Raw genomic sequence first — 143,297 nt, 5'->3', positions numbered from 1 at the left:
CTTCCAACTTCCTAATTAACCTTGTTGCTCTTCCCTATACTCTTTTGGGAACCTCCTGACAGCTATACAGTAATATAATTTTCTGGTGTATGTATCACACTGCAATATTAGAAAGAGACTTTTTTTCCCATCCTGTTAAATGATCTAGGGTTTTGATGGGCTAGTTTGCAAGGGCATACTAAACTGGTACGCTTCCTAGTGGTTGTCATTTTTTGATTCTGCAATCTAAGTTGTAAATAAACTATGAAGAAGTACTGCTACTCTGTTTCAGTTTTGTCTGTCACATATGATATGTCTGGATTATATTGTTCTTTATGCCTTATGTACATTGATTTTTAGTTTACTAAGAACTTACTTGCATTTTTTGACATCTGTTGAAACTTATCCAGCAACGCTTAAATTTCTCTGGCCTCATTCAAGGGGTTTGTCTTAAAATTTGTGTAGGTGATATTTAAGTTGCCTTTTATTTTTAGTTTGTTGCATTCTCTTCTCTTCCCCCAGTGGTTTGTCATTCAATTGGAGGCTGCTATTGCTTTTGAGTTAATACTTTAATACTGATCACACAGTTTTACATAGGAATGGAAGTCACTCACCTGCTAGAAGTGGTATCTTTCCGGAGACAAAAATTGAGGTCATGATCTGTTTGTTACCATATGGGAGAAGCATAAATGCTTTGCTTTTGGTATTACTATAGATCAGGTTCTTCACGCTGTCTTACATTTATCATGGAATATTCACTTGTGAGGCTTCCAAAGCCCTTTGTTAATGCTACATATGGGCGTAATTTTCAGGACTACTTTGGGATTGGGAACTTGTCTTAACAATGGAAAAACCTACAAGAAAGTTTTAGAACAGTGGGGGCCAAACTTATTGTCCATTGAGCTAGAAGCTAGCCAAACCTAGCCTCACACCCTCCTGGAGAGCCACTCCAATCCCCTTCCCCCTACCTGAGTGATCACCTACTCTGTTTTTTGCTTCTTGTCCTGGGCTCCGTGCCACTCTTCTGCCTGGTCTGCCACACACACAGGTTGCCTGTGGGACTTATGCTGCTGCAGGTTGCCTACCCTGGCTTCGGGAAGCGTTGAATATAACACCTTATCGAATAGAGGGAATCTTCTCCACGACACAAGATGTAGTTTGACCTGAACAGGGCTACAAATGTTTGCTTACATAATACTGAACCCATATTAACAGTCAACTTCAAACAGAACAAATCATGCTCAGCTTCATCAGTTAATCTTTGTAACCTGCTTTAACTATAACTTGGTAATTACATGTAGTTAATGTCTGCAGTGGCTTTGTCTGCAATATCTGAAGATTAATGGATGCTGAAGATAGCAAGGAGAATATATGTAATAAGTTTATCAGAGTTCTTTGTAGGGGTTCATCATGATTAAATGATAATGAGGTTGGATGTGATCTGTCCTGACTTAAGCAAATTGCTGAAATGTACTCAGCAATGTGTAAGCAAGCATTGGTCATCACTTTTATATGTAGTTAAATTCTTGGATTTATTCAGCATGTTGTGAGCAGAACAGCAGTGCAAGCATGATTAGGGAATTCTCAAAGGAATATAAAATGGTTGTTCAGAGATTTGGAAGCTGGGTTCTAACAAATTTTAATGCTGGCTGGAGGCCAAGGAACCATGACAGTTCTAGAAGAAGTTGAATAATAATGGATATTTGGGGATGCATCTCAAATCTGCTGGTACTATGTGGCACTGGATGCCAGACTTTGCAGGGACACCTTTACTAAGCCATGAGTAAGAAGAGTGTATGCCTTCCAGTGTCTTGGAAAAAACTACAGCGCAACAAAGCTGGGTGGAAAAAATGGATATGGAGGATGCAGAGGCTGTGTGTGGATAAAGGTGTCAACAGGTATAAGGATTAAAATGCCTCCAAAAAGCCTTTTGAAATGTTTCAGAGGCCTAGACGTACAAATGTACTTGCCCGCTGAAACGTTCTAAAAGTGACTCAAACATCACAAAATAGAACCATACAGTAATACCTCTTGTTTATAGAGGTATTATTTTCATGCGTAAAATTTTTGGTTACGTTTATGGGGACAGCACATAAGAGATGGGCTGAGTTGGGGCTGGGCGTATTGCCTTCCCCTTGCTTCTGCCAGACCCCTGGAAACCGTGTTGGTACAGAAGCTGGGCTCTCCATACCCAGTCTGCACTACCTCTTTCTTCCAAGGGGGAAGAGGGGAGTTTGGGGGGATTTGAGAGCTTCTTCCACACCTCCTGAAAATCTCCACCTTTGCTTACTTCTTTTTAGCTCTCTGTTCTCTCTGCCTGCCATCACTGTGAAAGGAAGAGAGACTGGGGAGCTGAGAGCAGAGCTGCACATTATTGTAGCCATCTTTAGGACCAGCCTGGGAGTACTGAAGGAGGCTGCAGTGTTTTGAAACTTTCTGGCCAGGGAATGGCACAGGGGATGTACATAGTTGCCTAGCTGGAATGTTTTCTTTTTGAAATGCTTTTAAGTGTGTTTCACTTGGAAACTTCTTTAGCAGGTTGGTCTGTACCCTTAGACCCAGATGAACTCAGCCAGCAGACCCACTGGGTGAGGGGCTCGCTTGTGTAGGTGTGACACGCTGCTCCATTGATGCATGCCCTTTTCTAATTTTTGTACCTGCCAACTCATGCCCCTCAAGATATTGGCTGGACATCTGCAAGTAGAGAACAAAGACATTCTGTTTTAAAGTAGCTAGTTTTATTTTTAAAATATGCATTGTCAGTCGTAAGCAAAAAGTAATAAACATTTGAAGCAGCCAGATAATTTAGGGGAGCTGTTTGCTATGTGCAAGTAAAATCTTTGCAGACAAGAAAAATTAGTAGAATATAATTCAATGCATTCAAAACTGAAAACAAAATGCATGCAAAGGAATTCTGTGACTGGTCAGATTAAATATGCAGGGAAAATACAAAAGCATGCTTGAAGCAATCTAGTAACTGGGCATTCAGATAAAAACATGATTTTGCATCAGTGCTATTGAAAACCTACATTCAGCAAGTTTAGAAGTCCTAAGTGAAATTTTGCTTTTTAAGTCAGAAAGCCCAAGTACAAAGCAAATTACTTGCATGATTCATTCATGGAAGAAGTAGAAATAATTGCTTGCCTGGGAGGGTTTCCCTTGGACTGGCTTGTAGAACAGTCTGGTAATGATCACTCTTCTTTGCTTGCAAAACTTCTGGCTTATTTCAACCTAGACCCTGCTATTTGTCCTTAGGCACTACTTAGCTCAAATTTTCAAACAACTGTTTGATCATAGTGTACATGCTGCACAAAGAGTTTTATTACTTTTGTCACAATAACTTGCCTTCTGCTGTTCTACAGTGAGCTCTGAGCTACCATCCCTATGAAGAGGCTTGAGTGATCTTAAGTTGTTCCTACTAGATGCCTTCTCTGGGTATCTCTGCCTTCTCAAAAGCAATGTCCATTGAGGATCATTGCTGCTTGTAGTAAGTCTAGCAGTATTTACTGTGCTATTCATACAGTCATCTCCCAGGACACCAGGACTTGGGCTATTTATGGCTGGAGCATTTGCAGTGTCTTCAGTATAGATGCTATAATGTGTACTGTTGCACAACCCTGATGTAAGTGGTTGTGAGGTGTGACCGTGGTTATAGATCAGTACGGGGAGGACTAAGTATAGGGAGTTATGATAGTTATCTTTAAATTATCTCCTATCCCCCTTAAACCTTAAAACATTTGTCCATCCGTTTATCAGTGATTTTTAATTGGGGACCATCCCTTCTGCGCTCATGAAAAAAATTATTGTGATTAAAAAGGAAAAAGAAACACACACGGGTACAGAGGAAGCCCATATTTTCAGAGCTGTTCAGATCCAGAGTCCTTGAGTTCCGGTACAGAGAGAACACAAGCTGGAGGAAAGATAGAAAAACCGAGATGTTCAGCAGCGCAAGAAAGAGTAAATTATGGGTGAGATCAGAAGAAACTGGAAGGGTTTTGAATAAGGTTCTAAAAAAAAGATTATGGGATAGCACTGCTGGAACTATGGGAACTTGACACAATGTCTGCAATGCTTAGCAAAGCGCACCCACAGTACACTTCAAGGATTTTAAAAGGTAGGGTGCTTGATGATGGGACATTAGATACTGGACAAGCATCTATCCCCTGTCCACAGTGGAGTGCATTATTTGCCAAAAATGGTTTGTCGCTGAAGGTGGGCTCCACTGGCAAAAGCAAACTCATGTGAATGTGCTCATGCTTCATAGCGGTATTGGCAGCTATATGCTGCTAGATTTTCAGTAAGCTCTTGGAAATATAGTTCCAGCGTTGTTACTTTTAAGTTTTTGTTTTTTTTAATGGCTTTACAGACTTAGAACATTTCCACTGTGAATGTTCGCTCTGTACGTTAGTAGCATCATTATAGTAACTACTGATGCTGACCTCTTGTTTGCTCTGCCTGTTCCTTTTCAATAATTTTTTCCCTCTTCTCAACCTTCTAGGATTTTTTCCAATTTCTCTTTCACTATTTACTCTACTTTCCCCAAAAATTCTTCTAATTATGATGATTAGTCACAATGTTATACTTGCTCTTAAATTCCTTATCAGATTGCTGTTGATTACAATTTAGTAAGGAATTGTGTCATGCTATTAAGAACCGCTTCAGGAAAATTTCTTCTCAAAGATTTTGTTCATACAGTTGTGTTAGTTGACTTAAGACCTGCATTATTTTACAGCTCTTTGAAGTCACTCTGAGGAGTTGTTCCATATTTCAGAAGAGGTAAGACAAAATGCTACCAGCTGAAAAATAGCTTTATTGGGCTATGTTTTAAATGCCATTCTTTTCCACATACTCCATTCTTTTCCACATACTCTATCTGTGTGTAGTTCTAAAAATATCCACTAATACCTATTGCAAGAAGACTGAGTGCTCTTTCTTAATAGGGAAAATTCTGACTGCCTATTTCTTTGTTAATTTTCTCGTTAGCTCTATTTTATAATAACCTTTTGTTATGTCTTCATTAGTTACTTGTTAATAACTAAAAAGAAAGCCTTTGATCCAGACTTAAGATACACATAGCTGCTTTGTGGCCTTCCAGATTCTTATGCCTGCCTATACTTTAAACCTTTCAAAAACTAACCATGTCTTCTCCTGCAGTGCAGTTTTAATCATGCCCTTCTGGAGCTGACAACCACTGTGAAAACACATGAGCCTGCGGCAGAACCCTTAGACCTACCTCCATCTCTGACCTGAGGGTGGTTGTTCTCAGGAAGCAAACCGTTAAAAAAACAGATTTGAACTAGAAATTGTGGATTGCGTTAAGTATGGTTTACTAATCACAATAAGCAGTCATGAGGGATGAGTGAATGTATGTCCTTGACTGCAGTTCATCTCTTACAGGTTTGAGGTCTGTTATTTATCTGCAGGTGCTGCAGTTTGTGTTTACTGTGTTAGATGGAATGATATTACATAGTGGAAGGATTAGTTAGAGGAGATTAGCAGAACCAACTCCAATATGAAACAAGATACCTATGTCTTAAGGAACCTAGTATATCTTATTTTGGTGTTGATTTTTGTACATTGTCAGAGGGGTACATGAGGTTACCTTATTGACATGGGGAAAAATTGGAAGCTTTGTGTCCTACGTTGCAGTGATCTTCAGGGTTTAATGAAGACTAAGGGAAGATGAAGTCTCAAAATATTCAGGAAATGGTTGACATGATAGTGTTTGTAGGTCTAGTATGGTTTTTGTGGAGTCGATTCAGTATTCGAGTGCAGGCCAAGTATAGTTTTTGATTACTATGTCTGATATAGTCTAGAATTTTGTCTTGGAGTTTCATGGTTAGCCGTTTCAGTCAGAAGTCAAGTGGAAGGCAGGGTAGATTTGCACCTTATACACTGGGGCGGGCAAAATATGGCCCACAGACTGGATCCACTCCTTCAGCCCATTCTATCTGGCTCATGGGGCTCCTGAAAAATTTAGAAAATTTAATATTTATCTGCCCCGACTACCTGTCAAAGATGAGAGGAGCCAGTGGCAGTAGGACCCAGGGGGAGCTGTTGGCAGGACTAAACAGTTGCAGCAGCAAGGCTGACAACACCGCCCCCCTCCCCCCAACCAGAAGCCTCTGCTTAGCAAAGGTTTCTAGCCTGGGACCCTGGGGCTGTTCTTGCCTCCCTGCACCAAAGGAAAATTCATATAAGAGCATGGAGGGAAGCAAGGAAGGACTTCAGGCAATTGCTCCAGTCTTCAGGGCTGGGCAGGGCCAGCTCCTAGCCATACAGCCAGGAACCATGTGGTGCCAGGCAGAGGGTGGGGGAAAGCAGGGAAATGGCTGTGGAAGGGGCAGTGGGTGGGCATGTGGGAGTGCAGCAACAGCTGGGCAGGAATGTGGGGCCCGTGCTGGTGTCCTGGGACCAGTGTCAGTGGGGCCCAGGGCAGGGGCTGTATGGAGGTGGGCTGACTCCCTCCTCTCCCTGCTGGTGCAGCCCTACCCAGCTTCATAGAGCCCCTACTGGCCTATGCCCTATTCTGGGCCCCTGCTAGTGCGGGCCCCGCACTGCCTGCCACAGCCATTTCGCTGCAGCTGCCACAGTTTCGGCACCACATGGTTCCCAGCTGCAGCACTAAGTTGCAGGACTCGGCAGGAACCAGCCTGACTCCTGCGATTCTCTGCTGGCTCCATGCGGTGCTGGCTGGGCTGGTCCAGTTCCTGCTGCATCCTGCAGTCTTGGCTGTGCAGCTGGGACATAGTTTCATAGTTTCTAGGGTCAGAAGGGACCTGAGTAGATCGTCTCGTCTGACCCCCCTGCCATGGCAGGAAAGAGTACTGGGGTCAAACAACCCCAGCAAGGTATTCATCTAACCTCCTCTTAAAGACCCCCAGGGTAGGAGCCAGCACCACTTCTCTTGGAAGTTGGTTCCAGATCCTAGCCGCCCTGACCGTGAAGTAGCACCTTCTGAAATCAAGCCTAAATCTACCCTCTGCCAGCTTGTGACTGTTATTCCTGGTCACTCCTGGCGGTGCTTGGGGGAACAGGGACTCCCCCAGTGCCTGCTGATCCCCCCTGACTAATTTATAACAGGCCACTAGATCCCCCCTCAGCCTTCTCTTGTGGAGGCTGAACAGGTTCAGGTCCTGTAGCCTCTCTTCATAGGGCCTGCCCTGCTGTCCCCTGATCATGCGAGTGGCCTTCCTCTGGACCCTCTCCATGCTGTCCACATCCCTCTTGAAGTGCGGCACCCAGAACTGGACGCAGTACTCCAACTGCGGCCTGACCAGTGCCACAGAGAGGGAGGATCACCTCCTTGGACCTGCTTGAGATGGATCTGTGGATGCATGAGAAGATACGGTTGGCCTTCCTGACTGCACCCCCACACTGCCGGCCCATGTTTATCTTGGAGTCAGTGATGACTCCAAGATCCTTTTCTGCCTCTGTGCTGACAAGAGGGGAGTTCCCCAACCTGTAGGTATGGTGCTGGTTGTTCCTCCCCAGGTGCATCACTTTGCACTTTGTCGGTGTTGAATCCCATCCTATTCTCATCTGCCCACCCTTGTAGCCTGTTGCTTCCTTCTAGTGTGCCCACATCTTAGTGTCATCAGCAAACTTGAACAGGGTGCTTTTTACCCCCTCGTCCAAGTCGCAGATGAAGATGTTGATCAGTGCGGGCCTGAGGACTGAGCCCTGCAGAACCCCACTGCCCACATCCCTCCAGGTTGAGAGGGACCCATCCACTACCACACTCTGGGTGCGGCCCTCCAGCCAGTTGGTGACCCATTTGACTGTGTGGGCATCGACACCACAGCCCCCCAGTTTCTTAATGAGTACAGCGTGAGAGACAGTGTCGAAAGCCTTCCGGAAGTCCAGGAAGACTATGTCCACTGCTACCCCCGCATCTAATGATTTGGTGATCTGATCGTAAAAGGTCACCAGGTTGGTCTGCCAGGACCTGCCACTGATGAACCCGTGTTGATTGCCCCTAAGCATGCAGTCCCCTGCAGGCCCCTCGTGGATGCGGGGAGGACAGGGAAGCAGCGTGAGAAGGGCAGCAGCGGCAGGCGGGAGGGGGAAGTGGTGGTGAGTGGGAGCACGGGGCCTGTGCTGGTGCTCTGAGGCCAGGAGTGCAGAGCCCAGGCTTGGAGAAGTGCTAGGAGGTGTTCTATCTGTTGCAGGGGAACAAAAGACCCTAGATTCTTGCACCATTGTTACTATGCACAGTCTGAGCAGGCATAGCATTTTTTTAGAACAGTTTAAGTATGTATGTAAGTTTAAACTCTTTGATGTATGGGAGGAACTCCTGTAAAGAGAAACTGAATTGATTGGACATCCTTATCTTGGAAAAAAAAAAAAGATAGAGGAAAAAGGGGGGCATAATAAATTTATAAACAAGTACTCTGGAGCTTCTTTTCCCTGACTCGTGACACGGGTGCTAGGGGATATGTATAGGAATCTTAACATAGAACATAGCTGCTTTAAAAGAAGAAATCGTTCTCTCCCTTTGAAATGGAGGAAGTGATTGTTGTACAATGCATTATTAAGTATTTTTAATGCATGTATTATAGCAAGCCATGGAATCCTTTTCTTTATACATACTCTAAAATTAAATATAAGTGCACCTGGAACAGCTTTACAAGACTGGGAGGAAGCAGGGTTAAGTCAGAGCAATTGTGTTACATTTTCATTGCTATGGGCTGGTGCACCCACCTGTTATAGCAGCTCCCCTCCCCTTCTGAAGCCACTCCAAGTGTACACATGCCATGCCCTTAGCATGATATTTTAGGGATTTCACATAGTGCTTAAATGTTAGATACCTCCATCTGAAAATGTTGGTTTTAACAAAATGAAGGACTTTCTCATCTGAATAAACTTTCTTTGTAATGCAGAACTCCATGAAGATGTCTGGCTGTTACTACTCTAAGCTATCAAAAACTGGATATTTGTTGTTTAATTACTGAAGCAGTCCTATTCAGCTCCTACCTGAGACCCTAATCCTATGATGGATCAAAATTGGTTGCTATGGTAAGAATTAAAAAATTATTGCCAAAAAAGCTATAAAACCAGGGTCAACCTAATTGTTTTAGTAAGATCTTGATAAGTGTGCTTGCTGTTGTACAAAGGTAGATAAGACATTTGCCCAAGATGCATTTAAATTTCTGTTTTGAATTTCCTCCACTAATAGTGAGTAGACCTATGACTGAGAAGAATAAGCTAACATGCATTTTCAAAATCCTGTTTTCATGTGCATGTGTCTATTATAAACCACCAGTGTGAGAATATTGCATATAGGCTGAATAGTTTTAAAGGGAAGAGTTTTTACAGGTTCTTATTAGATAACACTGGCTACTAACTTTAAAACATGTTTGTTTAGTACCAACTCTAATTACAATAATTTGAAAACTGAATCTGATTTGTAAAGGTACTAAAGCTGTTGTGAGGTAAAAATGCTAAAATATAAGAAAGGCAGATGTGATAGGAAAACTTCTGCACTAACATGAATCTAAAAAAAGGTTTTAGATTATCCAGGAATAATAGACTTGGAAACTGATTTTTGCTCTTGTTCTCAACACCATAGCATTTGGAATAATCATGTAATATTTTAAATCTTTCAGGGATCAAGATTGTGTTCAAGATGGTCCAAATAGAAGATTTGTTACTTTGCAAAGGTCTTGCTTTTGACTAATATGTAAATGTGACAACTTCAAGTTCACTTACTTGTCTTGAAATTGAGACACGTCTGCTGCCTTCATCAGAAATGTTTTTATCATTTTCAAGAAAAAACATGTCCCAAAAACTGAGTTTATTGTTGCTGGTGTTTGGATTAATTTGGGGATTAATGTTGCTACGCTATACTTTTCAGCATCCAAGGCATCAAAGCAGTGCTGAGTTACGTGAACAGATACTAGACTTAAGTAAAAGATATGTCAAAGCACTGGCGGAGGAAAATAAGAACACAATGAATGGTGGTAATGGAGCCTCAATGGCAGGATATGGTAAGATAAGATACAAATATAGTTATGTAGTCCCGTTTTCTTTTATACTATTTTTATGAAGTTGTGGTAAACTTTAAATCTTTTTCTTGTTTTCAAAAAGTGCTTGCAACTCTGAGAGAGAATCCTTTAGTTATTGACTAACTTTTTTGCTTGTTTGATAAAGCTTAAAATAAAAATGAGGGCAAATTATAGTTTTCACGAATTTCATAGACATTAGGGCTGGAAGGAAGCTTTAAGATCATCGGGTCCAGCCCCCTGCCCAAGGGTCAGGAAGTCAGCTAGGGTCAAAGGATCTCTAAATTTAGCAGGATTTTGCTAAATTATAATTTTATAATTACTTGCACATTTGTTCATATATCTGTATTATTGATGGTTAGAAATTTGACAGTCTGCGTCAACATTAGACTGTTTCTCCAGTAACTCTAAAGTGATACAGCTGTAGGGTGTTCTCTGAAGAAACATGAAGGCATACACAAATAACATAGGGACTAAATGTAAAATTTAAGCACTCTGCTAATTGTCATGTGCTGTCACTATGTTGTATTATGAGCTTTTTCAGCTTTAATGAATCCACTTTATCAAATAACAAATTTACCATTTGAAGATGCATCCCAAGTCCTTAAAATATACATAAAGATGATAGATATTTATCTTGCATCAGCAGTGTTCCCTTAACACTAGTCAGTATCCACAGAAGTCTTGTTCTGTTCTTCTCTTCCTCTGTCTCTGACTGTTCCTCTTACTTTCCAGTTGATGTTAAGCTTTTGTTTCTTCATCTCTGTATGTAACCTGCTTAATAATTCACCCCTTTCTCCAGAACTCTGTGTAACACAAAGCTTGGTGTCTTCTACTCGTCTCTGTTTTTAGATTTAAAATTATTTGTACATTTTTATTGTTTCTATTTTGCTACTAACAGCAGAAAAGAAAATGTAAAGAGTAAAAAGGAATTGTTAATGGAATTACTTTATTATTTTTTACAGAACTATTTAGCAGTATGGGGTTTACCTTCTGATGGCAAAGAGAACAGTGCATGTCAATTCTTAAACTTCGTTGTGTTTGCATTCTGATATTTCCATCGGATTTAACTGTTAGCTTTGATACCAGGGAGCCCATATTCCCTTGCACTAAATTAGTGGAGCCTATTCTTGTCATCTAGAATATAAGAAGCTCTGTATAAGTACTTACTGAGGTTATTTTGTTGTAAGAATGAATATGTCCCACTTTAAACTTTGCAGTACCAGCTTCATGACTCTGGGAGTACTAATCTACAATTTGGAAAATGAAAGCTAGTCAAATTTCTCATGCTGTTTTCAAGTGCTTCATCCAGAATTAAATGTTTGATAACTAGATCTCAGAAACTGTCTGCATTCCATTCTTCTATAAAAAAAAAAAAAAAAAAAATTCTACTAAGTTTTCTATAAGAACATAGGTATTCAAAACTTAAACAGGAATTAGTTTTTAAATTAATAGGAAACTAGAATTCTAGTTACAGAGACTTGTTATTGTAGTTACTGCTCCTCTTTAGAGCATATTTCATTGAATGGTAATTTGTTTCTCTTTCTCCCAGTGTTTGAGCACTATTTTAGGACCCTCACAGCTGTAATCTTATAATTTATCCTAAAAAAGCAAAAGCTATATAGGTAAAGGAGATCTGTCTCCTTTTGTTACATACAAAGGAATTTGTTTAAAGTTCAGTTTAAGAGAATAACGGAAACTTTAAATACTGTATTTACTTGAATAAAAGGCAAGGAACCCTCCACCATCAGCAATGGAAGGGAGTAAGGGGAAGAAGCCTAGTCTTGGATTTGAGTAGTGGCCCAGGGCAGGCGGAGACTGAACTTCAGCTTTGGCCCCAGGCCAGAATGGCTCATTTGGCAAGGGAAGGGGCACGTGGCATGGGGAAAACTGCAAGGTGTTTGTACTCTGTACCTGTGTCTGTCTTCTCCCCACTGCAACCTACCTCTCTCTTCCCTCCCTAAACCTCATTACCTCTGGCTCTGGCTCTAGTCTCTCTAGTTCCAACCTGGTCCGGCCAGGAGCTTCCACTGCTTTTCTCTGGCTGGGGTGGGCCAGGGCTGCAGCTGCTGCTGACTGCCCTGGAGATGCAGAGCTGCAGCATAAATGTTAATGGGGGCGAGGAGGAACAGGTGGTAGGGAAGCAGGCTGTAGGGGGTGGTGGGAGGCTGCCTGAGGGGAGCAGGGTGGAGGAGCAGTCATGAAGGGGTCTACTATAGGCATAGGGAGACAAAGGCCAGGGATCTCGTCCCTTACCTCCCTACTGCTGCTCTCCCCACAGCAGCAGTGTGGGGGATGAATTTAGGACAGACTTCCACTAATTAGAGTCTGTACATGGGAAATATATAATTTTCCATGTATAGAATCCAATTATTGGAGGGATCATCTTAAATTCAGACTTGTCTTGTATTCTGAATTTTATGAAGTTATTAGCAAAACTAAGAATTAAACACTTTATAAAGCTGGATAGGTCTTAAATAGCAATAGGTTTGTGTTCTGGCATCAGTGGGATCCTCTTCCCTTCTGCTTTTTCTTGGTAAATGAATGGATGTCAGAATTGTTTTTCCCCTGCAGAACAAATTAAGCCTAAATCCTACCATTCAGAAACCTGAATAGATAGGGTTTTTTCCTACTTTTTTAAGTACCATATGTACTTGAATATAAGATGACACCCCCCCCCAACAATTAGATTCTATATATCAAATCTATAAATTTTCCATAGAATTTTCCAGGGATAGAATCTAATTATTTTGGGTTTACCTTTAATTTATTCCTTTCCCACTGCTAAAGTAGGGAAGATAAATCTGGGGGCCAGACAGTCCCCTTTTCCCTTCTTCTGCCTTCTTACGTGCCTAAGCATGTGCAAGTGAGGGGCAAGTTTGAAAATACCGACCTTGAAATATAATTTACCATATAGGCAAACTATTCCAGGAGCCTTAGTTCATCAAGAATAAATACTTTTCCCCTGTTTTGAAGCTGCTGCAAGTTCTAGCAAAAGTACTCCATAAACATACTTTTAAAACAGCACTTTTGTACCTTTTTTTAATTAAGGAAGCTGTTTTGTGTTCTAAGCCAAATCCATTCCAAATCTGAGAGTCATTCAGGAACCATATATGGCCCTACTACTGGCAAACATCCTCCACCCCTACCTGGGCTTCAGATGTCTCAAAATCATTTAGCAGGCTTCCTTTGGCAGGCCCAACCCCAGAGGCTTGGGGTTTGGATGCCCCCAGGTTTTGCTTGCCCACAGCCATATGGCTTCAGGCATAAATGCCATGTGCCCCCAGAGGCTGGATTGCCTGTGGGGGACACCCCCCACTTTGGACTGCAGGATCGCCTGCAGGGGTGACACGTGCCCTCCCTGACTAAGGCAGCACCAGTCACCCATTGTGCAGGGCCCCCCAGTACACTTAGCAGTGGACCCAGAAGTGGACCGGAAGTACTTCTGTTCCACTTCTAGGTTTGCTGCCGAGCACGCGGGGGGGGCCCCCTGTGCGATGCACCATCCGGCCCACTATTGCAGTCTTCATGAGCTGCAGCTGGTACCTCAAAGTATGTAGAAAAAACATTTAAAGCTCTGTCTATGGCCAAATTGCTGGTTCTCTGAATCAGCATTGAATCTTTGAATTTGGATTTGTCTGAATTGAATCGGGGCAGTGATCCAAATCAATGAATTGACTCACTGTCCCCAATTTGGGCTGACTCTGAATCAAATACGGCCCATTTCATACATCCCTAGTAATAACCTATCCTTGTGGTTGCTTCCCATTAAAAATGTTCTCATCAGTCTGTTTCTACATATTGACTGTGTTTTTTATAGTCATGCTTGGCATGGGCTGCATTTAATCAGTTTCGTAGCTGGTTTCCGTTATTCAGTACATGCTGCTTTTGACAGCAGTTTAATTAATGATAGACAATGCATTTAATGAGGTTTCCTTGCATGCAGTTATAAAATGAGGGTTTTTTCCCCCATCCTGATTTGGTGAAGTAGAGACTTCATCTTGATTCAGGTAACTACAGTATTATGCAGTGTTTTAAACAATAACGCTTCAACTTGTCACTGATACAGCAAGTTCTGACCTTTCAGAATAACTTCTAAATGCCTGCATAAGAAAGTGATTAAGAGCTATCTTATCTAGAATAAAAAATACAATGTTCTATAATTCTGTCTGCTGACACAAACTGTTACAGAGGTTAGATTTAATTTCCTCTCTGCTTTTGTGGGTTGAAGTCTGAAATATTACCTTTGAACAGTTATTTGTAACTGCTAACCAAGGCAGGGGTAACAGGGAGGGAAGAAGGTTTAATATTGTTATGATCTTGCATTCCAAGATCTGTTGCATCAATTCTCAATTTGCTTTTAGGTTGGTATTTTCTAGTGTTTAAAAAATAATTAAAAATCAACTATATGGGTCAAACATTCTAGATGTTCGTATTTTATATTGAAGCTTTTTTTTGTATCTTCCCCCAAAAGTCCAACAGGAAAGGGTAGCAGTTTTCTTAAGATGCAGCTTACATATCCAGTTTATCATTTCTTCTTATACAGCTACTCCTCACTTAATGTCATAGCTACGTTCTTGAAAAATGTGACTTTAAGCAAAACGATGTTAAGCGAATCCAACTGTGTAACAGTGGTTACCTGCACAAGGTGGTGGCCAAACAATGTTGTAACCAAACAGCGCGTGACTTTAAACGAGTATGTTCTCTAATTGGTCAGTGACGTAATAGTGAAACAACGTTAACCAGGACCCCATTAGGTGAGGAGTACCTCTTTTTCTTATGAATTTATTTGATTAACGTTCCATCCCTCTGTGTTTTGTCTCTTTCAGCTGATCTCAAAAGAACAATTGCTGTTCTCTTGGATGACATCTTGCAACGTTTGGTGAAACTGGAAAACAAAGTTGACTACTTTGTTGTGAATGGCTCAGCAACCAATACTACCAATGGAACCAGTGGTAATTTGGTGCCAGTAACTTCAAGTAAACGTGTAAATGCAGCAAGTAATGTAAGATAGCAGCACAGAGTGATACTGTTTTGCTGCTAATTATGTAGATTCCATTCAAGAAAAGCTTCTTATCTTGGGATAGGGAAAAAGCAATAGTTAACTCTAAAAGATCTGTATGCTGTTCTACTCTAGAATGTGTTGGATTCACAGTAGTCCTCATTTATGTAGATAAGGTTCTTAAAGCATAACTTTGCTTTTGATGGTTTTTTCAAAGCATTGTTGTACAATATCTTCCTTAAAGATATTCTGGTGAAATGATTGTAGTAAGCCAAGTAGGTGGTGATATAAATGTCTGAAATTAAACTACAGTGAAAACAAAAATATAGATTGATTTCTAAAATATATTTATTTAAATATGATTCTAACATATCTTTTGTATAGATGGACAATACTGTAGCTTTTCTGTGATCTGCTTTAAACAGAGGTAATGGAGGATAATGTATTGTTAAACTGATGTTATAAAATGTGTATACTTAGAGTCCAGTATTTTGTTACCTACCCACTAACTGATGTTATGTTGATGATGGCATTGGCTAACATTTTAAATTGAAACCCAAAGAATGTCTTTATTTGCACTATATGTCAAAATAGCTAGAGAGAATTTACTGTATATTTAAAAATAGTTGTAATATTGAAAATCATAGGTAGAGACACTGTCCAGGAGTATCCTCATGCCAGAAATAGGGCAGTTTAGATGATCAAACAAGCATAATCTATAATATCCTATATAGTTATTTCTTACAGATATATTTAAGTCTATGTATTTTGTAACTACAGATAAAAAGGTTATTTAAGTTATCAAAGTCAATTTTCAGGTGTGTAAATATTTATTTTTATTCATGGCTTATTTTTATTTTTAACAAATATTTTAGTGTCTTGCAGTGCGTGTAACACCATCTCTCTAAGATAACTTGTAAAAGTGGGGAGAGAGAATTGAATTAAAATTAAGAAAAGCCTCTCGACACACACAAGATATATGTAGTAAAGATTTTTATGTTCTTATGTATAGGGTTTTTGTTTTGATGCACATATTTGGGAACCAAGGTAATATTGCCTTATATCCAAGTTAGCCTTAGGAAAGAGAGTTTCAGTGAGTGTGCTGTATTTCAAAATGTATTATCTAAGTCATAAAAGTAAGATAAAAGTGCTGCTCTACCTGTGTGGGGTTTTGTTTTTGTTTTTTTTAACTATGCAGAATGCATTTTTAGGATTATGTTGCTTAACATACTCAGTGTAGTAGTTTTTAATATTTGATTTAAAAAAAACACCTGAGGAAAAACAGGTGCTGGATGGCATACTGCCCTAAGTTCTTTTCTATTTCTCCTTGCTGATGGTCTGAGCTGGTATAAAGGAATACGTATCTAAATAAAACTTCAGTTAGCATCCGACTGATCTTTTATATTGTCTGACATACAGAGTATAAATATGTACTTCTTTTTCAGGAAGGGAAGAAAATAAATTTTTATTTGTACTTGAGAATGATTTTGATTTCTTCTAATGCTTTGCCTCCTCTTGTCATGTTCTTTACCCATGCTCTTTAGCTCCCTTAAGACCCCTAATTTGTAAATTGCAGAGGTCTACTACTCCATTCTGAAGTGTGCCTATAAGCAGCACCTTATTAGGATTTCCATTTTTTGCACAGGTAATTTCCTTATTTCCTTCCTTGATGCTTGCCTGGTGGAAATTCAAGTTTTCCTCTCTCCCAGTGTTCATCAGAATCAATAAGGATCTTTAGACTGATGTCTAAAATGACCCTGAAATATTGGGGTTAATAAGAGTTCATAATGTAGTGTTACAAAAGGAGAAATGCTTGAAGTGGAGCACTGGAATCAGTCTTCCCTTGTCCATCTATGAATCAGATATTCAGAATATCCCTATGTGTACATAAATCAGTTTTATAATATTTGCATCATTAGCTACTGGTATTTCTTTCTTCAAAACAAACAAAGAGCTCTATTTAATAGGACAGAATTGAGCCCGCTCTTCTTCCCACTTGCTTTTTTTTTTTTTTTTTTAATACCCATTTACTTTCTCTTGTAGAAAGTAACAGAAATGAATATGTTAATTCTCTTTTGAGAGAATTATTCTCTTTTGAAAGAATTATTCTGGCACATGTCCACGAGGGGCCAGCAGGGGAGATTATGCTTAGGGACAACCAACACGGGTTCATTAGCGGCAGGTCCTGTCAGACCAACCTGGTGGCCTTCTACGACCAGGTTACCAAATCCTTAGATGCAGGGGTAGCAGTGGACATAGTCTTGCTGGACTTTTGGAAGGCCTTCGACACTGTCTCTCACCCTGTACTCATTAGAAAACTGGGGGACTGTAGTGTCGACACCTACACAGTCAAATGGGTCGCCAGCTGGTTGGAGGGCCACACGCAGAGTGGTGGTGGATGGGTCATTTTTGACCTGGAGGGATGTGGGCAGTGGGTTTCAGCAGGGCTCGGTCCTTGGGCTCGTATTGTTCAACATCTTCATCAGTGAATTGGACGAGGGGGTAAAAAGCACCCTGTTCAAATTTGCTGATGACACTAAGATGTGGGGGGATGTGGGTACGCTAGAAGGAAGGAATAGGCTACAATCAGACCTAGACGGCTTACAGGGGTGGGTGGATGTGAACAGGATGAGATTCAACACTGACAAGTGCAAGGTGATGCACCTGGGGAGGAAGAACCAGCGCGATACCTACAGGCTCGGGAACTCCTTTCTCATCAGTGCAGAGACAGAAAAGGATCTTGGAGTCATTATTGATGCCAGGATGAACATGGGCCGGCAATGTGGGGATGCAGTCCTTCCGGCCAACCATACTTTTGTCATGCATCTACAGGTGCATCTTGAGCAGGTCCAAGGAGGTGATCCTCCCCCTCTATGTGGTGCTGGTCAGGCTGCAGTTGGAGTACTGCGTCCAGTTCTCACACTTCAAGAGGGATGTGGACAACATGGAGAGGGTCCAGAGGAGGGCCACTTGTATGATCAGGGGGCAGGAGGGCAGGCCTTATGAGGAGAGGACCTGAACCTGTTCAACCTCCACAAGAGAAGGCTGAGGGGGGGGATCTAGTGGCCTCTTACAAACTAGTCAGAGGGGACCAGCAGGCATTGGGAGAGTCCCTGTTCCCTGGAGCACCACCAGGAGTGACTACAAATAACGGTCACAAGCTGGCAGAGGGTAAATTCAGATTGGACATCAGGAGGCACTACTTCACTGTTACCTGTCAGCTCCATGTTCTTGGGGAACTCTGACACAGGACACAGACTGTCTGACTCACAAAGAATCCCCCCTCCCCTCCCTTCCTCTACCTAAACAGAAACTGATTCAGATGCAGTGAGAGAGACACCTAAAACCCTCCAGGTAAGGGTGACAAGAATGAAACAACTGCCCTAGGTCTCATTTGCATCTGAGATGGGACCAGATCACCATTGATTTACATGAGAGGTGGAGAACAGAAAACTGCAGAGACTGCAGTGAATTCTGGGATCAGTGAAGCAGGGGAGCACTGCATGATGGGGAATCTGTGTTCCAAATGCTGATCAACCCTCACACCCAGGTCACAGACCAGTTCTAATCTGGATTTACAAAGGACTTTTCCTCCCTCCCACCTCAAAGCAGAAGTAAGTTTACTAGGCATCTCGGGCTGTACATTCCCCAGTCCTACTATGGGAGGCCTACATAAACTTAATTGGCTAGGACTTGGTTGCCGGGTTAAGGAATGCTGAGGCAATATACAAAGTCCAAGGGGGTATGGATAACATTTGAACAATGGTACAGGGTTCATCACAGCGTCCAGCCCGTTGGAGCCCTGTCCACAAGTGTTGTCATACTTTTCCCGGGACGACTGGTGGAAGTCCTCTCCACAACAGGTTATGAACACTCCAATAATTGCCTTAAGTCTGTTAAAAGACTACAGTAAGATCTGGAGAAGTCATGCTAAGCTGAGGCTTGTTCACAGCAAGTAAAAATCCAAAACCCTGATGCTGCAATCTATTGTTTCTGAAGACACCAGGAGATATCCCATCAACTATATGTGCTATCCATAGGAATGTCAAGCTGGCTCCTAAGTATGTGTTTCCTAAGTATCTGTCAGGTTCCTGAGATGTTCCGCCCAGATAACCCCTTGTCAATAGAAAACACGATTTGATTTACACTATTGAGAATGCTTGAAAGAAGCTGAACTGAGGGTATAAAAATCTGTAAAAGCAGCAGCAGTGTGTGTGCTGACACCACCCCCTTTCTTCGGGAGAGGCTGAAGGAGGCAGATCATCTCCCTTCAAGGACTGTGTTGAGAAGTTTGACCTGTCAGCTTTGCAACCTGAGTGCCTTGGACTGGTGAGATCCCAGCCCTCTCTTTTCTCTTCTCTCTCTCTAAGCATAGATTTCTGAACTTGAACTGTATTAGTGAAGCTTGAGCTAAGTTTCCCCAAATACTTAGTGAAACCAGGGTATACTGTGTTTGTTTTTTCCTTTGCATGTCTATTACTACTATTGTTTTTATATATTTCATTTACTTAGCAATAAATAACTTTTATAGTCAAACTGGTGGTAATTGGGTATATTTTTCCTTCTTTACTTCTCTTTCCCCCACTTGCTCTGCAGCAACGCTCCTTTTACCTAAGCTAAAGATCCCTGTGTAGCCCAAAAATACTTGGGGTCTGCTCACCAAGAGGCTAAGAGATTGGGATGTACTGAGTTTGAAACACATAAGGGGATCAGCTTGTACAGGCTGATTGACCCAGTTTGGCTCAGATGTGCCCTAATGAACTGAATGCTGGCCCATGAGGGTGTCATCTGGACACCCAGCCAGATTCAGAGGTATTCTGTTTAACCGTGTGCTTGTGTCTGGCTAGTTATTGTTGCTCGGATGAACTGATTCTTGGCATATAAGGGCGTCAGCCTGTCCATGCTGATCAACCTGGCCAGGTCAGGTGTGTCACGTTAATGTGTGTGTGTTTGTGGATATGACTGATTTGGGGACTGGAGGAACCCAGCCCCACTGAACTGAATCCTGCAAGATGGCTCCATTGGGGGTGAGGGCTTGCAGGGGGAGAGATACAGCTCCGTATAGAAACACAAGTAACACAAGCAGCACATTAATGGAATTACCAAGACCCTAGCCCTAATAAATGAGCACACCCCAAAGTAGTGGGCAAATCTGGTAACATTCATTGTCAGGGCGGCTAGGATCTGAAGCCAACTTCCAAGCAAAGTGGTGCTGGCTCCTACCCTGGGGGTCTTTAAGACAAGGCTAGAGAACACCTTGCTGGGGTGGTTTGACCTTGCTTGGCAGGGGGTCGGACTTGATGATCTGCTCAGGTCCCTTCCGACCCTACTAACTATGAAACTATGAAGATCATGACATCATTCTCCCCTTGTACTCGGCCTTGGTGAGGCCGCAGCTGGAGTACTGCGTCCAGTTTTGGGCTTCACAATTCAAAAAGGATGTGGAGAAGCTTGAGAGAGTCCAGAGAAGGGCCACGTGCATGATCAGAGGTCAGGAAAACAGATCTTACGATGACAGGCTGAGAGCCATGGGACTCTTTAGCCTGGAAAAGCGTAGGCTCAGGGGTGATCTGATGGCAACCTATAAATTTATCAGGGGTGACCACCAGGATCTGGGGGAACATCTGTTCACCAGAGCGCCCCAAGGGATGACGAGGTCGAATGGTCACAAACTCCTGCAAGACCGTTTCAGGCTGGACATAAAGAAGAATTTCTTTACTGTCCGAGCCCCCAAGGTCTGGAACAGTCTGCCAGCAGAGGTGGTTCAAGCACCTACACTGAACACCTTCAAGAGTAAATTGGATGCTTATCTTGCTGGGATCCTATGACCCCAGCTGACTTCCTGCCCTTTGGGCAGGGGGCTGGACTCGATGATCTCCCGAGATCCCTTCCAGCCCTAATGTCTATGAAATCTATGAAATCAACAATTGTATTTTGTAGCTTATCTGAAATTAACCCTTCTTAGGCTCTAGGCTTATAAAGACTTACAACCTAAACAAGGTAAGAAGACCTTCAAGAAAATTCCAGCTGCTGCTGATTCTGTGTTTAAGTGCCATTCTTTTCTCCAAGTATGATTCCCTCTATAGGGCTTTTTCACTCATTGTGCTGCTGGAAGAATCACGTTTTATAGAATTCTGAAGTGAAGGTCATTGTCAGTTTAAGACACTAAAAAGACCATGATTCATTTAAGAAATGTCTCTATTGAATTCCAGTTTCAGTAATTGCAGTTGGGATCCCAACATTCCTTCCTGAATTTGAATTAGATACTGTCTTTATTTACTGTTTAACACTATGCAAAGATAGACTGCATTCAGCTGTCCAACAACTTTGGCGCACAAAAGGCTCAACAACCATGCTTATGTGCAATCCTGTCTACTTGTTGAGAGAATTCCAAGTTTACACGAGTGTGTATAAGGTGCTTTTGAAGTAAAATTTCTTGTCTAAATTACTGATAAAGGCTTCTGAGTGACTACAAATTTTTTTTTTTGTAAAATGGGCAGACAGAAAGAGAAGTATAAGACCTATAAGGAAGCATGACTGAGAATATTTTAGAGTACATAAAAACATGGAAAAATGCTTAAAAATTTCACGTCTTCAGAACTTTATTCACATCTTTCAGGTATCAGTTTCTGATAATTCAGTCCTTAATGCTGAGTAAAGGCAATGGTATTATTTTTTTTATAAATGCTTTCCTAATTCATAAAATATTTGGATTGTATTAATGATGTGGAACAAGTTTTCAATTAGTGCATATTATCCTATTACCACCACAATCACACACCTTTCTCTGAAAAAAGGGCCTATTTTTTTACACTAGGAGCTTTGCATACAGAAACAAAATCTGTGTAATCAACAAAGGGAAAGATTCACTTGACATAAGTTAATTAGGTATCAGTCATGTTGTTAACTACAATTACCACAGTTACAAACTGTGACTTGGTCTTCTGTTAGTCAACAAAACAGTTGATGTGGAAATCACACAGGATCATTGTTTGGTTAACAGAAGCACTTTATTTTACATGGCCACGGGAGATCAGCAGGAGGCGGCTGATGCTCAACAGAAGCAGGACACAGGTTCTGTTATATACTTGTGAGAAAAAGACACAGATCAGCCTCCCCCTTAATACACTCTTGGCAGTCTGACAATAACTCACCCTGGAGTCTTGCTAGACTAAACGCATTTTCTCCAGCTGTCTCCCGATAAGCTTATCTTCAAGGTCTTTTTGTTATTTGGCCTTTTCTTATGCTCCTTATTATGGCCTAACTTTATTTTGCTTGCTCCAGTATTTTTCCTCATCACAGTCCTATTGACTTCAAAGGACTGTGGGAATAAGGCCTGAAAAACTGAACTGTTTGTGCTTGTAGTGCTTTTCTTTTACACAGTTAAGCTCTTAGGGTTTTTCTTTTATTGTATATGGCCAAACATGAATCTGTGAATTGCCATACATACCTACCTGATCATGAGCATGGATTTAGTTAGGAGTGGCAGTTACCAGAAAAGCTAAAATCCTTACAGCCTATGTCAATTTTGGAGTTTAAATATGTTTGGAAATTTAAAAGCTGAAAAAAACAGCGATGACAACTACACACTATGTAGTCTTATCTACACACACAGCTTTAGTTGTGATGTTACAGCGGTAGCCCCACCCTCCTGTTTTTTTGACGGAGGCTTATACCAGGACAGTCATTCCTGTACAGGAAGAAGAATAGGAACAGCTCAACAAGGCTACTTCACCTTTATAGTAATATAACTGTGTCTGTGAGCGGATCTAGGAGTGCAACTGGTATAGTACATCCTCATGTATAACAAGGCATCCTTTTCTTGAAGTTAGAGAAACTGGACATTTTACTAATGAGTTAGGGGCCAAGGGCTTTATTTTTTCAGTTTAAGATAAGAGCAAAATAAATAAATATGCCCTTGGAATGTGGATTAATTTGCTATATCTTTTATATAAAAATAAGGTAAGTTACTTCATTAGTGCTGCAGTCATTAGAATTAAAAGGACATATTTTTCAGATTCATACAACAAAATCTAGCTTCCTTGAGACTCTTGACAGCGTATCCACTGCTTCACTGACTGCTATTTACACACCTGAGTAAATGTTCACCTGTGTTAACAGCGTCACATGTGAGTTAATGTTTTTAGCTGTTAAAAACAGTCTGCAGGTCAATGAAATAGGAACTACTTTACCAAGAACCATTAACAGAGGGCAAAATTACATAAGAAAGACTAGCTTGCTTGGCTGAACATCTAGCCCTTTATAAGGGAGAATGGGTCATTAACACCTGTGGAAGGAAGAATTTAGAAGGAATTGGATAGATTGTAACAAGCCATGAAGTCAACCAACTCCTTCAGTGCTGCCTCAATGGAAATGCTGCTGCTACTGCTGGACAGCTGATTTTTGACTTTGGGTAGAGCAGGAATCAAAGCAGGATTCAGCTGCACACCCATCCCATCTGCCCAGATGGTGCCAATGCTAGAGCTTTTACTAGGGCAAGGCTCCTTCTGGTGGGGGTGTGCTTTCTTCTGAACCAACAGGTTATTCTGGCAAACCCCCTGGTGCAGGCATAGTTAAAGCTGGCTGATGTCACAGATTCTGCTGGCCTTCTGGTTTAGTTGGGGGTCCTTGCAACCAGCAGAGATGTGCTGGCAATATATCCAGTTGGTTTTTGCTGCTGCAGCCTTTTTGTTAAGAAGGCGGGAAAAAATTGTGCTGGTAGCAGGAGCAGTGCCTGGGGTACAAGCTGTGCCTGCTGTAGGGCTGCTTTGTGGCTCCCAGGCAGTGCAATGTGTGTGCATGCAGTGCAGTGCAGGCCTCTGTGTGTGTGTGTGTGTGCGAGTGTGCAAGCAGTCAGGACTCTGTGTGTGCGTGCAGCACAGCCGGGGGTGGAGGGGGTCAGTCACAGGGACGGCCCTTGGTGTGTGGGTGTCAGAGCAGTGTCCCCTGGAGGGTGTGGGGGTGTGTGTATGTTTGTGTATATGTAGCACAGTCAGGACCGTTTGTGTGTGAGCACTGACCCTGGAGAAGGGTGGTACGTGTGTGTGTGTGTCCTTAGAGGGGGGTTGTGTAGCACAGTGGTGTGTCACAGCGGCAGCCCCTGCCGGGGTGGAGATGTGTATGTGCGAGTCACAGGGACTGTGGGTTACGCGCGTGTGTTTGTGTCAGCGATGGCCGGGGGGAGGGGAGGGGCGCGTGCCCGCGCCCGTGTCGCAGCAACGGTGCCGGCGGGTGGCGCGCGGGCCGGTGTCTCACTCCCGCCGACCCGGCCGCGGCCGGCGCCTCTGCCCCGGGCAGACCCCCAGCGGCCGGGCCATGGAGCGACTGCGGCTGCAGCCGGGGGCCGCGGCGGCGGTGGAGGAGTACGCGGAGTACCGCAGGTGCAGGGGGGCGGGGGGATTTGCTGTCGCCGCCTCGCCCTTGCTGCCGGGCCCTGCGACTTATCCCGCCGCGCTCGGCCCGGCGCTGCCCGCGCGGTTCCCGGGTGTCCCTGTTCTTGCAGTAGCTCCGAGGGCGCGGGGGTAGCCCGGCCCTGGGCCCCCGGGCACCTCTGTCGGGGCAGGGGGCAGAAAAGAGCAACAGCTTGGGCCGGAGAAAGGCTGAGGTGCTCGCGGAGGCTGCGGGATCATTTGTGTCACGTCTGCCTAAAGGGTTGATGCAGCCCACCCCTCCTGCTGGGGGCAGGAGCATCCCGATCCAAATGGTCTTATCCAAGTGCCTGGCTAACCTGCTCGTAACATGGTGGGCTAAGATGGAGCAGTATCTGGGGACCTCCAGATCTCAAAACCTCCCGGCTGGGGCCTGCAGTAGGACGCTCACCAATGGATTTGGGAGTATGTGGAGTGAGGGTGAGAGCCTGGGGGGAGGATACTGCAGTTTGCAGCAGGTTGCAGCTACGCTTGAGCTCTGCCTGCCCAGTCCGTATGGTTTTTAGAATGATTCAGTTCTGCTCAGTTGATATGATTTGGAACTGATGTGGCTGATTTGACCTGGAACACAAAGTAGATTTAAAAAACCCACACACAACACCCTCCCCCTTTAAAATTTATGCATGTCCTCAGGGCTTGGGTCTGCATGTAGGATGCCCGCCAATGGATTTGGGAGTATTTGAAGCCACAGGTTGGAAAGTCGGGGGTGGAGGATATTTCCTAGTTGTAGTATCACAAATCGTGTTTGAATGACTGAGTGTTGCTCAATCAAGAGGATTCAGAACTGCTTTGGCTGATTTGACCTGGAATACAAAGAATTTTCCAAAAAATCAAACCAAAACCCCTCTTAAAATTTATGTACAGTAACCCTGCCAAACCACAAGGCAGTTTGCCCAGAAACACTGTCAATGACCTACTGCTGCAAAGTTGTTAAAATACATCCAAGAGGTCGAAGGATTCAAGATCACACCCCGCAGTACAGAGGAAGGCAAAAATCCCCACAGTTCATGCCAGCCTGACCATGGAGTAACATTCTTTCCTGATTCCAAAGGCGGCAACTCTCTAACCAGGGACCTCTGGCTTTCAGTTCCGGTGTGAACATCAAGACACCCCTGTCAAAATCTGCCTTGGTTGCACCCAACACCTAATGCTTTGGAGGAAGGCAGACCCCCCACCCAAAAAACCTCCAAAAAACCCCACACTGACACCTGTAGCAGCAGGAGGAGAAAACATTCCTTGACAGCCCCATGTGGCAACTAGCACAGCTCTGAAGTGTGGGGAAAAACAAACACCAAGTAATGAATGTTCTAACATGAGAAAGAACACCTTTTTCTGCTGACATGTATAAGCTCATTTTGTAGTTATTTCATCGCATGAGAAATATCAGAGATGAAAAATATGTTCTCTTCCATGCCCAGGCCTGTTTGTATGTTGCCCGCCTGCCTAAGAATACTTACGTATTCCAGAAATACAAGCTGACACACATTTTGATCTATTTAAAAATATATGCAGTATGGAGTCTCTGTATGTATGTTTTCACCTAGACTCCATCCCATTAAAATGCTCATTTAAATCACATTATATAATGACTTTCTATTGTAATAATGATATATGGTATGATAAATTACACAATATTATCTTAGTTTAGTAACACTTTCAATAAAATACCAAATGTACATGTGATTATTTTTATACAGTTATTTATACATAGATATCCAAAGGGCTTTTTAAAGGTATATAAGTACTCATATCATTACAATATGGTTTATTATAACACCATAGTACTGATGGGTTACACTTCTGGTGCAGACACAGACTATGCCAACAGGAGTTTTCCTACCCCCAGAGTTAAATCAAGTTCTCTTAACAACAGGGTAATACCTTTCTCTGCCAACAGTGCTATATCCCCAGCAGGGCTTTTTGCTGGCAGAGCTTTAATGACTCTGGGGTGTGAGCATTTCATGCCCCTAGCCAACATAGATCAGCCAGCAGGCTTTGTAGTATAAATCCAAACAACTCTGTAAGTTCTGAGTGTTGTAATGCAGTCTGGATTTTCTCACTCAGCAGAGGGGTTAACTCAACTGTTGTGGTTTACTCTTCATTTAAGATGTAGATTGATGAAATGATGCACCAGAGGTGTCACCGAAGTCTAAGACAGAGATGTAAAGATCCCTGAATAACTGAAAACTCATCCTCTGTTTTCTTCTGTACAGGATAAAACTCGATAGCCTGCATTTCCCTCTTTTCTTCTTTCCTTCCTTCTAGCTCCTCTTAAAACACTTTTCACACGATGATAGCAAATTTATTTAACAGCCTGGCTCTGGGCTGAGAATTTGCCTAAAGCTCAAGTATATCTCTAGCATGGTATTGTGGGAGATACAGTTTTTAGTGTTATTTCAGGGGTTCTCAAACTTTGTGACAAAGAGCTTGCGTGGGGCAGCCTCTGTCGCCATCCACCACTCTGCGCCATTGCCATGCACCGCTTCCCCGCACCACTGTGCATACCCCCTAGGAAGTTTGCAGCCCCCTTTTAAGTTGCTCGTGACCCCCCCCAGGACGTTGTGACCCACAGTTTGAAAACCCCTGTGTTATTTGCTAGTGCATCACTGTTCATAGTTCTCAGAAATATAACCTACCGGCATTTGTATTTCTTTTAAAAAATCTAGTTGTTTTTTCATAAATAATGATGTATAAATATTCACAGAATTGTAGGTGAGGATGATGGAGGAAAACTCTTTACTCCCGAGGAATATGAGGAGTATAAAAGAAAAGTGTTATCAGTCCGGTTACGGAATAGATTGTATGTGAGCTGGCGATCACCAACTGGGATGGACTGTAAGCTAGTGGGCCCAGAGACACTGTGCTTTTGTACCCATAGGTAAGTTGTTTGAGGTTTTTTTCCTGCCATTTTTTTAAGTTGAGGAATGTAAATCATTTAAGGATAACATTTTAGTGCATTACAGATAACTTGAAAGCCTAGGAATTAAAAAAAATGAAGTAATCTAATGACTTGTTACAACAATGTTGCAACTTAAGGAAAAAAATTGAGATCAATTAAAGTATTCTATAATCTTCCATACATTATGAGTTTGGACACATAACACAACTACTATGGAATACTTTACTCTGAATTTACTCCAGTAAATTTATTCTGTAATAAGGAGTGTGCGAGTGACTTTTTCTTCCTAGGTCAGGGGTAGGCAGTTATTTAGGCCAAAGGACCACATGGGGAGTTTTAGGGAGCTGTGGTGGGCCAGGTCAGCACCCCCCTCTCCCACACAACAGCTCACTTAATCTCCGATTGTGGAATGGGGCTGCGGGCAGGCAGGGAGTTGGCATGGATGCTGATGGCAGCAGTGGCAGGGAGGAACTGGGGGCTGTGCCTGAGGTGCAGGCTCTGCCTGGGTCCTGGCCAATCTCCATGGGGCTAGGACCAGCTGCAGGGGCAGCCAAAAGGAGGTGCTGCTGCTGGGGAGTGGAGTCTGGCCACAGAGCCACCCCAGCCCTGGTATGTACCACAGGCTTGATGGTGCCTGGGCCATGTGGTACCAAAGGACCAGCCGTGGGCTGGACAAAGTCCTTCCATGGGCTGGATCTGGCTTGTGGGCTGTATTTTGCCCACTCCTGTCCTAGGTACTGCCTGCAATAGGTGTTATTATGGTACATGGCCACTAGATGGTGAGGGTGCTGGTTTACCTTAATCCAGGGGTGTCAAACACATCTGGCCGCAAGCCAGATGAGGGTTGCTGGTCTGGTCTGCAGGCTGGACTTGAACCGACCCTCTGAGCAGTATGCCTGGTCATTCCAGCCCCGGATGCCGCATGCAGCACATACTGGCCCAGCAACTTGCTGTTCATCCAGCATGTGGGGTAGGTGCAGGGCACTCAGGCTGGACCTGGCACTGCACACAGCATAGGGGTTTGGTCCAGGGTGCCTCATGTAACTTGTTCCTTGGACTCTCTGTGCTGTGAACAGCACTGGGTCCAACCTGTACACCACAGGCAGTACACACCCCTTGCCGGTCCTGTATGCCGTGTGCACCCGGGCAGCCCTGGAGTGTTGCATATGAAGCATATGGGACTAAACTGGTTGGGCGTGATGCATGTAACATGGGGCCGGCATGGGTTTTGTGCTACACACAGCACCCCACCAAACCGGCTAGCTTTGGCACAGCCCCATTTTGACTGGCTTCAGAGCCAGTGTACAGGGCTGGTTCTGCGGGGCACCACATGCAGTACACGCCTGACCCCCTGTGCTGTGTGCAGGGTGCATGGTGTCTCCTTCAGTCTGTGAGCTGCATGAAGTCTGTGGGGCTGTGGCCAGTCCAGTCACCCACAGTTCATACAGTTTCACAGGCTGGATCTGGCCTGTGAGCCACACGTTTAACACCTTTGCCTTAATGAAATAACTATCCTAAGACCATGATCCTGAAATTGATTAAGGGAGCAGACATACAACTGGTGAAATGTACATTGGTATATAATTATTCCTCACTTTTTGAGGCGTAATTTTCTCTGGATCGATTGTCCGGATTGATGAAGAATGTTTTGCATTTGAAAGCTTGTCTAACTCTATCCTAGCTATGCAGCTGGTGCAATAAAAGATATTAACCTAGGAAACCCTTACCTTTCTGGAGTAATTTATACCAGTTGTATGTTGTATAAACACTCAACTTTTATTATGGAGCAAAGTCTATTTGTTCACAGGTATAACAGGGTAGATTTGCATGTGGGGATTTCCTATAAATCCACAGTGTATGGGGCAATGCTGGCTGCCATGGTGCCAATGGTAGTGGTGTGATCAGTATTTCAGAATATGTGCTTGATGTGTTGCCAGAATTAAATGCCACTATTTTTTGTTAGGGTGTAATTTAAAAAGTGCCTGGAATTGCATATTAAATTGAAAACTATTTTTTTTGTGAGAATGAGTACCTTGATTTGTAAGAAACCTAAATATACTTTCCTATAAAGCTTGTGATCTAAAGTCTAAATCTCTCAAATAAATTTTTAATGATAAAGACTGACCAAGTGTTACCTATAGTGGTATACTACAGTAATATACGTATATATGTATGTTACACATACACACATATATCTATATCTATATCTATCTATCTATCTATCTATCTATCTATCTATATATATATATATATAGATAGATATAATATTTTATTTTTTTTCCATTTTAGGTATAAACAACACAAAACAGATTTTGAAGTGATTCCAAAAGATCGTCCTATTTGTGTACCTTGTAGAGTGAGCCATTGTCAATGCAAGTCCTATCACTATGTCCCCTTAAATGGCACTCAGCCTATTCGTTGTAGATGCAAACATTTTGCTGATCAGCACAGTGCCGCACCTGGATTTGCATGCAACTCATGTAAGTTAGTTTCCTATACATACACATGGTCACTAAGCTTAAGAATAGCTTTTAATACAGGTACACTCAATTTACTAGTAAATAACAGTCTGTTCCCAAGTAATACTACTGATAACACTGTAACGCAAGACTGTCCATCTGGTAGCCTGTGGCTGAACTCAGGCTCTGAGGGGTTAACTTGCAGCACCCCCCACCCCCAATTTATGTGCTACTCCCCCTCACCCCCCATCAGCTTCCTGCTGCTGCTGCTACCAGAGAGTGTCTAGGCTTCCCTCCCTTCTCCAGCTTCCACTTCCTACCCCTGCCTCTAGGGCCCTGTGTATGTTGGGGAGGTGGGAACCCCGTTGCCCAGCTCAGCAAGCAAACACCATCTAGTGTGGTGTGCAGCCTGTATGGTGTGTGGTAGGGGCCTGAAGCTCCCAGTCACTCAGAAGTTGGATAGCCCTGCTCTAATATATTAAAGGCTAATCCTGGTGTAGGCTGGAGCATGAGGGTGCTATGGAGTGGGGACTGTCTGCTGGCTAGCCCTGCACTGTAGCACCCTCATGCTCCAAGCAGTCCCTCTGCAGCCTGTTAAGCTGGGTTTTAGCAGCTCCGGGCTGGCAAGCTGACCTCCTGGGCCCCCTACCAGTTAGGGTTGTGCTGCCCTGGCTCAATTGTGTTGCATTCTTGGGCACACATGTAAATGCTATCCCTGGGAGCAATAAACTTTGGTGCAAACTGAGCTGGAGTTTATTGAATTGCATTAATATCACAAGTAGATGCAGAAGAAATGAAATTATTTACAGATTCTTTTCTTTTAAACCTCTTCAGGTTATGTAGTGCTAGAGATCTGTAGTTGGATTTCTAGATGATTAAATTATTTGCCTGAAGTATATGCAATAATCTATGCAGGATACAAATTGTAAACCATTGTTTCTAGCAGAAGCCAAAATAATATCTAATAGACTAATATAGAATAAATAGCATGGCCTGGCCTTATACTTTTTCTCAAAAGAGTATGCAAAATTTGTGTTCTATATATTTGTAGGATTCATGGGCTGAAATTATTTCATAGCCTGTCTTCTGCTCTTAGCTGCAGTCCATTTTGCAGAGCACGAGGAAATCTGAAGAGTCTTAGATGAACATTTGAGAACCACTGTTCTTGGGAGGTCTAGGTCCAGGTCTTCATCACGTTGTTTTGGGAAGTTCTTTTCATTAAAGATCTCCTTGTGTATTCCATGAACATAGATTAAATATAGTATCAGTATTATATATTGTACCATATTATACACATATAATATTGACATATATTTTAAGAACTGTCAGATGGTTTCATTTTATGGAATGAATTGGGTCTCCAAGTGTACTGTTGATCTCAGACTGAGACAGCAGATCATTATTTTATTATCCCTACAATTCCCCTCTTGCACTGATAGGGAGTGGGAGTTATATTGGCATTGAGATTTGCTGTGTGACGATGCCAAAAATTTGGTAGCTTGCCTGTAGGGTTGCACCTAAGAGACTAACTGGTTCAGAGAGACGTAAGCTTTTGTAGACAACAACCTGATTCATCAGACACTATGAAAGGACAGAGTCTGCATCTGATAACGTAGGTTGCTGTCTACAAAAGCTCAAACCTTTCTGAACCATTTAGTCTCTTAGGCCCTTGCAGGTGTTAATTTAATCATGCAATGGGATCTGAAGAATTTTGTCCTGACATTCCAGACATTCAGCATCTGACATGGCAGGATGCATGATTTTTGGAATCTGGGTTAACATTCCTCAGATCTGGGTCTGGATTTCTCTGGGTCTTCAGGATCCTGGGACCAAAGAGCGACCCCTTGATATTGGGCTGATGCATGACCTTTCAACCTAGCAGTGTGTAGGGAGCTCCCCGATCCCAATCTCCTTCCTCCCCTGAGCTTTTAAAAGGGCTGCATGCAGCTAGATGCCCATTTGTCTTTTAAACATGCAGGGAGCTTGGGATCAAGAAACCATAAAGATGTTCCATGTATAACTGGCGATCCTGAACTCCCTGTGTCCTAGCATGTTTAAAAGGCATGCTTGCATCCTGCATGCTAGGGTGTGAGATGCTTCCCAATTCTGGGCTCCCTGTTTCTTGGACCTTTTAAAAACATGCTGGTACGGGGGAAGCCTGGTTATTAGAGTTTTCTGGCTCCCTGTTGCCAGGCTGTCCATGTGCTGGGAAATTTAAATAGGTGTCTTTAAAATTAACATGTCACATGTTCACTTTAAGTGTGAAGCAAACCAGCCACATAGATTTTCCACATTTAATGTGGAACATCCTGGTGGTTGATTGCTGCTTTTATTGCATGATAAATTGATTTAACATGTAGCATATTACAGTTTGTCATGATTAACATGTTAATCATGGGCCTAAGGTGCCACCCTGGCCTACCTTCTACCTGACTTCAGACTAACATGGCTAATCATCTCTTTGGAAGAACATGTTGTAGTGTCCCTCAGTGATAGGTACTTTGCACATGTGGATAAAGTCAAAGCTCCTGCCTAGAGAATATTGTATATAAAAACTCAATAGATAAAATATTGGAACGGACTGAAATGAAGTGAAGAATGAATGCTCATTGTTGCAGGACACTCCTGTGCCCTGCTCCTAGTGGGTTATGAACTTAAGGGAGGAGGTGTGTCGCAAGGCACTGAAGTGCCCTGCTCCTAGGAAAAGGTACAGGTACCAGTTGCCGGGGCAACAGTTCGGTCAGTTGACCGGAAGGGGGCAGGGCCTGGCCTATATAAACAGCCTAGGCTGAGGCCAAGCAGGCAGTTCCCCGCTAACATCCAAGGGAGAAGGAGCTCTGCTAGAGTAGGCAGCCTGGAGAAGCTTGATGGCCTGAGCAGCTTCAGCTCGAGGATACTGGGAGGAGAAAGCCCTGGTAGGGAGTGGAATGATGATTAGCCAGGTGGCTTACAGATTGCGTTTTAGCCAGGAGGCTTAGTTTTCAGATGTAGCCGACTGGCTTATGTTATTGCTTTGTTGTTACACCAGAGGACTGGGTGAGGCCAATAGGGGTTGGAGGAGGCCTCATAGGGGCTCCACAGCCAGAGAGAGCACATCATTTAGTGGTGCACAGACCCCAGCCCTGAAAAGGGGCACAGTGCATTGGGGGCCAGGTAAGGTCAAGGCCGCCTGAGCCCCACAGGAGTCGTAGACCCGAGGAAGGGATTTAGGGGCCAGGTACGGCTACGGCCACCTGAGCCCCAAGAGTGGCGAAAGGCCCTAGTGTGGGCGGAGCCCAGGAGGGGTGCACAGGCGAGCAGCCTGGGGGGGCACTCAGACTAGAAGCCCCAGGGAGGGCGCACAGGCAAGAAGCCCTGGGAGGGTGCACAGACAAGGAGCCCCAGGGAGGGCGCTCGCTTAAGACCCAAGAACGGAATTTGGGGGCCAGGCACGGCTACAACCACCTGAGTCCCGATTGTGAGATGGCCCCAGTGTGGGCAGGATTGCGAGGGAAGGCCCCAATCGCGAGAACAGGGCCCAGGGCGGGCACAGCCGCGGAGAACACGGGCCTCAGAGAGAAAAGAGAAGCTAGGAAGTGCTTGTGAGGGTGCACGTCAGACGGCTGTGAGAGAGGCCAGAGAACGTTTGTGGGGAGTGCGGGCAGCTGTGAGGAAAAGAGAGGCCAGGGAGCGTCCATGCGGATGCAGGCCACTGAGAGAGAGGCCAGAGAGCCCGCGAGGGCCTGGGCCAGGGTGAGATAACCCCAGGGGGCCTGTGAGGGCACGGGCAATTACGTGGCGAGCCAGGGATACCCACAAGGGCAGAGATAGAAGTTGACTAGGCAACGTCCGGGACATCTGCGAGGTTTGGGTTGTGGTATCAGGGGTGGTAGGAGCCACGCGTTTCCCTTAAGGCTTTAGTGCATGGAGTCAGCCTAGACAGGGCACAGACTTGGATATGTCAGGGGTACTGTGTCAAGGAGGATAAAAGGCAGCCTCCTATAATACTGTTAACATCAAAGATGTGGCGGGTGAGAATGAGAGTGCATTAACACCAACTTGGCACGGTAGGGGGCGCTAGGAGAGATCACAGCTGCTCCTAAGGACGCTGCCCTGTGACACTCATCTTCATGGTTCGAACATTTTAGCTTCGTGATACTTGTATGGAGTCATATTTTGAAATTTTCTGGTTTGGAGGATCCTCGTTTTCCCCTGAGTCACAAAGCAGATTAGCAGGTCCATGTTTTGTAGAAGGAAAACCCTAAAAGCATAGGAAAAGTAAGTTGCTTTCACATGTTTACACAATAAATATATGACAGACCTAGGAAACAAACTCAGGTTGCTACAGTCTCAGATCTGTGAGCAGTCAGCTGGACCAAGCTGTATTCTTGTTTTTTACATACATGCTTTATCTGCTGGTTATGGTCCAGCCAAGACATTGGAGTGTGTGGTACAGTTTCTGTTTGATTCTGTGCCCACTCTAGAGAACAATTAGAGCTGACTGATTGAAAAGAAAAATAGTAATAACCGTTGCAGCATCTTTAGCCGGGATAGATACTACAGCAGTAGATTTTTATTACAACATAGATTGTTACCAAAGCTGCCTCCAGCTTGCTGATGTCAATTTGTTCAATGTTGGGAACACCATGCTTGGCCAAATCTATTATTTTTGGGACCAACTGCAGGAATAGAACATAGATCTAGTGGTTTCCATGATTCAACCACATGTTCATGTTTTGTCTTGTTTATCCTTTCCATCGTGTAAGGCTTTTCCATATATGATGAAAAGAGGCTGTAGAAAACTTAGCTGTCCAATGGTAGATGATTTTCTAGTCAAGTTTGTGGGCAATAAGCTTACAAAGGGGAAATGAGTCATGTATTTATGCATGGAAGGAAATTGAGAAATCTTGCCCTATCAGTTAGGGAGATGCTATTAGGTATCTGATGATCATGATTAAATCAGTTTCATCATCTTCTCAGTCTTAATGCTATTTATTGTTCAAATTAGGTTCCAAATGCTCAGGTTTTCACAGTTCCTTTACCTGTGGCTGTGGTCAGCCAACATATACTCATGAAACAGTAGTGGAAACTAAACAAGAGCGCTCAGCCTTGGGAAAGCCTGTGGGGCAGGATGTGCCTTATGCTGCAATGGGAGGACTGACTGGCTTCAGTTCGCTAGCAGAAGGATACATGAGACTTGATGATAGTGGAATAGGTAAGTGCAAGAGATTTGAAATTCAATTCAGATTCTTTGTCTATTTATTTTTTAAATAAGGAAGTGTCTAAAATATTACAAGTTTAAAGGCAAACTGGTCTTTTCCCATAAATCAGACTCCAAAGCCATTTACTTTTTAATAGATTTTAAAGCCAGAAGTGACAAGGGTGGTATTGGGGCAGCGCACATTATGCAGTTCCATTGGACCTTGTATTGGTCAGGGATCCCATTGCATTAGTAGCCATGGAACTGACTAGGGGGGATAATTTTTTATGACTGTTGCTAATATAGTTCTCTAGTAAGAAGTGGGGGGATTGATACTGAACATTTGCACATGTCCCCAAAAGGTGAACTACTTCCAGAGAAGAAATTGTTTTCATTACCTACTCCAGGGGTTTTCAACCTTTTTTAACAGGTGTACCCCTTCAGTCTCAACATTTCAGCTCATGTACCCCTTTATATATTTTTCTTGTTGTTAAGGGGTGGGGGCAGATTGAGGGACCTGTGGTGAGGGTGGGAGTGGGGCTGGGGATAGGGCAGGGACAGGTGCTGCAGAGGTGGAGGGAGAAAAAATTATTTGGGGGGACTGAGCGCATGCACCCCCGAGCAGGTAAGTCTGTGGGGAAAGGGGTGGGGGGACAGAAAAAGGCCATGGGGGGAAGATTGAGGGCCCCGCAGTGAGGGAGAGAGTAGGGTGGGTGGTGGCATAAGCAGTGGGGTGGGTGGAGGGAGTGGGGTGGGGTGGGCTGGGTGGTGGGATAAGCAGAGGCTAGGGGTGGCCCCTAGGCCTCCACTTGTCTCACCACCCAGCCTGGCCACGCCTCACTCACCTCAGCCCATGCTCCTGCTCCCTCCCTCACTGTGGGGGCCTCAGTCTGCTCCCCACCTCCCCGTTGTGGTGAGGAAGGGAATGGGGCTGGGGACTGAGACCCCCACAGTACAGAACGGAGCGGGACAGGGGCAGGGGTGAATCATTCACCCCTGCCCCACTCCCTCCTACACTGTGGGACTTGTCCCATGACCTGGCTTGGCTGGGGCCCTATTCACTGTGATGGTAGCTTGTCAAAGGGCATGGCACGGGGGAGCCAAAGGCGGAGCATATGTCCGCCTCCCCGGCTCCCCCGCCACGTATGCAGCAGCAGGGACCCTCCCCTGTGCCCCTGGATGAGCTGCCAGGCTCCGATTGTCCCACAACTTGGCCCAGCTGGGGCTTCATTCACGGTGAATGGGGCCGCAGCTGGGCTGGGTTGTGGGACAATACCCACAGTTCAGGAGGGAGCAGGGCAGGGGCGGGCGTGAATAATTTGTCCCTGCCTCACTCCCTCGTCCACTGTGGGGGTCTTGATCTGCCCCCACCCCCAGCCCAGTCACGAAGTGAGGGAGGGAGTGGGGCTGGGACAGGCACTGCACAGCCGGTGCAGGGTGTGGTTTTGAGCTTTGCCGGGGGTAGCAGCTTCTACTGCTATGTGCAACCCTGGGAGGGCATGGGGTGGTGTGTGGCCCCCTGATCTGTGTGGGGCAGGCTACGGCTGCAGGCTTGGGTCGGTGCTGCATTGCACTCTTCTCGGAGGGTGCTGGGCCGAGCTGAGCTTGGGGCAGGCGGCGGTGGCACTGGGAATGGGGCTACAGGGGGGCTGCAGCCACCCCAAAATTTGCTGTAACCTCCCCAACCCCCTCCCAGCACAGCTCAGCCTAACACTCCCGCCAGGAACAGCCCAGTGCTGCCCCAGCCTGCAGCGGCTCACAGCTCACCCCACATACTGGTCTGGGGCACGTGCCCCCTGTGCCCTCCTGAGTGTGTATGTAGTGGCAGCACTGGGAGGGGAGGCTGAATGGCGTTGGGGCTTGGACGCAGCAGTCACCACTTCTGCCATGCTGCTTTTTCATGGCTGATCATGACTCCATGGGGGTGGGCACAAAACACACTCCCCCCACCTCACTATTTAGATCCTTGCAGCTCTGCTGTAAGGGGGTAGTGGCCAGTCAGGAGAGTGAGCTGGGGTGGGGGTGGGGAGGGGCTGCGGCGTGCTACACAGGGCCAGCAGTGCCTAGCGCATCCCTCTTCTCTCCCCCAGGTAAGAGGTGAATGCACTGGGGGAGATACTGCTGTTGCATCCATCCCTTCCTTCCCGTGCATACCCCCTATAACCTTTCTAATACCCCTGGGGGTACGTGTACCCCTGGTTGACACCCCCTGATCTATTCCAATGTCTACAGGAAACAGGCCATAAAACATAAATCAGTAATTTTAGTATCTAGCCCAGTAAATATCTGGTCGAAAGAGAAATCCAGAACTACTACTCTTAACACTTCTAGTGAAGCTGATACTTTTCCCCCCCCTTCCAATACATTTTCTAAAAGGAGCACCATCAGTTGAATTTCTTGAGTCTCCTGTTACCAACATGGACCATCCATTTCTAAAAGCATTCCAAGGACCATCCAGTTCTGCGCAAGTCAGCTCGCAGTTACCAGGTAGTCATGAATTGTTATAAACATATCTTTTTTAATGTCTGGTATATTACTAATATATTACATTATACTAAGTATATTGTATAAAGTGATTTATGAGTTCAACTTTAAAGTTATAATTCAAAACTGAAGGGAGTGCAGAACATTAATTCCTCTCAAAACATGTATATCATTAATAGAAAAACTTTTTGTATGCAAGATGCTTCAGAATAACTTAAGACATTTTACATGGTTTATTATTTCTCCTTTTACTTTAATACAAAACGATTTTTCTTTGTCTTTGATGATTTGCCTGATGCAACTGTTTTCTTTCTCAGTAATGGTATCTTTTATCCATTACTGAGACCATGGGCTTTCCAATTTTGTTTCTTAGTAAAAATTCAACATCTATGAACATACAGAACTTATGTATATATTTACCATAATATTATGATCTTTTTTCCTCCCTGAGAGTAAATTATTGTATGGAATTAGTAGGTAAGTTTTACAAGCCATATTTTGTGTCATAGTAAGATGGTAGTAACAATCTAGCTCTTCTCACACCCTTATACTATGCACTAGTTGTTCCACTTTAAAGCTAGTTAACAGCAGTGCTTATTTAAAGAAATTGGCTTAAGTAACATAGGAATCTTTTTTACCTTTGTTCTGTGGAAAAAATAATTTTAAAAACTTTTCTTCCAAATGTGATACACACTGAAATTGGTAGAATGATAAGCATTAGATAAATGTATATATTTTTGTTTTTTTTTTCAGGTAGTTCTCTGGAGGCAATGCAGGTATCCCATGTCAGAAATTCTGAAGATGACGACATGGCTTATTTTGAAAAGCGGTACCAGGAACGGGTAAGTCATTGGATTTTTGCAGTGGAACTTAATGCAAACATATTCCCTCAAAAGGAAAGAGAACTAATTAAGGGGGACTAATTAAAGATGATAAAAATGAAATTGCAATTGCCTGCAGTTGGATGCACTACTATAATTTCTACTGTTCTGGTCCTGAGAAAATACTCCCTTATCAGAACAAGGGTTCTGACATAGTTACTTAGCAGTGCTGAAGATTATAGACCATTCACATCTGGAATGGTTCAATGACCTTTCTCTTCTCACAGAAGGTATAATTTATAACTTTTCTATCTTAGAGGAGGGTAAGGAAATATTACCATGCCACAGAGAACAAACAAATTCTGAAACAAAAAGCTCTTTCCATTCTGGGCAATAAAGAAAAACAGTCTGCAAAAAATAAAGTTCCCTTCTTTAACGGGTGGTCTCCTAAAACTTCATACCTTTTATTTTTTAAAAGCTATTGTAGTTTTTGTCCAATTTTTGGTTAAATGCAGAGTATTACTTAACTCTATCATCTGAGTTGGAAGCATGCTATAATTGTTTTTTCTTCTGTAAAAGCAATGTGATTTAACTAACTAGTTTTAGAAAACTTTATACCGCTGTTGCGCTTGTTCTTTGCAAAAGATGTTATCTTTATTTCTTTTAGAACTGTCTGAGCTTTTTCAAACTCTGAATCTTTACTTTTAAAAATATTTTTCAAGGACTATGCTACAGATTTAGCAAATGTAATATCAGTTTAGAAAAATAGTATTACTACTAAGTTGCAAGGCCTTTACTAAGATTTTGAAGGAAAAGGATTTGAGGCTTAGTAATAATGCTATTAGAGGGTGGTTATAGGAATTCTAGATGTTTTACTCAGCCTTGCAAAGATGCAAAAATGTGATTGGCGTACTATTATAAGTGTCTGTCTGTCTTACAGTTGAAAAAGGAGAAGGCTGCTAAACAGAAAGGAAGAGGTCCATTGCCTTCAAAAAATCCATGAAGGTTGATGAAAAAAAGTTCTTGCAATACTTGATACTGAAGCATATCTTCATCATATTTGTTGCAAAGCTGTAGTTTTCAGTTTCTCATTAACAATATTGCTGTATTAAAATAATGATAAAATGAATTTTAAAGTTCTTATGGTTCTTTGAAATTAAATTGGTACTTTGGTCAAGGTAGTTTAGCATAATACTTAATCTCTCAATTACCATATTTGCTCAAAGCTGAGATGAGGTTTTTCCCCCCCATTCAATGTGCAGAAAAAGCCCCTCATCTTGGATTTGAGTACTAGCCAGTGGTAGGGAGGGGCAGGCAGCTTCTCTGCTGCTCCAATTCCAGGTCTCTACTTGCAGGGATTGGGCTGCGGGGCCTTATGCCACCTCTGCCTGCTGGGATTCACAGAGCCCTGTGCTGCCCTGTGCATTTCTGATTTCCCTCCCATCTCTTTATACCACAACTGCTTACTAGGATCTTTTTTGTCCTATGACTTCCTCAGGTATGGCCACCCCACTCCTGTGCCAAACTCATAAGATAGCCATTTAAATAGGAATAGGCACAGTACATACTGCATGAAAACAAAACAACTGTATTATCCTGTTTTGTGTAAAATTCCTTCTTTCCTGATGTGTTCTCTTGCATCATGCCTTATCCAACTCAGACAGTGTGCTCCTTGAGACCAGAAACATGTCTTTATTCTCACTTCACAATAACATTCAAGACCAGGGGTCAGATGCGGCCTGCCAGGCCATTCTATCTGGTCTGTTGGGCCGCTAAAAAATTTAGAAAATAAATATTGATCTGCCCTGGGCTGCCTGTCATGCGGCCCTTGATGGCTTTCTGCAACTCAGTAAGTAGCCCTCTGCCCAAAATAATTGCCCGCCCATGTTCAAGACTGTGGCAATATATTTATATAAATGAATAAGGTAATTAAAAAGGTTGGTTAGTTTAGGTAAAACACTTCTTACTTTAATTAAAATGTATATGTCCTGGGGAGACAACTAGTAAACTGAGCTTACCTGCAGAACCTGAGGAGGAGCACGCGACACTGCAGAGAGGACCCGCGCGGTGTGTCAGCTGGTGATGTCACAGAAGGACGCCAGCTAGGGATGTTAAAAGCGGCAGCTGCAGCCGCAGAAGAGGCGGATGGCCCCAGGGCAGAGCAATTAACGGCTCCGCCGGTGAGAGGGGCGGAGAACCCCAGGGAGGGGCAGCTACTGGCTCCACCAGGGAGAAAGGCGGTGGCAGCGGCTGACGGCGTGGCTCTGAAGGAGCAGAGGCGGACAGCATGGCTGAAGGCTGCTCCTTATAGAGGAGGAGTGGGAAGCAGGGCCATGGTAGGCACGACGGAGCACAAGCCTGAAAACAGCGTGACCCGCAGGTGGACTGCCAGGGTGATGGTGTGGAGACTCAGCCACATAAAGGGAAAGAAGACCCGGGAGAGCCCGGAGAGGGTGTAGGCGGGGCGGGGATTGCTGCCGAGCCACAGTGCCATAGAGTTGTAGTGGCACTAGGGAGACTAGGGGCCAAGGACGGCCCAGAAGGACCGGGGAGGTCCAGATAGGATGCTCAGCATGTAGAGGGGCTGAGTAGCGGGTCTTTGTGTTTGTTTGTTGTGTTTTGCTTTTGTGATGTTGGATGCCCCAGCTGGGATAGCTAAGGTAGCATTTTCATAGATAGAGGGTCGTTGGTGCTTTGGTGAGGCTGAACCTGTGCTGCGACTTCATACAGGGTCAAACAGGGAGAAGGCAAGGAGGACTGTGGTCTAAGCTGGTCAGGCGAGGACCATGGCAGGGGCAGAACAGGTGGGGAGGGAATATTATACTACCACCGAGGAACCGGACCCACAGAAGAAGAACGCCTTAGAGGTGGCATGAGGCCAGGGTGCAGGGGTGGCGGAGCCCTGTGATGTGACTGCCGAGGGACCTGGGCCACGGAGTGTACCACGAACCGACCTTGACACTGTAGAACATCAAGTCGTGGCGGGTGAGAACAAGGTCGGGGACTTGGGCGAGAGGGAGCTGCTCCAATACCAAAGCGGTCCCAAGAGGGTAGTGTCATCTACCTACAGGACTAGAACCACCTGAGAACAGGGAATTGCAACCCAGTGGTCACAGTATAACATAATATTACTATCTCCAATTAATCTTTAATATAAAATTTGTATTTATATTTCCATTTAGAAATTAAAAAATGACAAAATTGTATACGGGAGGTATAAAATGCACTTGTGCTCCCCCTAATGGTTTAATCTCAGCAATTATCTAAATACATACTATATAAAATTATGTAGTGCATTGCTGATACACATGCTGGGAAATAATATTAGGAATTTGAAAAGAAAAAAGGGAAAGATATTTTAAGTTCAGTTTAGAAAAGAGAGTTGCAAACTAAATGGGGGAGGTCTGGTTTTAAATTTTTTTTCTTACCCCAGTAACTTTCTCAAATAGGAAGAAGGGTCTTAGAAATGTATATAGGTCAGAGATTAGAATAGGATTTTCTCTCTACACAACAAGTATCTTTAAATTTGCAATGGTAATGTACAGTCTCTTCCTTGCATTTGCTAACAAGTTTGTTTTTATGTTTTTCTATGCTAGTACTATTAAATTCCTAATTTTAGGACAATTTAAAGACATTACTTTTGTTGAATATGTTTGAAATTTTCAATTTAAAAATATGATCACACTTGTCCCCAGTAAACTGTGTTAATTGGAAACTAGTAAATTCATTTTTATTAATGTATCATGTACTTCCTTTCATAATTAAAAATAGATTTTGTCAGAGCAACATATTATTGAGGATAGAAGGATATATTGCTGTGTCTATGCCAGTGGTCTCCAACCTTTTTAGGTTGGCGATCACTTCTGGAATTTAAGAGGAACCGAAGATCTACTCCACCCCAGCAGGTAAGTTTGTGGGGAGGGGCAGGGGGAAGGGAAAGGGCAGATGGAGACCCTAGCCCTACCCCACTCCCTCCCTCACTGCTGGGGCCTTGATTGTACCCCCCGTCTGTGCTGGTGAGGCAGGGGCAAACCCTACACAGCTGGGGTGGGGCGGGGGACAGAGCTGCAAGTGGCTCGTCCAGGGAGCATGGAGGGAGGAGGGCACACAGCCCAGGAGGGCATGGGGGGGCATGTGCCCCTGGGTCTGCATGTGGGCCGGGGTGGGCTGGGGCCAAGGAAGCACCGGTCTCTTCCTGGCTGGGCTGCACTTAGGCCAGGTGGCTATGGCAGCAGCGCTGGGAGTGGGACCACAGGGTGGAGGTGTCCCCACTCCCAGTGCCACTGCTGTCCGTGCCAAGTGCAGCATGGGACAGGCAGGGAGACGTCTTGTTGGACCTGGTGCTGGCCACGGGAGATGACCTGGTGAGGGGGCTGCGGGTGCTCGACCACCTGGGCAACAGTGATCATGGCCTGCTGGAATTCACCATCCAGCGCAAGCTGGCAAAGGCCTGCAGCAAAGCAGCAACCCTAGATTTCAGGAGGGCAAACTTCACCAAGCTAAGGAGAATAGTCAGGGACGCACTGAGGTCCCAGAGGGGAGGGGAGCCAGGTGTCCAAGGAGAGTGGTCGCTCCTCAAGAAGATGATCCTCCAAGCCCAGAGAGAGGTAATCCTATCAAGGATCAAAGGGAGCAGGAGGGCACACAAGCCCCCATGGTTCATGAAAAGCATCCGGGAATGTCTCCTAACTAAAAGGGAGGTGTATACCCAATGGAAAAGAGGGGACATCACCAGGGATGACTATACTGCAGTTGCTCGGGGATGGAGCAGGGCAGTCAGGAAGACCAAGGCAGAGATGGAACTGGGTCTAGCTTCCCAGATTAAGGACAATAAGAAGTCCTTTAAATACATAGAGGGTAAAAAGAAGGTTCTGGGTAATGTGGGGCCCCTGCAGGACACTTTAGGAAATTTGGTCTTACACCAGATGATAAAGCCAACATATTTAATGATTTCTTCGCCTCCATCTTCCTAAGCAGAGACCAGAACAGCCACCCCCCTGCTGGGCCCCCCTCATGCCCCAGGGGGCATGCACACCTGGGCCAAGGGTTAGTGAGGAACTAGTTAGGTTGCGGAGGGACTGGACGTATTCAAGTCAGCCGGTCCGGACAATCTCCACCCTAGAGTACTAAAGGAATTGGCTGAGGTCATTGCAGGACCCCTGGCGTGGCTTTACGAGCACTCGTGGTGCTCTGGTGTGGTGCTAGAGGACTGGAAGAGGCCCAACATGGTTCCCATCTTCAAAAAGGGGAAGAAGGAGGACCCGGGAAACTATAGGCCAGTTAGTCTTACTTCGATCCTAGGCAAGCTGTTTGAGCATATTATGCTGGCACACATCCAGGAGGGGCCAGCAGGGGATTTCATGCTTAGGGGCAACCAACACAGGTTCATCTGTGGCAGGTCCTGTCAGACCAACCTGGTGGCCTTCTATGATCAGATAACCAAATCATTAGATGCAGCGCTAGCAGTGGACATAGTCTTCCTGGACTTTTGGAAGGCCTTCAACACTGTGTCTCACCCTGTTCTCATTAAGAAACTGGGGGACTGTGGTGTCGACACCCACACAGTCAATTAGGTTGCCAACTGGCTGGAGGGCCGCACGCGGAGAGTGGTGGTGGATGGGTCATTTTCAACCTGGAGGGATGTGGGCAGTGGGGTTCCGCAGGGCTCGGTCCTCAGGCCCGCACGGTTCAACATCTTCATCAGCGACTTGGACAAGGGGGTAAAAAGCACCCTGTTCAAATTTGCTGATGACACTAAGATGTGGGGGGATGTGGGCACGCTAGAAGGGAGCAATAGGCTACAGTCGGACCTAGACAGGTTACAAGGGTGGGTGGATGAGAATAGGATGGGATTCAACACAGACAAGTGCAAAGTGATGCACCTGGGGAGGAACAACCGGCACCATACCTACAGGTTGGGGAACTCCCTTCTTGTCAGTACAGAGGCAGAAAAGGATCTTGGAGTCATCACTGACTCCAAGATGAACATGGGTCAGCAGTGTGAGGAAGAAGTCAGGAAGGCCAGCCATACCTTGTCAGGCATCCACAGATGCATCTCGAGCAGGTCCAAGGAGGTGATCCTCCCCCTCTATGCGGCACTGGTCAGGCTGCAGCTGGAGTACTGTGTCTAGTTCTGGGCACTGCACTTCAAGAGGGATGTGGACAACATGGAGAGGGTCCAGAGGAGGGCTACTCGCATGATCGGAGGCAGCAGGGCAGGCCCTATGAGGAGAGGCTACGGGACCTGAACCTGTTCAGCCTCCACAAGAGAAGGCTGAGGGGGGATCTAGTGGCCTGTTACAAACTAGTCAGGGGGGATCAGCAGGCACTGGGGAAATCCCTGTTCCCCCCAAGCACTGCCAGGAGTGACCAGGAATAATAGTCACAAGCTGGTAGTGGGTAGATTTAGGCTAGATATCAGGAGGCGCTACTTCACGGTCAGGGCGGCTAGGGTCTGGAACCAACTTCCAAGAGAAGTGGTGCAGGCTCCTACCCTGGGGGTCTTTAAGAGGAGGTTAGATGAACACCTTGCTGGAGTCTTTTGACCCCAGTAATCTTTCCTGCCATGGCAGGGGGTTGGACTAGATGATCTACTCAGGTCCCTTCTGACCCTAGAAACTATAAAACTATAGGCCTAATGGCAACAACCTGGTGCAGCCTTCCAGCTCGTAGTAGCAGCCCACACTCCCCCACACCCGGCAGCCCCTAGGCCCCATGTCCTTGTGAGGAGGGGAAGGCTGCGTGGGGTTGTTCCCACCAGGCCTGGCCCATGCTGCACTGAGCAGCATCTCTGGGAACTAGGATTGGGGGTCTATGCCTCCCTGTGGCCCCACTCCCAGTGCCGCCACTGCATGCAGAGGGCATGCAACTGCATTACTCTGGATCCACCCCTTGACTCATCAGTATAATGGTGTGACTACTGCCACTCAGCTGCAGCTTTTTAAAGTATGTGACTTAGATGCGAAGGGATCTGGGGTGGGAGAGATTACCTGCTATCATATGTGGACACCTGGAGTTGTTAAGGTATAATTGCACAGACTTTTTACAATCCTTAAAAACTAGTACATTTCAAGCAGTTGTATTTCAAATAAAATAAAACCCATTGCCTTTATTGTCTTGTACATATCAAATCAACCCTGTTTTCTTTATTACTTTTAACCAGCATGATTATTTTTGTCTTATGGAAGGGATTCCTTGATATGGTGGCCTGCAATAGCAGGGGATTGGACTCAGTGAGCCAAGAGGTGTCTTTCATTCCTTTATTCTCCAAATATTTAGGAACTTTCTTTTGCAGGAGTTGGGTATGCATCTGATGCATGATTTCACTTCATGGTAATATCTCCTTTGAATTATTTTTTTCATGCTGGCAGTGTCCCTTTTCAAAAGCAAGGTGTGCCTCTGCAATTATTTGCAAGATTGGGGTCTATATATTTTTACAGTTCCTATCAGTTCTCTTCAGAATGTTCATTAGGACAGTGATAAAATTTACTTTAAAACATATTACATTTTAACGTTACAGCAATTAAAATATACCAGAACTTTATACAATACAAGGCTAAATTCCAGTAGATTAATATAAAAGATCAGATCAGGTTTCTATATATACAAAATCTTAAAGTGACTTATTTTTAAACAAATCAGTACAGAGATACTAACATTGGGCTTTTGCCACTAATAAAATATCTATAACCTATGAAAGCACACATAGTGGAGCTTTGCATGGTGCTATGCTCCTAAGTGGCTATGCAGCACGTGCATTTATTCATTAGGTAAGTCAACTTCTTGCATAATGCCAACATTTAAAAATAAGTTCACATATCCATAGATACACAGCTTTTTGTACTCTGTGCTATGTTTTCAGACTTGTGAATACTTGAAAATACTTTTTTATTTGAAATTGAGAAGATAAAGCAGCAAAACTATAAATCAGATGAACATATAAAATATATGTCAGTTAGATTAAGAGAAATCAGAAGTATGGAAATAGTTTAAATGACATCAGGAAAAGAAAGTAAAAGAATACTATTTATCTAGGATGGGGTGGCCAGTTATCAGGGCCTGCAGACCACATAGACAGTTCTGGGGAGCTGTTGAGGGCTGGTCAGCACCCCTCCTCCCCTGGCAACAGCTTGGTGCCCACTCGCCCTGTGATGCCTACCTGCCACCACCACTAGTGCACCGCAACAGCTGAGTGCCAACTCTGGCTCCAACCTAGTCTCAGCCCCAACCCTGACTCACCCCACACCCACTCCAGACTTGCCCTGCCCAGAACAGACCAGCTGGAACCTGTGTTCACAGCCCCAACCGTGGCCTGCCCTGCACCTCCTTCAGACTGCCTGCCCACGCCGAGCAGCAGCAGTGGCGGCTGGGCAGAAGCTGCTGCTAGGTGTGGGAGGAAAAGTGGCTGCCTCCTCTTCACCGCTACTGGGCCCTTTTTGCGGCAGCTGTCCGGAGCCTGCACCCAGGCTCCCCTGTGGCTCCTTTCTACTGCCACCACTGCTCTGGATGGCTTGGAAGCAGCGGTGATGACGGGCATGGGCTCTGGGTGGCTGTAGCAAGAAGGGCCCAGCAGTGGTGCAGGGAGGCAGCTCCTTTTCTCCCACTCCCAGCAGCAGCTTCTGCTTGGTCATTGCCACTGTTCAGTGTTGGTGGGCGATCCGGAGCAGGCACAGGGCATGCTGGAGTCAGGGCTATGTAAGTGGGTCCTGGTTCATCTGGAGCTGGTCCACTCCAGCCAGGGTGAGTCCAGAGTGGGCGCAGGTTGGGCTGGGGTCGGGGCTGTGCAAACAGGACCCTGCCAGTACCATGGGGCTGGGGCCAGTGGTGGCTGTAGCTGGAAGGAGCCACTGCTGCCTGAGCTACCTAGAAATGCAGTCCAGCTGCAGAGCTGCCAAAGCCCTGCTGTGTGCCCAGGGGTGATGGGACTCACCACGGTCTAGCTGGTGCCTGGGCCAGGTTGGATTGAAGGACCCACCAAAGTCCCTCCATGGGCTGAATCCAGCCCTGCGGGCTGTATTTTGCCCACCCCTGATCTAAGAGCTCAGCTGTTTCTCACATTTCAGAAACAAAGAACCAACTCATCAACCTATTGTCTGGTCATTTTTGAGGTTTACATGTTTTTACATGACTAGAATATGCTATGCTTTTCTATCTCTTAAAGTATTATCCAAGATAAAGACATGGGGAGAGAACAGGGATGAATCCAGGTGATTCAGTGGTAATCTGTCTTCCGTTTTATGGCCCTACAGTCTATTTTCAGTTCTGGCTAAAAATCTACACATAATATTAACTCATGTAGAAATGTGAAGTATTGGAGATACTGCCAAGATTCTTGAGATGACTAGATTTTATTTTATGAATCTGAGTAAGAGATGTATATTTAACTGTAATGACTCCAGGGCTAATGAATCAATATGTTTTGAGTATCTTGACTTTTTTGTCCAGTTCATTGTGGCTTTTTAAACTGAATATATAACTTAGTAAATTAGTGCACATTTCAATTAGAATTGTTCTTGCTTTGATTATACACTGAATAATATAGCACTAGTCCCATTATACTAGTAAAGCTTCTTGTTTCTCTTTAGCTGGAGAAAAATAAGTGTGTTATCTGCAAAGGTAACATGACAGCATCTGGACCCCGCCCCTCGGTTCAAAATCCTAGCTCTGTGAATGGAAGAAAACTATGAGTTTTTAAGAAGGTGTACATAATAGCTGACTTTTAAAAGAAATTACAGTTGTATTAGCAGGGAATTGTGTTATAGCTGTGGACTTAAGTGTTTGTCATTGCGTTGGCCAATTTGGCTGTGTTAAGACCAAAGTAGGTAGGGGTGGACCGAAGGGAGGTACACTGGTGCAGTTGCGCCTGTTTTGATTCCTGCATCGCCTAAAGTTTAAAACCAACTGCCTGGCAGTGGCAGCAGCTTTTCTGTTCAGGAAGCAGTGAAACTGTCCATTGATTTTGTGGGTCATTAAAATCTCTCCGATTCCTTCTAAACTCTTCATTCCATGGGTGTTAACGGCCTTCTTTCCTTTTTAATGGTCTTTGTGTTCCACTACTCAAGCTACTCTTCCTTATGTAAACTTGCTGTCTGATATCTGCTCCTGGTAACCTAGCTCCCATTGCACAGCCCTGTAGAGAGTTAAACTCATTCCAATTAAATGATATTTTGTTTTTGCTGTGACGATAACCTGAATAATACAACCCTGGGCCCAGAGCGCAAGAACGTCCAATTTTTTTTACCTGGAGAAAAATATGTGCTAAGTGTGAAGATAACACCATACCATCTGCATCCCCCTTTCAAAATCTATCTCCATCCATGCAGAGCCGTCCCTTGGGTAGGGCAAATTGGAGTGACCGCCCTGGGCCCTGTGCTTTGGGGGGGCCCCATGGAGCTGGGCAGAGCAGTCATGGCCTTTCCTGCGGAGCCCACCTGGAGCTGGCGGCTCAGCCCTGCCTTGCGGAAGTGCCTGGCTGCTTGCCACCCATCCCCTCCCTGCTGTCGGCTTTGCATCAGCTGAAGAGTGGCTTCCCCGGGGCACGCAGGATCTGCTTGGCCCCAGATGCCAAATTTCATTGTTGCAGCACTGCTGTGCCCTGCCTTTGCAGGGGTCCCATGGCCTTGCACAAGCTGATTTGCCCATTAGGGTTGGCTTTGCATCCATGGAAGAGACCTAGGAGTTGGCTTTGCAAGCAGCTTATGGATAGAGCAAGACACAGGGCTGGCAAGGAGCTGAGACAGCCCTGATCCGGAGCAGGGCCAGATTAACCCTTTAGTGGGCCCTCGGCAAACAAACTCGTAGGCCTCTCCTTAATACTGTATATTTATATTACTTCTGTAACTAAAACAATTATGTAAATGAATATGGGCCCCTTCTTCACTTACAGCCCTAAGCATATGCCTACTTTGTCTATGCAGTAATCCGGCCCTGGTCTGGTCGGGAGGGGTTGTAGTGCTGCGCTGTGCTGGAAGGCTCAAGCAGGTGAAGGACACCCGGCCCTGGGCCCAAGCACAGCAGCTAATGGGCAGGGGGAGGTACAGAAAGGCTACAGGGGCAGGGCACGCGCGGTTTCTCTGCGCTGACAGCGCAGGGGGGACCCGCTGGGTGAAAGGGGGCTGCAATGCATGAATACAAATACAGCCGTATTTCAAAATCAACAGCGCGAAGACGCCACTACGACCCCACCCCTTCTGCTACAGCGCCGCGTGTGCAGTCTGGGGACTGGCAGCGCCCTCGCCACCAGCAGGGCGGAGGTGGGAGGGTGTTGTCCCGCGCATGCGCACCCGCTGCCCGCCCTCAGTTTCGCGCCTCCTGCACAGGCGCAGGGGTAGCGGGAGCACGTGTGCAGAGCGGGGAGCCGGAGCCGGAGCCCTGCTGCTCTCGTGGGGGCCTGCGCCGGCGGAGGGTCTGCACCGCGCGGCCGCCGCCACAGGCACGCGGGAGGGCGGCCCTAGGACGTCCCCTCTGGGTTTTCCCGAGCTCGCGAGGGGCTTGTCGCGTCCTGGCCTGTCTCGAGCTGGCGTTTCCGGGGGCGAATCGGGCGGGCTGGACTGTGTCGTTTTGTTGGGGTTGGCCGGTGGGTTTGTGCGGGACGCGCTGGGTAGGGATGATCCTGCCTCTGCAGCGCTCTTCCAGGTCAGCCCCCCTTCTCTAGGCAGAGCAGCCCTGCCTTTGATTGGGACCTTCCCAGGTGCTGCCTACTGCTGTGGCTGGGAAATGGCCTCAGCCCCTAGGTGGGATGCTAATACACACCTTGCCTTGCCCAAGTCCATCAAAGAAGGAACTGGCCCCAGAGTGCATATACAACCTTCCTTGGGTGGTTATAGTTACACTAGCATGGGGCTTTCTTCTTCCAGGTTGTGATATCTGTCTTTAGTGCTTTTAAAGCTTCAAGGGTGACTGGCAGGCAGCTTTCTATGGTTCTGGGCTGAGTTTCAGCTCCATTTTGCTTGTAGAGTGATGGCTTGTTTCTCAGTTGTAGGGCTGCACGCATACCAGTGGGATCTGAAAAAGAAGCTGGGCTTTGTCTGGTTCTAGTGCCACCAGTAACAAAGATTGGGTAATTAGTATTTTTGCAAGGTCAGCAGGCATGGCATGGAATGACTGAAGCTAGTAAATCTGAGTAAAAGAGCCATTTTCATATGTTTTATATGTATGCCTCCTTAAGACCTGGTGCAGGTGAAAAAGCTTTAACCAAAAAAAAAGCAAGACCCAACCTGTGTTAATTTGAACTTGATTCTGATATGAGAAAACAGTGTTTTTCTAGAGGGGAGTATGAAACCATCATAGATGCCTGAACATACAGCAAAATCTTATTCAGTATTAAGGAAGATGGAGCTGTATAACCGAAGGCGTTAGTACTTAATTTTTGTTTTTTTTTAATCTGAAAAGTTGTATCATCTGACTTGCATTCCTATTTATTTTCTGTATAAACATGGAGACTACCCAGATCAGGTGTGTGGCTATAGGGTGGGGAAGGGGATTTTTGCATCTACATAGAAAGACCTTGCTTCACATTGCTTATGACTGGGGCGGGGGGAAACGAGATGTGACTGATAGGTGAGGCAAACAATGGAGTTTGGATGAACATAATGAGAATTGTGATAGTGATAATGGCAACAGCTTATTGTTAATCAAAGCACACTGTTGCGGAGGCCAGTGCCATCAATAAAGGCAAAAAGGTTTTTTTTGTTTGTTTTTTGTTAAATCTGCAATATTATGGGGCAATTAACAAAATCTGAAATGTGTTTCTGCTGTCTTTGTGCAGGTTCAAACTGAGGTTTTAGTTTTCAAATATCAATGCAGGATTAAGTTCCAGTTAAGTAGATAATTTAGTTCCTTAACTTCTACTATTAAATAGAAGACAGGGCAGGGTGGCATCTTAGATGAATGAACACATTCAGAGGGATGAGCAACAGCCAACTTAATCAGATGCTATGAATAGTCCATTCATAAAATCCTAGAAAATAGGCTATAGCCTATGATAGCTTGCTTATTCCTCTCTGAATGAGTTAGTCTAAGGTTCCACCCTGCCCTGTCTTCTAATGCATTTCAGACTAACATGGCAAACTACCTTTCTCTTATTGTTAATAATTATACATGCTTTGATGCAATGTTTCAGGTTCTGTAGCAATGGAAGAAGACTTGGGATACAGCAAAGGTAATCAAAGATCATAGGTTGCTTGTTTATATGTTTTCTTTTTGAAAACAAGGTCATCTCTTTGAAATTCAGAATGTTTTAAAATCTCTTCTCTTTTGCCTTAGTTGAACATGTGGTAGGCTGTCATGTAGAAGATGCTGTAACATTTTGGGCACAGGTAAAGTAAACAGACTTTTGAATAAGATGCTCTGATTAAGGTATGTTACCTTATTTCTTCCAGAAATGTCAGTAGTGTACTAACACAAAAGATTAAAATGCCTGAGCAGGCGTTATATAGCAGGTCCTACGTGAAATTCTGAATGTTAAAATTTTAGGTCTTGGATCAGGAATAGTCTGGAAAGTTGATCATGGTGCTTCTTTAAGGGTTTTTACATGAAAATATGTAACATTCTAATAAAATAAAAGTAATAGAACACAAAGCATTGTCATGTATGGGAGTTTTGGTACTGTTTTTAATAACCATTTGGTGCGAGTTGTCTATTTTTTACCTAACTTTAAATGATGGAAATGCGTGTGCTCATGGGGGAGGAGTGAAATACCTAAGATGCATGTATTGTTACAAGTAGTACTTAACGTACATAAAGACTGTTTTTTGGTTATCTGACAACTTTATGGCCAGTTTCACTTTCCTTTGTATAACCACTTTCTCTGTATAATCACCCAATCTTTATACGGGCTATAATAAATAAAAATATAATGCATAGGGTCATATAACATCATGAGAGCAGGTGGCTACCTGATGCTAGACCTGCATGGGAGAGATGGCACATTCCACAAATTCTGGTGATCCTTGACCCCACCTTCCCAATGCTCCCTTGCAAGAATTTCCCATGTTTGTAGAATGTGTACTTCATGTAAGGGGAGCAAATTGGAAAAGCTATTAGGAAATCTTTATTCAGAACAGTGTATTGGGGGTACAGAAGAGGCAGAGCAGAGAAACAGACAGCCCACTTGACCAAAGAGGACTTCAGTGAGTTAATCTTAGAAATCAGAGCTTTAAAATCCTTTATGGAGGCACAGTTTGATAAAATAGAAGAAGAGATAAAAGAAATGGGGACAGGTTCATAGACCTGGAGAAAAAGGTGGAGAGAAACCTGCAATCAGCAGTAAATCTGCGAAATAAATTATAACTGTGAGAAAAACAGGGCAGCTTGCAGAGAGAAGTGAAGATATAGAAAATTGTGAGAGAAGAAATAATATAAGAATAAGAGGACTCCCATAAGGTGGGGAGAAGGGAGATCCAGCTGAATACTTAAAGCAGGTATTCTGTTCATTCCTACAACTGAAAACAAAGACAACAGCCTATGTAGATAGAGCACGTAGATCTCTTTGTACTCCGTTCAAATGAACCAAGAGACAATAGTGCATTTGCTCTGTTTTTTAAAACAGCAGATTCTGAAGAATGCTAGAAGGCTTTTTATTCTACTCTGGGAGGATATAAAATACACGTGTTTCAAGGTCCATCACGAGCAATTTTAGGGAGAAAGAAGGAACTGAATTAAATTACAGCATTCCTCAGAGAAGTAATAAAGATACAGGTGGGGTTTTCCTTTTGAACATGAAGAACAGCAGTACATTATAAAGGAGGAAAAAGATGGTCTTAAATTATTGAGAAACTAAGTGGAAAGCGCCGTAGAATCTCAACTGGAGTCTGACATGGACAATGAGAAGGAACACCACCGTAATACTGAATAATACTGCATGTCAGACTCTTTAAGCTTGGGGGAAAGAATATGTCAAAGTAGAAGGGCAAAGAGGCTGGGAGAAGCTACAAAATTAGGGGTATTCAAGAGGAACTGTCTGGGAGTGAATAAGAGATGGAGATTAAAAGAAAAAATGGAAGAGCGAATATCTCAAGGGGGAAAATAAAGATTAAAAACAATGTTGGGACCTGAAATTAGGAAAATGGGGGAAGTAAAGACATTTTAAAGCTAATAATAGCAAAGGGTAAACAATTGAGGGAAATGGGTAACTGGCACAAAAATAAGGATTGCTTGGGGATCCAAGTGGGAGGGAAATGGATTGGGGGAAGTTATGAAGGGAGAGGGCTTTACTAAATTGTCATCTTGAGGGAAACAATGTATAGAAGAATATGCATGCACCAAAACAGTACTGCAGGTATATTAAGCAGACCAAACAATCTAGATATGTTTTTTTCCTTATTTTCTTCATTATAAAGTGGTAAAGGCAGTTCCAGCAAATGCATATATTTGCTAGCCAGTAAGCCAGTATTTCTAACCAGATGGTTTAAAAAGTAATGTTCTGTTTATATTGATAGTACAGATGATAAGTTATAAGAATTGTATACCATATCTTTTGTCAGTATGTAATAACTCAAACCTCATGCAATTTGTCTGTCTTAGTCTAGTGTTGGAGTGGTTTTTTTGTGTATATTTGCCTTAAGAACAGGAAAGTTAAATACAAAATATAGTAAGTGTCCCAGCTACTGTAATTGATCCATAGTTACACAATTTGATCAAAATAACATGTAATTAAAAGCAAAATTGTTTGCGTTGGACCAAACTTAAACAAGCCTTGCATGTCAGAAAGCAAATTACATACAAGTTGTCATCTTTTCCCCTAACGCTGAAAAAGGAAAAGTGCTAAATGCATGTTTCTGTTGACCTTGTGTTAGGATTCAAATACTGTGGTGGTGGTTTTTTTTTCTTTTTACAAATTTTAGTAAGATCTTTTGTGTAGTTTTACAGACTCTAAAAACGATTGGTCTATTAAATAATTTTTCAGGCTGATATTCTCCTAGAATTATTTATTTCTCTTGGATTTGGTTCCTCGCTTCCTGTTTACTAGTATCTGAAAGAAATTGCGGGCAAATGTAAATGCAATTTGGAATTGGGAAGGGAGAAAGATAAGACATTGCAATGGTCCTGAGATAACTAAATGATTTGGATGACTTTTGGTTGTGTTAAAAGGAAATAATCCCAGATTTTCAGGGGCTTTGCTGTGGTCTCTCCAGAGAGTTCCTGAAATGGAACTGTTGTTTTGAATTTGAAAAATAAATAAGTAAATAAAATCTTAAAATGGTCAAAGGTCCTTCTCTTTCCCTTCCAATATCTCTTGTCCCTCCCTTCTATAGTACAGATGGCACTAGGGGTGGGCCTGAGCTGCATGTGCCCAGCTATCTGATTGGACAAGTTAAAGGTGCTCCTCTTTAAGAGAGTCTTCATTTGAACCATCATATAATGAGGGTTAATTTGTCACGCAGTTAGGGACTTTTAAAATGGTCTACATTGCTGTCAGGGCAGGGCTTTTCAGGAGCTTTAAAGGAGCTGAGTGTACAACAAATGTAACTTCTGTCTGTGCCCTAAGACAGGTACCCTAACAAGGACTGGAATTTGTTCTTGTGGTCTAGAAGTGTCCTGAATTTTTTTCCTTGAAAGCTGGTTGCCTTGGTAATAGGTGTTTAAAAGCATACAAAAATACTAGCTAATGCTTTTTAATCTCTTCATATTTTTAGAATATCAATAGTAATGATGACATCTTGAAATTAAGCTGTGCACTGGCTGAAGTGTGTCCTCAGGCAAACTCAATTTTTGGCAATCCTGATCTTAATAAGGTTAGTAGCTTGTAATTGAGATGATTTTTTTTTCTTAAACATGAAAAGCAGGCAAGGTTTTTTGGGTAGATGTGCTATCTTTTATTAGACCAGCTGAATAGTTGGAAAAAAGTTCTTTGCAAGCTTTTGGGTGCAATCACTCTTCTTCAGGCATAGGGAGTCTCTGGGACTCAAAGGAATAAAAGAAGCTAAAAGTGTGACAATGTCAGTGAGATATACACTGGAAATTAGGAAAACAAAAAGTAGAACGGGGGAGGGGTGGGGGATGGCAGGCAAAAAGAGCCAAAGGTGAGTAAGGGAGACTCTACAGTAGTAGATTATTTTATGTAACTAAATTCTTAGGTATTTTCTTGCTTTTTGATACAAATGCACCCTGGATATTCTTTGGGGGGGGGCAATTCTTGTTTTGTGTTGGGGTATTGACTCTTAGCTTTAGATTTAATTCCATTAAAAAAGCTATTAAGAGATGCATAATTTGTAAATATTTGGGTTACACAGTTAACCAAGACGCCTAGGAAATACCACAGTGATGGTTACAAATTAAATCTTAACTATGTCTCTGTCTACTAGGCATGTTGATAATCTTTTAGGCTGCTGACAGATGTGGAAAAAAACCCAGAAAACAGCCTTTACCAGAAAAGACATCACATTAGTTTGACTCTGCTTCCCAGCATCTGTATATATTGGGCGCTTCAGTGGGGATTCTTGGTGCTTTTATCTAATAGCTGATGCCTCTTCTGTGTATGTGCTGCACTTGATGTGGAGGCATGCTGAGCTTCAAATAAAGCACTGTTTTTTGGGCGGGGGGTGGGGGTTCTCATCTGTAAGCAGCCTTAGTTACAGAATTATACTGGTTTTCAACAAATGGTTCCATGGGTGCATTCAGGCTCTCAAAGGATTGTGTGCCGTCCTGTGCACACTGAACAAATTGTCAGTTAAACTCGCTGATAGTAGAAGTACACAACTGGCATTTCTAAAATATTTTACAAATTAAGTATGCAGATAGAGGAGTAGTGAAATGTTTTTGTTTTATATGTATATGCTGGTTAAGATTAAGATATCCTACTTTTGCCAAGTACTCTGAATCCCAGAGTGCTTAAAAGTCAGTGCAGTGTAGATGGTTTCCCTTCCAAGCAGTTCAAGATGTTTGTGAAGTACTATTCTCCCACAAGGAGTGCCTTCTGGCCTTTGCTCTTGGGTGTGGTGGGGAAGGAGCAAGGCACTGGGATGCTGGAAGACCATTGGCATGTACAGATGTTCCAGAAAGCACTTCAGAGATGTTCTTATTTTTGAGTGTCATTTTTGAAGTGCTGCTTCACCCTTGTGCATCTGTACCCTCACTGATTGGAATGCTTCAGGTAGCCCATTTGTCCATGACATTTGTAGCAAATGGTCTTGCACCTTGAACGGCAGATAGGATCCTGATTTGTTTTTGCGTGCAGGAAAGTTTTTATGACCAGAGCCGTACCTTTTTCAATTTACCTCCAGAAATCTGTGGTGTTATGGATGTATTACATTGTCAGTAAAATGGTTGCAGTGCAGCAGAAAGAGCAAATCTTTATGAATCCGATGCAAAAAATGTTTTGTGATGTCTTTGCCAGAATTTTCTTTGAGATAACACAGCTAGATGTGTTATGTATTATTTTTGAAGTGTTTGGCATGTGCTGGTAGCTGAGACCATACTGGGTTAGGTCAAATGTCAGTCTGCTTCAGTATTGTGCAAATAACCAAAATGTATACTGTAAAATAAAGTTTGTAATGGATTGCATCATCTTGAGCTTCACTTACACTTACACAATACTACTTTTTTTCCTGTTAAACAGATCTATGGAGGCTGTTTTTCTGAAGATAAATGCTGGTACAGATGTAAAATACAGCAAGTGATCAGTGATGAAAAGGCAGGACCTATACATTATACTTGCATTATAATTATGTACTATTTAACTTCTGAATACATATTTGTGGAAACAAAAGAACCCTGCATCTGAGGTTTATTTTTGTAAACATGTAGTTATTAGTGAATATCATGCATTAAAATGATATGTTTTTATTTGCATAATTTGGTAGCGCCTATCTTTTCCAAGTGATATGCATTCTTCCGTTTCTGAAATGGTATCTGGCAGTAGAGATTGCTGTTTGTCTCAGTTAGTGTGGTGTTAATAATACCAAAGTTGCAGGTTTGATTCCGTGGTTAGACTAGATGATTTTTATCAAGGCAGCAAACATGGTTCTGGGGCCAGGACACATGATTTCTGAGGAGAGACTGAGGAGTTGAGGTTATTTAGTCTGGAGAAGAGACAACTGAGAGAGAATTTAACAACAGCCTTCAACTACCTGAAATGTGGTTCCAAAGAGGATGGAGCTAGACTGTTCTCAGTGGTGACAGATGATAGAACAAGAAGCAATGGCCTCAGGTTGCAGCAAGGGAGGTTTAAGTTGGATATTAGGAAAAACCTCAGTAGTGGCGTGGTAGTGAAGTCCTGAAATGGGTTACCTAGAGAGGTAGTGGAATTGCTATCTTTGGAGGTTTTTAAGGGCTGGCTTGACAAAGATTTGGCTAGAATGATTTAGTTGGGGATGCTCCTGCTTTGGACAGGGGGTTGGACTAGATGAACTCCTGACATCCTTTCCAACCCTAATTATCTATTATTCTTGTGCTGAGGGGAGAAAATGGTAGTATTAGTAATAATTGCTAAAATGAAATTGCTGATACTTATATTCTTCGTTTGGCTCTTTGTGAAGCTCCTAGGCTGCAAGACAAGCATGAGAGAGCGGAGTCTGAAGTGTCTGATGATTGCCTTTTGAACATTCCTTGGATTTCTCATCTGCCCTATGAAGACAGTCTAATTCTCTCCCCCTTCTGCCATGTTTTCTTGCGTCATCTCATAGCTAGCTTTAAATCTGGAAAGTTATCAGTGTCAAATTATTTTAGCATTAAAAAGTTTAAGCTTAGAGAGAGAGAAACTTCGTGTGCTTCCTAAATGACCCCTTCATTTAAAAAGAACTCAAGGTGTAACACAGGATTCCAGTTGGAGCTTCTTAGTTATTTGAGGGCAAGTAAATGAGGATATTATACACTTTTTGGATGGGATTTTCAATCACTTTTGTGTTATCACTGCTTCTTTTGAAGTAATTGTGCCCATGGAAATTTAAACCGTTCAAGTGAATGTTGAGTGCTTTGGAAATCTCAGCTGAAATGTCTTTTTATTTAATATACCATATTTTTTTCTTGTACAACATGGCCCAGGATTAAATGTACACCTTTTTTTATTCTGCCTTCCCAAAAACAATATTTCCTTATGTAGAACAGGGATGGAGATATAAATTCTTCAAGGCTGTGAAGGAAGAGGAGAGACACCAGAAGTAGTTAGCAGACAGCAGAATGGTCAGTTTGATCAGTAGAACATCAAGGCCATTAAAAAAGAAAGACTATTGTTAACATGTGTGGAATGAAGAACAGTGAATCTTTTAATCAATTGACTCCCTCAGCTGCCAGAAAAGAAATTCCACTGATGCTGTTGGACATTTGCTTTTGGAGTAAGAGTCAGTGGCAGGGCTGCCATTGTGGGCAGAAAAATTGGTTTTCTCACTTAAGATATAGACCTTGATTTTTTTGAGGGGACTGATTTTGGGGGTAAAAATGTGTTGTGTGTGTGAAAATAAGGGATATTAAATTTCCTGAAAAGAATTAGCTTGCTATTCAAAGACTTAGGTGCCTAGTAAGACTAAATCTGCTTTTATGTTAAAATAGCTTTGTAGATCTACTGAGAAACTAACATAACTGTGCTAGAATCATAGAACTTTGAAACTTCAAACAGTCTTACTTTTTAGGCTCACTTGTAATCATTCTGGGTTGGGCCATAAAACCTGAAGCATCCACTGTGAGAATTGTATTGAATGGACTGAATTGGGTTAATGAACAGTTAGTATGTATTTTTAAAGGCTGTCCTGACTTGAAAAAAGACAAAGCTGTTCGGTGCCCCCCAACCCTTATCTTTGTGCCCTCCCGTTCCCCCCCCAACCCTTACCTTCACTAACTAAGGCATTAGAGCAAACCCCTTAATGCTTATGATGGGAGGTCTTTTCTGTTTTTGAGGACAGACACTTAATGCATTTCATACTGGCTTCTTCCTAGTCCTCTTTCATGTAACATTTTTCTGTCAAATAACAAAACTGTAAGATGCTTATTAATAGTGCATAAAGCAGTGCTTCCCAAACTTTTCCTCAGCATGGCCCCACACTCCCAACTTGCAGTCCCTCACCCCTCCAAGTGTCCCCACAGCCCCCTGGCCTTTCCGGGGCCTCTCCCTCCCAACCTCCAGCTCTCCACTCCCCCCAGGTGCCCTAGAGCCAGGGCCTACAGTCCCTTGACCCCACCCCAGCATCACCCAAACCCTGGTTGCTACCTGTGGGAGGCAGCAGCTGATGCAGCCAGAGCAGAGCCCAACTTCTGCGTCTCCCCCCACATCCCTTTTGCTGTGGGTGGCACGGTTGGAGAAGAGCCCATAGAGGGGTGGGGGGGGATGCAGGCTGCTAGCTGTGGGCTTGGGGCTCCCTGCCCTGCTGTCCTCCCTCTGGGGGCTCCACAGACCAGTGGGCAAAACCTGGGATGGGAGAGAGTGCCACACCACCATTGCCACCAAGTTTGAAGTGGCTGCTACCCGCCCGATAGTAGTGGGGGCGCAACTCCGCACCTCTGCCGCGCATCACTTTGGCCATGATGGTGTAGCGCTTCCTCCTCTTCCGAGTTACAGGGTTGCACAGAGTTGCAGAAGTTTAGGGTCCCATCCTCTGGGCTGCAAGCTTGTGGTTGTTATAGCCTTGTTGTTCTGAAATGAAGGACATTTATATTTGGAAAGAGGAGGCAAATGCTGCCTTAAATCAACTAAAGGAGTAAATGGAGTTGTGAGCAGTGATTAGTTTCTGCTGTGAAGAAGAATCGAGAATAACAAGTGCTCAGGATTTTTTAAGCACAGAACAGAAGAGTCTTGAGTTTGAAAACAAATTATGTGGACTATAAGAGTGGCACTGCAGTGTGAGATGATAACTGTTATTTGTAAATTAAGGCTGTGTTTGTAATCCAGTCAATTTTGAGGGTGAGCTCCTTAGTAGGTTTGCTCTTACAAGTGATTACCTATTGCCCTTGATCAGATGCAGGATGTTCTTTGTGGAACAATACATATAATTCAAAATATTGTATGTTTTATTAAGACTCAACATATTACAGTAAGATGATTATAATAAAATTAAGCTTCTGTACTTATTTTATTGCATAGTGCCAAGTGTTCTACATTGATTATGGAAATTCAGAAATTCTAAATCGATTGGATATAGTTGAGATTCCGTTGAAGTTGCAATTTCCTGAAGTGGCTAAAAAGTACAGATTTTGGGGACTACAGATTCCAGCTAATCAAGACTTAAACCAGTTTGACCAGGTAAGTTTAAGACTTTTGATAAATATTTGTGTAAGGACCTATATAACATAAAGCCAAACTATCCACAGTAACAGTTCCTGAAGGATGACTGGTGAAAATGTAGTTACTCTCAGAGATGTGGAGCAGAAAATTTTCTAATTTTTTTTTCTATGGGAAATTTTCCATTTCTAAAAAATAATTTTCATAAAATTCATTAATAACAATGTATGGATGTCAGTACAATATTAGGCAAGCTTGGCAGTTTCAGAGTTGTAAGGAGTGATTTTCAGGTGATTATCCCTAGGAAGTATGTGAGAGAGTGCATGTATGTTGTATTGATTTGTAAACATGAGGGTAAATACATTCACATAATAATCCAAACCAAAAATCAAGTTATGAATTCACCTAATTGGCTGTGCATCAGATCAAAACCAAAGCTAAAATTCTTATTTAATCTCAGACTGCATCTGAAAACAAAGCTAAAATTACAGCTGTGATTAACGTTTGCTTCACTTTCAGTTGAGCAAACACAGAGCAGTGTCTCATTTCTTTTTGAGTTGGGAAAGTTGAAAGTGTTTGCGTAAGATGTGTTATTTTTTTAGTGCTTTTAGTTTCAAGTAGCCATAATAATGCCTAATCAGAAAAAAAATGAGTGTGTGGCATCATTATAGTGAAATTCAAGTCACTGAAGGAAGAAAGTTGGTAGATGTAAATGTTGCAGGCAGGAGTATGTTAACAGTGCAACAAGAATGAAGAAACATTTAATAACATGTAGAAACTGTCCTGAAAGAGTACAAGCCGTATACAGAAAGCTAATACAATGAAGTGGTGGAACAACATCATCTGAGAAAAGTCTACTTCAGGAATCCTATGTAAGTAAACAAATTAATATCATAAACAGCACACAGTATAGACTAGCATCTATATTGTTTTAAAATATTATTATTTTAGAAGTTGTTAATGCAACTCTGGAGTATTGTTTGTTTGTTTGTTTGTTTGTTTATTTAAAATATTTGTTTCCTGCTTTTCTGCTTGCACTAAGCACCCAAAGTGGCTTAAGCTTAACAATAATTAAACCCCCCCCCAACATCATAATAGTTAAATATTTCAACCCAGCAGAGTAAGCTTAGTTCTCTGGCTGATGGCAGAGGCCAGACTATGCTTCCTTTTGGCTCTGCAGTCCTAGGGCAGCATAGTAGCAAATTGAGCAGCAGAGTGTTCTTTCTGGCAGGAAGTGGGGAAGCAAGCTCCCTGCTGCTGTTTCTGATTGAGGCCAGACTAGAATAGGCTAAAATAGAAATCTTTCTCCTGTTTGTTGCAGGAACTTGGTAGCTCAAGTGAAATAGCAGATTTGCAAAAAATGAAAAATGAAAATGTTGAGCTGCCGGGTCTGGGGGAAGAAGCAACAGGATCCTCGCTTTTAAGATCACTGTTACCAGCTCTATGATCCACCATGAGTAGCTGTTCAAGACGGTCAAGCTTTTTATCAAGCTTTGTGGACAAAATGTCTCATCTGCTTTTTCTTGATCTACTTCTGACATTAGCTCGAGCTATATTTACAAGTGGTATGCCTTTTTCCATAACTGAAAATCAGTACTGGAAAGAACGTTACAAAGTGATTTGCCCATCATGTAAGTTACTGTCACATTATCGCTTATCACATTCTCTCTTAGGGACTATGACAGAGTTCAAACAATGGTTGTTCAAAGGATTGGTCAAGCAGAATCACTGACTGTGATGTCAGATGGATGGACTGATGTGCAAGGAAGTTCTTTATTGAACATTATGTTAGCAACACCTAAACCAATATTCCTGAAAGCAATTGCTACCAAATCTTCTCGTCATGCAGGTGAATACATAGACAAATTACTGAGTGAAGAGATTGAAAGTGCAGGTCCCTCCAGGGTACAAGTCCTTTTAACTGATAATGTGAGTAAGATGAAAGCTGCATGGCAAATATTAAAGTCAAACTATCCGCATTTAATAGTATTCAGTTGCCTTGATCATGAGTTGGACCTTCTGGCAAAGGGCATAGAAAGTGTGAATACAATGAAGACAATATCGGCAAACTGCAAAGCAATTGTGAAGGTATTCAGCAATCATCAGGCTGCTAATTAGACTTTGAAGAAATTACAGAAAGAGAAGCAGGGGAAGTGCACTTTTATTGCCAGCAGAAACTAGATGGGGCTCAGCTACGAAGTGTTTATATAGTTTGCTGTGCACAAAGAACTGTTTGCATTGTACTTCAGTAGATGACACAGTATCCCAGATTTATTCTCGTGAACATTTGGAAGCAGATTCTCAACAATGGTGTGTTCTGGGTTCGAATTCAAGGAACATTCAGTTTGCTACTATGAGTTTCAGTGGCTATCAAGAAAGTTGAAGGAGATGCACCAAACTTTTCAAATATTCCAGAGATATTCAGACAACTGAATGAAAATCTAATTGAGCTTTTTGCCTCCTTCACCTCTATCCAAAAAAGTAGTAAAATAAATGTTTACTAAGAGATCTGAGTTTGCTGCCAGATGAACTGGATGAGAGCAAAACCTTCTGGATCCTCAACACAGAGGACAGCATTCATCAGAAGATGAATTATGTACTGCTCTCAATACAGTTATGGAAGTAGCTTAAGAATGTCCCCAACATCAGCGAAATAGCCTTGATGACGGACAATGCCTAGTACTGTGCAAAAGAAAAGCTTTGGAGCAAAGACATTTGGCGGGCAGTGGAGAATGTGTGTCCTCTTGCATGTTGGAAGGGATGCTGTAATACCCGACTGTTGTCCAGGATTGCTATAAGGATCCTAAGCATTCCACCAATAGCAGCAGCTTGTGAATGGAAGTGGAAAGCTTTCAGCTCAATCAGGACAAAAAAGAGGAATAGATTAACAAATGAACCTACCTCTAAGCTTGTTTCTATATCTCAAAATCTCTCGCTTCTGAAGAATCAGTCAGAAGCACAATTAGTGGGGATGATGCAGTGTGCTGATAAGATGTCCTTGCCCATAGACTCATTGGTAAAACCATCCTTTAGCAAAAGAGAATGTGGTTCAAGTAGTTCTGAATCAGGTTTGCCTCAATCTGATTCTGAAATGGAACTAATATTAGTGCAAGTGATTCTACGGCTACTGACAGTGAAACTGGATCTGCTGCAATGACCTCAGCAGAAGAGAGTTAAATTCTGTTGAAATAGATGAGTGGACGGCATATCATGCACAGTTCTTTGGGTGTGCGAAAGTGAGTGTCAACAGTTTTCAGTGCCTTTGTTTTTTTCCTTAAACAGACAGTGTAAGGAAGTACATGCTATTGTGTATTGCCTTTGCATTTTTTACAAGTATTCCAATAAAAATAATTTCTTTCCACATAAAGCTTTGAATTTGTTTGAGTATAACATTTAAACCAGATGAAGTGTGCTGTATTTAATTTTTTAGTTTTGTTTATTAAATATAAGTCAAATAAACATGCTAAATTAGATCACCCCGTGTTTAGGACATTGACAAGTTTCTGGAAAAATTTTCCAATTCAAAATTTTTCAGAAAACTCACATCTCTGGTTATTCACCAAGGCCAGGGGCATTGTGGGATACTTGGAACATAGTCTGATCTCTTGCCATTTACTTTCAAAAACTAAAATGGCCATCTTAACTAATTGAGAACCTGACTCGGCAAAAAGGAGGGTGATCTTGTTGTTTTAGGAGTACTATTTTTTGGGGGTTTTTTTCCCCAGAATCTGCTACATATCCTCTGTGGAGTTGAACAAATAACATGGCTCGCTCGCTCGCTCTCCATCTTTAAAGGAAAAAGTATGTTCCTAAATGACAAGGGCACTGATAAACCCATCCAAGTTTGTGATTTGCTCCAATACCACAGTGACTGGTGCTACAGAAAAAAAATCAGTAAATTTAGGTAGAATAAATGTAGGTTGAAAGGACAGCTAGAAAAACACCTTCTTACCAGAAACAAATGTGAATTTGCTTCCTGTTTATAATGAATGGTACAGAAGAGAATTGGTTGGTTCAGGCCAGGTACAGACATTACACATTTACTGATATAAATTATTGGAAACTGGTCTATGCCCATAACATAGTTTCATAGTTTCTAGGGTCGGAAGGGACCTGAGGAGATCATCTAGTCCGACCCCCTGCCATGGCAGGAAAGAATACTGGGGTCAAATGACCCCAGCAAGATGTTCATCTAACCTCTTCTTAAAGACCCCCAGGATAGGGGCCAGCACCACTTCTCTTGGAAGCTGGTTCCAGACCTAGCCGCCCTGACTGTGAAGTAGCGCCTCCTGATATCTAACATAAACCTACCCCCTGCCAGCTTGTGACCGTTATTCCTGGTCACTCCTGGTGGTGCTCAGGGGAACAGTGACTCCCCCAATGCCTGCTGATCCCCCCTGACTAGTTTATAACAGGCCACAAGATCCCCCCTCAGCCTTCTCTTATGGAGGCTGAACAGGTTCAGGTCCTGCAGCCTGTCCTCATAGGGTCTGCCCTGTTGTCCCCTGATCATACGAGTGACCCTCCTCTGGACCCTCTCCATGCTGTCGACATCCCTCTTGAAGTGTGGCGCCCAGAACTGGACGCAGTACTCCAACTGCGGCCTGACCAGTGCCGCATAGAGGGGGAGGATCACCTCCTTGGACCTGCTCGAAATGCATCTGTGGATGCATGCCAAGGTGCGGTTGGCCTTCCTTACTGCCTCTCCACACTGCTGGCCCATGTTCATCTTGGAGTCAATGATGACCCCCAGATCCCTTTCCGCCTCTGTGCTGACAAGAGGGGAGTTCCCCAACCTGTAGGTATGGTGCCAGTTGTTCCTCCCAAGGTGCATCACCTTGCACTTGTCTGTGTTGAAACCCATCCTATTCTCGTCTGCCCACCCTTGTAACCTGTCTAAGTCTGATTGTAGCCTGTTGCATCCTTCCAATGTGCCCACGTCCCCCCACATCTTAGTGGCATCAGCAAATTTGAACAGGGTGCTTTTTACCCCCTCATCCAAATCGCTGATGAAGATGTTGAACCGTGCGGGCCCGAGGACCGAGCCCTGCAGAACCCCACTGCCCACATCCTTCCAGGTTGAGAAGGACCCATCCACCACCACCCTCTGGGTGCGGCCCTCCAGCCAGTTGGCGACCCATTTGACTGTGTGGGTGTCGACACCACAGCCCCCCAGTTTTTCTTAATGAGAACAGGGTGAGAGACAGTGTCAAAAGCCTTCCGGTCCAGGAAGACTATATCCACTGCTACCCCTGCATCTAATGATGTGGTGATCTGATCGTAAAAGGCCACCAGGTTGGTCTGACAGGACCTGCCACTGATGAACCCGTGTTGGTTGCCCCTAAGCATGCAGTCTCTTGCTGGCCCCTCCTGGATGTGTGCCAGCATAATTTTCTCGAACAGCTTGCCTAGGGTTGCGGTGAGACTAACTGGCCTATAGTTTCCTGGGTCCTCCTTCCTGCCTTTTTTGAAGATGGGGACCACGTTGGCCCTCTTCCAGTCCTCAGGTACCTCACCAGAGCACCACGAGTGCTCATAAAGTTGTGCCAGGGGATTTGCAATGACCTCGGCCAGTTCCTTTAGAACTCTAGGGTGGAGATCATCCGAACCGGCTGACTTGAATACGTCCAACCCCTCCAGAAGCTCCCTAACTAAATCCTCGCTAACCGTGGCCCAGGTGTGCCTCCCCCAGGGCCTGAGGGGGGCATCAGTTTGGTATACAAAACTGCTCTATATCTGTAATAGAACAGAAGTTTGGCGCACACAGACTGGTTTAAAAATGATGGAACCTGGTCTTAGGATTTGTCCTCCCAGTCCCTACTAAGGGAAAATGTTTTGTTCACTACAGATCTAAACTATGCCACTTACAGAAAACTGTGCAACTTAGATTGATTCTGCCTTGGGTTTTTTGAATGTCTGTACCTAGCCTAGGTTGATGCTGTAGTTGTGGCTGGTAACCACTCTGTTAGGGTTGCCTAATGGGATCCATTATAACCAACTGCTCGTAGATGGCTTTGTCAAAATGCAGTTGTGTGAACTTTAATTTCCTGTGGTTGTGTTCTGTTTGGTCTGAAGATGTTTTTACCACCCTCTCCTCCTCCAGGAAAAAAAAAACTCCAAGAAAAGCATCCAAGGAAAGGGAAACTTCAGTTCCAGCATTTCCTATTTTTTTGACTAAGTGATGTTTCAACTTCTAGATTTACTGTAGTGTTTGATTATGTAATAATTCATTTATCATTGACAGGCTTAGGAAATGGGAAGATGAGAACTTGATGGTGTTTAACACTGAAAAATGCAAGGTTCTCCATCTTGGGAGGAAAAACCTCCAGCATCCTTACAGGCTGGGCAGTGTTTTGCTGGTTAGCGCTACAGATGAAAGGGACTTGAGGGTCATGATTGACCACAAGATGAACATGAGCCTTCAATGTGATACTGTGGCTAGTAAAGTGAACAAAATGCCGACTTGCATCCATATTTGCTTCTCAAGCAAATCCCAGGTTGTCGTTTTCCTGTGGTACTCGGCCTTGGTGAAGCCGCAGCTGGGGTATTGCATCCAGTTTTGGCTGCACAATTCAAAAAGGATGTGGAGAAGTTTGAGAGAGTCCAGAGAAGAGCCAAGCGCATGATCAGAGGTCAGGAAAACAGACCTTATGACAACAGGCTGAGAGCTATGGGACTCTTTAGGCTGGAAAAGTGCAGGCTCAGGGGCGATCTGATGGCGACCTATAAGTTTATTGGGGTGTTCACCAGGATCTGGGGGAACGATTGTTCACTAGAGTGCCCAAAGGGATGACAAGCTTGAATGGTTATAAACTCCTGCAAGACTGTCTCAGGCGGGACATAAGGAAGAATTTCTTCACTGTCCAAGCCTCCAAGGTCTTGAATAGCCTGCCATCGGAGGTGGTTCAAGCACCTATGTTGAAGGCCTTCAAGAGAAATTTGGATGCTTGTCTTGCTGGGATCCTATGACCCCAGCTGACTTCCTGCCCCTTGGGCAGTGGGCTGGACTCGATCTTCCAAGGTCCCTTCCAGCTCTAATGTCTATAAAATCTATGACATCTATATTGTGTTCCATTTCAGGTTGTGGATATGTAGCCGACCACTACTTTTATTTTAATATACTCTATAGTAGTGAGGACTTAAATGGGAGGTAGTTTTAAGCTATGTTTAAACTCATGGCAAATTATTTATGCGACTATGGTTATAAAATGCTGGCAAAAATGGAGGTTAAAAGAATGTCATAAACCACAACAATAATTAAAATAAGACTACCCCTTGTATTACTGAAAGGATAACCTTTGTACAATACTATTAGATACTACTGTTGCCTGGGATCTCCAAAACTGCTTCAGTACCCAATTTTGATTGCAGGTCAATGGAATTGTGGACATTTAACTTACAACTGCCATTACATCTTTTTAAAGTTTGGGGATTCTTGTCTTCAATAAGTCCATTTGCTAGTGAAAAGTAGGTTGAGTTGAAGAAGAAACTACTCATTATTAGTGTGGCGAAATGCCGGGCTAGCGGCTCCGGCACCGCTTAGGGGAGCCACGGGCTTTGCGGAGTTGTACGAGCGCGCAGCTTGTGGGACAGAATTGAGGTAGCTCTTAGCCGCCCTCGAGGTTCGCCGAGTTGGCACAAGTAGACGACTTAGAGTAAGTAGTTAGTGTCTCTTAATCTATAGGGTGTCCGTTGGTTCACGAGGTTCCAGAGCCAGCCCTTGCGTTTCAACAGTGGAACTAGTCCAAAGCTAGGTGCGGCTGCCGACTCCTTAAGTCCCAGAACTGGTCAACGGCTCATTGATATGGAATGTTAGTAATAAAAGTTATTACAGAGTAGATATAGAGTAAAATAAAAAGATTTTATTCACTCACCTGGCCTCACCCTCTTACAAGTAAGAGAGGAGGCCGGTTGGAACGAAGTTGCAGTAAATACAAGTATAGCGAGCGTAGGTATGCTGTCTAAGCTACGATGAGAGGCAGTCGAGAAGTGGAGTCTCTGATGTCTCTTCAGTTACAGTATGCTGGATACTAAAGGGGTCTGTTGGTTCACGGGGTTCCAGAGCCAGCAGCTGCCGACTCCGTAGTCCCAGAACTGGTCAACAGCTCATGAATGGGATATTCTGTAGGGTGTCCGTTGGTTCACGAGGTTCCAGAGCCAGCCCTTGCGTTCCAACAGTGGAGCTAGTCCAAAGCTAGGTGCGGCTGCCGGCTCCTTAAGTCCCAGAACTGGTCAACGGCTCATGAATGGGAAATACAAAGCAATACTGTAACACGGTGAATCGTTGTCAGTTGTCAGATTTCTGAGGCCTTTGTTTTCGCTGGGATACGCCCAGGCGGGGAGGCTGAGAACCGGTCTGCGGGGTGATCAGGCCCACAGGGTTTTCCAGTTGTCGTCTCTGCTGCTTTCTGCTTTTTTGCCTCTTTTATAGATGTTCGTTGGACTGCCTTTATGACACTAACTATAATACACAGATAGGATAATTTTCTTTTACATAATAGTTACTAGGCAGATTTTCTACACAAGTTTTGTTTCTGTAATACTGACACTTTTTAGATAAGAGGTAAAATTTATAGAGTATAGGTGTGGGGTCTACTGCTAGCAGAGCATAGTACCAGGCACTTGTTTAGACTAACAGTAAAACTGCAAGGCAATAAAAAGCGGTACCAGGCACTTGCTTTAGATAACAGCACAGGCCTCAAGGTTACATAAATGTGAAAGTGCTGCGCGGCAGTTATACAGAAAAGGGAAAATAATATAAAGTCTTTGCTAAAAACTATAAGATAGTTACAATTAGCAGTTTTTATAACTTCTGCAAAATTTTATTTTACAGGGGAGGAAATTCTTATGCAGCCTAACTTTTGAAAAAAAGATAAGGATGCGACACAAAGCGCTATATCAGGATGGTACCATTGTTGCCCAGGCAGAATGTGGAGAAGTGGATATTGGGGAAGAGATGGTTAAGAAAGGGTTTGCTGAAAAATGCAAGTTTCCTCCCAATGCTAGCGGCTGTGAAGAGAAAAATTCAGATTCAGTTCAGTGCCTGGCTTGGAATGTAAAAGGTTCAGTTCCCTTGTGGGCAAACAGGTGCAACCCTGCAGTGTACAGCAGAAGAAAAGCGTGTTTTGGTGACCAGCTAGCTACCAGCCTAAGGAATTCTACTGGAAACCATATGTCACTTGCCAAGTAAGACAACAGAGGGTGATAGATGAGTGTCTTGGTGTTTCAGTTAGACCGAAGGGTATGAGCAAGAGAGGTGGTGTGAAGACAAAAAAAAAGATTAATCAAATATATAGCTAAGATGTTTTGTCTTCTACAAATATTTGTGCTTAACTAACTAGAACATTTTTATGCAGGTTGTATTTCTGATGATTGCTTGAAGTATCGTCTTAGGGCATGTGTAGACGAAACCAGGGCCCTAAATAGAAGCTGTGGGTCTTAAAAAACACTGCTTCTGTTTAGGGCTGATTTAAAACCCTGTGTTGTGCACACACCCTGCTGACTTACCTGCCTCTTCGGCGGGGAGGGGAGGGCAAGCTGCTAGGGGTCGGAGTGGTCCCTGGGCTGCAGGGGTGGGATGGTGCTCCCCCCTGCAGCAGCGGTGGCCCTCCCCCAGGTGGCACTTGCCTGCAGGTACCCAGCTTGGGAGGTCCCAGGGGGGCACTGCAGCCATGGAGGGAAGCACCAGGACCCTGCACAGCCCAGGCAGACAGGCTTTGGTGGAGGGGGAGAGATCAGGCTCACTGCTTTCCTGGGCTGCTGCCAGGTTCCCTGCAGGGCTTCCTAGAGAGCTGTGGAGCTGCATGGAGCGGTGCTTCACTGCAGCTGTAGGGGCAGCAAACTAAAACTCCTTGAATACTTTTTAGTTTATTGTGCCCCAAGTTGTTTACGGCGCATTATGCTACTGAATTTCCTAGAGCAGCTGGAATTAATGTGCAATACGCTGCCGAGGTGTGCAAACACCAACAGTATTAAAGCGGTGCAAAAGCATTTTGCCTGTTTTAAAGTGTCATGCACACACGCCTCTTGTTTCATCTATACACGGCCTTAGATTTGTATCTGAAGCAATAAATCTCTACAGAGATGAAGACTCTTGATTTACCTGAACGCTTCCATTGCCAATTATGTGGAATCAGTAATTCTGTTGAAACCATTTAATTGCCAATTATGTAGAATGTAAAATACATTTTTTTTTTCTGGAAGGACAGGTACTGTTTGGCTGTTTATTAGTGTGGGAGAACAATTTTATGTTCCTATGAAATGAAGGCAACAGTCATAATTCAAAGTAAGCCCTAGGGGGAAAAAAGGTACATCTGTCTATATGGTGTGTTTCATTTTACATTGACAAGAGGTCATTGGGGTTGGTGACTGCCGTCATCAGTATTCTTTTTAAGGAGACTCATCATTATGGTATGTAGGATTGCCATGGGAACCAGCTACCAAGGGAAAGATTTGTGGGTGGAAAAGATGCTGCTCAGCACCTAGAAACTTAAGATAGCAGAATAAATCTTTTTTTTTTTTTTTTTAAATCACTGGCACTTTGTAGTTGGCTAAACTATTTAGGAATTTCTAGAGCACCACCGAAGCAGTTGAGAGCAGCCTTCCCCCACAGTGTGGGCTGCAATTTTATATTCAGATCTAGACGATCAAAATAAATGTCCACATCGATGTTTGTTGTAACTATAATTGGATGTACATCTACAGTAGCTTTCTAGTAAACTGCCTCATCCCTGAATAATTTTAACTAGTCAGCACTGCCTTCTGAGTTTTAGAGAAGCTTAGGGCCCAATAAACAGTTCTCTCTTCCACTCAATAACAGCATTGCCTACAGAAATGTCTTTACCGATCTATTGAAACGGTATGTGGCTAGCAGACAAAGACATCTTCTATTTCCACTTGGCCCCTTAATTGTCTTTAATGCTGTATATTTCACTTTATTTACTTAGAATTTATGCATAACTACTGATGAAGGAAACCAGTCATGAGAGGCAGTGATGAATTGTTATGAACCTAAAATCAAAGAGTATATATGTCAGAAGTAGATGAAATGATTTGAAGTAGTTTGCCAGAGAAGTACTGCATATATCAAATCATTGCTCTTAAATATGGAAAGAAATAATATTCTTATAATTATAGGTTGATTTCTTATAATTATAGGTTGATTTGAGTTCTGAACAGAAAAGAAAAGCTATAAAGTGCTTGGACCTATTTTATAGTTAAAATATTTGAGTTACAGAAAGGCTTCATTTGCCAGGGCTGCAATATATTGTACTGAGGTTTTGGTCAGTAGGAATGGAATTTAATTGAAAACCTTCCATTAAAAGTCTTTAGATGTAGTGGAAAGTTTGTTGCAAGCAAGTGAAATCTAATAGATTTGTGTAGTGTATAATTCTTTTTTGGTGTGGTATACAAATTAGTTCGATGACCAACACAGGAAGTTTACCACTCCAAAGAAATAAAGCATGACTGTGTGGATAGATGCTTATAAAATAGGTCTCTGGTTTTGATCAATGTGACTTGGGGAACTTTTATAGTAGCGATTAAAGAATTACAATGGCTTGATAAGATGAGTATCTGTATTTCCTTAACCTTATTTCATTTTTGTTAGGGAAAAAAATACAGCTTCTGACTTCAATGTGGGATCCAACGTCAGTTTGGCAAAAATAAAACGGGATCAGGCGCTATTTGAAGAGAATGAAAAGCTTAAAGGGGAGAGAGAAGCTATTAAAGAACAGAATCAAATTATCCTACAGAACTATAAAGAACTAGAACTGAAGATGCAACATCTTAAATGTGAACTGCAGGTACATGGAAGAGTGAGCAGAAACTCCATTCTCCTGGTGCCTTTTACCATCTAGGTCATATAGTGTAATCTGGTAATCTCATAATCTTGTGGTGATAGGCTTTTTTCTCTCATTTCTCTCTTCTATACTGGGCTCTGGTTCCCTTATTTGGAAATCTGTTTCTATAAGAGCAGGGAAAAAGATGTCCTTGTATTAATAAATGGCCTGAATCTTCTTTTTCTAACATTGTGGTCTGAAACTATTATTTATTTATTTATTGGATACAGAGGTTGGTACATTTTGGCTATGAAATAGTAGTAGACACCTTTAAATCATCTCCAGCATGTTGAATCGCAGAATTGAATTAAATGGATTGCTGCTTCAACTGTATGACCAAAACTAAAAAAAACTTTAAAAACAAACGTGCATATGGTATGTTACAGTGAAAAGTACTGATCCTAGCTGAGAAGTACATAGTACAGCAAACCCTTGCCATTTATGGAGAGATACGTTCCGATCCCTGCAAATGGTGAAATCCATGAATACTGATGCCCCAAGTTGTTTAAGCCCTGATGGGACTCCCTGTCAGACTGACAATGCTCCCCGTCAGACCCTACGGCCACCCCCTGCTCTCCTCCCCATTGTTTGTGGGGCTCCCCTGCAGCGCCTGGGGACTAACTTCTTCCGCCTGAGCGCAGCCACGGCTGCTCTAAGCACCACTGCGGCTGCCTCTGGTGGCGGCACAAAAAATGCCACCGCCTCCTTCCATGTCCCCGGTGTTCACTCTCTGCCCACCTCCTGGCTCTGCCCTCCCCTGCGAATATTTGAATCTGCGAATCTGGAGTTCGCGAATAGCGAGGGTTTCCTGTACTCTGATAGTAGAGTTACTAATTTATTTTCAAAATGGATAAGTAAAACATGGTTTCAAATATAGTGCTTGACAAAAAATTATAAAAATGAGGGATTGTCCCCAGTTAAAGGGCTCTTAGATTCTGGGAAACACAAGAACTTGAATCATGTCAATTTCAGAAATACCAAAATAGAAGTTTGATAAATTTTCAGTGCTTGGGGCTAGGCAGGTCTCTTCTCTTTCTGTAATTGTGAATTAGAGAAGGGAAGTCCTCAATGATGAATACGAGTTTTTGGGTATTGATAGAGTGAGCTGCATTCAGATGCCCATTGTTGTTCCCCACCTGCTGGACAGCAGATCAAATTGTAATGAACAGAGAGGAGAACATGTGGGTGGTAGTTCAGGTGGGAATAGAGCAAGACTTTTCAGAGCCACCTTTGTTATTCACTTGAGACCAGTTGCCTCTTTAGGAGAGTGTTGCTCTTTCCCTGACCCAGAACTGTCCCAAGGGCTTCCATCTGAAGACAGTATCTATTATATACTACTACTAAGTTATTTGAATACTTTTGAGTGTAGACTGGTTTTCATAGGGTATAGAACTTCTGCCTTCTGAGATTTGTGATTCTTTACTTCTTCCTTCTGTGTTTAAAGATGAACTAGCCTTTTCTTTTAATTGCAAGTAAACTTGTTTAAATGAGAATATGGTGAGACAGTGCTTAAAAGCCAGGTCTTTCCTCCTCTTTATCAAGTTTTCTTGTTTCATGTGCTCTTGATTTGCAGATTGAAGTTTTCTAAAACAAATTTGAATGTGTGTGGTTACAAATTCATAGTGAATTAAATGTATAAATGCTGTTACTTTTAAATGCTGCTAGTGGTAGGGTATCTTACTTGAGTTTTGCAGAACTTTAAGACAAAAAAACAAAAATAGTGAAAATAAAGGGTGGTGCAACAAGTTAAGCAGGTACATAAGTATACAGGAATGAATATACCTCAGTTCAACATATATCTAAATGTTTACAGTAGCTAAGTCTTCTTAATAACTCCTGAAAGTCTTTGACACCTAAAAAAAAAAAAAAAAAAAGGGCTCAGAGCTAGACATAGAAAGAACAATTTAGAGCTTTATCAGGAATTTTTACAATATTTTTCAATATAATTTTTTTTATATTTTGGTCTGTGTGCATAAGGCTGAACACTTTATGGCCCCCAAAGAAGGAATAACCCCCCCCAACATATCTGATTTATGGCTGCAAGCCCTGTTGATGCCAGACTGGGAATCCTGGAGGTGGAATATATTTCCCCTTCTCCCTCCAAGTTCCCTTCCCCCTCTTCATTTTTTCTTACCAGTCTTGTTTACTTGGGGGGAAAATTATATCAGAGGTGGCATTGTTCTACTGTTTTGGTTTTATCACAGTAAGGAAGTCGATGAATTTCTGGATTGTTTTTCTGGTAGAGCAAAATGTTTTGAGTGTAAAATCTGAAATCCAGCTTATTAAACTTTAAACAAAAAAACCCCCAACCACAACAAATTAACTCACTGGAGCTCTTTAATGGTATGAAATGGGAAGAAAATGAAGAATTGTAGGCATGTGTCTGTGTGTGTAATAACACATTCGCATACATTTTTAAAATCACAATGTATGTGATTTATATGCGCATGCAATCATGTTTTATAGCCAAATTGCTTTAAAACACAGACAAAATACCTATATTTCTTCTCTAGCTAAAATTGCAGTAATAGTGCTCTATTTGGTAATAGAAGCTGACTGTGTTCTTCCCTCCTCCCTTATGGTAAAATAAAAACCCCAATCAAAAATATAGGAAGAAAAGAAAGCTTCTAATGAAACTCAGAAACAGTTGGAGAAAACTTTGCAAACGTGTGTTGGAATTAAAATGAGAAATCTGGCTGCCAAGTTCAAGATACTGAAAGAAGTTAGGTATGTACATCTCTCTTAAACTATATAATTTTTCTGTAATTCCATTAAATTATTATTGATTACTTTTTTCCTTTTTCTAAAATGAGTGTGTTTGTTTACTCTCTTGTTTTCTATATATTGTGGAAATTTTATATTCCATATAAAAATTGATTTTAAAAAATGTAACTTTAGAGAAGACTTGCACTTTTTTTTGAAAACTTTGAATGAAATCTGCACCTTTTTCCATTTATCAGTGTGATAAAGTTGTTCTTTTTAATGACCTTCGTGTTCTTTTCTCATCATTGTTGTAAATGGGGCTTAAAATCCCAAGTACTGCAGAAAACATTTGGATTAAAGCACCTACTTTTTTTTAAAAGCACTTGCACCACAAAGTATGCACCATATTTACTCAATTAAAGACAAGGTTTCTCCCCCCTCCCCCATTTAGTAAGGGGAGGGAAAAACCCTGGGCTTACATTCGAGCAAGGCGGGGCAGGCAGCTGTGGCCGGAGCCGGAGCTGTTGCCTGTCCCCCTCTGCCTCCACCCCATGTGGCTCTGTATGCCCTAACTGTCCTCCCCTGCAACCTCCAGTCTTCCCCACACCCTGCACTGCTTCTCTTTCTCTTCACCTCTGCTGCATTCCTCCTTACATTTGCTTTGTGCCAGCAGGCTTTGTCTCTGCAGCCTGGGACACAGAGTGTGGCTCCAGCCTGGCTCTGTAGCAGTGACAAGGAGCCAGCACTGCTGCTATGGACCAGGCTGGAGCAGCAGTGCTGGCTCCATGCCATTACTGCTACTGGCTGACCTAGAGCCATGCTCTGTGTCCCAGACTGCAGCAGCAACTGAGCCTACTGGTGCAGAGCAAAAGTAAGGGGGTGGGGGACTTCAGTGAGGGGGAAGGGGAGGTGGGGACATAGGCTGGGGCGGGGGTCAAGCTGCCTGCCTCCCTTGCTGCCTATCCCACTGCCTCTAATCTCCCTGCCCCCTAGCACCACCTGCTGCTTGTCCCATTACTAGCCCCCCATATGCCCTACCACATGCCCCCACTGCTGCCTGGTCCAGTGTTTGTCCCCTACCACTTGTCCCATTACTGCCCCACCCCCCCATCACCTGCAATAGTGAGGGGGGTGGAATTTAAGATGATCCTCCAATAATTAGATTCTATATATGAAAAATTATATTGAATTATAAATGTTGTGTGTAGAATCTGATTATTTGGGTCTTACATCCAAGGTGGTTTTGTATTTGGGTAAACATGGTACGTTAGTGATTTGTTTGTGTCTCTTTATGTAGTCAGTTACATCTCTGCTCCTTTTTTGTATTTGCTTTTTGTTGTGTTGTAGGCAGAGTGAAACAATGGAGTTGTGAAGGATAGCTATAAAAAGTGCGTTTGTGCATACAGAGGAGACTAAGAAAAAAGTGATCGTTTGCTTTAGTGAGAGAGGTCTCTTAACATGTTTAAGGGGTAAACTGGGTATTAACCTTTCAAAGAAGACAGCAGTATGAGGCAGAGAATAGAGAAATATAAAAATGAATAATAAATTGAAAGGGAGACAAGGAAGCAGTGAGGAAACTTCAAGGAAGAGGGATGATAGTTCTGTACCACAAGGAACTACCTATATTTTGATGAATTCCTGTTATCTGTAGTTGGTTCTGAAACAGAGTTAATGTGTTTGATATTTTAGAGCAATTTTAAGTAACGCTGGTGGGTGATATTTTTTTCTAAAACTTTTGGTGCTTGAAGAAAATTATTTTTCCAAATAAAATTGTCTTGTTGAATGCCTTTTTTTGCCCCTCTCTTCACCAAATAGGAATAAAAAAATGAATGTTTGTTTTGGAGATGACTTATCAGAAGCTGTGGAAGTAGTTACTGAAGGATGCCTTGCTACTCCGTCGTCCTTGGAAAATTTGGAGAAGATTTGGACAGAGTATAACTTGGCTCAAGAGATGATTCAGTTATGCAAAAATGTGGTGAGTTGGATTTTTTCTGCAAAGTTGAAACTTGTTAGCTGTTGACAGTACATTCTGCTTATAAATGAACTCTGTTATCATAAATGCAGAATTCAAAACATCTTCAATGTCTTGGGTACTATAGTGCAGCATTTGCCAGGAACTAATTCATTTGTGGCTGGTTCATTTTATTTTTAAGAAAATTAAGCTTACTGTAAATGAGACTTGGGGGCCTCTTAAATCTATCAAAGGACGGCAGGTAAGAGGTTTTGTGTTGATAACAGAAAACTAGTTTCATCTTTAATTCTGGAGATGCTGGGCTCTCCATGGTACCCTTGCAAATGCTTTTTGAGGCTGTGTACTAATTGCTGTTTTTGTGATAGGGAGAAAACAAGTATATTAAACCTATGACAGCTGGCCTGGTGGCCTTGTGTAGGAGAGAGCTTTAGGGAACAGTGTTAATTTCCACATTTTCCGTGCAGACCCAGGTCCTTCCCTGGTGTTGGCATTTGCTGCTGCTAGACTCCATTTTTCTCCTTTTTGTTGCCAGAATATGCAGCAGCACAGACTGGATTGAGCTATTAAACACAGCTGATCTGGAGTAAGGAATGCTTTGTGTTTGAAGCACAGGGCAAGGATGATGGTCCATAATGGAGCATAATTATGATGCCTGTATGGTAAACTTACTGTCTCTATTGACATTATCCTCAAGTGTGCTCTGTTACTCCAGGTAGGCTGTCTGGTACACCAGAAGCAATGTAGCCACTTGTGCTTGTGTGGGTGGGCTAATTGTTATCTGTGAGCCCCTCTACATGTGCAGGTAAACTTGCAATGGGATCTAACTCCCACTCGCTCGCACCTTCTGCCATTCACCCACTTGCACCTGTGCCATGCTATGCATGCATGGCAACAGGCATGATGGTCTATTGGATCCCATTACATCTTATTGCCAGCGCAGAGGGAGCCTGATCTCGGGGTTCCCTGCTGCCGCACATACCTGCATGGCTTGGAGATGCAGCTGCCACAACCTTTGACCCTGCTACCCATGCAGATTAAAGTTTGATAGCAACCAGGTATAAAGTTAGTACATATTTTAAAGGTCTAACTTTTATAGTGGGTTGGAGCTTTTTATGGCATAAGTACTTTGCATGTGTAGCTGGTCTCAAGGTAATTGCACAGTTAACTAGTATAGAATGGGCCTCTTGCACAGTGGAAAGGATATGCTACTGGCTTAGGGGTTAGCTTATTTGGAGCAGAGCAGCATGCTTTTGAGGGTGGTGCTGCTGGGGATGATGAATTTACTGTGTAGACAGAGCCAGTGCTTACCTATCTTATAATTGTGTTGCAGAGTTTAAAATATTGTTGGTAAGGGGTCTTAATATTTTTGGATGGAAGGTGTTATGTTATAGTAACAAGTCTTGTATAGTGGTCTTAATCCATAGATCTCAAGGTGCTTTAGATAGCAAGGTGTCCTAAATGCAAAGTAACATCCCATTAGTATATCTAGCTCTCTTTTGACACCTTTCCTATTTGGGCTTTAAAGGCTCAGTTCAGTATTTCTTTAGACAAAATAACCCCCAGGGATTTGTCACTGCTAGAAAAAAGTAATTTTTAAAAAGATTTCAAACCAGTAGAAAACAAAGTCTTAATCTTTTCTTAATTGTACACTAATGCCAGGAGCCTGGGCAACAAGCAGGACGAGCTCGTCCTCCTGCTCAGTGCAAAGAAATATGATGTCATTGGGATAACGGAGACCTGGTGGGACTCCACCCATGACTGGACCACGGGTATAGAGGGCTATACCCTGTACGGGAGGGATCGTGTTGACAAAAGGGGCGGGGGTGTAGCTCTCTATGTGAAGGAAAGCTACATGTCCCTGCAAGCTGATGTTGGCGACCGGCATGGACAGCTAGAGACCCTCTGGGTAAAAATTCGTGGGGAATTCGGCACAGGGGACACAACGGTGGGAGTCTACTACAGACCTCCCACTCAAAGTCCCGAGCTTGACCAGGAGTTTGCCCGGGAACTGACTGAGGCTGCTTGCTCCAGGACCTTGGTTGTCATGGGTGACTTCAAGTACCCGGACATCTCGTGGGAAGATCACTCAGCTAAATCTGAGCGGGTGCAAAGCTTTCTCTCATGCGTGGATGACCTGTACCTGACCCAAGAGGTCTATGGCCCAACGAGAGGCAAAGCGCTGCTTGACCTAGTACTGGCTACGGGGGACGACCTAATAGGCGACCTAGTGATCGATGGGAAGTTGGGTGACAGCGACCATGAGCTGATCACCTTCACCATCCGCCATAAAGCTGGCAAGTCAGTCAGCAACACAGAAGTCCTTGTCTTCAGAAAAGCCGACTTTGACAAGCTCAAGAGGCTAGTCGGTCAGGCCCTCAGGGACCATGACCCCAGGGAGATGGGAGTTCAAGAAGAGTGGTTGCTTCTCAAGGAAGCGATCCTCAGTGCACAAGCTCAATCTATTCCAACACGGAGGAAAGGCAGCAAGAAGGCACAGCATCCCCCCTGGCTCTCGAGAGACCTAGCGGACCTACTGTGGCTAAAAAGGAAAGCCTACAAAGGATGGAGGACGGGATTCACCTCCAAGGAGGATTACTCCACGCTGGTCCGGTCCTGCAGGGAGCAAACCAGGAAAGCCAAGGCTGCAACTGAACTCCAACTAGCTTCAGGCATCAAGGACAACAAAAAGTCCTTTTTCAGGTATGTGGGAAGCCAGAGGAAAAGCAAGGGCAATGTTGGACCCCTGCTAAACCAGATGGGGCAACTGACAACTGACGCCCAGGAAAAAGCCAACCTATTAAATAGGTACTTTGCGTCAGTCTTTCATCAGTCACACGGGATGCCCATGCCTGCTATGGGACAGGGAAATCTGGGTGAGGGGGATCCCCTACCCCCCATCAACGCTGACCTTGTGAAGGAACACCTTGAGAAGCTGGATACCTTCAAGTCAGCTGGCCCTGACAACCTGCACCCCAGGGTACTCAAGGAGCTGGCGAGCGTCATAGCCCAGCCCCTGGCACGGGTCTTTGAAAACTCCTGGCACTCTGGTGTAGTGCCCGAAGACTGGAAGAAGGCCAATGTGGTGCCGATTTTCAAGAAAGGGAGGAGAGTGGATCCGGCTAACTACAGGCCCATTAGCCTGACTTCTATCCTGGGGAAGATCTTAGAAAAGTTTATTAAGGAGGCCATACTTGAGGGACTGGCCCAGGCTAACATTCTAAGGGACAGCCAGCACAGGTTTGTTGCGGGTAGGTCTTGTTTGACCAATCTCATTTCCTTCTATGACCAGGTGACCTATCACCTGGACAAGGGAGAAGAGATTGATGTCATATATCTTGACTTCAGAAAAGCTTTTGATCTGGTATCCCATGATCACCTCTTGGCCAAACTGGCCAGTTGTGGCCTTGGCTCCACCACGATCCGCTGGCTGGGAAATTGGCTTCGTGGTCGGACCCAGAGGGTTGTGATTGATGGCAGTCACTCATCATGGTGCCCTGTGACCAGTGGGGTCCCTCAAGGCTCTGTCTTGGGACCCATACTGTTCAACATCTTCATTAATGATGTGGACATTGGAGTTAGGAGCGGACTGGCCAAGTTCGCTGATGACACCAAACTTTGGGGCAAAGCATCTACGCCAGAAGATAAGCGGGTGATCCAGGTTGACCTGGACAAGCTCAGCAAATGGGCAGATGAGAACCTGATGGTGTTTAACACCGAAAAATGCAAGGTTCTCCACCTTGGCAGGAAAAACCTGCAGCACCCTTATAGGCTTGGCAGTGCTACGTTGGTTAGCACTACAGAAGAAAAAGACTTGGGGGTCATCATTGACCACAAGATGAACATGAGCCTCCAATGCGATGCTGTGGCTAGTAAAGCCACCAAAATGCTGGCGTGCATCCATAGATGCTTCTCGAGCAAATCCCGGGACGTCATTCTCCCCTTGTACTCGGCCTTGGTGAGGCCGCAGCTGGAGTACTGCGTCCAGTTTTGGGCTCCACAATTCAAAAAGGATGTGGAGAAGCTTGAGAGAGTCCAGAGGAGAGCCACGCGCATGATCAGAGGTCAGGAAAACAGATCTTACGATGACAGGCTGAGAGCCACGGGACTCTTTAGCCTGGAAAAGCGCAGGCTCAGGGGTGATCTGATGGCCACCTACAAGTTTATCGGGGTGACCACCAGGATGTGGAGGAACGTCTGTTCACCAGAGCGCCCCAAGGGATGACGAGGTCGAATGGTCACAAACTCCTGCAAGACCGTTTCAGGCTGGACATAAGGAAGAATTTCTTTACTGTCCGAGCCCCCAAGGTCTGGAACAGTCTGCCATTGGAGGTGGTTCAAGCACCTACATTGAACACCTTCAAGAGTAAATTGGATGCTTATCTTGCTGGGATCCTATGACCCCAGCTGACTTCCTGCCCTTTGGGCAGGGGGCTGGACTCGATGATCTCCCGAGGTCCCTTCCAGCCCTAATGTCTATGAAATCTGTGAAATCTATGAAATCTTTTAAGCAAGTCTGCTCATTGCTAAGCATTGCAGAATTATACTGCTACATTAACTTATGAAATGGAGTAGAAAATGACCTATTAAGAGAAGTGAAATGCCTCTTATTTTCTTCATCTGTGTTGAGTTATTAAGAAGTACAGTACAGTACTAAAAGAAATATTTTAAAATGTTCAGTTCTTAGTAATTTATCAGGTTACTTGTAAACTAAACTGTTTGTTTTAAAAAAAAAATTTCATGCTATATAAGCAATACCTACTGCTAATACAGTGGTTAACATTAAAACAAATGAGGATTTTAGTTTGATTACTTTTATAGCGAGCTGGGCATAAAAAAATGGAAATAGGCTAGCTTCCATGGCTAAGATTGACAGAGAACAAATAGAAAAGGGTGTTTGTAAGCTTAAATATACTTTTCTTTCAGGAAATTTCCTGATTCCAGAACAGTGGTTTTCAGCATGTGTAGTAGGCTTAAGGCACCCGTTAAACGGTCATTCTTACCTTTTGCTCATTCTTAGACTACAGAAAAAGAATTAAAACAATTCTTCTATTTCAAAGAACTCAGGAAGGCAAAGATAGGTCAGAATATTTTTTACACAATGCATTCCTATTTGAAATTTCTGAGTTTATCTTATGAATTATATGTAGCTGTTTGCACACTTAACAGTGCTAATATTGCATTGCACCCATAAAAGGATCTTGGTGCCCCATCACCCTTGTTGAGAATCATGCTTCTAGAAGAAGAATCAGCAGCAGCTGAAGAGGAGGGGGGAATTTCTTTACCCCCGCCCCCTGTAATGTATATTTTAAGCACCTCACAAATCTGTTCATGTTGATATTCTAGTTGCCTTATGTGTTGTTTTGCTGTCTTGTTGCTCTCCTGTTTTATCAGTTATGTCCTCTGTTATTATAAACAGGGATTGAGTTTTCTATTTTCTGGGAAACCTTAAGCCCTGTCCAGAGTGGGAGGAGGCGGGGGCAGGGCCTGAGAATCTGAGAGCTGGGGCTTGGCTTAGACTTGCTTTCCATCCTGAAGCCTTTGGCATAAGTAAAGCTTGTGGGGGGGGGCTGCGGCTTGGGGGTGTGGGCTGCGGCTGGGGACCCCCTTTGAGACTGTGGGGGCTGCAGGTTGGGAATAAAAGGCACCGGCAGGGCCTGGGGCCCTGTGGGTCAGGTGCAGGTGATGCTGTTTGGAAGGTGGGCCTGTAAGGAGGGCTGGTAGGAGGCAGGACAGGGGTGTGTGTGTGGGGGGGGTCAGGAGGAGCAGGGAGGGTTGACTGCTGCAGGGGAACCTGGGCAGTATCCCTGTGTCGGGACCCAGCCCCGCTGCACCCTACCCTGGGGGTAGGTATGGGTGGGCAGGCGGGCAGGGTCTCTTACCTGTGTGCCTGGCAGTGTTGAAGAGCCAGGGTACCTGCCCTGCCACCTCCCTCACCTCAGGGGCCTCTGTGCCCCTTTCCCCCAACAAACTTACCAGCTGGATGCTGCTCTCCAAGCTACCAGGCTGTATATTGGCAATCAGATTGGTATCAGCCAATATGGCTGGTTAATAATTGGCCCAAAAAATCTTTTAAGTTTGTTTTTTTGTTTGTTAGTCTTGTTTTTTTTAAAGTTGTCCTTATTGCCCTTCTGTGATTTTGTTGGTGTGAGATTTTTAGGACAAATATGAAGAAAAATTAGCTGAACAAGTGCTAGGAAGGATGCAGTGTCATTTCACTGGTGAAAAAGACCTGTCATCTCAACATATTTGATCAGTAGGAGGTAATTATGTCGTCTTAGTACCATCTGCAGTCAGGCAGTAGTCTTCTGTCTGGAGATTTTAGAGATCTTTTCATGTAAAAATATTTTGAGTTTTTATTCTGGCTTTGTTTGCTATAATTTGGCAGACCAGAGCCTTATAGTTCCTAACTCTGCTGGGTGTGAGAGGCTAATTCTAAGAGAGACTGGTAGAAAAGTTTTAGTTTTTACTTTAACAAAAAAGAAAAAAAAAGACCTATGGTAGGAAGCTCAGAGGATTACATGGAATCTAGCTGAGTTACAAAGAGAGAACTGTGAAATCTTGTTTGATTGCTCTTCTGAGCAGTGGAGCTCCATCACTTCGAAAGGTTTCTGTTTGCTCAAGAGAATAAATTTGCCATAGCAGTACTGGTAGCAGTTTGAAGGGAAAAGTAGAGTAGAAAGGCAGTTCTGTCAAGGGTCATCCCCCCCAGCACACCTGAGACCAACAGAGACAAACGGGAAAGTGTGTGTAAGCCTAGAGCAGCCTGAAGAATTAATTTAGACACTGGACTATATTGGTTAATGAACACTTTGTGAAGAGACATACTGTTAAAAGATGTACATTTACTGATTAAGTTTGATCTAGTTATCTCTTCTTGTATCTAAATGGTGGCTTGCAGTTCTGTCTACAATTGAAAAGATATTAATTATAATATATTTGTTGGTTGCAGAGTTTACTAATGGCTTTATTCCATGTCGAAGTGTGAGACCAGTCCATAGGAAATGCATTGAACCCAGACTGCACAGTTTTTGTCCAAAATCTGTTTGTCTCCTTTCTTATTCTGTTAATTTAAATAACTAAAGGCATATTTGATGGCTGCATCTTTCTGGGCACTAGCCTAAATAGGATAATTGATATTTTTCCTATCTTCCTTTTCTTCATTATCTTTATTCTCTTGGTATGACATCTGGAAAAAGTCTCTGAGCTCTTTGGAGCAAGGATCTTGTCCTCTGTTGTTTAGGAGTCATATAGTACATCTAAAATAAAAAAGCAAACTCAAATAAATAAATCCAGTACATTTAGCATGAAAAGAAAACTGTCAGATGCTGAGCAGATCCTGTGACCTTAATTTTCAGTGTTGTGGCCCCCTCATCATGCTGGGTTGACTGTAATTCTGGATTGCTAGGCTAGGTTGACTTTAACCCTTCTGTGTTTGTGTTTGTGTGCAGTCTGAAATGACTGGCTCCTGAGCTGGTATAGCGAGTCTAACTGGTACCAGAGCTGATTATGGAAAAAACTGACTCTCAAGTAGATCTGATTTGATGAGTTGTTGACCCTGTTGCTTAGGCAGAAAAGGTTTGTCTGGAAAGGACTGCCATTTCTTATTTCTGCTTTATAATTGCATTTCTGTAACAGGAATATTAAATATCACCTAAGCATTTACTGGCCTGTCTGGAAGATCTGATTTGTTGTCTGGCTTGTGATGCAATTGAACAAACACAAGTAGTCCCTTAAATGGGAGATATTTGATGGAAGCTGACCCTGGTAACTGTGAGTCATGTATTGGCTTTTTTTGGGCTGGTCAGCACCAGTCATGGTTGTTTTAATCAGATTTTTCCCTGAAGTCAGTCAGAGCAGTTTTGGCTTTTGAAGCACGTGTTTTTTGGGCAGATTTTTTTTGGGAGGGGTGTTTGTTGGAATAATCTGTTTTAGTTTACAAGTTGTGTGAGGAGTTTTTATCTGCAAGTTTGAATATCACCTGTCAGTGTTACATAAGTGATTTGTATGAATGGGGTTGTTTTATTTGAAGAGCAAATTAGTACCAGACTATCAAAATGCTACATATCTGTTGCAGTATCAATATTGCCCGTAATGTGTCAGGACAGCATTTCTCACTGAGGATTACAGTGTAAAACTAGATTTTTTTTTAAGGCCAGAAGATCTTCTTATGATCACTTAGCCTGACTTCCAAACTTCTAGGCTGCAGGGGAATGTCACTGGGCTGTTTTTCTATCCTAAAAAGTTTCTTTGTTTTCCCATCTCCCTCCCTTCTTCCTACCCTTTCCATTGCAACAGGAGGTTTTGCCTCTTGTTGGCAGATTCCATCCTATCAGTTACTGAGCAAGGACTTGATTTTGGGAAAGTGTCCCTTTAGTTTAATCCATCTCTTGAAAACAAAAAACAAAAATCAGTCAATTTTCCGGCCACCTTGTTCCCAAATTGCAGGGCACAGAGAAAGAAACTACTTAACTGTCAGTTGGGCTCCATAGTTCTCTCTCCATTGGTCTTGTAAGGAAGTTTTCACTGTCTGATTTTTTTTCAGGCTGTTTTAACTGGTTTCTTGACTCCAGTCCATGAAATTCTCCATTTCTTGTCCTAAAGAAAATTGGACATGTTAAATGCATACAGTAGCTGTTAGAATCCGTCAGACAAAAATTTAGCTTTATACAAATCGTTTCTTTTGTTCTGTATCAGCTTGTAGCATGGTTATGCTTAATTGTATTAGATACAGTATTTGAAGCCGTAGATACAGTAGGAACATCACCTTCTTATTCAGGCATGAATTGTTGTAACCTGATAAGGTTGATAAATATTTTATAAATTGGAAAAGAAAGTACTGTAGAAGGAGTTTTAGAAAGTAAAACTTGATTATACTTCATGCTTAAAAGAAGTTTGAATATGATTTGACGAATTGTTCTTTTTTCCACATAGAGTGAAGGGGAGAGCTTGATTCTCAAGAGGAATAAGGTGCAACAGAGTCTGTACCATGTAGTGGAAGAATTCATTCTGGAAGTGGATCAGCTGCCTCTCTCTGAGCGCTCAAGAACTTTACAGGTTGGAAAGTAATTATTGCCATAATTATTAAATGCTTCTAATCTGCTTTTTAAGTTATTTTAAGTTCAGTGTATTAGAGTTGAAAGCTTCAACTACATTGAATAGAGCAATGGTTTTCAACCTCTTTTTCATTTGCGGGTCCCTTTTGAAACTTCAAATGGAAATGCAGACCCCTTTGAATTATAAGTGTAGATATTCACATACTTTTGATCATAATAATTTTTGTGGACCACCTGAGTAGGGGAGCACCAATAGAGATTTTGGCGTGTGATACCAATAGCTGAGTTTTAAGGAGGCATATTGGCTAATACCGATCTGATTTCTGATATAGCTGCACGCAGCGGGTAAGTCTGTTGTGGTGGAAGGTGAGTGGGGAGGGAAAGGGTGTGGAGGGGGGCAGATCAAGGCCCCTGCATTGTGGGAGGGAGTGGGGCAGTGGTAGGTGCTGCCCAGGTGGGGCGTGGGATGGAGCTGCAGTTTGTCTGTGGGGGGTGGGGAGATGCCTCCTGCTGCTGTGCGCCCCCAGGGGGCAGAGGTGTGTGCGTCCTTCTCCCCCCCCCCCCCTCCCCCCCCGTCATCAGGGCAAGGCAGGACAGGGCAGGCTGCAGCTGTGGGCTGGACCTGGGTTGTGTTCAGGGTGGGCAGCAGCAGTGCTGGGAGGGGAGGTTATGGGGGGGCTGTAACCACCCCATATTTTGCCATAGTCCCTCTCCTAGCACTGCTGCTGCGCAGCCCAAGCGCAGCCCTCGCCCAACCGCCTCCTGCTCCCACATGCTGGGAAGAGCCCGGCACAGCCCCAGCCCCAGGTTGTAGCTGCATTCCCCCCCACCTCCCCAGTGCAGATCCAGGGGCACATGTCCCCCCCTCCCCGTATCCTCTCAGGGTGTGTGTGTACAGCAGCAGGAGCCATTCCCACCCCTACGATCCCCAGACAAACTGTGCCCCATCCCACCCCAGCTGGGCAGCGCCTGCCCCAGCCCCTGCTCTGCTCCCTTCCTCATCGTGGGGGGGTGTTGATCTGCCCCCACATACCCCTTCCCTTCCCCCTCCCCTTCCATCACAAGAGACTTACCAGCTGCACGCAGCTCTCCAAGCTGCCAAGCTGTGCTCCTCACTGCCTGCGTGCTGTGCTGCGGCTGCGCATATGTATGGGCATTTATTGGCCAAATTATCTGCCACATCAGGCTGATTTCTGATGCAGTCAGTTTTCTTCAGATCTGTGCTGCTCTGATATTGGACCAATGTATTGATGCACCTCTACCCCTTAGACGTAGTCTGTGGACCACAAGTTAAAAAACATCGGAATAGAGCCTTGTATCATTGCTCTGAGGTTTATTGTATCACTGATCCTTTTCTGGCTCCCTTGAGATCACTCCACTTGGGTGTTACCCTTCAGAAATTACTTGACTTATGGTGGAAGTCCATGACTTTTTCCTCCAGACACGGAGTATAGGCTGCATTTCCTCCCCTGAGATCACTTCAGCTGGTGATTTAGCCAGCTTTTACAAGGGCTTTTTGCTTTAGTACATATAATAAAACAATACAGAATCTGCTTTCATGCTAAGCTTATCAGGTATCAACCCTCCCCTGAGTGAGATGAACTGTGGCAGAGTCTATGAGATATTCTAGAGCAGTGCTTTTTAACCTGTGGTCCTGCTGACCCCTGGGGGTCTGCAAAAGGTGGCTGTAAAGATGGCAGCCCCACCTGAATGGGAAGTACCACTGGTGCTGCTGCTGCTCCCCTGGCAGCCAGAGGCTGCTTGAATGCCAGCAGCGAGCACCCCAGTGCCAGCAGGCAGAGTGCAGCTGGACAGCCCCACTTCAGCCTGCCACTGCTGCTGCTTTATGTGGGACACTGCAGTGTTGCAGCTCCTTGACTCCTCTGCTCGCCTGACAGTATCAGTCTACAAACTGGAACAGGTGTGTGTGTGTGAGAATTTCCAGTCGGAAAACTGGCAGTCTTGAGGCACTCACAGAAAGGTTAGGTTCTACAAAACTCACGGGAGGCCACCAGTAAGTCTGGTGGGGTATAAGGGATATCTTCTAGCTTAGTCCGTGTCCCAACTTCTTCACAACACATCTAATGCATGTGAATGTGTGAGGTTTTTATGTGGCAATGTGGAGGAATCCCTGGGTGAATGGTTGCTTGTGTATGCAGGGGACTGTACCTGATGACTTTCATCAAGAAGCTTCAACTCTGGATTTCTTGAGTAAGAAAAAAACAACTTTGATGTATTCAAAACCCTTGACAGCTTTTTGGCTGGAAGCGAGCGGACTCTGGACAGTGATGTGAAAAGCAAAATCAAGGAACACTTGCTGGTGCTCAAATCTCAGTTTCACCAGTGCTTTCCTGAAATGGGCAGTTAGAATGAGTGGATACATAACCCCTTTGTAGCAGACTGTAACTTGAGGCCTTGTCTAACAGCTAGAGAAGAGCAAGTACTTGAGTTATACTGTGTTGGGGGGCCTGAAACTTGAATTCAGGCAGGAACCTCTTGCCTAATTCTGGTTAAAAATAAAAAAGGAGTATCCTGATATGACAGATAAAGCCATTAAAGTCTCGATGCTGTTCACCACCATGTACTTACGTGAAAGTGGGTTTTTTGCCTTAGTATCAGTGAAAATGATTTCTTTGCATTGGTCTTCCACCCTGTTGGACAAGACGAAAGCATCCCAGGATGGGAGATGGGCCCATAATTGATGCAGATCAAGTGAGAGAACACCTCAAGAGGCTCAACATCCTTAAGTCTGCAGGCCCAGACAGAATGCACTCGAGACTCCTGAAGGAGCTGGTGGACATCATAGAGCACCCCGTTGCAAACGTATTTGAAAACTCATGGTGTTTGGGAGAGGTACCAGAGGACTGGAAAAGAGCCAACGTGGTCCCAATCTTCAAGAAAGAAAGGAAGAAAGATCCAGGGAATTACAGGTCAGTCAGTTTGATATCCATCCCTGGGAAAATCCTGGAGAAAATTATCAAGGGTTCCATCAGAAGCTGGCTAACAGAAGGCAACTGTCTGAGTGCCAGCCAACATGGCTTTGTTGCTGGAAGGTCTTGCTTGACCAACCTCATTTCATTCTATGACCAGGTGATGCATTGCCTAGACAAGGGAGACAAGATTGATGTCAGATTTCAAGAAAACCTTTCATTTGGTCTCCCATGATGTCCTCATGGTTAAGCTGGAGAACCATCCCATGGTCCCATGGCTGGGGAACTGGCTCTGGGGTCGGACCCAAAGAGTATTAGTTGATGGGAGCAAATCAGCATGGTGCAAGATGACCAGTGGTGTCCCTCAGGGCTCAGTACTTGGGCCAGTACTCTTAAACTTCGATTTAGATTTGGGTGTCAGATGTGGATTGGCAAAGTTTGTGGATGACACTAAGCTCTGGGGGAAGGCAGTCATGCTGGAGGACAGGCTGGAATTACAAGCTAACCTGGACAGGCTTGCAAGGTGGACGGACCAAAACCTGATGGCATTCAATGTAGATAAGTGCAGGGTTCTTCACTTTGGGAGGGAAAACTAGCATCATACTTACAGTGCTATGCTTACTAGCACCACAGCCAAAAGAGACTTGGGGGTCTTGATTGACCACAAAATTAACATGAGCCGCCAATGCAATGCCATAGCTGGCAAAGCAAACCAAACTCTGGCATGCATCCATTGATGCATCTCAAGCGAAACCAGGGATATCATCCTCCCACTTTACTTGGCCTTAGTGAGGCAGCACCTGGAGTACTACATCCAGTTTTGGGCCCCCCCACTTAAGGAGGGACGTGGTTAAGCTCAAGAGAGTCCAAAGGATAGCTACCCACATGATCAAAGGTCAAGTGAGCAAGCCTTACGAGGAGAGGCTCAGGGGCATGGGGCTTTTTAGCCTGGTGAACAGAAAGCTTAGGGGGGACTTGGTGGCAGCCTATAAGTATACAAGGGGTGTCTACCAGGATCTGGGAGAACAGTTGTTTACCATGGCTCCCCAAGTGATAACAAGGTCTAATGGCCACAAACTTTTGGAAGGCTGATTTAGAGTGGACAAAAGGAAAAACTTCTTTACAGTCTTGAGTGTCCAGGGTGTGGAACAGACTCTCCCCTGAGAGGTGGTGCAGACACCTATTCTGGACTAATTTAAAGGCATTTGGATGCTTATCTTGCTGGGATCACTTGACCCCAGTAGACTTCCTGCCTATGGCAGGGGGGCTGGACTCGGTGATCTTGTGAGGTCCCTTCCAGCCCCTAATGTCTGAAATCTATGAAAACGAAATACCAAAACGAATTGGATATTGAGGAAGATCTAAGGCTCAAACAGTCACCTGTCTTACTAAACGTTCACATGTTTTCTGCCAAGAAGTAAGCTCAACCATCTCATTAGACCTGATGACAAAATGGTAAGATCACAAAATTGCATTGTTGTTATTGATATTATTATTTTTAATACAACAGTTTGTCAGTAATTATCTACTTATGTTAGCTATGCCCACAGTAGATTTCCAGATGGGTCTTTGCCTCCATTCAAATTTTTTTAGGGTTCCATAAATGAAAGAGGTTGAAAACTACTGTTTTAGGGCTAATGTATCAACTGTATAATAAAGCGATATGTGTTGGCATGAGCTTGGTGGAAAGTACAGGAGTTTTCCTGCTATAGCTAAAGTTTCTGCAGCTGGTGACTTAATATAACTTCCTAAGCAGGTGAACAAGCCTGGAGAATTCTCCTTGTATTCCCCACAAGAAAACTAGTTTTCCTGGTTTGTTATGGTCAAATAAGGTTGAAGGCAGGATAGATTCACACCTTTATAGACTGACTAAATCAGATATGTATAGTATGAGCTTTTGTAAACAGAGGGCTTACTTCCATCAGGTGGTGTGAATGGACTTCAGGAAGCAGAGCTGTTAAGTAGAAAGCAGTGTTTAGCGTATAGATGTTACTATAGCATTGAGAATTACATGCAGTGACCAGCCAGATGTATTGCAGCCAGGGTCTGAGGTAGATGACCGTAGGTGTAGCATGCATGCAGATTTGTTGTTTTTATTCTACAACCCATTTGTAATACTTTCTTGCCTAAAGCAACATAAAGCACCAAAGCTTTATGGTCATCAGTGGTAATGTTGCTATCTGTGCTGATGGAACAGACCTGGAAGCATTCAAGTAAAATGAAAATGTGGGGACGTGAACAAGTTACCATGAGGCAAACCAGGTTTGGTTTTCCTGTACATCTGTTGCTCCATGGTAACTGCCCTTGCATACACGCTAATCCTTAATAAATGAAAGTTTCTTTCTGCTACGGGTTGGCTTTCATTTACTGTGGAGTGAATTAAATTACTGTGAAGAAGTTTTATACTTCGTCTTTTGTTTGCCTTGGGGTAAATGATCCGTGTGCCTGTGCCCTAAAATGTACTAGGCTGGTGGTGGTGAGTTGCAAGAGAAATTGCAGGCTAAGTCCTCAGTGTGGAGGGGAGAAGCTTTTGGAACTCCATCCCAAGGAAAATGATGGTTGGAGACCTGAAGGAGTCAGAGGTGGGGTTAATATCAGAACTGAGACAGTGTTTTTTTGGATGGGCCTTACACCTTTTTCCATGTTTGTTTCTGGATTATCGCTACAGTGTCATTTGATTAGATTAGCAGAGTAACTGGTAATTTTCTTTGTGAAAGTTCTTAATATGATTTATGTTCAAAATGTTAAAACTGTGTATTTTTGTTGTATGTAAACGAAGGTTCTTTGTAGCACAGTTTGTATATCTTTTTTCATGTGGCAATTGGAGAAGTGGTGGAAAGATTCTTACAACCCTGCTTCTGTCTTTTTTGTAATGCTTTTTATGACCTTCAGAGTCCCTTGAATGCTGAAGGTCTTTTTTTTTTTTCTGTTGTAGACCAACCTGAACTGATGTGTCATCTTTAATAACACATATGAACGAACCAGTAGACACAGTTCTTATATAGCCCACAGTGGCTCCAAAGTCTCATCTGCAACTGTAAAGTGCTAGTACTGTGCTTTAGCTCAGTGGCATCCAGTGTCAGTCTGTAATTTTTCCATTTTCTGTTTTTCTTTCTCTCTCTTTTTTGACTCTGTGATAATCAAATAATTCTTTGAGTGCTTGTCTGCACAGATTCCACTATTGGTGTACATGTTCCTACATTTGCTAAATGGGACTCCTTGAGTGGCAGTGCCCACTGCAGCTGTGTCTGTCCTGCGATATGTTAGCTGTGGGTGTCAGCAGTTCTGCCAGTTGCTATGTTCTTCCTCAGCACCTGTGTTATGAGACCAGAGCATCAAAAAGGTCTCTGCACTTCTGCAACAAAGCTCTCCTGTTTGTGGGACTCCTGTTTGACATGGGTAACCTGTAGGTTAACTTTTAGAGTTTGATTGCAGTTGTAGGTACAGTTGAGTGCATCTACAAATGCTCGTTTGTCTAATTCTTATCTTAATGCGCTGAACTATAAAGTTTTGGCTCACTAAGAAGCAAATATATATAAATAGAATTAGTGGGTCTTGCATCATTGGGGAAAATACAATGTCTGGACCTAGTCCTTTCAGATTAAATACAGCTGACTTCCACTTTTCCTCTCCCCTTAATTGTATTAAAGAAGTTGTGCTGCTTTAACTCCACTAGGTGGTAGGCTTTAAACATTCTTTGCATTGCTGTAATGGAGTGTAACTGCAACAAGAATTTTAGGTAGAAAGAGGTAATTAGCTGTTTTAGTCTGAAATCAGACAGAAGATATTTAATAATAACTTGAATGATGTGACCATCTGTTATTAGGTGTCTTAAAGAACAGAAACTTCTTTTAGGGAACTGCTGACAGACTTGTCTAATGTTTGAAGATGGAAGTTGGAGGATTAAAAGTAATACTTCCAGGTGCTAACCAAGCATGGGTCTCGGAGAAGTCTGTTCTAGTTGCTTATGGTTGTGAGTTAGTATGCTTATGGCATGAAAGCTGAAGAAGTAAGAATTCATATATAGGAATTAAGAGGAGATTTTTCCTTGATGGGGAAAACTTACAGAATTCAGAACTTAAGTTCCAACTACTTTTTCAGGGTGACTAGTTCCATCGTATTTGTAAAGGGTTTGAGAATAATACTGAACATTGGCTGTTACAGTTGATAAAGCTCTTTTGTTTATAAATGTTGAGTAAGTGTGTGAAATCACTTTTTAGGTGAAATATCTATTTTTTTTTCTTTTTTATAGTCAACTCGGCAGTAGTTTCCCCATCACTTTGCCAATTTCCATTCCCACATATCTGGTTTTGCTGTGTAACTGTTTAAGACTATGTGAAAAAAGGTCTAGACCAGGTACAGTATTTTAGGTAATCATATCTTTCGAAGGGCTGTAATAAATTTGCAATAGACTTACTGGTTAGTTAGGGAAAGCATATATTTATTTCAATATTTGAAAATATCTAGTTTAAAAAAGAATATTTTGCACTTGTATGACTTATTATTGTTAAAGTGTGCAATACAACCAGATGAATTCAGCATGCAAAACCTTTGCAGTGTTCATAGATTCATAGATGCTAGGGTCGGAAGGGACCTCAATAGATCATCGAGTCCGACCCCCTGCATAAGCAGGAAAGAGTGCTGGGCCTACATTACCCCAGCTAGATACACATCCAACCTTCTCTTGAATACCCCCAGGGTAGGGGAGAGCACCACCTCCCTTGGGAGCCCGTTCCAGACCTTGGCCACTCGAACTGTGAAGAAGTTCCTCCTAATATCCAATCTAAATCTGCTCTCCTCTAGCTTGTGGCCATTATTTCTTGTAACCCCCGGGGGTGCCTTGGTGAATAAATACTCACCAATTCCCTTCTGTGCCCCCCTGACGAACTTATAGGCAGCCACCAGGTCGCCTCTCAACCTTCTCTTGAGGAGGCTGAAAAGGTCCAGTTTCTCTAATCTCTCCTCGTAGGGCTTGGCCTGCAGGCCCTTAACCATACGAGTGGCCCTTCTCTGGACCCTCTCCAGGTTATCCGCATCCTTCTTGAAGTGCGGCGCCCAGAATTGCACGCAGTACTCCAGCTGCGGTCTGACCAGCGCCCGATAGAGGGGAAGTATCACCTCCTTGGACCTATTTGTCATGCATCTACTGATGCACGATAAAGTGCCATTGGCTTTTCTGATGGTTTCGTCACACTGCCGACTCATGTTCATCTTGGAGTCCACTAGGACTCCAAGATCCCTTTCCACTTCCGTGCCACCCAGCAGGTCATTTCCTAGGCTGTAGGTGTGCTGGACATTTTTCCTCCCTAGATGCAGCACTTTGCATTTCTCCTTGTTGAACTGCATTCTGTTGTTTTCTGCCCACTTGTCTAACCTGTCCAGGTCTGCTTGCAGCTGTTCCCTGCCCTCCGGCGTGTCCACTTCGCCCCATAGCTTAGTGTCATCTGCAAACTTGGACAGAGTACATTTCACCCCCTCGTCCAAGTCGCTGATGAAGACATTAAAGAGTATCGGTCCAAGCACCGAGCCCTGCGGGACCCCACTGCCCACACTCTTCCAGGTCGAAACCGACCCATCCACCACAACTCTCTGGGTGCGACCCTCCAGCCAATTCTCCACCCACCGGACTGTGCAGTAATCCAAGTCACAGCCCCTTAACTTGTTCACCAGTATGGGGTGGGATACCGTATCAAAGGCCTTCCTGAAGTCCAAGTATACGACATCCACCCCTCCTCCTGCGTCGAGGCGTTTTGTGACCTGGTCATAAAAAGAGACTAGATTGGTCAGGCACGATCTGCCTGCCACGAACCCGTGCTGGTTTCCCCTCAGCATAATTTGTCCTGCCGGGCTCTCACAAATGTGAGCCTTGATGATTTTCTCAAAGATTTTGCCAAGGATGGAGGTGAGACTGACTGGCCTATAGTTACCCGGGTCCTCCTTCCTCCCCTTCTTGAAAATGGGAACCACATTGGCCCTTTTCCAGTCCTCCGGGACTTGACCCGTGCGCCACGAGCATTCAAATATTCCCGCCAGTGGCTCTGCAATGATGTCGGCCAGTGCCTTCAGTACCCTCGGATGGAGCTCATCCGGGCCTGCCGACTTAAAGGCATCCAGTTCCTCCAAGTGACCCTGCACCACCTCAGGGTCCACGCATGGAAGTCTGGTGCCTTGCTGCTGCCTCCCTACACTCCCAGTGAGAGACTTGTCATGCCTCTCGCTTAGGAACACTGAGGCGAAGAACTCGTTGAGGAGTTCAGCCTTGTCCCCTCTGTCCATCACCAATTGTTTCTGCCCATTTAGCAGGGGTCCTATTCCTCCCTGGGCCTTCCTTTTACTCCCTATATATCTAAAAAACATTTTCTTATTGTCTTTTACTTGGGTTGCCATCCTCAGCTCCATGGTAGCTTTGGCTACATGTTGTGTATTTTAAAATTGTGGAATTAAATTATGACCTTCACCACAGCTAGAATTCTGCTAGTAGGCCCTGATTTTTTAAAATGGCCATTATAACAATGTAGTTCTGCAAAATATGGATGCATACCATGAGGCTACTTCAGTCATTGTAGGATTAAATGTATACTGACTTTGGATTTCCAAATTCTCAACAATCATGTTTTAATGCATCTTGTAATGCATTCAGCAAAGATGTGTCAAATACATTAATCTTATAAGTTAGGCTATAGCACAGGGGTGGGCAAAATATGGCCTGCTGGCTGGATCCGGCCTGCTAACTGATTGTAACTGGTTTGTGGGTGGGAGGCCACTGACTCATGGGCTCCAGGTGCAGCCTCCATGGTGGGCAGGGTGCCACGTGGTGGGCGGGACTGCTTCTGGCCAGTGTTGATGCGGTGGCATCAGCTGTGGACACAGGCAGATGCCCCAATCCCCATCCAGAACCTGCTGTACACATCTACTATTGAGACTGGTTTTTACCCAGGTCTACTTCTTCTGTGTCAGGTGGGTGGCATAAGCTGTGGACAGGACTGGCAGGTTTTGGGTGGGGATTGGGATTGTGATGTGCTACAGCTCCGGGGAGGGAGAGGGACAAGATTAGAGTGTGCTACAGTTCTAAGGAGGGGGAGGGATGGGGATTGAGATATGCTTCAGTTCTGGGTTGGGGAGGGAGAGAGTATCAGGGCAGTCTGCATTAGGGCTGTGCGAAACTTCAGTTGCAGACTCAATTCGGAGGAGATTCAGCAGCCGAATCTGAATCCAAATCAAATCGGAAGACCCATTAAAAAGTCTAAATTGAATCCGAATTCTCTGAATCAATTTGGAGAGATTCAAGATTTGGATTGGTTGGGATGAGGCAGGCACAGCCAGGCAGCTGCAGGCTCTCCTGTGGCTCCTCCAGCTGTGCCTGCCTCTCCTCAGGTGGGGGGAGCCATGGGAGAAGTCCCCATAGCTGTCCAGCGTCCTGGCACTTTAAAAAGCCCTGCAAATAGCAGGGTCTGTGGGGGCTCTGGGGCCTCCTGGCAGAGTCTCCCTGCGCCCCAATTGCCTCTACCCCCCTAGCCCCACCCCTGATGGCCCCTGCCCAGCCCCATCTGTCCAGGAATTAACTGCCCCTGCCCGGCACTCGCCAGTTGTGACAGGCTCTGGGGCTGCATGGCAGAGCCACCGCATACAGCTCCTGCTCCCCAATCTCCACCCCCCTGCCCAGCCCCAGCATCCTGGCAATTAAAAAAAACAAACCCCTGCATTCACCAGCTGAAGCAGCAGTGATCAGGGCTTCTGGGGGCTTGTGGCAGAGCCCCCCTGTGGAGTGGGGGGGGGCACTGGATAGGCCTCTCCCCCCCCCACCTGGCACCTGCATGGCAGCTGTCCCATGGCATGGGTACAGTGTGGCTCAGTAGGGTGCCGTGTGCTATCTAGGAGCTGGGGTGGCTCTAGCAGTCACCCAGAGCCTAGCACTGCTCAGCCCCAGTAGCCCCAGCTTCCAGACAGTGTGTGGCATGGGGCAGCTGTCAGTGCGGGGGGGGCGGGTGACCACCAGTGCCCCGCGCTGTGCAGGGAGGGCTCTGTCATGAGCCTCCAGAGGCCCTGATCACTGCTGCTGCAGCCAGTGAGTGCGGGGCTTTTTATTTATTTTTTTAAACTGCCAGGACGCTGGCACCAGGCAGGGCAGCCATCGGGTGGGGCTGGGAGAGAGGGGGGCTCTGCTGCGTAGCCGCAAAAGCCCTTGCTACAGTCAGTGAGTGTGTTTTGTTTTGTTTTGTTTTTTAAAGTGCCATGAGGCTGGGGCCAGGCAGGGCAGCCATGGGGGCTTTTCCTGTGGCAACCCTGCCCAGGGAAAGGCAGGCACAGCCTGAGGAGCCACGGGAGCACCTGCAGCTGCTCAGCTGTGTCTGCCTCTCTCTGGCCGATCTGAATTAGCGCTGAATCTCTGATTTCTGATTTGGCTGAATCGAATGGGGACATTGATTTGAATCACCGAATTGAATTGCTGTCCTCTGAGTCGGCCAAGTCCGAATTGAATACTTCCCTATTCACATAGGCCTAGTCTACATCTCCATGAAGTGGAGGAGAGAGATGTGGCTCTCAAGAGGACAAAAACAATGAAGTCGCTGTCCAGCTAAAATAATTCCCCAGTTAGGCTCCGGAGTGGCGAGAGACGGGTGGGTGAAAGCCCGCTGCGCCCCCGCTCTCCCAAAGCCTCCCAGAGACCCCCCAGTAGCCGTAGAGCCCCCCACTAACCCCAGCACAGCTGGAGGCAAACGGGGCCTGTGGTGGGAGGGGGTTAACCCCTCACTGAGTGGGAGGAGGCGCCTGAGTGGAGCCGGGCCGGGTCAAGCCCCGCCCAGGCCCCTACTTTGCCCAGCTCCCCAGGGAGCCATGCGGCTGGAGCCGCACGAACAGGCACACTTGCCTGCTGGCGCATGAGTTAGCACGGAGTTAGCACGGAGTTAGCACGGAGTTAGCACGGAGTTAGCACGGAGTTAGCACGGAGTTAGCACGGAGTTAGCACGGAGTTAGCACGGAGTTAGTGCAGGAGGGTGTGCGGGAGGGCCTGAGAACTCTGCCTGTGAACCCCCCAGGGTAGACAGTCCCAGCTGTAGCCAACCTACCAGAGGCATGACACGGATGGGCACGCGTCGCACCCTGAGGGTCCCCTAGGGCTCTGTGGCCCCCCCTCGGGCACCTCAGAAATGGCCACCCAGATAGAGCCCGTGGTTCCGGGCTCCACACAGACGGAGCCTCTGGCTCTCGGCTGTGGGGGCTGCCTGTCCCTATTTCATGCTCTGGCGGCCGGGAGCATGGCTACCTCCCTGTGTGGGGTCTGCTCTCTTTTGGGGTCTCTGGCGTGCCAGCTGGAGGAGCTCCAGGCCACAGTCCAGAGACTGCGTGCCATCAGGGACTGTGAGCAGGAGATTGACTCTTACTGCCAGGCCCTTCTTCCCTGGGAGCTGGAGGGGAGAGCACCGTCTCCCTCCATGACTAAGGAGGACTCCGGGACCTCCCACTCTGTCCAGTCAGGGGCATGGACCAAGGCGGTCAAGGGCCCTAAGGCCTGCTGCACTAAGGCCCCTGCCCCGCCAGAGCTTAGCAACAGGTACGCACCTCTTGCAGCTCCAGCAGAGCCTGCTGAGTTGCTAGCTCCCACAGGCAACATGGGCTCAACTGCAGCTACCGCTCCCGCTTTCCCCAAGACAAAACATAAGGTGTTTGTTGTGGGAGACTCCATCCTGAGGGGGACTGAGGGGGCAATCTGCCACTCCGACCCCTTAGCCCAGGAAGTCTGCGGCTTCCCGGGAGCCTGCATCCAGGACATTGTGGAGAAGATCCTGCAGCTCCTCCAGCCCACAGACCACTATCCTATGCTCCTTATTCATGTGGGCACCAATGACATGGCTTGGAGCACTCCTAGCCGGATCATGAGGCGCTACAGGGATTTGGGAGCGGGGCTAAATGGTCTGGGGGCACAAGTGGTGTTCTCATCGATCCTCCCAGTCTCGGGCTATGGGCTGAGGAGGGAGAGGAGGATCCATGTAGCCAACCATCGGGAAGGCTTTGGCTTCCATGACCACAGCCTGCTCTTTGGCGAGAGAGGCAGTGAGCTGCTGGGAAGAGATGGCCTCTACCTCTCTCCCCTGGAGAGGAGGCTCTTTTCAGCCAGACTGGCTGACCTGCTCCTCTGGGCTTTAAACTAAGCCCCTTGTGGGGAGGGGGGACTACCGCCATTGCGGTAAGCAACCCTTGTAAAGCCAGTGGGCCAAGGCACTTAAGGGAACCCACCCTTGCCCCAGTTCTGGCACACACACGCATACACTCCCCTCGTGAATAGAGATAATAAAAAAACCCACTTCATTGCATCCATTTCCGCATCAGAATTAGGTAGTAGAGCTGCATGTAGTGACTAGAAAGAAATATAAGGGTATTGCTCAGGCATACAGGGATGAAGTTAGGGAGGCCAAAGCACAATTGGAGTTGTGGCTAGCAAGGGAGATGAAGGGTAGCAAGAAGAGTTTCTGCAAGTATGTCAGCAGCAAGAGGAAGGCCAGGTAAAGTGTGGGTCCCTGACTGAATAGAGGAGGAAACCTAGTGATGGATGATGCGGAAGAGGCTGAAGTGCTCAATGTCTTTTTCACTTCAGTCTTCACAGGCAAGTTCAGCTCCCAGATTACTGCACCGTGCAGCATAGTTTAGGGAGGAGGTGAGCAGCCAACAGTGACAAAAGAACAGGCTAGGGACTGTTCAGAAAAGTTGGATATGTACAAATCCATGGGGCCAGATGTGATGCCCATGAGGGTGCTGAGGGACTTGACTGATGTGGTTTACAGAGCCTCTGGCCCTCATTTTTGAAAACTTGTGGTGGTCAGGAGAAGTCCCAGATGATTGGAAAAGGGCAAACATTGCGCAAATCTTTAAGAAAGGGAAGATGGAGGATCCAGGGAACTATGGGCTTGTCAGCTTCACTTCTGCCCCTGGAAAAATAAGGGAGCAGGTTCTTAAGGAACCCGTTTCTAAGCACTTGGAGGAGAAGGTGATTAGGAAGAGTCAGCTGGAGGGTATGGCTAAGATTCACATACATCTAGTCAGATTGGAGGATTGGACCAAAAGAAATCGCATGTGGTTCGATAAATAGAAGTTCCAAGTCCTGCACTTAAGATGGAACAGGCTGGGCAATCCCCACAATCCCATGCGCAAGTACAGGCTGGGGACCAACTAGCTAAGTTCCAGTTCTGCAGAAAAGGACCTGGGGGTTACATTATACAATAAGCTAAATATCAGCCAACAGTGTGCCCTTGTTGCAAAGAAGGCTAGTGGCATACTGGGCTGCATTAGTAAAAGCGCTGCCAGCAGACTGAGGGAAGTGATTCTTTCCCTCTATCCAGCACTATTGAGGCCATATCTAGAGCACTGTCCAGTTTTGGAGCTAGACTGTTGTCAGTGGTGGTAGATGACAGAACAAGGAGCAATGGTCTCAAGTTGCAGCAAGGAAAGTTTAGGTTAGATATTAGAAACAGCTTTCTCTGTAGGAGGGTAATAAAACACTGGAACAGGTTACTCAGAGAGATTGTGGAGTCTTCATCCTTGGAGGTTTTTAAGACCTGGCTAGACAAAACCTTACTTGGGATGATAAAGTTAGGGATGGTCTGACTTTGAGCAGGAGGTTGGACTAGATGGCTTCCTGGGTCCCTTCCACCCTAATTTTCTATGATTGTATGTAGTAGTAAGTAATGAATTGACAGATACTGTTATCAAGGAGTGTATGTAGCGAATCTCCTTCCTCTAAAGTCTTTTCATTTCCTGAAAACTGTAGGTGACATGTTTTTGACCTCTGAGCTAGGAAGAAATGTCGAAAGGCAAGTATTTTATGGAAAATGAATGGAAGAGAAAATCTAACTGCACTCAGACCTTGCATCCTGGTTGAGACTTCTCATTAGGGTGGTCTTCCTGTGTTGCTGAACATTTGTTTCATGTGCTCCAATACTGTTACCCCATACCCATAAGGGAGGAAGCTCAGGCTTCTCTTCTGATCTGTCTTTTCCTAGCCCTCAATGGAATGAAGCAGGAGGTATTTAACTGTTGACTGCACAGCTCCCTTTAGCCTCTGGGAATCTGCTGCTAATTTACACCCTTGTTTAATGTAGTGGCTTGTCCTAAGAGAGAGGCCTACTGCAAGATCATGCTTCTGTCCTGGGTTCTGTCTGGCCTGTCAGCAGCTTGGAGGAGCTTCTAAGTAGCTTTTGCAAGAAACTATACCTACTCGTAGCATTCTTTGTTTCTGTTGTGCCCGCAGTTGGAGGTCTCCCCAGGTGACCTGTGTCATTATTAGTTGTGGGCAGAATCCACTCCTTGTGTGTCTGAATTGTCCCATGCCCTTCTGCTTCTCTGACTGCAGTTGCTTTGTGTGATGCAGGTGTCTTGGAATCCTTGTGTCTTGAAATTTTCCTTATTGTAGCTTGAAGCCATTGCTTCTAGTCCTGTCCCTTGTGGCCAGAGAGAAAAGTCCATACCCTTCCTCTCTCTAATTTCTATAAGGCATTAAATACTTCAGACTTTTCTGTGTCATCCATAAGGAGGTTGCCTTTTGCATTGTAAGTGACCTTTGATTTCTTTGGTATTCATCTTTTCTTTGACATACTTCTTTGGTAGTTGCATCTCTAATTCATGCCTGGATCTTCCTAATTTTCTCCCTTCATACCCATGCAGTATTATTCTAACCTTCTCTAGGATTATTACCAAGTTTCCACTTTTTGTAGGATTTCTTTTTTGAGTTTCAGCTCACTGAAGAGATTGTAATCTAGCCAGGCTGGTCTCCTGGTGGGACAGAAGAATGGGAAGTGCACTGGGGTAGCTTACCAGTCTGACCTAAGTGAAGATTCTATCCTGATCCCAAATTTTCCTCTTCACTTGAAGTCAGACATCAGTTGAGTAATGTAAGTCAGCTACCTTGTTGACATATTTTGCTTCCCACAGTGAAAGGGAATTATTTTCAGCATTTGGGCAGTTCTTTAGGAAGAAATCCAAGATGTATCTCTGTCTTTCTATCTCTCTCTCTCTGTCTTTCGTATGCTCTGCCATATCCACATGATTTTTTTTATTGACGGGGAAGAGGAGAGTGGAAAAGAAAACTACTTACCAGTAATTACCTTTATTATAGTCCCTTTTTTATTTTTCTTTTCTCCAGCCTGTTTTTATTTATTGATTGATTTGCTTGGATGATTTGACTGAAAAGGCAGGAGCCTGTGTATGCTTTCATGATTCAAAGCCTTTTCTGCCACTAGAATTTTTGATAAACACAGTACAACCAGTTTCAAAAGGAAAGGAGCTGATCTGCAATCCTTACTAGTAGGTTGGTTTCATTTGTCACCTGAATAAATTGCGGGATTAGATTTTCCCCCCCCCCCAGTGAAAAATAAATCAATGGTTCAGTACACAAATTTAACTTTTATTTTTATACTTCATGTCTTTCAACTGTTTATAGTGCAGTGTTTTCCAAGCTCTTTTACACTCTTTGCTTGTGTACTGTTTCTTTGTTTACTCTTTACAGAGACTGTCTACTTCTCTGGAGGCAATGTATGGTGAAGTTAGTGAAGCAGATGACTCCAAGGAGGTATTTCAGCAATTCTTTGAGTGGAAGCATTTTAAACTGGAGGAATTCAGTCGTGTCAGAAGCAGTACCGACGCTTCATTGCAAATTCTTGCAGGATGGTTCAATGGCATCAAAAAGGTAGAATATACATTTTAACTATTGTCACATACTTTGAAAAGACAAAGAAATTCTGTATCTGTACTGTAACTTGGTATTGGTGCCTGATAAATTGGTGTTTTGAGAGGGCTGTATGTAACTTTCTGCAGTTGTATGTTTTAAGAATGCAACTAGGTGGCAGTGCTTCAATGGAAAGAGGAGTGTTCTCTGTGAAGAATAAAGATCTCCCTCTTATGCCCATACTTAATACAGCCAGTTGGCACAAATTCTGAATGTGTGCATTCAGGTGAGAGGACATATTTTGTGCTACACTTAATTTTTCTCCTCATATAATTTAATGTGAGCAAATTATAGGGAAAGTGTAATTTTCTAATGTATCAAATATAGTCTGTGTACATACATTTTCAGTGTTTCAAATGGAATTATGTCTTTCAGACCTGTCAGGTTGTTGGTGATTAGGGTTGGTGCTGGCAGCTTTGATTATCTCTGGGATCCCACAAACTTGTTTCAGGTGTTCTTGATTCTACTAGTCTGTGTAAAACTCATTGTGACCCCAGATCTGATGAAGCATTAATTTGCTGGAGTCTCAGCTACTTCACAGCTAGTTGGTTTCTAATTAGGCAAGCTTCCATTCATTTTATGAAATTAGATTTTTCTCTTAGCTATGGACTGATCGCCAGCTTCTGTCTTGAGTAAGCATTTGGAACATAGGTGTGAGAAGACAAACAGTCGCACACATAATATGCTTTTTTCCACCCCCAACTCTGAAAACGATAAATCAGACTTTGACCACTGAAATGGTTGTGAAAGAGGGACAGCCAGAGACTGTATTGGAAGACACAAAAGATGCAAATATACTGGAAGGTGGAACCTGAAAGCTTGTTATCTGTGACAAAAGACAGCACTCCTCAGAACATGTGGATGTTCAGCTGGAGAAGTTTTTGAAGCCCTGACACTGTAGGAGAAGGAACCCACTCCAATGGTAGGAGAGTCCAAACCATGCTCCTCTAGCAGTTGTGGGGAGGATCGACACCACTGCTACCAAGAGGAAGTGATGTGTGAGGGTGGTTAGCAACTTCCTCCTGTGGGGCACAGAGGCATTCATCTGCTGGCCTGATCTGTTGACTTGGAAAGTGTGTTGCCTGCCAGAAGCCTGCAGCAGAGGTGTCACAGAAAGGTTTCTGAGACCCATCTGGCTCTGTGGCTGCTATTCCATGCTGCTCATCCATGTGGGTACTAATGATACTGCCCAGAGTGACTAAGTAGATCAGAAGTGACTACATGGATCTAGGTGCAAAGGTTAACAGGATGGGGCCCAGGTAGTGTACCCATGAATCTTTCCAGTGAAGGGTAAAGGTCTGGCCAGGAGCAGACATTTTAAAGCGTGACTACATAGTTGATGTAACCTGTGGGATACAGGAAGAAGGGGGACCTGCCTGGTGCCACTGTCCCTGGATGATCTGGATGTGGAGGGGGTCCCTGGGCCACCCCTGTCATATTCTGGCTAGGGGTTGTGGGGCAGACATGCAGGGTGCCAGGCTTGGCTAAGGTGGTGGTGGGCAGTCCTTTCTCCTTGCTTGACCCTCCCTTCCCCCATCCATCTCCTGAGTTTCTCCTGCCAGCCCAGGGACTCCCAAGTGCTGAGCTTGACCAGGAATGGCAGCAATATGCAGAGCCCTGCTTTTTGCCAGCCTTCTCGTTCCGGGGCTCTAGCTGCAGGAAGTGGCTGTGTGGAGTGCTGGGCTCAGTTGGGGACTGGCTGTGGTGGGTGGTTCCCTGCTTCTCCTACTCCCACCATATCTCCCACTGGCTCTGGGTCTCCAGCTGCAGGGAGCAGCTGTGTGGGGAACTGGGGTTGGCAGTGGTAGCAGCAGACAGGTCCCTGTTCCATGCCTAGCCCTCCTGGTTTCTCCTGCTGGCCTAAGGACTTCAGCTGCAGAGATTAATACCTTGAGTGTACCTTGATTTTAGCAAGACTTTTGATGTGGTCTCTGAGACATTTTCGCAGGCAAGCTAAGGAAGTATGGACTGGATGAATGGACTGTAAGGTGAATAGAAAACTGGATAGACTATCGGGCTCAGAGAGTAGTAATCAATGGCTCAATGTCAAGTTTGCAGCTGGTATCAAGTGGAGTGCCCCAGGGGTCGGTCTTGGGGCCAATTTTGTTCAACGTCTTCATCAACAACCTGCAAGATGGAAAAGAGTGCACCCTCAGCAAATTTGCAGGTGACACCAAGCTGGGGGAAGGGTAGAGCTAGGATTCAGAGTGACCTAAACAAATTGGAGGATTGGGCCAAAAAGAATCTCATAAGGTTCAACAAAGACAAGTGCCAAGTCCTGCACTTAGGATGAACAATCCTATGCACTGGTACAGGCTGGGGGCTGGCTGGCTGGGCAGGAGCCCTGCAGAAAAGGACCTGGGAATTAGAGTGGACAATATGCTGAATATGAGCCAGCAGTGTGCCCTAGTTGCCAAGAAGGCTAACAGCATACTGGGCTGCATTGATAGGTGTGTTGCCAACAGGTCAAGGGAAGTGAGTATTCCTCTCTATTTAATACTGGTGAGGCCACATGTGGAGTACTATGGTCCCCCCCACTACAGAAAGGATGTGGACAAATTGGAGGGAGTTCAGTAGAGGGCAACAAAAATGGTGAGGGGGCTGTGGGACATGACTTCTGAGGGAACTGTGCTTATTTAGTCTGAAGAAGAGGAGACTGAGAGGGGACAATAGCAGCCTTCAACTACCTGAAGCGGGGTTTGAAAGAGGATGGAGCTAGACTGTTCTCAGTGGTGGCAGGTGACAGAACATGGAGCAATGGTCTCAAGTTGCAGCAAGGGAAGTTTAGGTCAGATTTTAGGAAGAGTTTTTTTCATTGATTCATAGGGCTGGAAGGGACCTTGAAGATCATTCCCAGGGGCAGGAAGTCGGCTAGGATCAAAGGATCCCAGCAAGATAAACATCCAAACTTTTCTTAAAAGAGTCCAAAGTAGGTCTCTGCACCACTTCTGGAGGGAGTCTATTCCAGGCTTTGGGGGTTCAGACAGTAAAGAAGTTTTTCCTTATGTCCAGCCTAAAACATTCATGGAGGAGTTTATGACCATTGATCCTTGCTATCCCTTGGAGCGCTCTTGTGGACAGGTGTTCCCCCAGATCCTAATGTACATCTCTTACATACTTACAGGCAGCCACCAGGTCCCCCCTGAGCCTGCGCTTTTCCAAGCTGAAGAGTGCCATGGCTCTCAGCCTTATCATAAGGCCTAATCTCTTGCCCTCTGATCATGCTCGTGGCTCTCTTCTGGACTCTCCCAAGCTTCTCGACAACCTTCTTGAATTGTGGAACCCAGAATTGGATGCAGTACTCCAGCTGCGGCCTTACCAAGGCCAAGTATTGCAGGAGGATATCCTGGGATTTACTTGAGAAGCATCTATGGATGCAAGCCAGAGTTTTGTTGGCGTTACCAGCTGTGACATCACATTGGTGGCTCATGTTCATCTTGTGGTCAGTCATGACCCCCAAGTCACTTTCAGCAGTGGTGCCAGCAAGCGTAGCACTGCCGAGCCTCTAAGTATGCTGCAGGCTTTTTTCCCCCCGAGGTGGAGTAGCTTACATTTATCTTATTGAACGTCATCAGGTTTGTATCCGCCCACTTACTAAGCTTATCCAAGTCAGCCTGGATCACTAGTCTGTCCTCAGGTGTGGACGCCATGCCCCAAAGTGTAGCGTCATTGGCGAACTTGGCCAGTGCATTTCTGACACCAGTGTCCACATTGTTGATAAATATCTTGAAGAGAACTGGTACAAGGACAGAGCCTTGGGGGACACCACTGGTCACAGAGCACTGTGATTTTTCTCACTAGGCGGGTAGTAAAACACTGGAATGGGTTACCCAGAGAGGTGGTGGAAGCTCCATCCTTGGAGGTTTTCAAAACCTGGGTAGACATCTTTGGCTGGGATGATGTAGTCAGTGATGGTCCTACTTTGAGCAGGGGGGTGGACTAAATGACCTCCTGAGACCCCTTCCAAACTTAACTTTCTATGATTCTATAACTTGGGGAGTTGGGCTCAGTTGAGGTTATTGGTGCTGGTTGCGGGTTGTTCCCCACTTCATGTGCCTATCTGCCTGGCCCTTTTCATCCCTCCTGCCCTGGTGTCCCTGGTTAGACTGTTCCTTATTTTGGGAGAAGTCTGTGCTGCTTATTGAGTACTTCCTGCTCACAGTGAACAGAACAACTAGTTACCAACACTTTTTCTGTGAACTTAAATGTCAGGAAGTGCAGTTCGGAATACATGTGTATACCTTCAGAGTTGCATTTGGAATGCTCTCCAAAGAGGAATGTTTCACAACAGAAGCTGTTATATTTATTTTAGGTGTGGACAAGCTGGGAATGATGCAAGAGTAGCAAAATGGTTCTAATTTTTAACCCTGGAAAAAAACAGTTGAAGGTGGAATGGTTATGTTACACTTCCAGTGTTCGCATCTCACCTGCAACTAAAAATTAAGCTGTAAAAGCTGCTGCCTGTTTAAAAGGGTTCTCAATGTGAATGTGTGTGTCTATACTCTGAGTAGTCCTTTATAATGTTGCTGTCTAGCACAATGGTTCTCATCTTTCTTGGACTCAAGGCATCTCCACAACTTTTCAAAGTTTAGTGGCACCCTATTAAAAAACAAAGCCAAAAAATCTAATATAAATATATTACAAATATCATAACATGGACTTGAGCATTATATTGTTAATTAAATGTTGTTAATTGATTAGATCAGGAGGGTCAGACTTGCCTCCTGCCCTAGGCCAGATCCAAAATGCAGGGCCTGTGCGGTGGATCCAGTCCTTGGCATGGAGTGGTTCTGTTGACGGAGGCAGCATCAGCTCCTGTTTGGTGCATGAGGTGGCTCCAGCTTCCTCCCAGTGGTAGTTGGTAGTTGGCGCATGTGGTGGCAGCTCTAGTACCTGCCACATTCCCCATCCTAGAGCTGGACCCACTGCTGCTGACATGCTTTGGCCAGCATGAGGTGGCAGTGAAGCTGGGGGCTACAGAACTGGGAGCATGACAGTGGTGATGGGCCTAGTAGCTGGAGGGCTTTTAGGGCTATGCCAGCCCTTGCTTGGCCTTTTGCCATGGATTGTCATGTCCATTGGGACTCAAAGGCTGCAGCAGGTCACTCTCCCTAAGCCATGCCCCCCAATTTCCTGTTGCCTGTCAGTAGCCTGGTGGGCCAGATACAGTGGCTCTGCAGGTTGGCTGTGGTCCATGGGCCCTATATATGACACCCCTGTATTAGATCATTATAGTTACATTATATTCATTCCACAGCCAGGTGGAACTGTGCTGTACACCTCCTACAGAACCACATCAGGAAGTGGCTGTGACAGGAACATGTTCTTTCATCATAGCCCTTCCCAGTCTGATCCTGCATAGCATCTCCTGGAAACAGATCCATGTAGGCCAGGTGGGACTGTCCCATGTGCCCTTATACAGGCAGATGTTTCAGCTCCAGCTCTTCCCTGTTTGGCTTTAATGTGCTTCCTGGTAACAGAGGCACAGGGGGTTGTTCCACCTTACAGCAGTGGCAGTCTGGAGATAAATTGCCTGCTGCTACCAGGTAGAACTGCCTGACGTGCCCCATGTGCCTCCCTTGTTTTCTGGAGGCATGTCGGAGCTGTACTAAGAAGCTGCAGCAGAAAGGCATTCCTGCCTGTATTACATTTCTGCAGGCAGGTGCATTGTTTCTGCTGCTGCTCCTCTTTTTTTTCAGGACGTATATTGGAGCCAAACCAGGAAGAGCTTCAGGAAAAATTAAATGCCTGCTTACATAATGCAGGAAGCTGCACCTTTCTGCTGCAGCTGTTTCTCAGTTTGACTTTGTGCCTCCTGAAAACAGGCATGTGGCACAATTTCATCATGTAGTGGCATCGTGACATCTGTGGCAGGTTCTGACAGCACCCTGGTTAAGAACCACTGTGCTAGAAACGTGGAGCTTGGAAGTCTCCAGCTCTTGTGTACAAGTTTAGTTTCTTTCCACCAGTTATTATGAAACCTGGATTCCAGAATATATTTGTACAAAACCTATTATTTATTTTCATGAAAGTACTCTCTGCTTTGTCCAGCTAAGCAGCAAAAAATTAACGATGGATTAAAGGATGTTGATAAACGCTTCTGGATTTTACTTAAAATATTTTGCATAAACGGATATGGTTTGAGCATTTCAGAAACAGAGCCTTAAATCACTTCCCCAAATTGTTTGCTTGAGGTTTAATCAGAGAGCAAATTTAGAAAGTTTCCTAGAAATCTAGCAAGCTAATATGCTGGAGAAGACATTACATTCCCATAATGACAGTATGTGAGAACAGCTGAGCTAAACAGTTTCAACATGCTGTACTTTGTAACTGAACAGGCTCTGATTACTGTCTCTGTTTCTAGAATGAATGGTGTTAGTAATAAAATATACCAGCTACCCATGTGGCCATTTCACTTAGGCAGTAAATAGCAACAGGGAATGCTTTCCTGGGGTATTGGCGCCAATACTCTTGTTGATACTCAACTGAGGAGTGAGTGTTTGCAGTTGCCATATTTTTACACATATTACAACAATTAGAATATATAATAGCCTTAAAAATAATTTCTACACTGCTGTGTCATGCAAAATAAATCTCTAGATCCCATTTGTATATGTGAGGATATTGTTGCTTAATTTAATTTTATTGTTGCTTTATCTTTTTGGTTTTTTCCTGTAGGGTGAGAAGCAAGCCAGCAGTTGTTAAAGCATACTTAAATGTTTTCAGCAGATTCCTCAGTAATGAAACGTTTTAAGGTGTTTGTAGAGAGAGAGATGGGGAGGGAAGGCATGGGTTTGCCAAAGGCAACCCTTTAATTTTTTCTACAAAGTTTAAAAAAAAAAAACAACCACCAACCAAAAAACCTCCTGAAAACCAAAATGGAAGTTACTGTTGCATGAAAAACTGTAGGGTTTTTGCCCTCCCAGAGTTTTGGTGTGGATACTTTCTATTGTGTTGTACAGGCAGAGGAACAGTAAATCCTTTCAGCATCAGGCTCAACAAAAGATGATCCTTTAGGCATCAGGCTCAAAAAAAGATGAAGGCAAAATTCAGTTGATTTCCCCCCCCCCCCCAATGCTGAATCACAGTCTTATGTTCTCTTGGAATTGTTTTTGACTGGTTTGAAACTTTTAATTGATACAAATGTTGCATTTGACTCTAATGGCTTGATTTAGAGAGATACTTAGTTTCTGCCAAAGCCACGCTTTAATAGGAATTAAGGCCACACAAAGCTTTGGTTGCTGATTTGGTGGAGATTCAGCTCGATTCGGTGGCTGAACCTCTGAATCCAAATTGAATCAGGAGACCCTTTAATCTCTCTGAATTAAATTGGAACCCTCTGAATCTATTTGGAGAAATTCGATGATTCAGACATAGACACAGCTTTAAATGTTTTTTTCTACATAGCTCAAGGTACCAGGGGGCTCTTGAATGCTGAGATGTTCGAGTGGATGGAGCGTCCCATGGAAGTGCTGCGGGGGGCTCCTCCTCCCCCGCTGCCGCACTTGACCACTGTTCCCCCCCCGGCCCTTTGGGATGCTTCATCTGCCCCACCATCGCAGCTGTCACCTGGTACCTCAAGTTGTGTAGAAAAAACATTTTAAAGCGGCGTCTGTGGCCAAATTGCTGTTTCTATGAATCGGCATCGAATTTTCAGATTCGGTCAAATCAAATTGGGACAGCAATCCAAATCAAGAAATTGCATCACTGTCCCCAATTCGAGCCAAATCCGAATTTGAATCAAATGCAGCCAATTTCACACACTCCTAATAGAAATTACTTCCCTGTTTGCATAAAACATTAACTTTTAATTATAACATTCAGTTCTTTTTCTTCCTTCTTTCTAGTTTTTTGACTTGACATCAGAAGTAACTTTGAATTCAGAAGAAGTGGTTGGTAATGTGGATGAAGTTCTTGAAAATGTTGAGTCAAATATTTGCAAAGAGCTGGAGATTTCTTTAGTTGTAAGTTCCTGGCATTCCTAACTTGCTTGTTCTCTGATAGGTATCAGAGTTGTATAGACTAATCATGGCTTTTTAATCTACCAGGTGGTTTGCTTTTTATCATTACAAGGCAGCACCTCTTTCTTAAAAATGAATGAGGGGAAAGTAGATGATACATATGGTGACATTTAGTGTCTGTTCAAGAAATCTATTTTTATACAGTAAAAAAGGTCATTTTTATAGAATACAGAATATAATAAAAATAAAGCCTTGTATAAAAATATGGTCATCTTTCTTTTATTGTAACTAGTTGGTGAACTGTTTAAGTCTGGTAAATTGTACATTTCCATTCTCTTAAGAAGAGAGAGAAAAATCTGATGCATAAGCCATTTAATACCATTAATGGTATTTTCAACAAAGCTTTTTAGACCTTAGATATTAACTCTTATAAACTGAGAATAACTGCAAGCCTTTTATCTCCTGCTTTATATGCAATTCAATCCAGGAGCAAGATGAAGCAGATAAGAAAATACTCTTAAACGTATACAATAAAGTTATACAGAAAATCCATCAAGAGCAATATTTAATTACTATAGTGCAGAGCAAATACCTGGCCAGTGTGGAGGTCAGTTTATCCTTAGTTTGTCTGTCTATCACACTGTTTAGTGTTAATGATTTTTTCTGAACTCTGTTTTTAAGAGTTCAGTTTCCTTTTTTTTCTTTTTTCATTGAAGTTTGTATGTGCACACTGGTTAGAAAGGTAGTTTTATTTTAAAAGAGAAATACAGGTTTTTATTGCTTAACTAAAGCTTTAAAATGCTTTTTATAAAATAATGTAAGATTGGAGCCTTTGGACTCTTAAAAATCATGAAACATAACTTTTAAGACTATTGGTAGATGCAGATTGCTGATAACGTCAAGTTTGCTTTTATCGGTGCTGATATGGAATGATATATTGGTACACCTCTTTGGATAATGCCAACTCTTAGCTTTTCACTTTATTTTTCCACAGTCAAAAAATATAGGGCTTTTTTGTTGTTGTTGTTGCAAGGAACTCAGACCAGGACAGCTTATAATGTTTTTGGCACTGTGGATTCCTATTTGAAATTTCCTGAGTTAATCTTCTGAACCATGTGTAGGTGTTTGCACACTTAATAGTACTTGTGTGGTATCCTGAAAAGGATCTGATCTGCTGCGCACTGTTGAAAATCACTGCTCTAAATGTATTAGAACATGTTAAAAATGCATTGATTTAATTACTGTTTTTTATTTAGTTTAAAAAGCAGATGGTGGAATGGTTGAATAGGAGCCCCAATATTGAGAACTTGTTATTAATTAAGAAGGCTTTGAAAAGCTTAAAGGCACGACTGAGATGGAAGCTGGTGGAAAAAAACAACTTGGAAGAAGTATGGAATTGTTCCAGTTTTTTTAAGACCATACTACAGAGATGTAAACTTGTTTATCCCAGATAAGTGGTAATCACTGCTGATAGTTTGTACGTGCTGTTTTGAAGATGCATTCCTTAAGTCATAGCTAAACAGATATTTAGAGGTGAATTCATGTTAAACCATTTTGACTACTGCTGCTGTTCATGCACCTGTTTAAGAGACCAAACTTTGGTAGCTCTGTGGTCAGTTTTTTTGGAAAGGGGAAAGATGTTTCATTCTTCCATGTAGTACAAAGGTGGCACAGCCACACCAGTTTCCAGCATGGCTTGTATGAACATTTCCACACTTACCTAGTTTCTCAGTTTCCTTTTTTCCTTGTCTCCCAGACCAGCACACTGTTTTGTTCAGTGACTTTCTCAAAGTTTAGCTCCATGTTTTAAGTTATCCTCTGTTTTAAGTGCATGAAAACAAACAAACAATTTAGTAATAGGTTTGAACCTCTTGCCACAACACCAGCAACATGTACACCATACCTGTTGATGGTTCATAGCTATCACTTATTTGTTGACAAAATGCGTCATAAAAAGTGAATATTCCCCTAATTCTAGTAGGGAATAAGTCTGGGTAAGAGTATGTAATAATGCGAACTCTAGATATTTCGGTTTTAATGTCCAACAATACATAACATGGTCCTTGTTTCCAGGAGTTTAGTCTTGAGTTTTAGATGTAATGGGTATACTGTAGAGAGAAAAATGGATGTTAGGTAAGATGAAGGTACAGCCATACTCCTGTGTATGGTAGTGTTTGCTTGGCTTTAAAAATACACTTACACAGAACACCCAAATATCTGATTATGAGCATTGTAGGAGGGTGGAAGCTTCCAAGGGAGTTTTAAAGTTAAGAGAGCCTACTGGACAGCAGTAGGAATAGGATTTTATATATAGAAGGGTGATGTGATTTTGAAAAATACTGTGATTCTTTTGCTTGCAGGAGAAACAGACAGTCTGTGAAGTTCATTTGTCAGATAAATTTGGGGTAATGATTCTGAGAACAATGCAACTTAGGCATGTACATAGTAAACTTATTGTGTTTACTAGCTGTACTTTTAAGCACACCTGTGTTGCTCAAACTGGCTGTCTCCTAGCCTGAACAGCTATGTTTGCACTGTGCTACATGGGGCTAGTAAGCATTGCTGAATGACTAGACCACAGTATAGTCTGTGGCTGCACTGCTTCTAGTGTAGGAGGCATTCTACCCAGGACTTTCTGGAGTTTTTGAAAGTGACACTGTTGAGCACCTTAAATTCACTGTGTAGACTTGGCATTTGATGGGAAAGGAGCATAAGATTTTTGTTAGAATTCTGGTCCCTGCTCCTTTCTCCAGCCCAAGACTGCAGCCTGAGAGGTTCGCTCATCTTTCCAGACAATACTAGACACAGTTCATACTTGTTTGTGAGACTTCAAGGTTTGGTCATGCTGCATCTATCCTTTCACTGTATTTTCTCTGTCTCTTTGGATTGTGTGGGTTCAGCATGCCCTCTATATCCATAGGTTTATAGATGTTAGGGACTGGAAAGGGACCTTACAAAATCATCGGGTCCTGCACTTGAGCAGGAAGGAGTGTTGGGGTCAGATGACCCCAACAAGGTGGGCATCAAGATGCTTTTTGAAGATTGCCAGGGTAGGTGACTGTACCACCTCTTGGTGGGGGGGGGGGGGTGTTGCGGCGGGGGTGTCTGTTCCAGTTCTTTGGCACTTAAGGAAAAACTTCTTTACAACTCAAGTCCAGTCTGAAGCGATCTTCAGTCAGTTTGTGCCCATTGTTTCTTGTCTTCCTCTGGGATGCCTTGGTGGACAAATGTTCTTCCGAGCTCTGATGTACGCCCCTAATATACTTATAGGCTGTCACCAAGTTCCCTCTAAGTCTTCTCTTCCCCAGGCTGAACAGTCCCATGTCTTTCAGCCTCCACTCGTATGACCTGTTCTCCAGACCTCTAATTATATGCATGGCTCTCCTTTGGACTCTCTTAAACTTCTCCACATCCTTCCTGAAGTGTGGTGCCCACAGTTGGACACAGTACTCCAGCTGTGGTCTTACTGAGGCCAAGTAGAGTGGGAGGATGATGTGCTAAGTTTTGCTTGAGAGGCAGTGGTAGCTGCATGACGGTGTTTGATTTGCTCTGCCAGCTACAGCATCGTGTTAGTGGCTCATGGTCATTCTGTGGCTTATCACAACCCCCAGGTCTCTTTCAGTTATGGTGCTGGCAAACGTAGCACTGCCAAGTCCCTGTATTGCAGTCCCTGTATTTGGAAAAGGTAGGAGTGCTGAATGATGGTTCTTTATTGTATTGCAATATCAGGGTCATCTTTCCATGACTTTCCTCCCCTGCCAAGTTCTGTCCTTCTGCTTTTTTCCTCCAGCGTGGGAGAGTTGGCCAAATTGCTGGCAGTATTCCTTTTTACCTGGAAGGCCACAGAAGAAATTTTGCAGGATTGCTTGCCATTCAAGGACTTGCTTAGATTTAGAAATGGTGATCGATTTAGACAGCTTGTTGAAGCTCCTGTATTTACCTGCATGAATTGAGACTGGTCCAAAACTACCCCCAGAAGGTTGGAAGTCCTTGGTTCTTACAGTATTTATTCAAGTCTAAAGTTCAAAATTTTCCTAGTTCAGTGTCCTCAGAAGAGCCCTTTGTGGAGTTTTGGAACTCAGATTTTTTTTTTCATCATCCCTTAGTTCGTTGCATCTGTGGCTCCCTTGGCAAAGAGCTTGTGCTAACTGCTTCTGAAAGAGACTACTTCTTTAAATACTTTCAAGTAGGAAGATAAAAGCCACCCTTAGAAAGAAATCAGAAACTTTAGTGTAGTCCTCTAAACTTTGTCTGTTAATCACTTGCTTTGCTTGAAACTCAGTGTCTTCATGTGGTTACTTAAATAGTTGTGTTCCATAGAACATTACTGATACTAAATAAATATTTCCTAGGTACTGTGTGTGTAGAGGATGAGGCTGGCAGTGAGCTATGGCAATAAACTAAGTGGCTAGATAGCACTTTTTTGTCTGTTCAAAGAAAATTAAATCTGTATACCTGCAGCTGAATATCTGCCCCTAGGAATTGGGTATTAAGCCAGGATCATTGTGTTTCTTGGGAACCTACTCCAAGTTAACTTCATGCTGGTGATGATGGGAGACTGTTTAGGCACTTACACAAGCTTTTTGTGCATTTGGGCCCTGAAATTGCTCTACAAGTGTGCCGTGACACATGTGCGTGGCTGCAGAGCACTTTTAAAGTGGCTGATTGTGAGAAAAATGAGGTATTAGATGAAAGTTTTTATGCTTTAGAGTGCCTTGGGGAACTTGTGTTGTGTTAACTTTTTGCACATTGGGTTGGGCTGATGCCGACAGTCCTGGAGCTGGGAGGAGGGTGGGAGCAGGGCTGAGGAAAGGGGCAGTGCAGGCAGTCTTGATCTTGCTGGCTAGGAGGGCCAGTGTAGGCAGGCTTGATTTCCAACCTCCCCCACTCACATTGACCCAGCAGGTGATCTGATCCGTCTGTTGGGTTGGAGGGCTGCTTTAACCTGTGGCGCTTTATACAAACCTCTGTGAGTTAAAGAACGGTCCGAATATCTGTCTGTCTACCTTTTTTGTGCTGTACTCTGCAGCTTTGGCTTTTTGCCTCTCCTCCTCTCTCCCGCCCCACTAGGTAACAAGGATCAAACTGTCTTAAAGTTTTGTTCTTTTCCAGCTCTGGGAGACATTGCAGCAGTCTGTTTCATGCAAAAACGGCTCTAATCTATTTTCTTCAGAGGAAGAAAAAGAATTGAGAAGTCCATGCTGTCTTATATTTTAAGAGGCTGAATGGGTTGCCAGGGAAGACTTGGGGCATGTGTAGATGAAACGGGCCCTAAATTGAAGTGGTGGGTTTTTAAAAACACAGCTTCAATTTAGGGTGAAGTACTCCCGTATCATCTACACCCATGTCTTACCTACTTCTCTGGTGGCGGGGAGGGGAGGGTGAGCCACCGGCAGGTGGAGTGGTCTCTGGGCTGCAGGGGAAGAGCTGGTGCTTCCCTCTATGGCAGCAGTGGCACCTGCCTGCAGACACCCAGCATAGGTGGTCCCGGGGGGTACCACAGCCACAGAGGGAAGGACCGGGTCTCCGCACATCTCATGCAGGCAGGCTCCAGAGAAGAAAATAAAATCAGGCTTTCTGGTTTTTTTTTCCCCCTTTGACGGAGCCTGCCTTCCTGGGCTGCTGCCAGGCTGTCTGCGTGGGCTGCCTGCACGGTTCCTGAGCCTCACAGAGCCCGGTGCTGTGCTTCGTGGCTATAGGACAGCAAACTAAAACTCCTTAGAGGTGCTTTAGTTTGCTGTGCCCCAAAGTTATTTAAGCTGCAGTATGCTGCTGATGTGTGCAAACACCAACACCATTAAAGCAGTGCAGAAGCATTTAACCTGCTTTAAAGCATCGTGTACACGTAACCTTTGTTTTGTCTATGTGGCAGAATACCATCTCTGTCTTTCCCCAAACTCTATCTGACAACTTGGTTACTATGGTCACTGCAGAGGGCAGACACCTCTGGCCCCATCAGCTTCGTAACCCTGAGTTGTAACCTGAGCTGGATACATTACAGAGGGAAGGGGAAACCTGCTCCCTCTGCCTGTGTGACTGGCCACATGTACCTGGGTGGGGGGCTTAAACTCCCTGTGGTTCTAAGCAATGCTGACCTGACTGGGAGGGGGCTAAAGACCTTGCCAGCGTACCTGGTAAGCAGTGATGCATTTCAAATTGGTTGTTGGGCAGCCAACAGTTGCTGGCCTTCATTGGATCAGGTAAATGAGGTCATAAGGGCTACATAAGTGAAGGACTGCCCAGGAGGAGGGGCAGTAGCCATGATGAGAACTCTCAGAAAAGCTGGCCGATCTGAAACTCTCTTTCTCGAAACTCATGATCAATGAACTGCCTGCCTCCAGAGGAAATCTCTACCTGCCTCTGGATGACGCTCAGGAGTAAGCTACTTGAGATCTAACTAGATATATAGCTTGCAGTAACACAGATGTGTAATCAAAGACTACCACACCACTGTTTGCTCTAAGATATTTCTCTGATATCGCTCTACCCTGTACCCTGTTTCAAACCTACTCCTTGTAACCAGTAAAGCTCTCCTTTGTACCTAGCATGGGAGACTTATTGGGAGAGGGTCTAGATTATGCCTTGGGGTCCCCTTGGTTTGGCTGACTATTTGTGCTTCAGCACTATTTGTGCTTCAGACTGTGGGAAGCACCCCAAGTTTCTGCAGTGGTTTAAGTACCCTCAAGGATTGCTAGGCCTGTTTCCCAGGGGGCACAGGTCCATGATCAGTCCAGACTCTGGGTGGTGGCATCGTTACCCCAGGCTTGCAAGTGGGCTCCGGGAAGGGAGTCTGCTGTATGTGAGACGCCCCCAGTAGACGCTTGGAGCCTGGAAGGTGGTTGGGCACAGTGAGATGCATGGCTGAACACCAGAGCACCCCCTACTGGCCTGCCACAGTCTGCAAATGCTCTCGAATATGAGATGGGGACTATAGCTTCTGGTGCTGCAGTTCTCTGTTAGAATACTGGCTGTTAACAGACCTGGAAGACGTTTATCTGCCTAGTTCTGAAAAGCCCTTTGTCATAGTTAATGTTCAGAATTGGCCAGAGTTCTTCCAAGGTGAAGTCTGTGAGCAGTTGTCATATGAGCAGGCTCTCACCTGGCCTATGATAATCATGGCCGTGGCTTCCTTGTGGCATTTGCTGCTAGGAGCAGTAGCTCTTTTATTCAGGCATCTACAAAATGTAAAGAGATTGTTCCAGGTTAGAAGGGATCAAGAGTAAACCCTCCCTGGAAATGAATAGGGTGGTGAGTCTTGAGACTTCCAGAACAATTTGGAGGAGAAAATATCCTGGCCCAGTCAGATATGTGAATTACCATGCTATACATAAAAAGGAACAAGGGACTCAATTAAAATGCTGAAATACCATGCCAGACCTGCCTGGGTGAAATAACTTTGTCAGAGAGAATAGCAGTAGTGATGCTGTTCACACCAAAATGGGTAACAGAAGAATTGCTCAAAATGGTTGCTCATCAGCTGGGCCACTACCTATACGTTTCTTTGCATCCTGCTGAAAGCGCAAATGAAACTTTTCACCAGAGAAGAAGGTCAGAAACTTTTCACCAGAGAAGAAGGTCAGAGCTCTCTGGGAACAGATGTACTAGCTAATTGGCTTCGTCCAATTTACCTTTCTCCTACTAATTTTTTCTTATAGTCCAGGTGTCTTGGACCCGAGGGGAAGCTAAACTTTGGGATGGTCTGTTAAATGACCTTTGCTGGCAATGCTTTCTTTACGATATAACAGCATTGTAAACTGCTCTCTAGAGAAGTTTGTCAAGTATTTTTATGATATCCTCTTCCAGGTACATGGGTAATAATATAGTGGTGTCAGAAATTATTTTATAGTAACAAATTAAATAAAGGTGATGTTTTCCCCCTGTACTAGGGGAAAAACTCATTTGACAGGTCCCAGACTACTGGAAAAAAAAAGTGGAAATGTTTCTCCAGGCTTCCAAGGAAAAAGTGAAGGAATGATGTGATATGGAAGCTTTCACTTAAATCTTCTGTAGTAAGTTATGTTATCTTGAAAAGTATATATGATAACTTTTGTTATTCTTACATGCAGACAGATGATTACAATGACTCTGAAATGATGAAAATAAAACAAGAAATCACTGCACTGCGGAATAGCCTCTTTCAGAAAATACATAAAGAAAAAAAAGAATTAGTAAGTATTTAATTATTTAAGCAGCTTTAAACTAAGTAATTTTGGGGGCAACTTCTGCATTTGCTATTTTGAATTTTAGATATTCATTCTGGTTAAAATAAAAACAGGGCTGTTAACACAGTACTGAAGTCTAATGATGTGCTCATCTTCAGTGACACTTCTGAAATAATGTCATGGGTGGAGGAAGAAGAACTGATTGTTTTGACTTTTGTGTATCAATTCAGCTTTTCCAATTGAGCTAGTAAGAGGAAAGATGGTCCTCAGTCTGGAGTAGCTGGAAGGTGACAGTCTGGGTTCAGCTGCTGAAGAAATATGCTTACCTATAGGACAAGAGTTCACTTACAACTAGCACAAAATGTGGGGATGTTTCTCCTGAGACATAAAGGCAGGGTAAATACCAGTGATCCCACTGCTTGGAGAAATAGAATAGGAACCCATGGGTCTTCATTTTAAGCTATGTAGAGCAGAACCAGGACTCTTGATTTACCTATCTCTTTGGGATTATGGTTGTGGGCATGACCCATTACCATAGTCAGCTACACATGGTACAGCCATGTGGTGCTGGTTGCAGATAATAAGCTCTTCTCTTTTATTGCCTTGAGCCTGGCCATCTGGCTGCTTGTTTCTTTTTCTGAGGTTTAGTTGGCTTGTGGTTGGGGGAGGGAGTGTTTCCTCCTCAATTTTCCCAGTATCCAGTTTCTGTTCTGATGCTGTGTTGAATCCAAGTATTGAGTTAATGCCAAGGGGGTGCATCATATTCCTGGAAGAGATGAGTGAGTCCGCACAGAACCTTGAAGTTACCTCCAAAATTCTATTTTCTAAAACAATTCACTTTGGACAGTTATTAATTCTGAAAACTATACAGGTAATCATGTTTAGAGTGGTGCTGATGTGGGGAGGAGCAGTCATGCTAAATTCAGCTCAATATATATATATATATATATATATATATATATTTTTTTTAAATGTATTTTATGGGCATACTGTTTGAACTTCAGCTGCTGTAACTTCTGACATACAGTTGTACCTGTCCTGTCCTGGGGTGGTGATACTGATGAACATATTCTTCGTTCAGGAGAAGCTTAATTACCTCGTGCAGAAATGGTTCCCTGAGCTGCCACTTCTTCACCCAGAAGCAGGGATTCAAAAGTATATGGTAAGCAGTCACTTTGTCTTCGAACCAGAATCCTTCTTTTGCCAGATCATCCCTTAGAACATGAACTAGGTTCCATATTGTGTGTGTCTGTCATGGGCTGCTGTTTTCTTGTCTATGTTGTTACAGCCATAGTTTGTCTCTCTCAGTACTGTTTAAAAGGATTCTGTCCTTCTGCATATTCTTGAAGTCGTGGCAGATTCACTGGCTTAATTTTTTTTTAACTTGTCTCATTTATTTCCATCTTTTCTGAATAACTTCAGAGATGAAAGGTGGTTGAGCTCTTAGTCTTGGAATTTGTTTTGCCTTATTTACATGATTTTAAGAAGACACCCCCTTTTGTCTTAAAATAAAGTATGGGGGGGGGGGCAGGTGACTGCTGTGGCATGGGCTCCAGACCCTGTCCAAGGTTGGGGCCATAGCTGCAGCTGCTGCTTGTTCTCCCCCAACCACATCTGCACCCTGCCATCTCCCTTCTGCAACCTCTTGTTCCCCCATCTTTCCCACCACACAACCTCTGCTCCTCTGTTTGTCCCTCTCCCTCTCCCCACCCTTACCCATCCTTTGTGCTGCCAGGCTCCATGCATGCTGCATCCTGGGGCACTGAGTGTGGCCCTGTAGCAGATAGCAGAGGCTAGGAGGAAGGGGAGACCCGAGGCTGGGGGGACGGACAGGTAGGAGGCAGGAACAAGCTGCTTTACCTCCCCATTCTACCTGCCTCCTCACTGCCTGTCCCGCTGCACTGGTGGGAGGTTTGAATTACAGTCCAATAATTAGATTCTATACGTGGAAAATTATAACGAATGTATACATTCGTATAGAATCTTATTATTGTTGGGTGTCTTAAATTCATGGTCATCTTAGATTTGAGTTTATAAGTTCCATGTAAATATATTTTACATGGTAAATTCATTCCATGTATACTTAGTATTTTTTTGTGACAATTACTTTTTGGGCAGTGGTGGTAGATGTCTCTTAGGTTGGGCATCCTGGAGCATGTGTTGGAATGCAGGGGAGATTATTTCTTTAACTATCCCAGAAAATAGAAACTATCAAAGACCTCTGTAGTAAGCAATGAGAATTCTTCAGTATACTTGCTCTTGACTTCTCTTTCAACTCCTAAATGTAGTCATACAAATTTAGGTTTTGCTTTATATCCTGTCAGCTCCCTAAAATCCTTGGTGAAATTCTGGTTTCCAGTGTCTGTTTTCCATTGGCAAATAGAGCAAATGTGAGTGGGAAAGATGATTATATAATTTGCATGAAGGCTGGATACCATGTTTGAAGTTGGCTTAAGCAAGTGACAAGGGGGATAGAGACATGAGTGGGAGAGAAAACTTCACACTGTGAATAATGAAATCTCTAACTTGTTTGAAGTATGTACTTGGCCTGTGAAAAATATCTTACTGTGACACCATGCAGTATAACCTGGACCTTTCTTATGTAGAAAGAAGAAAACAAACAGCATCTGCAGTTTTCCTCAGAGCCATGAGTCCTTAATGTCCTAGCTAGTATAAAGGCTGTCTGTGATTCCTGGGTACAATACTGAAAGATTAAGCCCAGACTATCCACATTAAAGGAATGATGTTTGAGTTAACACAAAGGAGAAATAAAGCACCAAATAGAACATCTTTCCTGTGTTAAAGCAATTATTATGTTAAGCTTGAAATTGGTCTTCCTTACATTATGATAAATGTGATGTATTGTCTTAAGAGGGTTTTATGCATCAAGCATTCAGTAGTGCATATGATGTTAAATATGCACAGTGACTGGATTATCATGCTACTTTGCGTGTGTGTACACTCTAGAATTCTGGTGGGCTTCTGACGCTCAGTTTGGAACGAGACCTCTTAGATGCTGAACCACTGAAGGAACTGAGCACCAAGCGGCCTTTAGTGTGTTCTGAGGTTCAAGATCAGAAGGTTCTTTTAAAGGTAACTTTCTTTTACTTCTAGTTCCAGCTTCACTTGAGTTATTGATTACTTAAGTTTATTAATTTTAAGTAAACTTAGTAACTCCTTTTCTAGTGCTTTGACTGTTAATTTTAATTTGATCTCTCCCCATGCTAATAATTTTGGTTGCACCCTTTAAACACTACCAGAACAGTGTCATTTTTCCTGTCTCTTGTGTACATTTCTCTTCCTGTCTTTCATTTTTTTGGGGAAGCAATGGTAAATATGTTCCTTTATCCTTCTGTTAGTCTTGAAACCTAGTGGGCTTGCCACCTCCTTTGGACTGTCATTCCCTGTTCCTGGTGCATCCGGTCCCCATCCAGGGCCTGCCAGCACCTTTACTACTGATTCTCACATGGAGCTTCTCCTTTCCAGTGTCATGTTTTCTTGCCTTACCCTACCCAGAGTTCAGGAGATCAGGAAGTTCAAATTTGACAGTGGCAGAGCTGTAAACAGCTTTTCTTACTATTACTTGGCTGGGTAAGTTCAAGTAGCAGGGAAATATATCTGACTTCTAGTGCAACCTTCTTAGATGGTCATAGAGTAACTTTGGGATCAGTACCTCAATCCATATTGAACGCTGGAATACAGTACACCAGGAGAATGAGACACAATTGGTCTTAAAAATATGGTGCGCTAGGAACAGTGAGTGGTTTCATAATATTAATTCAGGAATAAAAACTGAATGTTTTGTTTTCAGGGATATTCAGTAGATGTGAACACAGAGGCCAAAGTGATAGAAAGAGCAGCTAAGTATCATAGAGCTTGGAGTGGGTTGAAGGAGAAATCTGGATTATTACAGCTGATACACCTTTTTTTGTGCAAGGCAAGTTCTAAATGGATGTCCCTTTAGTTTGTTGATGTCAGCTAGAGATATGTAATTGGTTATTAAACATTTTAATTTTTTTAATGAAAGTGTTGAATAGTCACATCTTCCATGCTGAACTTAAATAAGCAAACAGAAGAATTGATTTGGTTTAGTGAGGACTTAATATGGACTAGAGCTGTAAAATGTTAACTCTGCTATTTTCTTAATACTTGAAATAGAATCCCGTTATTCATCTTGTGTTCTTTTTGTGTTTTTTTTTTTTCTTTTTTAAAGTCTGATCCTTTGGCTTATCTAATGGTTCCATATTACCCAGGAGCAAGTCTGGGAGCATTGCAAGCTAGTAAGCCTCTGACTTCAGAAGTAAGTAATAGGTAACTCATTCAGGATTTGAACAAGGTCTTTTTGACAAATGCTTAAAGCAAACCCTTCTCTTTATTTCACATTACCTTCTACTATTGAACAAAGTGTGACAGACTTCTATTAGTAGTGAGTATGTTGTGAAAGTATAGGCTGGTGTGTATTTTTCTGAATACCCCAATTTAGTATCCAGGTGCCAAGAGCTTGCCTTTCAGGGGGGTATCCTATTTCCTTAGGCTCCTTTTGAAAATCCCTACTTTAGTTGTTGTTTTTTCTAAGTACGGGAATCATTATGCCTGTTATACAAATTTTAAAATAGTACATACTATACTTCTGTACTGAAGCTTCTAGGTCCTGATTTTTTACGCACAGACACATGGGATCTAGATAGATAGAACTAGATCTGTGTGTGTGCGCATACATCTAGATCTAGTTATACCCAGTCAATAGCTCTGTGTGTGTGTGTGTGTGTGTGTATACACATGTATATATACGTGTGTGTGTGTGTGTATGTATAGTGGTCATTTTGCAAGTCATTTTGAGAAAAACAAGGTAGCAAAAATGGTCTAGATCTATAGATATAAATGCAGATCTAGATAGGTATACATTTAGATAGATAAGGCCACCTAGCCAGAGGCTATATAGATTTCATAGACATTAGGGCTGGAAGGGACCTCGGGAGATCGAGTCCAGCCCCCTGCCCAAATATATTTCTTTTCCAATAAGTAGTAGTCATAAGTTTTGGGAATGGCTTTTTCTCTTGCACTGTTTTCCATGACCCACATATAAATCCATAAATCCCAAGGTATGATTACGTTATTTTTTCAGAACTTCAGTGATTCATCAAGCTGTGATTGAGTGTTATTTGACTGGCTGTACAAGTAATCAGAATCTTACAAAGTGTGACTTAGCTCCTCATAAAGGTACCTACGCTGGAAACTGAATAAATGTATAGGAATTCATAATACTTGAGGTTGTCCTGGATTTTGAAGTATGATGGGGCTTTTTGCTTTACTCTTTCTGTCCAAATTCTTTTTTTATTTTCATTAGGAAGTATTAAAAGTGATGAAAGGAGTGGCATGTGGGTTGCATACACTGCACAGAGCTGATATAGTGCATGGATCATTGCACGAAAATAATGTGTTTGCTGTGAATCGAGAGCAGGGACTTGTGGGAGATTTTGACTTCACCAGATCAGAGGTAAAGAAACAGATTTTCAAATTTAATTAAGAGTTTCCTTAGTTAGACTAAGAATTTTTCAGTACGAGTTAAGTCATGAATACCTTTGTTCTCTGTCTCTGGGAGGGATAGAAGCAGATATTTTTGTGGACCCTTCTAGGGAAAGCACTCTGGCCTGGAAGGCCCATTCCAGCACCAAGTGCTTCAGAGATAGGTGAAAGAAAAGCAACATAAGGAGATGTGGTGTGCAGCATCTTCAGGTTGCAGGGGCTCAGCTAGGACTCTTCTCCCAGCAGCCTGCATTTTGGTTTTGGAACAGGAGTTGTCTGTTCTGTTCTATTGGCAGCCAAAATGGGATGAGAAGGAAGCAGTCTGACACGGGCATAGAGAAGATGAGCTGGAAGGCTTGCAGAACTGCGAGTAAGGCTGAGGGGGGATCTGGTGGCCTGTTACAAACTAGTCGGGGGATCAGCAGGCTTTGGGGGAGTTCCTGTTCCCCCGAGCACTGCCAGGAGTGACCAGGAATAACGGTCACAAGCTGGCAGAGGGCAGGTTTAGGCTAGATATCAGGAAGCGCGACTTCACGGTCAGGGCGGCTAGGATCTGGAACCAGCTTCCAAGAGAAGTGGTGCAGGCTCCTACCCTGGGGGTTTTTAAGAGGAGGTTGGATGAACACCTTGCTGGGGTCGTTTGACCCCAGTATTCTTTCCTGCCATGGCAGGGGGTCGGACTAGATGATCTGCTCAGGTCCCTTCTGACCCTAGAAACTATGAAACTATGAAACAACTAGGGGCATGGACAAATGTACATGTGTAGTGGCTTCTGAAAGCGAGGGCTATAAGCTGCTTGGGAGCACCTGGCTGCTGTTACACTATAACTGTTACATGTACATGAACCTGTAGGGATCCAAGTGTAGCAAAACTGCTTCAACTTTAACTCTGCTTTGTTTAGGCTCATTTGTATCATTATGGGCCCATGCACATGTAACAGTTGCTGTGTACACCTAAGCAGCTTCTGAAGCTGCTATAAATGTACATTTGTCTATATTCCATGTCTCCCACATCCTAAATCTGGTGCTTTTAGCGTATAACCTACATTCTCTGAGTGGGGAGGGAATGCTTCAGCTTTTAGAACAAGGATGTAAAAAATACAGCCTGTTGGAGGGAGTCATCTGGCCTGTGGGGCGGAGGAGCATGTTCACTTCTGGATGAACCAAGAGGACAGACAATTCTGTCTAGACCTCTGTGTGAACAATGTCAGTTCCCAGACACCGGGTTCTCAGGAACTCAGATCAGTTGGTAGCCATGTTCTCTGGTAGCAGCACTTAGGATTTAATGTGCTCCAGCTCCCTTTTCCCATTGTCCAATTTATTTATTGCTTTTGATCACTGCTGGCAGTGAAAATTGGTGACACTTTGTGATGAGGGTGAGTGCCAGTGGCATGAGCCAGCTTAGCTTGTGGTTGGCAGGGAATACGACTGACTAACTGATTTGAGTTTTACATCCCTGATCTAGAGCATTGTACAGTTAAGCAGAACCTTGTAGGTGTCTTTGCATATCTTTGCAAATCTCTACAGTTGTTACATAGCAACCTCTGTAGATGACATTTGCAGAGTGCGGATCCTGTGTGCGTTGGTCCAAGTCAGCTTTCTGAACTTAATTCTCTTTCTTGGTTCTGGATTAATTTATTTCTTTCATAGTTGCCTGAGTATTTAGTGTGGCTTAGAGAAAAGCAGAAACAAAGGAAGTATTGGATTTTCCCTCATGCCAGTCATAACATTCTAGTTGTTCTCTTGTGGCACAAGAGTTGAGGACTTTTCTCTTAACTTTCCATAAATGGGTTTTTAGCTCTTGAATTGTGGTTGTTCAGGAATTGAGAGCAAAACCTCATGCGTCGCTTTTTCTGTGATGCACAGTAATTGCATTGCTTTCATTGTCTTCCTGGATTCTGTCAACGGTAAGGAGGTTTTTATTACCTACCTGTTGCATTTTGCCTTTTTGCACTGGCTGCAAAGTAATCGGGCAAGATAATAGGAAGCAATGTGTGATTTGATATACTGCCAGTCTTATTTAAAATGGACTGATATACTTCTGTCTCTTCTAGGATCAGCGTGCCTCTGCAAACTCTATGAAAGCTGGGACCTTGAGCTTAATTTCACCAGAACTAAAAATGGGACAGCCAGTTTCTGCAGCCTCTGACATGTATGCCTATGGCTGTCTTCTATTTTGGGTAGGCTCTTGCTTTAGAAACTGATACAGGTGCACTGATACATCGGTCTATAGTGTATTGGTACTGATAAAAGCAAAATTGACATAATCTGGTTTTGTTTTTTTTTTTGAATGATGTGGCTGATAATGTCACTGGTAAATGCTGCGTGATGTGCGTAACCGCAGCGATCACGCAGTCAGCCTAGGAAATTGAAGAGCAGCATCTGGCTGGTAAGTCTGTTGGGGTGAAGAGGGAAAGGGGAGGGAAGGGGTGTGGGGAGGAGTAGATTTAGGTTTTGACAGGGAGGGAGGGGCAGGGGCATGGGACAAAGCTGCAAATGGCTTGTCCAGGGAGCACAAGGAGTGGCTCCTACTGCTGCGCTTGCCCCTGGGGCAGCCATAGGGGGCATGTGCTGCACCCCCCACAATCTGTGTGTGGTGCGAGGGCAGGCTGCTGCTATGGGCTGGGGCTGGAGAGGCACTGGGCTCTTCCTGGAGGGGGTGGGGCTGGCCTGTGCTTGGGGTGGGTGGTGGTGGTTCTGGGACTAGAGCTATGGGGTGGACGCACAGATCCAGGGGGCACATAAATCTGAGGGGCACATGCTCCCTATGCCTGGCCCGGGGGTGTGAGCAGCAGGAGCCACTCCTCCCTCCCTCCCCTTGCTTCCCCGATGAACTGCTCGTGGCTTTGTGCCAAGCCCTGCCCTGGCTGGGCAGCCCCAGTCCCCCTCCTCCCTCACTGTTGGGGCCATGATCTGCCCCACCATGCCACTGCCCCCTGACTCACTAGCCGGATGCTGCTCTCCAAGCTGCTGGGCTGCATATTGGCAATTGGATCAGTATCGGCCGATATGGCTCGTTAATAATCGGCCATCAGTATTGGTCCAAAAAATCTTCAGCAGTAGACCCCCAGAAACTGAGGTTATGCTAATATCATGAAAATATAGTTGGCATATATATAACAGTAAATGTTATGTCTAACTTGTTTTAACTCATGCTGTCATATTGAGTGTGCATATTTTAAACTCAGTGCTATGAATAGAGGGAATAGGGAATTGTACTTGTGAGCACATGAATGTATTACTCAATAAAATTTACAAGATGGCTTGTCTCCCTAAACAGCCACACTTGCTAATATGAGGCTTTTGTTTTTTATAGTGCTTGTTGTCAGTACTACTCTATTCCTTATCTTTTCTGTCAGCCGTTCTCTGTAGCTCAGAGACTGCTCAACTCAGAGCTGCATTATTGCATTAAGTAAAGAGACACAATACCACAAAATTCTACCTGTGGCATGGCATACACTCAGGTTCAAAAGAAAAAATAATACGTTAGTCAACATTTGATCGAATTTGTTGCATTCTTTATGACTGCAGTTGTTTGAAGTACAGGTTGTTTGAACTTTCATTAGATGAATAGGTTGTGTCTTGGCCAAATTCAGATGCTGGGCTTTAGCACTGCTCTAGTTTATAGTGGCGACTTGTAAGCCTGAAGGTATTTCTCTTAAATATATCTTTTGCTTAAAATGTTTAGAAATTTATATAAGGCAGTCACAATGGCTCTTACTGTCTGGCTGGTTACTTGTGTGTTTGAGAAGAAGTGTGGTTAATCCTTTTTTAACATGGTGGTAGACTTGAAACTAAATGTGTGACTCCATTGTGGCGCTTCATTATTATTTGCGCAAGTTTATTTCTCTCCCATGGTGTTTTCTTTTCTGTTTTGAGACTAAGAGCAATGCTTATATTTGTTTTAACATTTGGGTAGATATTGGGAAAATTGAGGCCCCATTTCATGTTGTCTATTATTGTGAAGTTATACTTTAAAACTTTTGCAGACATGTATTTGAGTTTTATTTGAAACAAGAGATCCCTGCAAACCTAAAGGAGAAATAGTGAGAGACTTGGATTATACGCACACTTATTTGAAGTTATACAGATATTGTGTGTGTGTACATTCACATACACTCGTGCGTATGGACGCCCCCTTATATGGGTGTGTGTGTGTGTGTGTGTGTGTGTGTGTGTATGTATGTGTGTATATATATATGTGTGTATACACTTTTTTTTTAATTTACAGCTTTGCGTTCAAGACCAAGAATGTAGGATAAAAGAAGATGGAACTCCTAAATTGGATGGACTTAATGTGGTATGTTAACTTTATTGTTCAGCAGCTTAGAGAGGTATGCAGACTATATATAATGTTATACTGACTGAATTTTATCCAATGTTAGATTAAGAATGTCAGGCTGAGAAAATGTTTAATTGGAAATTAGGATGTAAGAATCCTAAATATCATAGGCAGATCGAAGCTTATTTGAAAAGACAGAAGAATGAATGAAGTTATTTGTCTGTTTCCCTGTAAGAGAAATAAAACAGTTGTCTCCTATGTCTTAATCTAACAATTAACTATAGTAAATTAGTTTTTATAAAACATAGCTTTACAAATTTAGGGCAAAACTTTCAAACATTGGTGCCTTAGATGAGGTAATTAAATAAGGACCAGATTTTTTTTTTTTTTTAAAGGAGTCTTGAGTACCTGCCTGCATTTGAAAATGTTGGTCATAGTGTTGATTTCTTCCATTCTCCTGCTCAAGGATTGTCTAGTAATACTAATGGGAATGCCTAATCCTGTATAAGCTTTTATTGCTTTTACAAATATTTCTTCTGTGCTCCTAACTCTGTGTTTTTGCATTTAACTGTTTTCATCAATGTCTTGAACTTTTTGGCCATGTCTCAGGATCCTTTCTTCCATCCTTGTTTCCTCTTCAGTTTCTTGGGTAGCTTTTGCTAGATGATCATTTTTTCTTTCTCTTGAATGTTCTAAGACAGGCAGGATTCTTTATCTCCTTCCTTCAAATGCCACCTATTTCTTTATTTGGTACTAGATTTAAAATTTTCATGGACAAGGCTGCTTCATTTTTTCCAACCTGGGAAAGCAAACACAAATATATCCACTAAAACTAAACTCTTTTGTAATATATTTTGATTAATCCAGGGGTCGGCAATGTTTTTGAGCAGAATGCCAAAAACACCTGCAACCTCAACTTGTAAGATGTTGGCATGCCAGGAACAGATGGTGGGGGAGCCATGAGGGACCTGATCCTTGTTGTGACAGTGTAGCCCCAGCTTCTTCCCCGAGGCATGAGTGTCAAGCAAAATTTCTTTGTGTGCCATGCTCTGGCACGCGTGGAAGGGATTGCTTACCCCTGGATTAATCAGTTATTCCTAAATGATAATATAGTTTGTTTGCATTATCTAATTTAAGGACTAATGCTCTGTTTGATCTGATTTGGTTCAGGTGAACATGCTAATTGCTTTCTTTTCTTTGCTGACAAGCCAGTGGTCTAAAAAAGTTTACTTTGCAGTCATGTGGGAAGAGGCTTTTGGGGCTTTCTGCTTTAGCCACACTTCTGCAGCTTAACTCAGAGTTTCTGTTATTTAATTGCCCATTTACAGCAACAGCATACAACTCCAGTTGTCATATAATGGAAGAAGTATACCAGATGGAGACATTTATGTTAATATCTCTGTGTTTCTTGCACATATATCTTCTCTCTCCCTTTCTTCCCACCCTTCCCACTGTATTTATCCAGTTCCAAGATGTGGATTCTAGATATGGAAAATTTATAGATTTGTTACAGTTTTCCATGTCTAGAATCTAATTTTTGGAGGGTTGTCTTAAATATGTCCCCCTTCCTCCCCCTTTGCTGCAGAAGGGCAAATGGTGGAGGAGCCAAGTGACCTGACTCCTGCCCCTTACCTTCTACATGTTGATGCCTCCCCCTCACCCCTCGGTGGTGTCTTCCACCACTGCTGCCTGTGTGCTCCAAAGTGTGCTTGTTTCTCTCGTGCCTTCCTCACCACCCCCATCAGCTGCTGGATAGTCCCAGCAGTGGGATCACACTGGAGTCTTGTATTGGCTCCAGTGTGGTCTCAGCTGAGACAGCCTAGTCTCAGACCCCAGGACTGTACTGGAGTGTGTTCCACAGTCTGGTGCAGTCGCAGGGCTAGGATCACCCATCAGGTTAGTGGCTCCCCTTGTACCAGATAGTGAGCACAATTGGGATTTGATCCCTGATGCCAAAATCATGTGTCCTACTGTGCATGTGTGGCATGGCAGGAAGTTACTGTTAGGACTGAAAGTCAGACCTCATTGCATCTTTAAGTGAATGCCTGTCAGCAGCCTAAGGTGCCACTCTGTCCTGTCTTTTTTCTAGAAAATGTGAAAAAAAGGCCTCTAAATCAGCTGATAGATGGTCTTGGGGAATGTATTCTGGGGCAGTCCCAGGATTGCAGCTGCGGCGTGTCCAATTTGGGACCACACTTGAGTGTAGAGTGCTCTTGAGTGCAGTACCAGGGCTGAAACCTCCAATCATCTGACTAGTGGGCCCAGTGCACTGGCTACATGAGCTGTGTGAGGCATGACAGAAATCAGCCACAAAATTATTATGCATATTTTGTGGAATAATGTTGTGACTTATTTCCCTTTTTATTGTGCCATTAATAGCAGTAACAAGTAGCCAGCCCACTACTTAAGATGTGCTTAACTATTTAATCATGTCTTACACGTAACATCTACCAGGGACCTTAGAAACTATCTTGTTTAGGAAGGCATACACTTGTGTAGGCAGTAGCCTGCTTTGTCAGATTAGCAGGCTGTTGCCTATGAAAGCACATGCCTTTCTGAATGAGTTAGTTTCTAAGGTACTACCTTGCCCTGCTTTTTGCTTTTTTTCCTCCTGTGCAGCAGTGTAATAGAGGGGGTGGAAAGGGCTGCAGCCATGGGCACCACTTCTGGGGAGGAGTAAAAGCAGAAGGTGACTGAGTGACAACTGATCATCCCACTGCAATTAGCACACCAGGAACTGGCATTGCCTTGTTTGACAGAGGCTGCCTCAAGTGTGGACCTACCCCGTTACACCTTTGCTTGTGTATTAATGTTAACATATCTAGTATCTGGTTTCATCTGCCTGAAGCTTACTGTCTTCCACCTTGACAGTATTAGTATTTTGATTAGTCTTAAACTATGGATTCCTCAAGGATTGTTCTAGTCTTGTACTGGTACACTCAACAATATCATCACCTTTGACATAATATGTTCCCTTAACATAGTGTAACATGATTCCTACAATAACATTATGAAAACAATACCATAAACTAAAAATAAAGCTGAGCAGTTCTTATTCACATATCATTTCTGATTGCTCTAGAACTTTAAAAATATCCATTAACCCCCACCCCCCATCACCCCCAAAGCTTACACAGCTATCTGCCTACTGCTTCATTTTACATGGTGCATGCTACCTAAGTAATGAGGGGTGTATTTGGTAGCTATGTTGGTCTGAGGCAAATGCAGATAGAACTTTCGATTCAGAGATGGTACCCTTTATTAGACCAACTAATACTTTGCAAAATATTACCTTTTCTGCAAGCTTTTGGGCACAAAAACCCTTCCTCAGACTCAGGGAAAATTAAAGATGGTAAAAAGTCCCCGTAGGTAGAAAATAAACTTCATTTTTGCATGGAGGATGCTGAAGATGGAAGTTTGTCCCTCTGGGTCCATGAGAGTGTCTTTGTGAGCTGCTCTTTGATGTGCAGATATAGCAGCATTCCTTCCCTGGTGGTGTCATGTGGCAGAAAGCCAGGGAGGTATTGTTGTTCAGCAATGAAGTTGCCATCTTTAGTTTTCCCTGAGCCTCAGGAAGGGCATGTATGCCCAAAAGCTTGCAGAAAAAGATGTTTTTTGTGTCAGAGTTTTTTTTTTCAGTTGCTTTAATAAAAGTTATCCTCTCTGAGTTCTAGAGTTTTGCATTTCACCTAAGGGCTGAAAAATTTAACCCTTTCCTTGTCCTTTAAGACAAAAAAAATACTGCTATAAGTAAGGATCTACCTAAATCTGGCTGGAAATGCACTGCGCAGTGCCTCCTTTTAACCTTACTGTTCTCACTGCATACCCCTTCTCCCTCCCCCTCTCCCTTCCACCCCCTTGGTTAATTGGCCAAGGAGCCCTGACAGCCCTTTTGCTTGCTGCTGATTGGGTTGGGGGTAGAAACCGTGGCATATTTAAAACCACAGTCTTTGCTTCTTGAATGATTAGGAGTGAGCAGCAGGGCCACTGAGCCCCTCTGCCAATCAGTGGTAGGTTGGGGGTGTGCAGTGAAAAGAGCAAGATTAAAGGAGCTGCTGCGTAGCTCAGTTCCAGCTCTATTTAGGTAAATTCCTAGGTATACGAGAATCAAATAAACTAAAATCCTGAGGAGGAACAAATAACATTTAGGTCAATTATAGCTTTCATATGTCTTAAAATAATATAAGACATCAGTTAGTCTGAAAAGTGCATCTCATCTCACATGGTTAGTTTCAGACGATCAGCTTCTTGTTTTTGCTATGTTAGAAACACTTTTGTGTCACAAAACACTTTAATCTCAAAAACAAACAATGAATTCTTGCAGGAAAAAGTAATATAATTTTATAGCCTTTGGCTCTCAATGAAATCAAGATTTTTTTTTTTTCTTCCATGAATAAATTCATAGGGATGTTCCATTCTTTTGTGATCTTACCAGGTACCACTCAATATATTGTCAGTGCTGATTTTTTTGGTGATTCAATCCATCTGTGTGTAGTACGCTAAGCATAGAATCCAAGGGGCAGGCAATTAGTACTGTTTTTGAATTAGAAGAATGTAAATGTGGTTTAAACATCAGTTTCTCCTTTCTTGGTCAACTCTTTCTGGGGGAATCGTTCAAATTTTTGGCTGTTAATCTTTTGTCTTGGTTCTCCATAAAATTTATTTTCTTCTTGAGTGCTTCATCTATAATCAGTTTATTTGGAATAATCTTGTGTCTTCTGCAGAGGCCTGTTATTTTGCCTTTTTACCTCATGCTTTCACCCCAAAGGAGCCACACTTATCTATTAACACTGTTGCTGTGTGAAGCAACTGAAAAGCATGTGCAGGAGAAAAAATAAGTCCTACAGTAAAAAAAAAAAAAAAAAAAAAAAAAAAGTGTAATTGATGTTGGATGTTCTTAGCTGGGGAAGCAGTGGTTAGGGATGAGACGGTGTAGATACTTGATCATCAGCACACAGTAAAACCTGGATTTCTTCCTTTAAAGGAGAAAAATGAGGGAAACGGTGGGTTTCCCTTCTCAGGCTGGCAGCGTTCCAGCCTGCAAGGGGCTAGGGGCAGCAGGAGGAGGGAGATCAGGAGGCACCTGTTGGCACTGGTTTTATGACCCAGATACCTTGTTCCAGGCAGACCTAAACCCTCAGACTGACCGTGACTTCTCACATTTGCGTATTATCAAATGTATTGTTACACAGTGATAGCAGATGAGAATGATACAAGCATTTCTATATCTACTAGTTCTAGCTGTCAGAGGGAAGGTATGTCTAGTTAGTATGTGAGCTTCTTTCTTGAATGTCAGATGCCAGCAGCCTGGAGGTTGAAGGCTGAGGCCCCTTCCGCCCCCTGCGGGGTGGATGACCTGGACTGGTATTGTGCCCTCTGTCCATGGTGGCCTTGGGTTCCCTTCTCAGGGACCCTTTGCTTTTCTGAAATTCCTTCTTTTTGTATTCTTTGTCCCCTCTGATGACTCTTTATTTCTGAGCATTGATGATTGGTCTCCCTGAGGTTGTCATATTGCCCACATTCTGTTGTATCAACATATCCATTGTTACGGAAACCTGTCACATGCACACATCTTAATTTGGTTATTTACTGGATCTCCTAATTTGCTCTGTTCACCAAAGTCGGAAATCTCAAGGCCTTTCCAGTTTGGCACTGTGACTCTCATGCTACCTTATCTCATGTTATGGCACAGTGTGGTACATGTCTTCAGTTTCCTAGCCTGCGTCTCAAGTGGGCCTTGAAGGAAACTATCATGAACAGGCTTTAGAAACCAGTTAACCCTTGCCATCCCCATGACCATTGTTCTACTGCATATCTACTTTATCTACAAGCCATTTCCCACAAGCAAACCTCTAAATACCATTTTGTAGCCATCAGGACCATGTGCCTGTGCACATGTACACAGGCACAAGGCTGCCAGGTAGCCTGGAGAGCAGCTTCCCGCAGGTAAGTCTGGCAGCAGGGGTGGGGTAGTAATTGAGGCCCCTACAGAAGTGGAGGTGGGAAGGGCTGGGGGTGCTGCCCAGTTGGGGTGGTGCTTGGGGGCTGGGGCTGGAATGTGCAGGCGCAGGGCCTGGGCAGGGAGTGGGATGGGGCCATAAGCAGTTGTCTCACTGTAACAGGGCACCCAATATGGTGCCTGTTACAGGGAGAAGGGAAAATGCCACCTGGAGCATAGATGCAAACTTGGCCGGGTCATGGAGGGAAAAGCAGGCTAACGTAGAGCATTGGGAATCCAGGTGTTCCCAATGAAGTTCTTCCTGGACTTTGGTAGGGCTGCACATGGGAGCAGGGCCAGGGCAGACTGGCTTCTGAGGAAGGAGCTGGAAGGTAAAAGGGACATGGTTGGATGAATGGACTGTAAGGTGGATAGAAAACTGGCTGCATCATTGGCCTTACAGAGTAGTAGTCAGTGGCTGTGTCAGGTTGGCAGCTGGTATCAAGTGGAGTGCCCCACAGGTTGGTCCTGGGGCCAGTTTTGTTCACTGTCTTCATCAGTGGCCTGGAAGATGGCACAGAGTACACCCTTGGCAAGTTAGCAGATGACACCAAACTGGGGGGAGTAGTAGATATGCTGGAGGGTAGGGCTAGGATTTGGAGAGATCTAAACAGATTGGAGGGTTGGACCAAATGAAGTCTCATGTGGTTCAATAATGACAAGTATAAAGTCCTGCACTTAAGATAGAACAATCCCATGCACCAGTACAGGCTGGAAACAACTGGCTAAGCAGCAGCTCTGCAGAAATGGACCTGGGAGTTACGGTGGGCAATAAGTTGAATATGAGCCAACAGTGTGCCCTTATTGCAAAGATGGCTAATGGTGCCACATCTGGAGTACTGTGTTTAGTTTTGGGCTGCCCACTACAGAATGGATGTGGACAAATTGAAGCAAGTCCAGTGGAGGGCAATAAAAATGGTTTAAGGGGTTGAGGCACATACCTTGTTAAGAGGGACTGAGGGAAGTAGGCTTGCTTAGTCTGGAGAAGAGAAGACTGAGAGGGGATTTAATAGCAGTCTTCAAGTACCTGAAAGGTTCCAAAGAAGAGGAAGGTAGACTGTTTTCAGTGGTGGCAGATGACAGAACAAGGAATAATGTCTCAAGTTGCAGCAAGGGAAGTTTAGGTTAGATATTAGGAAAAACTATGTTAAGTGAGTAGTAAAACACTGGACCAGGTTACCCAGAGAGGTGGTAGATTTTCTTCATCTTTGTAGGTTTTTAAGACCTGGCTAGACAGAGCCTTGGCTCAGATGATATAGTTGGGGATGGTCCTGTTTTTGAGCAGGGGGTGGACTAGATAACCTCCTGGGGTCCCTTCCACCCCTAATTTTCTGTAAGTGCAAAGTCCTACACTAAAGGCAGAACAATCCCATACTCTTGCACAGGCTGGGGATCAACTGGCTAAACAGCAGCTCTGCAGAAAAGGACCTGGAGGGTACAATGGACAATAAGTTGAATATGAGCCAACAGTGTACTCTTGTTGGAAAAAGGCCTAATGGCATACTAGACTGTATTAGTAGGAGCATTGCCAGCTGATGGAGGGAAGTGATTATCCCTTCTATTTGGCATTAGTGAAGCCCCATCTGGAACCGTATGTCCAGTCTTGGGCCCCCCACTACAGAAAGGATGTGGATGAATCAGAGAGAGTCAGCAGAGAGTGATAAATATGGTTAGGGGGCTGGGTCACCTGATGTATGAGGAAAGGCTGAGAGAGGTGGGCTTATTTAGTTTGGAGAAAAAAAGAGAAGGACTCTGGGACTGCTTGCAGGTGAACTGAACAGTGGTTCTGAGTTGCATATAGTGGTGTATGCTAACAAGCACTCAGATGAAATACATTTTCTTTTCATTAAGTGGAGTATCTTCAGGTGTGTTGTTCATATGTAGATTCTGTCCTCTTACCCTTTACACACAATAGAAGTGCAGAAGAGCAACAAGTCTTGAAGTACTATAACTACTGGTAAATATTTTTATTTTGAATGAAAAAATATGGTAGCTGAAGTGAATGTAATACAGGGTCATAAAGACTACTCTGTTTTGCCTCAGGTAGCACGTAAAGTTGAGAATTTCCCTGGGTTTTGGCAATGGCTGAAATTATCTTCTTACAGTTGCCTTGGAATTTGGTAGTGTAAAATATTATGTTAGAGGGAAATTGCTCTACTGAAATACCCACTGGAATTAAAGGGTTAAGAGTTTAGTTTTGCCAAGTACCTCCTTTGTTTAATGTGTTCAATGTTGAAATTTTACAAGGTCAGTGTCATATATTTGGTTTATGCATGTGTAATAACTGTGGTCTATGCATGTGGGAGAAGCAGTCATGAAATACTTCGTTTTGTTCATGGTCTGAGTTGCAAGTGTATTCTGTTTCTCGTACTAGTAACTCTTCTGATCTATGCTCCTGTCTTCTCTCCCTTACTGCTTTCTCTTAGGAAGATAAGGTTAAGTCCCTGCTGTCGAATCTGATCTCCTGCAACAGAATGACAGCTGAACAGGTGCTGGAGGCAGATTGTTTCTTGTGGCCCAGCATGATCTCGGTTCTCCCACAAGATGAACCAAGTAAAGAACATAAATGTGGAAAGGCAAAAGAAGAAAGCCAGGATGTAACTGGCTTGGATGATAAAGAAGAGGACAATGAGACGGACACTTCTCAATAGGCCAAAATACTCATCAGATATTTACCTCAGATATTTGAATTTCTAGCTCCAGAAGTAGTTGTCCTAGTCTCTCATATTCAGAATGTAAAGAAGAAAAATCAGATTAACACAGTCATTTTTTTCTGTATTTAAAACTGTGGTTTCTTTGGCTTTTATTTTAAAGGCATATTTTTTAAAGTAACCAGTTGATGTTAAGAGAAGGATACTGCTGACTGAGGCATTTGCAGGATGACATTTGTCAACCTTCTTCTTTGCTGTGAATATTCTTTAAATGAGAAAGTTATATGTTTGATAGTTGTACTGTTTGCCAGATGCCTGGAAAGCAGAGTGAGAGAGTCATGACTAATTTTCATTAGTCCCTTGTCCTCTCCCTATTTTACTCTGCTTCTAAATATTTCTGTTCAAGTAGATAAGTTCCTTTTACTAGATGATTTGCTTTTGTATGTATTTTTCCAGATAGTTGCAGTTGCAGTATCTGCCTACCTCCAAAAAAAAATAAAATAAAAATAACCCCCTCATCTCACCACCAGCAACCAAACACTTTCCTTTCTATGCTACTATTCCCTCCCCCCTGCACTTCCTCCCCCACAAAAACCCCCTGAAAACCCAACACTGCTCTGACAGCTGGTCAGTAAAACTGATAGAGAAAGCCATTCAGTATGTTTTTTTTTTTTTTAATTCCCCTGTGATCTAAGCAAGGTATCTTTGGAACCTCCTTGATTAAGTAGTCTGAAGATATGTCTTGATCTTTTTTCTGTACTGCCACCAAGGCACCTATTTGGACAAATAAAAATGCTACATTTTGCTTATCACAAAACACTCTAGTTTTATCTCTGTCTCAAAGAAACTTGAACATGAAAGACTGGTGTTTACAATTCATAACTGCATCAGTTGTAGAGCTACCATTCATTAGGTTTGTTTGCCTGCTTGTGACACGCTGTTACTGAAGAATCCTCGTCGCACCTTTTTATTTCATTTTGCAGTTAATTCTTATGTTTTCGGTATTTCTTCCCAACAAACATAGATGAGTCTTTTTGGGTTTTTTTGTGCACGCTTGTCTACTTTTAGAACTTGCAAATTTTTCACTATATAGTAGGGAGGGATGCTTGAATGAAGTAAAAATAGAAACTCAAAAGCATTATGCAAAAATTGGAACTAGATTTTATTTGTATCTTTGGAGTGCAACAAGGCACTGTTGAAGGTTAGTGGATTAATGCAGCAGGTAAGAAAACCTTTACATAACTCTTGTATGGGGATTGGGAGCAGCAAAGGAAAAGGGACAGGTTGAGAGGATTTTTTAGGAATATATCTGGCCACTAGATGTTGCTATTGAACAGGACTTTTGCCACAGAGAATAGTTGTTGTAGAGAAATTTAATAGAATCCCTGTAATAGGCCTCTTTACCAGTTGAAGAATACAGAATGTGGCTTTTTTATTTTTTATTTTTTGAAAAAATACTGGGAAATCCCAGGTACAATGATAAAGGTGTATATTAAGTCTAAATGTAGGCATAGGCAAGGCAGCTTTTGTGTGAAAGAATGTTTTGGCAGTAGTGGTCTTTCATCCTTATATGATTTAATTTGTTTTTATGACTTTGGTTTTTGTCACAGAAAGTTTTGTTTAAAACAATTTAGTCATTTTACTGATTGCATATGTAACTGCATATGTAATAAAATCAGCGATGGCAAAAGTTCGTTAAAGCAGTCTGGGATTAAAATTTTTGCTTAGTGACAAATGTCCTGTAATCAAAATATACGATGCTTAACATGTATTAACACTGGAGTTGAAATCAACACGCACATTTTTAAAAGTGTTTTTATGTTATGGAATATAGCTTTTATTAACAATCCAAGGCTAACTTTTAACTTAAAAGAAACCTGTGAAAACTATGTAGATAAATAACCTAATAATTAAGTTTTAGCTTGAAACACTGTTGTCAAGGCTTATATTGGGGTGTACGTTCATAAAAACAACTCCTCAAGCAGCTTTTCTGTGTTTACAAGAGTCTAAGCTTCCATCTTTTCATTTATATTGTGGAAGTATCTAACAGGCCTAGTAAAGGACTAGGACAATAAAACAATAAAGGTGCAATAAAACGTCAAACTAAAAATGGTCCTTGCCTCATAGATTCATAGATTGTAGTCTCAGAAGGGACCACGAAGGATCGTCATGTCCAACCCCCTGCCCCAGGCAGGAAAGAGTGCTGAGGTCGTACGACCCCAGCCAGGTGTTTATCTAGCTTCTTCTTGAAGACCTCCAAGTTAGGTGAGACTACCACCTCCCTTGGCAGCCTGTTCCAGATTCTGGCCACCCTTACTGTGAAAAATTTCTTCCTAATGTCTAACCTGAATCTACTCTCCACTAGTTTTGTACCCATTATTCCTAGTTATTCCTAGGGGTGCCCTGGTAAATAGTGCATCTCCAATTCTCTGTTGTCCTCCCTCGATAAACTCTTAGGCGGCTACAAGGTCACCCCTCAGCTGTCTCTTGTGAAGGCTGAAGAGATCCAGATCCTTCAGCCTCCCCTCATAGGGTCTTGCATGGAGGCCACTAATCAGATGCGTTGCCCTCCTTTGAAGCCTCTCCAGATTCTCCTCACCCCTCCTTGAAGTGTGGCACCCACCCAAAACTGGACACAGTAATGCAACTGCAGCCTGACCAATGCAGCATAGAGGGAGAGCATCACCTCCCTCGATCTGTTGATCATGCATCTGCTAATGCACAACAAGGTGTGATTGGCTTTGCTGATGGCTTCGTTACACTGCCGGCTCATGTTCATCTTGGAGTCCACTGTGACTCCAAGATCCCTTTCAACTTCTGTGCTGCTGAGGAGGTCATCCCCCAGCCTACAGGTGTGCTGGTGATTCCTCCTCCCTAGTTGGAGTACCTTGCATTTGTCTTTGTTAAATTGCATCCTGTTGCATTCTGCCCATTGGTCCAACCTATCCAGATCAGCCTGTATCCCCTCCCTGCCCTTTGGTGTGTTAACTTTGCCGCATAACTTGGTGTCATCTGTGAACTTGGAGAGGGTGCTCTCCCACCCTCGTCCAAATCGCTGATGAAGATATTAAATAGCACCGGTCCAAGGACCGAACCCTGCAGGAGACCGCTACCCACCTCCTTCCGGGCTACAAATGACCCATCCACCACCACTCTCTGGGTGCGGTCCTTAAGCCAGTTGGCCACCCACCTGACTCTGTAAGCATCCACTCCACAGCCTGCTGGCTTCCTTTTGAGAATAGGGATGCGAAACTGTGTTGAAGACCTTCTTAAAGTCCAGGTAGATGACATCTACCTTGGCTCCACGGACCAAAGTTTACCACTTAAAAGTTCTAGCCCTTTGCCATTGTGAAGGAAACTTAATGTATCAAGTGTAATCAATTTATTTTTTGGCAGTAGTCCATGCAGATTTCCCCTCTCATCCACGCATATGAGGTCAGGCTTTGTTTGAACAGCAGTATCTGTTTTAGGGAAGTGTAGCTGCACTTGTGCCTTGCACATCAATTTGAGCACTATAGCTAAGGATATTAAAAAGTGGCACATGTGCCACTCCTTTTCTTCATAAAGCCTGTAGTTTGAGATGGAGAACCAGCACAGTCCATGTCCCTAAGACATAGGTACATCTTCTAGTTACATATTTGGACCTTTCATCTAGTTTGTTTTAGCTTTATTTTTGTTTTTAATCTTTGTTATATGGCCTAATGAAAGGGAGAGTTCTCTTACCTAACTTCAGGAGTTTTCTGAGCCAGGCTGCCTTGACCTTGTGTAGGAGGGTACCGCATGGTGGATTCCAAGTTGCATGGCTCTAGAGTCAGCCCATCATTCGCATTGACAATGGACAGCCTGTCTCATGTCTCACTGAAAGGGATATGTAAATGAGCTAAAACTTCAAGACATCCTTTTGAGAACAGAGTGGAAAGGATGAAGTTATTCCTGTTGGGCGGAAAAATGTGTTTTTTCTGGGTTTAACCTTCAAAGAGATTCTGTCGTTTCTTCTCCCTCTACCCTGGTACTAGCTGGCTGTGCTTCTGACGTCCTCCTTGCACAGATCACACTCTTCAGTGTCTATTGTGAGAAGAACATCCTTTCAGTTGGGGATTCAGTTGCAGATCACCATCGTTTGCCTAGTACTCGGACTTCATTGGGCTCTTTGAACTGTTACCCACAGCTTCAACTCTCTTACTGCATCCCAGCCCTGAAAAATAAACAGGTGGTAACAGTCCCTTCACTCGATTAAGGATAGCACTGAATCCATAGGGTTATCTAGTTTAATCACTTGTGCAGATACAGGATCTGTTTTTCATAAACTTACCAGATATATGCCTATCCAGCCTCTTGAAAGCAACTGTGAAGGAGACCCACAACTTTCCTAGGCATGCAGTTTTTCTTCAAGATACAAGCTAAATCTGATTTGCTATATTTGCTATTTTAAAATATGTTTCTCCAGAGCAAAATTCTCCCTACTACGCAAGAGTTGACAAATTTCTGGAAATTGTGAGTACTTGTCCTTTATCTGTAGTTCATCATCTGCCCAGTCTCCCCACTCCCAAATTGCCTCAACAGTACCTTTTGGTTCTTCAGTAATTCCTGCTTTCATAGTATGTTTTGTACATTGGGATTCCTGACTGTAAACCTGCCAGAACAACAAGTATCTTGGCCGGGACCCAGATACATTTCTTTTTCTGTGGGCAGTGTGGCAATTTTACATCTTTCCATCAATTCCCATGATCTATAGAGTGATCAGGAGCTCAGACAGGACTTGGGCTGTCTTATTTTAGTAATCCCAATTAATATGGATAGCTGTGGTGAGTGTGTGAGTTTCTCAGCCAATCCACCAATCATTTGACCACTTCTTCCTACATAGCATTTCAGTACCAGAATTTAATGATGTACACAGAACCAGCTTTATTGCACCTGACCTAACTTATTGGCCGGTTGATTCTTCTGAAGAGAGATGATGCTTATGAAGCACAAGATATGTTCTCCTGTGAAACAGGAAGTCTTCAACCAGACAAATGCATGCAAAAAGGTAGAAAAGATTTACTTATCTGGGAAACCCAGTGGCAGCTTTTACCATGATCCAGTTGAATTCCAGCTATTCTCGACTTCTCTGTAATGGTCTGTGCTCTAGCAGCTCCATTGGAATATACCTTGAAGTCATTTTGGTGGTGGAAGAAATTCAGGGTGTTACACATCTCACAGGATTGAAATTTCTACAGGGCGAAACATTTTTCTCCCAGATAGCGAGCCTCTACCTTTTGGAAACTATCTAGTTCTGCCAACCTTAATGGACTTAATAGATTCCTGGGCAAACTCTTCTTTCTTTATCATCACTTGAAAGCTGCTTGCTCTATAGCTATTACCTCAGCTAGAAGAGATAGCAAAATACAGTGCCCATGGTGCAACTTTCACACACTCTGTTATAAAGAAATACTTGCCTTTTGGGGACACCACCCAAGTTCTTGCTGAAGATGGTCTTGGTCTTTGTTATTTCAGTTAAAAGCATTCATCTGCTTTCTTCCCAAAACCTCACTCTATCCCAGCTCTCCTTTCCTACTAATAGGAGCCCCAAGACCTGGGATTCTTTTTGGGTAAAAGAAAACAAGGGTACCTTGGGCTGTTTTTATACTGTTGGCTGTAGTGATCCCTGATGTGAGTGATGTAGGTGTGAACACAGGTGGGGGGTTGTATATGTATGTACGTACACTTACAAATGCAGTCAGACAAGTGTGTGTGCACGCGGGCATGTGCACATTTAATATAATCTTGGGTATGGAGCTAATTCATACAGGGAGTGAACTTTGTGAGGACAAAACTTCTTGAAGAATTACAGTTACTGTAGTGTAAATAACTTCTGAGTGATGTCTGAGTTTGCAGAGAGCCTGAAATAGTAGCTTTTTACAAAAGGGGCAAGGGGCCCTTGTTCATTTTAATAAATGTTGATTTATTAAAATGTCCTGTGGTGACCAATGATGTAATTTAATGACATTTGAAATAGAAAAGCATGTGAGAAAATTAAGACAAGGTTATGCAGACCAACATGAGCTCCTATACATCACATCATATTAATTTGTCACCAGGAGAGTGATGGCTAGAAAATG

At 43.8% G+C, this 143,297-nt stretch overlaps 3 protein-coding genes and 1 long non-coding RNA gene across 9 annotated transcripts in view; 3 read left to right on the top strand and 1 right to left on the bottom strand.

Moving 5' to 3' along the window:
- Nucleotides 1–16,467, top strand: part of CCDC126 (coiled-coil domain containing 126) — a 19,527-nt gene extending 3,060 nt beyond the window's left edge. For 3 of the 5 annotated variants that reach the window (XM_090046761.1, XM_090046759.1, XM_090046760.1), the window contains exons 2-4: nt 8,862–8,997; nt 9,588–9,968; nt 14,813–16,467. In XM_090046761.1, the coding sequence (XP_089902887.1) occupies nt 9,731–9,968; nt 14,813–14,997 (423 nt within the window). In that variant the 5' untranslated portion in view covers nt 8,862–8,997; nt 9,588–9,730 and the 3' untranslated portion in view covers nt 14,998–16,467. Of the gene's footprint in view, nt 1–4,711; nt 4,756–8,861; nt 8,998–9,587; nt 9,969–14,812 lie in introns of all 5 variants that reach the window. The other 2 variants (XM_090046757.1, XM_090046758.1) reach the window with 1 other exon arrangement.
- Nucleotides 16,468–24,202: 7,735 nt separating this feature from the next.
- Nucleotides 24,203–41,990, top strand: FAM221A (family with sequence similarity 221 member A). Its single transcript, XM_090049416.1, has 7 exons — nt 24,203–24,365; nt 27,118–27,291; nt 29,602–29,792; nt 34,759–34,965; nt 37,327–37,437; nt 38,188–38,276; nt 39,196–41,990. The coding sequence occupies exons 1-7, from the start codon at nt 24,301–24,303 to the stop codon at nt 39,256–39,258; spliced, it is 900 nt and encodes a 299-aa protein (XP_089905542.1). The 5' UTR covers nt 24,203–24,300; the 3' UTR covers nt 39,259–41,990.
- Nucleotides 41,991–46,910: 4,920 nt separating this feature from the next.
- On the top strand, nt 46,911–138,921 carry STK31 (serine/threonine kinase 31). The gene is made up of 24 exons (XM_090046766.1): nt 46,911–49,830; nt 51,376–51,414; nt 51,519–51,571; nt 54,890–54,988; nt 56,812–56,886; nt 60,265–60,423; nt 69,236–69,588; nt 72,011–72,206; nt 74,854–74,969; nt 76,761–76,920; nt 85,849–85,971; nt 102,399–102,578; nt 110,465–110,581; nt 111,066–111,185; nt 111,835–111,966; nt 118,645–118,746; nt 119,822–119,902; nt 121,708–121,833; nt 122,552–122,677; nt 122,954–123,040; nt 124,088–124,237; nt 126,320–126,445; nt 128,497–128,565; nt 136,972–138,921. Exons 1-24 carry the CDS (start codon nt 49,530–49,532, stop codon nt 137,194–137,196), a joined length of 3,315 nt encoding a protein of 1,104 aa, XP_089902892.1. The 5' UTR covers nt 46,911–49,529; the 3' UTR covers nt 137,197–138,921.
- On the bottom strand, nt 56,894–69,189 carry LOC149864776 (uncharacterized). 2 transcript variants are annotated; one of them, XR_016442278.1, is made up of 4 exons: nt 68,277–69,189; nt 59,683–59,817; nt 59,395–59,592; nt 56,894–58,323 (listed from the first exon to the last, which is right to left on the bottom strand). It is a non-coding gene; the product is annotated as an uncharacterized LOC149864776 (long non-coding RNA). The 2 variants fall into 2 exon arrangements; XR_016442277.1 differs by having other exon boundaries at nt 59,395–59,817.
- Nucleotides 138,922–143,297: the final 4,376 nt, after the last annotated feature.

The sequence above is a fragment of the Crocodylus siamensis genome, chromosome 5 (assembly GCF_052110815.1).
Source record: "Crocodylus siamensis isolate JL-2025a chromosome 5, ASM5211081v1, whole genome shotgun sequence".
Taxonomy (NCBI): domain Eukaryota; kingdom Metazoa; phylum Chordata; order Crocodylia; family Crocodylidae; genus Crocodylus; species Crocodylus siamensis.
Note: the sequence above shows the minus strand (reverse complement) of the source record. Positions and strands in the feature narration are given on the sequence as shown.

Bases quoted from the DNA above. Each gene is read 5' to 3' on its own strand.
- FAM221A (XM_090049416.1), top strand. From the start codon at position 24,301: ATGGAGCGACTGCGGCTGCAGCCGGGGGCCGCGGCGGCGGTGGAGGAG. The intron at 29,793-34,758 runs GTAAGTTAGTTT...TGTTCAAATTAG, and splicing joins TGGATTTGCATGCAACTCAT to GTTCCAAATGCTCAGGTTTT. The intron at 38,277-39,195 runs GTAAGTCATTGG...TCTGTCTTACAG, and splicing joins AAAAGCGGTACCAGGAACGG to TTGAAAAAGGAGAAGGCTGC.
- STK31 (XM_090046766.1), top strand. From the start codon at position 49,530: ATGCGCACCCGCTGCCCGCCCTCAGTTTCGCGCCTCCTGCACAGGCGC. The intron at 72,207-74,853 runs GTACATGGAAGA...TCAAAAATATAG, and splicing joins ATCTTAAATGTGAACTGCAG to GAAGAAAAGAAAGCTTCTAA. The intron at 122,678-122,953 runs GCAAGTTCTAAA...TCTTTTTTAAAG, and splicing joins TACACCTTTTTTTGTGCAAG to TCTGATCCTTTGGCTTATCT.